The sequence below is a fragment of the Notolepis coatsorum genome (assembly GCF_963971535.1).
Source record: "Notolepis coatsorum genome assembly, chromosome: 20".
Taxonomy (NCBI): domain Eukaryota; kingdom Metazoa; phylum Chordata; class Actinopteri; order Aulopiformes; family Paralepididae; genus Notolepis; species Notolepis coatsorum.
The window spans coordinates 45,084,307-45,210,646 of NC_140184.1; the positions used below are offsets into that span (position 1 = coordinate 45,084,307).

The window sequence follows — 126,340 nt, forward strand, 5'->3', positions numbered from 1 at the left end:
CTGGGTTCCATCCTAGAGGAAAATCTTTCCTGTGACAAAATGGCATCCAATGTAATAAAAAAAGTCAACCAACGAACAAGATTCTTGTACCGGATCTCCTCTCTGGTAAACAATACCCAGTGAAGACTCTAACAGGAGCACTCATTCAAGGGTACTACGACTATGCTTGCACCTCATGGTACCAAAGCACCTCAAAGGCACTAAAAACAAGATTACAAACATCACAAAACAAACTGGTCAGACTACTACTTGACCTTACTCCTAAAACCCACCTCACCCCTGCCCATTTTGACAACCTAGGATGGCTTAGAGTAGACGACAGAGTACAGCAACTTGCAATGGGCTTGGTCTACAAGATACACTACACCACTAAGGTACCCATGTACATGTCGAAATACTTCCCAAAGGTCAGTGAACTGAATACCACGACCATAACACCAGAGGGAGTTCCGCAAATCATGTTCAACCCAGATTAGGCTCAAACAAGGGTCTAAACACGTTTTGCAATTATGCCACATCAATGTGGAACACCTATCCCTACCCACCTTCAAAACTGCTCTCAAAGACCACCTATGGGAGGCTGCAATTCGAAACTGGCCCCCGTAAATGTCCAAACCCCTCTCCCACCCCCTCCTAATGTACAGTTTCCTCCCCCTCGTACATATATTTTCTGTTAGGATCTCTGTTTAACAGTACTGTATATTTGCATATCTTGTATATGTCACAAATGTAACAGTACTACCTGTATGTCATGTATGTCAGAAATGGCATTATGAATTGAAAATGGGGGACCCTGATGTAAACAAGACGAAAGTCTTTCTCTGGTCTGTCTGCATCCCCTTAACAATTGTGTGTATTGAGCCGTACTGTAGTTGATATGATATGATATGATACATTTATTTATATTGCATTAGTGTATTGTACCCATTCTGCAATCTGTTAATAAAGTTATCAATCAATCAATCATAGTCATATAAACCACATCCTTCTATGGCCATGCTCAATTGAATACTGTAGTTTTTTCCCCCTTTATTGACATTGCCAAGTATACAAAATATGCCAATATCATAAATATCCATATTGCATTTTAGGCTATGAAAAAAACAGCAAGCAAGTCAATACAGCTATATCAGCAGCATGATTTGGGAGAGTGACAACCAATTTGATCATAATCTATTACTTAACCTAATTAAACCCCATCAGAAACCCCCTCTCCTTCTCCTGTGCAACAACACCTGCATTTCCCCACGGAAATAAGACCCATCTTATTATTATCCATCTTATTATCTTAATAAAGATCCATCTTATTATCTTAAACTCCAACAATGTCATCAGTATCTTGCCATGATTTGTTTCTCTGCTAATTGTCCCGGACCCTGTATGACGGCAGAGATAAAGGTTGGAAAACCCAGAGACAGCTGTTTGTAGCCTTTCTTCCATTAACTATTGTATTGTATCTATGTCATGATATAGGAAATTATATTATTTTTCAAACAAGCTGCCTACCATGGAAACACTGCAGACAGCTGATTGGATAGACGCACTGCGAGGTGGGGGTCCTTAGTTTCAGTGCAGCTTTAGTTTCAACACTCTTTTTCCACCTAAACGGTCCACTCAAATAAGTATCTGACAACATTTCAGGCAATAATAGGCCATGCAGTTGCTAGATCTTAATTCATATTTGATCTGCAACTCCTAGTTTGGCAGTTTGATCAGAATTATGTGATGCAGCTGTGCTTCTTTGGACATTAATTTGCATACGTTTGAAATCAAGTTAACTTTATGCTAATTGGGTACACCTACCAATTCGCAGCGCCCTTTTCCATCGTGCACCTCGTGGCTACATACGTTCCTCTACATAAGGGCGGGTCGGCAACCTTTTTGATATGAAGTGCCATTTAAAAATGTTCTTGTTAATCAGTGTGCCATATCAACATTAAGGTTAACATTAACTTGAATTATGACACCACATCAAAATGTAAATCTCCCAACAGATCTGTAATTCTATTCCATCCATAGGCAACGTGCATAGCAATAGTTTTAATAACCATTTCCCTCTCAAAACTATATAAGAGCGCTACAAGAAAGCTGCCGTCTTTATGAGATGCTTGCTTGCCATACCTGGACACATTCAGCCTTCTCTGCATCATCCTTTAAAGTGTTCTCTTGTTTGGTCACAAATGTTGGGCAAACAACAACAGACTGACACTTCTGATTGGCTCTGAGCTATGACCCTGAAATATCCCTGATATATCATTCAACCTACCATAAATAATGGCTGTGAAAGAGGTAACTTGGCATGGGGAGGAGAGGACACTTCAACATTCCCAAAAATATTCCTCTCGTACACACTTTCTAGCGTGTTTAGATACCACATGTGACAAGTTGACAACCCAATTGGTGGCACTCGTGCCTAAGATTGCTGACCCTTGCTCTACATTGTAAATTAATTGAATGCAGCCTTGCTGCTACTCCTGGCTGGAATCGGTGGAAATGCACCTTTTAGAGCAGCCACACAGCCCACATGAGCAGCATGTCATCTAGATCAGTGGTTCTCAACTGCTCTAGCCTCGGGACCCAACATTTTCCTTAGTCATTAAGTCGCAACCCAAATCTTTTAACCACTATGATTTATAATATTTTTTATTTAATTTTTTTGCAGTAATACACAATCTTTCATGCACTGTTAAAAACATGAAATAAACACAAAAAAGTGCAACAAAAGTGCAACTAGGGCTAAAAACCCAATGAAATAAAATAATAATAAATCATATGCTTCTTAGCAGATTTCTTAGCTTAACATAAGGTCTAAGTTTGGGGGAACTAATGGGATAACTGGGGTTGCAACAAAAGTGCAACTAGGGCTAAAAACCCAATGAAATTAAATAATAATAATAAATAATATATCCTTCTTAGCAGACTTCTTAGCTTAACATCCCAGGGAACTAATGGGATAACTGGGGATGTTGTTTGCTCCTGACAAGAGTCTCAAAGTCTGGGGTGATGGTAGTCAACTCTGAGGTCATGCTCAATGTCCAATCTGTTCCTCTGCTTTGTCTTCAGCTGGACCAGAGCTGAGAAGCCACATTCACAAAGATAGGTAGTGCAAATTTTTTTAATTTTTTCATTTTTTTTCTTCATTTTTTTACATTTTTTATTTTATTTTTTTTACACACATCCCACACGCGACCCACTCAAAATGGCCCCGCGACCCACTTTTGGGTCGCGACCCACCAGTTGAGAAACACTGATCTAGATGGTTCCGGGGTTCCAGGTTTACTAATATTTTATTCAGTAGAAGTTAGTACAGTGAGAGAGTGTAAGAATGACTATTCTGCTCTGTTGACTGTTGAGTCATATTGACACTGACGCCTTTGACTATAGTTTCAAACTTTCAATGTCTAGTTTCAATGTCTGTCAGTGGCGTCATTTCAGTAAAAGGCAAGGTATGGCGAGGAGGTGGGGGGTGTGAAGGGGTGGTTTCCCCCCCTTGGTGGATTTTTTTTGTCAAATCAGTTGTGCAATAGTCACTTTTGGTGAGTTGTTTCTATACAATTCAGTTATATGACATTTAGGTATGACACAGGACTACACAAGCATTTTTAGTATAGAAATGTGTCAACAGACTAAAGCAGGGAACCACAATATTTTGCATACGAATTATGCAGAATGTAATATCATAACTGTCTTACTTTTCTTGCAATTGAGCCAATTTTCCTTAGGTACGGTTTTGAGGTGTGTGTTCAACAGAATGTAGTATCAAAAACACATTCACAAAAAGTATGGGTTACTGAATGCTGAACTGCACTATTATAATCACTAAGCCAGACCTTACCTGTGTCCCTGTATCACTTGTCTCTGCTGCCCTTTGATTAAAAAACGTCCCTATGTCCATTTTCCTTTTTTTTGGGCATATTTCAGTTAGTCACAGTAAAAGTCACCTAGTAAAAGTGAGATAATTGACTATATCAAAACATGCTAGGGCTGTACCGAATAGTTCGAAGCTTCGTTCATAATGTTGACATTCGAATTCTAAATCAACATAAAAAATTGTAATAAAAAAAAAGAAAGTTACATTTTTATTTGCCAAGGTATGGCGAGTGCCATACCTTGCCATACCAAAATGACGCCCCTGATGTCTGTAGAATATGTCACAGATGTGATTAACTGATTATATATACTGTACATATATATAGGCTACATGTGTACTATAGTCATATCAGAAACACTATGCTATAATTATATATTGTGTTAATGAGTTAAAACAGAACATCGGGTGAAGGCCAGTAGTTTTCTGTTTTGGCTTTGACCCATTAGGCTTTATTGTATCATTATGTTGATGCCAAATGTGTACAAGTTTTAGAACAGGTCTAAAGTTATCCACTATTATCTCCATCAGGTGTTCAAGTCATGTGACGGCAAACCTGAAGTGATTCTCACGATAGTTGAATCTGGACATATGATGATCACTCAGGGACACGAGCTCCTGGTAACTATTAACCTTCTTGTGTTTGTTTTTTCCTTGTGTGCAAGCAATGTATAACCTACATTTGTTTTATAAATAAAATGTGATTGATTAGTCATTAATCAAATGTATAGGCTAACACTACATAAAGCATTTGTGCATACTGTACAGTGTACTGCAGGTGTAGGAGAATAACTTCACCCCCCAAAAAACCGAAATGTCTCTATTTGGCCAGCTAGTAAATCATGGTATCTGTGGGGTATTAAAGGGTCTTTAAAAAGTATTAAATTCATAATTCCTTAAAAGGTATTACAATTGAATTTGCACAGGTATTAGGCTACATTTCTTGGGTGGCAGCCCGACTGTCGGGAGATGAAAAAATATTAAATATATTAAATGTTTTTGTATTCAAGTCGTTGTTTTTTGCTGGGCTACCAGGAGCTTGGTGTGTCTGGCGAGAGCTTGTATGGAACGCAATGATAAGTGTGCCAGTACAGCCGCCAGTTCAGTGTCTATGCGTGTTTTTTACTCTTAGTTGTATTAAAAAGTCTTAAATGTAACTTGTTTATACCTGCAGCTACTGGATAGCCTAATGCTCGCCAGCATGAATAAGTGTTTTTGGATTGGAGGGACTTTTTCATAGTTCAGTGGGGGAAGTACCCCCTGATTGTTGTGTTCACACTAGTGCTGTCAATTGATTACAATATTTAATCTGATTAATCGCATGATTGTCCATAGTAAACTCGCGACTAATCGATTTTTTTTTAATGATGCACGATATATCGGCCGCTCACACACACTCTCCCAGCTCTTCACTCGCATGAAACCAGCCATGTCACCGCAGGAAACTCTACTGTGATTGGACGTTTATGCGCCTTGTGTAATGTGGGACTTGTAGTTTCTGAACTATTAACAGCGCGGAGCGTTTGTAATCTTCACTCGCACACTGCGAGTAAATGATTTTTCCGGTTCGCACACACACATTATTAGGGGCAAATACGAGGGAACTGCTCGCACTGCAGAGCATATATAATTATATATATAATTAGTAAACTGTCGGGGGCTTTTCTTGCCCCCCTTAACTGATTTTCGAGGGCATTTGGTCAATTTTCGAGGGCATTTTGCCCCAAGCCCCTGTTAATTTCGAACCCTGGTTCAGTCTGTTCATCTCACTTCAATCATTTTTATTGCAGAACATGGTATTTTCTCAAGCAGACAGATGTAAACACTGTAATCAGTGTTGCATGTACCTGACAAACTGAACTGTTTGTATTAGTCATATTCCAACTTAACTGAATGTACACGGTGTGTGTGGACTACTGTAATATTACAGGTATTGAAATGAACGATACAACTTCCTTAAATAAAAAAAATATATATATATATTTTCTTTTTTTATAAATAATTAAATATTGTAGATTTGACTTTGCTAAATCTGTTGCATTAGCACCCCACATTGCCCTGTAACATGGCTTGTATGGGCTTGTTAGTAACGTATCCTTTGCCTTTCCTTGTTAATTCGCCTCAAACGCAAAGCATTTCCAAACAGCACTTCTGTAACAGAAGCCCTGTTGTTTTATTGTTCAATCGAAATTAGGGCTGCACGATTCTTGCTAAAATGTGAATCACGATTTTCTCTCTAAGAATTAAGATCACGATTCTCTAACATGATTCTTATTTTTCGTCATCAAAAAGTTAAGTAAAAAGTAACTTACCTTACCTTATGAGCACCAGAAATACAAACTGAACTGCACCAACAAGATCCAGCATGGTTAACAGAGTATCCAATGAGATGAAGAAAATACTCTGTCTGCATGCTTTGTTAAATTTTAAACAAAGTTCCTCTTAACACTTTCAGTGCCGTTCACGTAGATGTACGGTTCTGTCATCCGATCGTTGAGTGCCGGAAACTAGGGCTGGGCGATAAAACGATAACGATAACTATCGCGATAAATTATTTCCTCGAAATAAACATGAAACGTGGTCGCAAAGTTTCGATATATCGATTTTCCAAGCTTGGCTCCGTTCAGCCTCGGCTCAGCACACTCACTCACAACAACCAGCGTTACGTGATGACGTGCTTACGCACAACAGCTAACAACCAATCAGTGAAGGAGATGGCCGAGACCCGGAAGGAGGTAGGACTAATGGACTAAGCCGAGGGAAGCGTGTTATGAGAACGGTGATGTCGGATATGATATCTATTAATCATTGCTGCCTGGGCAGCGCAAACACTAATAAAGACCGCGCTGGAATATGACTGCCTTTTCCCGTGTTGTTTGATTAATACCCAGGGATTAAAGTTCTCCTCAATTTTATTCCAAATCGCGATGGATCTTCCGTCAATTTTCTACCTGCTGCATATGATTTCTAGAGGCATACTACAATCTATTTTGATGTCAGTATTGGGTAGCCTATATAAACAATAATACGAGAGCATATACAAGAACAATGAATCTCACTGCATGTATGATGTAGCCTGCCTTTCAATACATGAACTTGAATTCCATCATGTTTGTGTGCGGGACTCACAAGGCTGTTGTCACAATGGGTGGTACCGGTACAGTAATAATAACAGTCCACACAATATCACGATGGACCATGCCATAGCCCAGGGGTGGCCAACCAGTCAGAGACTAAGAGCCACAAAAAAATGACTGTGGTACCACAAAGAGCCACACCATATACCAGCGTTTCTCAACCTTTTTTTTCAGTCACGGCACCCTTCATGTGTTTATAGGTCTCACCCTCTGGCCTCTGAAGTTGCTAATGTCTTTTTTATTTGGGCCTCACAGGGTTAAAAGTACCCTGTGAGACCCACGGTTTCAAAATTACAAAATCACTTTTAGCCATTTAAAAAAATAATGTTTATTTAAAAAATGTTAAAGGGGAACTATTTTACTATTTCTTTCACTATTTGGGCACTTTTACACAATTCCTGTGAGTCTATGGAACACCTAGGTTTTTTTCAAAAAAAATACATTGTTTTGTATTTCTAATCAAGTACTAAAAACCGCATTTTTCTACCTTAAGATCTTAAGCCGTTTTGAGGCTGGGCTCCAACCACTGTGTGGCCTGGTGCCAACTGCCACATCAACTGCCACATTATTATGCAGCTGAGAAATCTCTGACATCACAGATATGCACATTTTCAGATGACTCAGTTCAGTGAGGGTGAATATTGTGAGAGGAGAATTGGAAGAATTCGCCAATATGAGAATTAGAGACATATATCCTATTAATATAAGTCCACATAGCTAAGAAACAATGGTAAACACTGAAAAAAGCCATTTATAAGATAGTTCCCCTTTAAGCACATGTATAGTCAATTGGTCCTGTTGTTCAGCCTCACAATGCTATTTGATAGTAAATGTGTTTATATGTCCCACCCTCTGGCCTCTGAAGTTGCTAATTTCTTTTTAATTTGGGCCTCACAGGGTTAACCTAGATATACAGTAAAAGTGTATATTTTCAGCATTATGTTTGTTTACCAATTATTTGAACTGTTATTAGTGAAATATAAGATTATAGAAATCTCAGGGCATTGAGTCGGAAACCGGCGCATATTGACAGGAGGAAGTGGCACAGCCAAAAGTGAGTGTAGTCTTTTGAAGGAAGAGACTCAGGGCTTTCAAATTTCGAAAAACTACCCTACCCAGCTCACACCAGCCCCTGTCAATCATCTGACTTCTGGATTTACTTTTTAATTTCTCTTATTTTTTGGGATTATCTCCCACAAACCTGAACGTTATTGCCATAAAACAGAACGCAGTTAGTTTCTCTACCTTTCTGTGAATGTCTTGCAAAAAACGGTGTTGCAATATGATGAAAAATGGTGGAGAAATTTACATTATAAAAAAGATGGCAGAATTCAGTACTGTATCTACAAAACCTTCTGTTTAATCATCTTCCCTTTATTCATTTGCTTAGATTTTTCAGGTCTGGTCAATTTTAGCATGGTGTTATTTACAGTCAAAGATAATTTTTTTTTTAAATAGAATTGATATTCTCCTTTGGTTCATTACAATTTACTCAAGCCTAGTAACAGACACACTATTTCTGACACTGATCCATATATGTCCTTAGATTCAGATACCAAGAACATGCAAATGGACCATTTAAAAAAAAAATTGTAAATGTTTATTCTACGTCCTTATGGAATGAGTGACATAAAAAAAAAAAAAGTAAAAAAAAAAAAAAAAAGGTAAAAAATAATAATAATTTTTTTTTTTTTTTTTTTTTTATTGATGGAAGAGCCGCACATTGACGGGCAAAGAGCCGCATGCGGCTCGCGAGCCGCGGGTTGGCCACCCCTGCCATAGCCTATGTTCTATTAGGACATGATCTGTGATGACAAATGTTCTAGAATGTTTGATTAAGATATCATACTCTGACAGCATGCCTATGATCAACAAAAACGCGAACTTGAATCCCATCATATACATAGTCTGTCCACTATCTGGTGTCATTGCAATGCGTTTTCTATTCTTTCTTATGCAGTAAAAAGGGGGAAGAACACTATATCGTGGGTGTTCATATGACTCTGCTTACAGCTTCGAAACTCCACTTGTTTCGTTTAACGTAAAGCCTTTTAAATATAATCTAAACGTTCCCGTGTTTCTGCGGTCTGTGCGCAATGATTTATGATTTATGATGAATTGAAAATGGGGGACCCTGATGTAAACAAGACGAAAGTCTTTCTCTGGTCTGCATCCCCTTAACAATTGTATGTACTGAGCTGTACTGTACTGTACCCATTCTGCAATCTGTTAATAAACTTTTCAATCAATCAATCAATCAAGCTACGCGGAGCGCAGTCAGTCAGTAGCCTACACCCTGTATATTCCGATAACGCTATATAAACCATGCTGCATTCATTCTGAGAGAAAGATCTATTATTCCAAATGCTATTTATAGGGTTTTGACCATAATTACACTACTGTTGCTATTTTACAATGAACTATAATGAACTACGGTTCATACAGAACATGCCAGTGTTATTATGCACGGAAGCTCATTTCCTTGTTGTAATAATATATTCTACCACTGGGCGTCAGCTAAGTGTGGTCCGAGCTGTGCGTACACATAAGCACTAAGTCAAGTTCAAGTTGAAATTGATGAATCCCACTCTTTGCTTAGAAATGATCGTACGCACAGGGTAAGCACAAATCTGTGCGTAAGACACGTTGATGAATGAGGGCCCAGGTAAGGACACCATATGAAAGCTTGCGTTGATCTGATATTTATTTCTACTGCGATTGAAGCTATATGTGTTTATGTGTATGGCTGTTCTGCCGAAGGATAATAGTGATGATCTAGCGTTGATTTCAGGAAAATCTGATAATCAGGCGAAAAATGACAACGTGTTTATTGAATTACACAAAAACGCTGTTTTCGTGTCTTTTCCCTGGAATTGCTCAGAAGCGGCCGGACTATGTTCATATTCAAAACGGTATCAAACGGAAATGTACGGATGAAAAAATAATCTTTTTTTTGCACGTTGACCAGAAGTAGCTCAATGAGACTCGAGGGCGTTCATCTCATCTCATCTCACTTCAATCATTTTTATTGCAGAACATGGTATTTTCTCAAGCAGACGGATGTAAACACTGTAATCTGTGTTGCATGTACCTGAAAAACTGAACTGTTTGTATTACAGTCATATTCCAACTTAACTGAATGCACATGTGTGTGTGTGGACTACTGTACTATTACAGGTATTGAAATGAACAATGCAACATCCTTATACAAAAAAGAAAATAATAATTAAAAAATGTTTATGAATAATTAAATATCGATACTTGGCGTCCCTGTATCGATACAGTATCGCCACGCAAAGTATCGTGATACTACTACGTATCGATTTTTTCCCCCACCCCTAATAGACATATTAGCAAGATGGGTAGTAGTATAAGAATAGTAGCATAGTAGTAGAGTACATAATAGTAAAAAGACACTCCCAATCCCTCGTCTTCTGCTGTGATCGCAGGGAGAGTTTGTGTTACGGCAAAGGCTGACTCGAGTTATACTTTCTTGTAGAATGCCACTCGTTTTTGGGCAACCCCATGCGGTACCAATGCAAATACCCCCATTCTGAAGATTGGGAAACTGGTGTTTTTTCCTGCATTGTATGATTAGATCTGAATGAGCCCTATATTCTTACTCTTATGCTTACATTCTTTTTGCAAGTGTGAGTGTTGAATCTTGAGCGCTTCCCATTTTAAATATTTGTCTCTATTGGTAATTTGTAAACATGCTGCTTTCCCCCCCTATAGGATAAATAAATGGTCAATCTAATCAACTTTAATTTCCCCATATAGCCTAGAAAGACTGTAATGAAATAGCCTAATCATCAACATACTCAAATAAAACTGGGGAGGAAAAAAGTTTTTTTTACAAATACCAAGATTTTCTTTTGTGCTACAAACGTTCTCAAAAGGTGGTTCCACACATGACGACATCCATGGATTCAATAGGGGTAGAAAGAGTAGCATATATCTGTATATTGAGTTTATCTGTATTGTAAACAAACCACAAATTAGGGGATGGAGAAAAAAAACAGCATTATCAGATTTTGTAAGCAAATGGTCAGATGAAAGTGTTCTGCGAGCACTCTATAAAAATATCCTATTGGCCGGATGGAACATTGTCTTTGCATGTGTTGTCCTGTCTGTTCATGGTTTGTTGTCAGCCTTGGCACAGATGAGTGACTTAGACATCTAAGCACTAGTCAGGCAGATGCCAGGCTGCAGACAGCAGAACCGCAACCTCTACCCGGAGCCTCAGTAATGGCACACTGAAGAAAGGCTCAGGGAGCCTTCTTGCCACACCATAGTACCCAGCCAGAGCCCTCGCAGGGGAGATGCCAGACTAGCGGTTTATAGATTGGCACTTGTGTAAATGCTGAGAATATTTCAATACCGAGTGCTTCTGTCAATTGACTCTTTCATTTGCCTCGATGGAGACTGAAGGGGAATTTACATGAAGGGTTATTGGGTGCCTTCATGATTAGATTCGATTGCATTAGATTAAAATGTATTATTATACAGCACAAGTACAGTACAACGAAAATAAATTTGGCATCCAACCAGAGTGCAAATGTAGCAGTAAAATGCAACAGCAATATACAATGTACCCCACCTGAAGTCCATCACAGACCCTCTTCTGGACCCCCTGCAGTTTGCGTACAGAGCGTTCCACGGACGATGCTGTGAACATGGCTCTGCATTACGTCCTGGAACACCTGGACACTGCAGGGACCTATGCCAGGATTCTGTTGGTGGACTTCAGCTCGGCCTTCAACACCATCTTCCCGCATATCCTGGAGCATCAGATGTCCCTGCTGCAGGTGCCGGACTCTACCCGCAGGTGGATAACGGACTTCCTGACAAACAGGACACAGCGGGTGAAGCTGGGAATTAACATCTCCGATCCCAAGTCCATCAGCACTGGCTCCCCACAGGGCTGCGTTCTGTCCCCACTACTATTCTCCCTGTACACAAACAGCTGCGTCTCTCTGGACCCCTCGGTCAAGCTCCTGAAGTTTGCGGACGATATCACCCTGGTGGGTCTCATATCCAGGGGGGATGAGTCTGCCTACAGGAGGGAGATCGAGAGGCTGCAGAGCTGGTGCAGCTGCAACAACCTGGACCTTAACGCCCAGAAAACAGTGGAGATGGTGGTGGACTTCAGGCAGAAGGCAGCCCCCCCCCACCCCGATCATTCTGGGAGGCACCCCGGTGGCCTCTGTGGAGTCCTGCCGCTTCCTCGGCATGACACTCTCCCGGGACCTGAAATGGGAGCTGAATACCATCGCTCTCAATAAAAAGGCCCGGAAGAGGATGTTCTTTCTACGTCAACTGAGGAAGCTCAGTCTGCCGAGGACCATGTTGGTCCAGTTTTACACCACCATCATCCAGTCCATCCTCACCCTCTCCATCATCACCTGGTTCCCTGCAGCCACGGTCAGGGACAAGACCAAGCGGCAGCGGGTGATACACTCGGCGGAGAGGGTGATCGGCTGCTCCCTTCCCTCCCTCGAGTCCCTACACTCCACCAGGGCCTTGAGGAGGGCGAGGAAGATCATGGCAGACATAACCTCCTCACCATGCTCCCCCACAGCAGGCGGCTATGACTGCCCAAGACACTTGGGTCCCACCATAGACTCAGTTTCTTCCCCTCGGCAGCTCGCCTGGTAAACGAGTCAGGTGTGTCTCCCTGCTCCACCCCCCCCCCCCTCTATGGCGAGCTGCTAGGGCTGGACTTTTGGACTTAAACTTTGTGCATGTCCCCAACCACTGACTGCACTTTATTGTCTTATCGTTGTCTCACTGTTCTGTCCTGTTTTGCACTTTATAACTATTTATTATTATGTTATTCTTATTTGTGAAAGAAATCATGCACTGTAATGTCGAATCACGTTCCATTTGTATATACAATATGGTGAATAAAGAAATCTGAATCAGTTGGTTAAACTGGGTACAAAATATACAAATTAGTACTACTGAGTATAGTGCTAATCAGATGTATGTATATAGTTGTATTATATAAATAGAGACAGTATGACTACTACTGGCCAACAGCGTAACTAGTAAGAGTGGGATATGTATAGATATAGTAAGGGACTATGTGCAGGTAAGTACAGGTGAGTATACGTATATATATGCAGTAGGAATACATTTATATATATGGTAGAGCTATACAGCATTATAGTACATGCTACCATACCGAGCTATGGGTTATGTGCAGGTGTACAAGCAAGTATATAGAGAGGTTATATGCAGACAAATATAGGTATACATATATGCAGTAATATAAAGATAGAAATGTAAATATGTGGTGTATATAGCACTTGTATTGTACATGCTATTATAGTATATGGGTAGATCTATCTAATCCTTATTATTTTGGATTTTTCAGGAGACAATAGTGATACTTGATAGGCCTTCATATTTGAATGTAAAGACATGGGTATTTAACACACTCAAAATCTGCATTTTATGATTCCAAAATAAATTATTTCAAGTTTCCTAATTAATTTGAGTAGGATAATGCTGATTCTTGTAAATAATTATCTTCAAACTTAAAATCACCAAGTCACCTGATGATATGCATAATAGCATACGTCCCAAAATAAATGCTTATTATCATTGCTTTATAATCATCACTGTTTGAGGCTTGAGGTTATTGGGTAAATAGAGCCTCCTAGAGACCGTTGTGTGTAACTTCATCTAATTTATTTTTAACCGACTTGATTCCTATTATGTACATTGCTTGCCTGCCAATGAAATGTATTCCACTGTATTTATTTAGGATGGTTTATCCTTGCTCGACACTGGAGACTCAATCAACGTGCAACAGAAATCCAACACTTTGTCATTTCATCTAAAGATTAAGGTGAATTGTGAGATGCACTGAAATCCTTCTGTGTGTGTTTGTTATTGGCAGTAACATTTCTACCATAATGCCTTCGTTTTATGTGAATTCAAAAATGCATGTTCTCTGTCCTGACAATTACTAGTAAATCATTTTGTATTGCTATAGATCTAAAAATAAATTGTCAGTGTATTTATTGTCTTGTTCAAAACCCAACAGTAGATGCAAGCAATGAATACAGTCACGTGGATCAGGTACCAAGAAGGAAATAGGCTACACTATACAATCATTGGTTGTGTGTTCTGTAGGGAGAAAGCCGTGTCATGAGGCTGCAGTTTGGTGGGAGTGCCGCTGTGGAGGAGGCAGCACTCCAACTGAGAAAGTACCTGCCTGTCTCTCCTCTGGAGAGTCCTGCACCGGCCCCCAGCCGCACCCCAACTCCCAATCAGCCTCCTACTGGACTCACATCAGTCAAGAAGGTAAACCACTTCACAAATCGGTAAATAATATAATCAAGACATGCACAAACTATAATAATAATAAAGGTAAATTAACCACAGAGGGTCTTTGATGTAAGTGTTGGCAAATGTCAAGTTGAACCCCAATAGCCTTTTCCCTGGCCTAGCTGAAATCTGTAGTTTAATTTGGATGTAAAATAATTATGTAATGTTTACCTGCAGAATGCTGTAAATTATAACGTTAAAAGACATGGGACTGATTTTGGAGATATTGCTATTTTCCTTTAAATTTTTTTTTATCATTATTTGGTCATTGGTTATTTATTGGGTCTTGCTCAAAAGTTTGAAAATTGGTCACTGTAGCTTGCCTGTTCTTTTTAAAAGTGATCTCGTCCTCACTAGATGGTGCTATTTACAATTCTGTCAGAAATGTTTAGCCTTTTATATGGGTGGCATTAGCACCAACTACTACTGTAGGTGAGCGAGCATTAATTAAATACAATATGACTTAGTGTAGCAAGTGAGATCTTATTACATTTAGGATAATAAATCCAATTTTGGAAATGGAGAACTATTTGGGTCAGTAAAGAGTTCACAAATACCGTAAAACGTCCATGATTTAACACTGCTCCTCATCATCACAACTCAATGCTTCCTAGTGCATGATGTTAACCACAACATAACTATGGCAACTATAATTTTACTCACCATTAGACAAACTGGGTAAAACTGTTTTGAGAACAACATTGTTCTATTCCTCCCGACTGCCCTCATGCGAGAATGTGTTCTCAGATCAAATGAGTGATCACTGATTTGTAATTTATATGTTTTTACACGGGTAATATGCACACTGGTTTAAATAAAACAATTTGATAGTATTTGCCATCTTTGCTCAATTGAGTAAATGTTTTGTGTGAAAGGAATTAAAGGCTGGTCCCACATAGATGCCTGTCTCAAATATAGGCTGGGTTGTGTTCAATGAGTGAACCAACTAAAAGCCTGGGCTATTAATTTAAGTTTTATGGTATATGGAAAATGTGAGAAACACTACAAGAGACTAAAAGCAAGAAGTGGAGCATTAGGAGTGAAATTTGCTCAGGAAAGAGAATCTGCTCAAGTTTTATCAGGAGAAGGAGTAGGATGTGGTAGGCCAATGCTTTTGGAAACTGCTGGATGGAAAGTCCCAGAACATGGTCAGCCCTTCTAAATAAGCTACTGAAGAAACCTCAGCCTTTGTAATAACATCTCTGACAGCAGAGGTACTGTACTGTAGACCTGATAAGTCTGCAACCCTGAGAGGAGGACAGCATCGACTAGAAGGTGCTCTACAAGCAGTAGGACAACAAAAGGAGGTGCAGAATGGGACCTTTTTAGCCAGTATAAATAGATGCATTTTAAATATAAGTAAAGCTCTCTAATACTTATACCACTGTATGATAATACTTACACATATTTTACATATATTAGACACGCCTCCTTTAATGGTTTAGAGTGGAAGTATCTTGGATAATATTTCTCCCCTAATAATTTGTTGAAAAATGTATGCATGATTCTCCCCAAACTGGAGGAGGAGCGTGTGTATACTATTAGTCTCATATATATGTGAAGAATATTCCATTCACAATAAAGCTTTTGTATGCAACACAAGTTGAGTGTAATTTTGCATATAATGAACAAAGGCACACAGTCACTGTGAACCACTCATCAGGACATAACTTTATATCTTGTGAATGAGTGAGCGAGTGATTTAAGGTGGAGGTGCTTGGCATCTAAAGAGTTTAGCAAGAGAATAAACTAGGCAAAAGCTGTGTAGGAATGATTAGGACGAAGGCTTAAACAGACCCACCCGAAGGTTTTTTGTGAGAACCAGAAAATTGCAAGCAGAAATTTTGTGGGGTTTGGTTGAATTTGCATTCAGCAGGGAGTGCATAAAGCCCTCCTCATCAGTCTCTCTTTAGATCAGGGGTGTCAAACAAATTTTCACAGAGGGCCACATCAGCATTATGGTTGCCCTCAAAGGGCCAAATGTAAATGTAATTTGATTTGATTTGATTTGATTTTATTAGGGATCCCCATTAGCTGGTGCGATAGCAACCAGCTAGTCTTCCTGGGGTCCACATACAAAAAAACACAAAAACAATCACCATTGCAAAAAAACAAAATTATTAAAAGTCAGTACACACAATGCATAATGAACCTACTGTAACAATTAATATAGCTAAAATTACATTAGTGTAAAACAAAAACAAAAAACCACTTTACAGTGTTAAAAACTATTTAAAAACAATTTAAGATTCTTTTTAAAAGTGAATCTACTGTAAATGCAGCAGAGGTTCCGAGGCAGGCCATTCCACAGAGTTAATGCTCTAAAAATAAAAGATCTCCCCAGAGCGCTGGTTCTAGGACCTGGCAATTCAAGCTGCCCACTACTGGAACCTCTAGTGTAATGCTCGTGCACAGTATTACTAAAAACAATCTGATTATGTATAAAAACAGGAGTCTTACTGCTCATGACCAACTTGAACAGCACAAGTATATTAAAAGACAATCTATTTTCAACGTTAAGCCAAGAGAGGCGGTAATAAATATAACTACTCCTTTACATATTGTTAAATAACTTTCTGTATTCATTACTTCTATTCTATTACTTCAGGTTACAAATATTACATATTGTGATAGGAAAATCTTTATTTTTGTTTGCTCTTTAACCCTGCTCAGAAAATTTCTACAATACACTTCTGTGGAAATTGCCTACATCTTTCTGTTTTTTTTTTATCAACTTTTTTCTCCTTCTTTTTCTGTGATTTTTTTTTTTCCCCATCCCAATTTACCTCTCGTGCCAATTCTCCCTCCCCTGTCCTGATCGTTGCTCGCATATGCCCCCCACTGGCCGGTTTTAGGGAGGATAGAAGCCTTGCATCACATGTCCCCTCCGATACATGTGGAGGCAGCCTGTCACATCTTTTCACCTGCCAGCGCGGACTCTCATTTGGCGAGGAGTAACGTGTAGGAGGCTCACACTGCCCCCCCCCCCCCCCAAACAACCTGTAGGAGTCGCTGTTCACAACGACCAGACTACCACCCTTCGACTTCCCACCCGCTAACTCTGCCAATTGAGTTAGTATGCCGGAGGCAACGCCGACAGCCGGATTCAAACCTGCTGTCTCTTGCATTGGTGACGAGCTCAATGTCCGCTGCGCCACCCAGCCGCCCATTATGTCTTTCTGTTCTATATTTCTTCGTAAAGATGCAAGGAGATACACAGGTGTTACTTTCAGTCCCCCACACATCCTGCTATACGTCAAATATAACGACAAAACTGCCTGTTGCCAGGGCAACACAGGAAGCTTGTTTCCTGTTAGAAATTGTAGGTTTGCATTTTTTTGTCCAGACATAAGCAGCCATGTCTGAATTCCACTATTAACCCTTTCACTACCACACTACAGAAGGTTAACCCTTTACTATCACACTAACCGTCTGTAGTGTGATAGTAAAGGGTTAACCTTCTGTAGTGTGGTAGTGAAAGGGTCAACCCTTTGTCGTGTGGCAGTGAAAGGGTTAACCTTCTGTATTGTTGCAGTGAAAGGGTTAATCATTTGGTAGTGCTGTAGTGAAAGGGTTAACATACGAAGCGCAGCTTCTTAGAAATGTCTGATTTCTGGGCAGCCCCCCCACCCCCGGTATCCTGTCTCTTTGCATTTAAACCGTCTCTTTTCAGCTACACCTTGTAAACTGAAGTGAGACTCTGTGCACAGATAATACATTTAGCTTATCAGCTTCTATCCTTGATTCAAGTAATCATTCTTTCAAAGTTCCAACTGGGTCATTGTTAGCTAAAATTCCACCACAATATGCATTTGCATAGATGTAAAAATATACGTTATTTTAAGATACTTCCTTTTGATTTATCAGGTTAAGAACCCCATATTACTCCATCAAGCATTGATCACGCAATTTTTTATTTTCATTTCATTTCATTTTTATTTATTCGTACATGGAATTGGTACAGTCAACAGTGTCTTCAGTACATATATTTCACTTAATATAATATAACATAGTATAATAAATAATATAAATAAATATAATAATATAACACTAAACTCCATGGCCGAAAGCAACAGGAAGAAGGAAGCTCTTATTGTACCTGCCCCTACATACATACAGTCAGGGCCGCCTCAGGGGGTATGCGAGCAGTGCGGTCGCACAGGGCCTCGCGGGAAGGGGGGCCTCGCACTGCACTCCGGAACTGCAGGTTGCCGACCCCTGGTCTAAGGTGTTTGAGAACCGCTGGTCTAAGGTGTTTGAGAACCACTGGTCTAAGGTGTTTGAGAACCACTGGTCTAAGGTGGTGCATCACTTGTGTTCGCTATGGCACTACCCATGGTCATGGTTCTGTTCTTAAGGCAGTAGTCTAATTTTGCTGGCTCATGAAGCCTGTCGAAAATATTGTGATTCTTTCCATTGTACAGTTAACTCCGGAGGTTCCGAAGGTCGGTGTGTCAAACACATCAAAATGTAGGCCTACTAAGCTATTAACAATGTATGTAAGGCTGACTTTGTCAGCACATGGAATAGCTTTTATGAACAAATTAACTTAATTTGACATTTTACTGCATTTTCCGTGTCTAGGCTAATTGCCATATTGCACACAGTGTACCGTAATTGGTACCTCTCTGAGAAACACATAACTCTCATAGGAGTATTTATTTAACCAGAGAAATCTGAGTACAGAGCCAGCCAGGAGTGATGCCCCTAGTGCAGGGGGTCAGTGTCTCATTTAAGAACACTTCAGCTATGGACATTGAATGTCATGGGGTGACCTTTAGCAAAAAGACACACAATTACGGCTTGCAGTGAAGATGAAAGGACTGAGACTGTTGGATATCTTTCAATTAATAATGAAGCAATTGATTCATTTTCTTAAAGTAACACGCCAACATTATGGGAAATGCGCTTACCGTCTTCTCCAGAGTCAGACAAGAAGATAGATACCAGTTTCCTTGCTCTGCGTTCAGTAGAAGGCTATCCGGCTGCAAGCTAGTGCTCTGTATCCGCTTTCATTAATTTGTGCTAAGCTAGCCTAGCTTGTAGCCAGATATCTTTCTACCTAACGCACAGAGAGGAAATTGGTATATATTTTCTTGTCTGACTCTGGAGAAGAAGGTAAGCACATTTCCATAATGTTGACCCACCCAATTGAAGTTTATATTTTTGTTGAAACTTGTGTAATCAGACTGGGTCGGAGGAGGCCACAGGAGCTGAGGCTGTCCGCGGATCGTTGTCCATCAAGCATCTAACGCAGGTACTGACAGTCAAAAGTAAAAAGAGAATATACAGAGAATTAATACTAAAATGAAAGTAAGATGCTGCAACATGATGAAGCACCTGTTTTCAATGTTGAATATCGATTCGATACTTCTTTGAATGCCCATTGATTGATTGTCTTGTTTACATCAGGGTCCCTCATTTTCAATTCATCATAACATATATGACATACATGACATACAGATAGACAGTACTGTTACATCTAGACATTTATGACATACCAGATCTAATGTACTGTTTATAAAAAGAGAGTATATACATTTGAAGGGGAAGAAACTGTACATTGGAGGAGGTTGGGTAGGTGGGGGGGGGGGGGAACTGTACATTGGAGGTGGTTGGGTGGGGGGGGGGGGGGGGAGGGGGGTTGGGTAGGCGGGGTGGGGGAACTGTACATTGGAGGGGGTTGGGTTTGGACATTTACAGGGGCCAGTTTCGAATTGCAGTCTCCCGTAGGTGCTCTTTGAGAGTGGTTTTGAAGGTGGGTAGTGAACCCATAGTACTTCACTAATATCTTATTCATGAGTAGGGTTGCACCTATATAGCTGATACCAGGCCAAAACAGGGTATTGTATCAGGAGAATTTCCCTAATACAAACATCTGAGTGTAACATGGCAGAAAGCGAAGTGCTTACGTTTCTGCATTTCTTTGGCACATAGACCTCTGTAATGAAAAAAAACTCTATTATATCTCAAAGGTTTTTTGTCCAATAACCCCACACATGGTCTTAAAGGAAAACGGCAACATTTTGGGAAATTAGCTTATTTGCCATCTTCGCTGGAGTTAGACAAGAAGATACATACCTTTTTCTTCTCTGTGCGTGCAGTAGGCTTCGGGAACAGCCGCTCCGTTAGCGTAGCTTAGCTTCATCACTGGAAGTGGGGCAGTCCTTTACCCTGAAGTTCCCTACAGTCCTCGGCCTACAGTCACGAAATACACTCCAAAACGTTCCTGTAAACATGTTGTGACCTGTGTATTTACCACGTGGAGAAATAAAAAATAATTGAATTAGACAATTACGTTTTCTAAGCAAATATACTTGAATTTTTTTTGCCGAACCACTCCTTATGGGCTCAGTCAGTGACACTAAAGCAGATAACGAAGTATCTACTATACTTCCGGTCGGGGGGTTTCAAAATAAAAGAGCGACGTTTACACCACCGGAAATACGTTTATTTTGTACATTATCTAACTTTAGGTTAGTTGTAACGTTAGTTTAGGTTCGTGTTAACGTTAGATAATGTACAAAATAAACATTTCCGGTGCTTTAGACATCGCTCTTTTATTTAGAAACCCCCCGACCGGAAGTATAGTAGATACTTCGTTATCTGCTTTAGTGTCACTGACTGAGCCCAGACAGGAGTGGTTCGGCAAAAAATAGTTCAGATTATATTTGCTTAGAAAACGTAATTGTCGAATTCAATTATTTTTTATTTCTCCACGTGGTAAATACACAGATCACAACATGTTTACAGGAACGTTTTGGAGTTGTATTTGGATTGTATTTCGTGACTGTAGGGAACTTCAGGGTAAAGGACTGCCCCACTTCCAGTGATGAAGCTAAGCTACGCTAACGGAGCGGCTGTTCCCGAAGCCTACTGCATGCAAAGAGAAGAAAAAGGTATGTATCTTCTTGTCTAACTCCAGGGAAGATGGCAAATAAGCTAATTTCCCAAATGTTGCCGTTTTCATTTAAGTCTGTACTGTTAAGTAAAGGTAATGGATCAGAACAGTAGAATACTATGTGTTGATATTGTAAAATTCAAATATGTATTTGCGGTGGAAAAAGTGGTATCGGTGCATCTCTACTCATTAGGTGCTGTGTGTACCAAGTTATGACTTGCCATTATTGAATTTACTGCCTCAGTTCGCCGTCCCATGGCCAATTTAATACCGCACCCCGCAGTTTAACCCTTTGATCGCCGGGGTTAAATTCATAATTTACCATCCCTCGCCAGCCCCTATTTAACATGGAGAAGTTCCCCTTCTTTGCAGGGCTATAACTTTTTAAATTGTATTGCTAAATTGACATTATTATGGCCCATTCAACGTCTTATATCTATTGTTCAGGGTTGTAGCAACGTTATACTTTTTCATTCACATATTCATACTAAAATACGGTCTAAAGTATAAGTATGTTTTTATCGTTTTCTGCAGCTTTCTCCAGAACTTGATTTATAGCCCTAAATGCATTATATTGATGATCAAATACAGTTTGGTAGGAATCTGTGCGAGATAAAAAAAATTCAACTGGAGATGCTACGTATAATCTGATGATGACCGGATGGGCAGGGGGGTCGTTTATAATTCCGTGGGCAACGTCATATCATTCATCTAGTGTGGGTGATATGATCATCAGAGCAGTTAGTATAGAATACATTAGAAAATAACGCTGAAACTCACCGTATCTTCCTCGCGGCGTTGGGAGATGAGCGTGGAACAGAATTTTTTCTATTATGGGATGTCGAAATATCCGATCCATTTCCAGGTTGTAGAATAGTATATACGTCCAAATCATGTTGTTTATCGAGTTATTTGCACCGATCGGTGTTCACTGTGTCAAGATGGAGTCCTGCTAACGATCGCGAGTGCCCGGACGAAATATGGGTGAGCACTTCCTGTTTGGCGCGTCACTTCCTGTTGGGCGATCTGCCGATCGGCCACCAGATGGCGGTCTTGAACCGTTAGAGAGTTGAGAGGGACTCACCATTACATATAATGTCTCCGGGAGAGAAATATGATTTCGATCACAGATTTTTGAAATATTGATATCAAATACGTGTTACGGCGTCTTCGGCAGAATGAGCATGGCGGGGAATGACGAGTTTCGGCGTCTTCGGCGATCAAAGGGTTAACCAAGGATCACCAAAATGAGTGTCCTCGACTGACACGTGACTTTATGGTTGTGCACACTGCAATTTAGTCCAATGAAAGATGAACTATAAATAACGGCAACGACTGTGCTCCCCTTGAAATATGAGTGTTGTATCATTCCATAGCACTACTTGGGAGAACGTGCCCAGGCTCTGCCTCTGATGTATCACCACAGCTCCCTGTCACATGGCGACCTGGAGCCCTTCTTGAGTGTGTGCTTGTTGGACCCGAGCTTCCCTGCTTTTGTAGAGGAGGTGGAGAAGGAACTGAAGAAACTTCTCCAGGACTAAAGAAGTCTCAACAACAACAACAACAACAACAACAACAACAACAACAACAGCAGCAGCAGCCAACGGCCGAAAGGATTAAGGTCAATTCAGTCACTTGTTCACTTCCACACACTTGTCAGGTGGGAGTGTTGGTGCAGGGTCAGGTTATTTTCAATGCTTGCTTCTTAAACTGTTTTAGACATTGATTGTTATGATTTACATTCGAAAGAGGGCATTTTTGCCTCTGCTTGAGTTGTTTTGGAAAGAACTTACAAACATTTATTAATTTTGGAGCTTTTTATTCAGAAAAAATTATTGGTCTCATGTTTTATCGTGGCTATATACTCAGCTCCTTCCATTCCCATTTCCCACCCACTGCAGGTCCATTTGCACTTCAACACACATGGATACACTGTATTATAGAAAGGAGTCATGCAGCTACAGCAGTGCATTTTGCTATACCAGCTTCCAAGTGATCCAACCATATTAAAGCTTCACTGAGTAAAACAACTTGCCCTCAATATATCTATTTATGAATACATATTGCATAGGATTATAGCCATGCTGTACAATTTAAGAGAAACAAAAATAAAAAGGAATGAATGAAATTGGGAAATATAAAATATTTGCTATCATTTGAACACTCATACTGCAACATATACAAGACATCTAAGTTACTCTGGAAAAATAAAATAAAAATAATACACTTATTTGTTGTTTCATTTGACTAGTTTAACACACAATTTTCTGTAATCACTCAATTAAATACTGTCTGTCATTGAAGCATTTGCTTCACAATAAAAGTTATATTAAAAGTGGACTTGGCCTGTCACAAAATCAAACATAGTTAAATGACCATGATATGCTGTACACATTTCTTCAATAATAAAACTATATTTTTTTGTTAAGTTGATAAAAAAAAAAAAACATATGTAATTTGACATAAAAAGCCATACTGACATGAGGGGATAACAACAGAAAATGCCTATTCTGAGTACCCTATTGCGTAATTATCTTGCATGCATTTTACATGATATGTAATACAAAAAGGATCACCTCATCTGAGGACATGATAAAATGAATTAAGGAGACATCAACACCACATTTTTTAAAATGTGTACACCTCCATATTGGATTTAGCCATCTTCATCCTGAAATCTTCACGTAAGACTGAATAAGGCATGCTTAAGACAGCCATTTTGTTCTCTTTGTTGCCAGTGTTACGCTGATATTGTTTCTCATAAAAGAGACAAGATATGCTTCATTAAAAACTGCCTGGGGCTCCTTCCTCAGATACCCTTCACATGGTCAAAATCTGCAGTTTTGTCATCGCATCTGTAAAGGAAAATCAGGCAAGGTGTTATATGCATAATCATCCCACCAATGAGTTTTCTTTAGGTTCCGTCTTCCGTCCCTCTCAAAAACAAACAAATACATACTTACTTCAATGAGTAAATGGCTTATTTTGGATTCCTCTGGCGAATGTTTTTGTCTTTGTGGTTGTTTGTTGAATTTGTTTTCCTAAGTAAAGAAATATGGATAAGTGATCTGAGAGTAGTGAAATCTCAAGCTCAAGAGAATCATCAGTGTTATTATAATGGTGTTCACATACATCAGTGTTATTATAATGGTGTTCATATACATACATTGGTCCAGCTGGTTCGTCATCTTAGAAATGAGGAGAAAACAGAGGGCGGGCGGGGGGTTAGAAAAAGGGTAAACAACAGCATATTTTTAAAGCTAACTATACAAGCAATTTGAATCTTGTTGGTTCCTTTTTCATATTGTGTTGTTTCATAACTGTGTTGTGAATTTAAAAAGATATCCGGTTGGCTCACTATAGGTTAATCTAAACCATTTATATTGAATTGAATTAAATTAAATTTAGCCATGGCATACTGAATTAGTTCAGCCATGAAATGGCCTACTACATCAGTGTAATATTATGATTGATTTACACCAATGTGTATTATACTGTAGGTTCCTCTCAACATGAAGTGACCATTATTTCTTGTTAAAGAACATTTTAATTCCTATCTGGAATTTACATAATTCTACGATATGGTCCAGTCTTAGAGTCTTATTATTTATCTTTTTTTATAATACACGTGTCCCTAAAAATAACCGTGTATCCAAAGACACAGTTGCTCAGTGATTCATGTACAGTAATGATAACCTGCTAGAGGATCATTAGCAAGTGCTGATGAATTCCACATTGTGCAATACCCACACGACAAGGCGGCCCATGTTCATCATACAGATGAGAATGTGTCAATAGATTAGCTAACATTAAAAACTGAGTTTGTTTTAGGAACATGCAGCCACAGGTATGCGAGCAGCAGCATTCCACATAATTAATATGGAGCAGTTTATGGTTACAATGTTAGACAAAACAACATAGTTGAGAGGCAATTCGGGGTTGAGCATGTTACCATGGCGCACATCTGTCTGCACATCCCTCCATCCCCCCTTGTTTCAACCCTTGACCAGCTGAGCTTTAAGTGCATAGATATCCAGCTACTGGATGTTTTAAAATAATGCAATTGCAAGTACAAATACAGACTTTTACTATGTGAGATTAAATATAGCAACACTAATGGCCATTTTATTTCATTAGATAACCAGTTACAATAGCTGTACCTTGAAAGGGGCAGATGTATTTAGTTTACACATTATCATTATTTCATAACCTGTTGTTTCCAAATTATCACACACAGTAAAAACTTGTATTTCAACATTCTGTAAAATATAATGGAAGTCTAAACCTTAGCCTCAAATCCCTTATCTATGCAATATACAAGTGTTCAAAACAAAGCCAAGCCATCATGATGGCAGAATTCATAATGCACACAGATATGGGACGGAGCTCCTGTGAACACAGGAAGCTAAAAGGAGGTTTTAGAGCGACTGCACAGAGTGAGTAGTGAGGCCTCATTTCTGATTTGAATGGTGTGACACATTGGAAATATAATCCACCTTAATCTCTCCTGTAGATAAAACCATAGCAAACTAACACTGTATACAGTATTTATCTAGGCAGGAGCACACATGAATGCTGCATTCATTAGTTTTCTCATTTGTGTATGTTGTTCTGTGTCTGGCTGTAGTAACTTGATTGATTGTTGCTGTTTTTTTGTTTCATTTCTTTATCAAGAATTAAAGTCCTCGTTTGTTCTGCACAGTGTAAAATCTGCCATTTAGATGTTACAATAGGCTAAATATGATTGCTATGCAGTGAAGGATAGGCTATTAGGCTTATAGGTTGGCTGTCATTTGTGAAAACATATTCAACTGCATGGGCCCTACTAAATAATGGGGGCGACAGTGGCTCGGGAGGTAGAGCAGTCGTCTGCCAATCCGGAGGTTCCCGGTTCGATTCCCACTCCTGGGCAGTGTGTCGATGTGTCCTTGAGCAAGACACTTAACCCCTAATTGCTCCCGATGAGCAGGTTGGCACCTTGCATGGTTGCCTCCGCCGTCGGTGTGTGAATGTGTGACTGTGTGAGTGAATGGGTCAAAATGTGAGTAACAAATTGTAAAGCGCTTTGGATAAAAGCGCTATATAAAAAAGCAGCCATTTACCATTTAAATGAATGTGAATGGAGAAATTATTTATTTTGAGCAAAATCACTATATAACAACAGGCTCAACTATTTCCTTTTCGAAGATTTCCAAGGCAAATATCATAATGGTCTTGATGGATTGTAGGCTTAAAGGGGAACTCCACTTTTTTTGGAAATTAGCTTATTTAACATCTTCCCTGGAGTTAGACAAGAAGATGCATACCTTTTTTGTCTCTGTGCGTGCATTTTAGCTTTGGGAATAGACGCTCCGTTAGCATAGCTTAGCTTCATCACTGGAAGTGAGGCAGGACAGTAGCCTTACAGTGCCTTACAGTGTATTGCAAGGTCTGACATTGACCAAACTTGATATGCATGACCTTGGTGGGCTCTAGGTCAACTCCTGAAAAGGGGGTCAATGTCAGACCTTGCAATCAAAAGTTAGGGGGCGCACTGAAATTATGGCAAGGGTTATTAGCCCCCTAACTTTTGATTGCAAAGTCTGACATTGACCCCCTTTTCAGGAGTTGACCTAGAGCCCACCAAGGTCATGCATATCAAGTTTGGTCAATGTCAGACCTTGCAATACACTGTAAGGCACTGTAAGGCTACTGTCCTGCCTCACTTCCAGTGATGAAGCTAAGCTATGCTAACGGAGCGTCTATTCCCAAAGCTAAAATGCACGCACAGAGACAAAAAAGGTATGCATCTTCTTGTCTAACTCCAGGGAAGATGTTAAATAAGCTAATTTCCAAAAAAAGTGGAGTTCTCCTTTAATAGACACAGATAGAACTTGATGGAGAAAGAAAATCTCCAAAAGCATGCAGAATCTCTCACTTACCACCTATTTAGACAATGATGCCATTAGGAAAGAGGGGAAAGAATAGTAACCAGTCATATCTTGGGTCTGATATTGTAGGTGGTAGAGCCACAGGCTACTTGGCTTTCAGAATCATGAACAATGTTTGTTTTCAGTATGGTGGACAAAAAGAGTCCTGATGAAGCCATTAGTGTAGTTGAGTAGACACAGACATAGCAAATGAAAAGGTTAGCTGTAGGCCCCCTGTTGTTTGCCGAATGTGTGTCTGTAAAGGTTATTAGCATTTAATATTTGGCTATGTTTGACAGTGCTCCTCCCCATGATGACTGTGGCAAGGAAGTGAGTCCCTTGAAGTCAGTTATTCACCGCTGGTAGAGCTCATGAATATGCACAAGTTCACTAGCAACAGTATACTTTCCTCTATGGTCAATTCTGATTGGCTCCATTGTGACATTGTGGAGCCAATGGAATCTCTCAAGAACTGTGTATGTCTTTTGTGAGATACAGTATTAGGTTTGAACCACTCTTTTGCCCATTGGGGCTATAAATTAGGGCTAGTCAATATGCCCAAAATATCACATCACAATATTTATTTGAGTTCTGACTGTATATATTGATTGCCTTAAAGGAAAACTCCAACATTTTGGGAAATTAGCTTATTTGCCATATACCCTGGAGTTAGACAAGGAGATGCATACCCTTTTCTTCTCTGTGCATGCAGTAGGAGTAGGAAGACGTTGGGAACTAGGCTAATGGAGGAACCTACTTCCAGTGACTGACGCTAAGCTAAGCTAACGGTGCACGTCTTGCTACTCCTACCGCATGCACAGAGAAGAAAAAAGGTATGTATCTTGTCTAACTCCAGGGTAGATGGCAAATAAGCTAATTTCCCAAAATGTTGGAGTTTTCCTTTAAAAACATACAGTATATATAAAACTTTATTTTTTAACACATTGGGCGCCATGGGTTATACCCATCAATATACCCAGTCTGCCACCACTGTAAGCCTATGGAGATGTTTACCTTCTTTGCAGGGCTATAACTTTTTACATTTTATTGCTATATTGACATTACTATGGCCCATTCAACATCGATTATCGTTCAGGATGTGGGAACATTATATTTTTTCATTCATACATTGTTGTGTTAATACCGTCTAGAATATAAGTATGTTTTTAAGCTTTTCTGCTGTAATTCCAAAAACGAGGGTTATATATTCGTACTGGCATCGCGTCCCGCTCTTAACACTTTGGCTGCCGGGAACCGTCTTTAGACGTCTTTACTGGCCATGCTAAAGTTGCCGGAGGACGCGTTACGTCGTCCTTATATCAATATTTCAAAAATCTGCGATCGGATTCATATGTCCCCTCCGCTGGCCTGAGATCCACCAGCAGGACCCACTGAGCTCTCTGGCGGTTCAGGAGCGCCATCTGGTGGCCGATCGGCGCAATCGCCAAACAGGATGTGGCATAGAGGTTGTGCTAGACGTCCGTAGTACTTCCGGGCGCTCACTATAGGTCATGGGACTCTGGCTCGTCACGCTACACGGTGATCGATTGGCAATAACTCGATAAACAACATGATTTGGACGTATATACCATTATACAAACTGGAGATGGACCGGGTAAAAATATATCCCATAATGATAAGATTTCTACTCTACGATGATCGCCCAACGGCGCGCGGAGACTGGGGTGAGTTTGAGCGTGTAACGTTACCGTCTTCGATACTAACTGCTATTATCAACATTTGACCCACATTAGATGATTGGTATAACGCTGCCCACGGAATTATAAACGCCCCCTCGCCCATCCGGTCAACATCAGATGACGTGTAGTAACTTCTAGAAGTACGTCTAGTTGGAATTTTTTATATCGCGCTGATTGCCATCAAACTGTATTTCATCATCAATATAATGCATTTGGGGCTATATATCACGTTCTGGAGAAAGCTGCAGAAAGAGATGAAAACATACTTATACATTAGACCATACTTTACTATGAATATGTGAATGAAAAAGTTTAACGTTGCTACACAATGAACAATACATATAGGACTTTGAATGGGCCCTAATAATGGCAATGTAGCAATAGAATTTAAAAAGTTATAGCCCTGCAAAGAAGGGGACTTTCTCCATAGACAAATTGCGCTGGCAATCTATGGTATATCATGAATTTAACCTTAGGCAGCCAAAGTGTTAAGCCATACCGAGATATACCTCATCTCATGTACCTAGTGTACTCCATCAACGAATAAACCAATACACCCAGCACCTGCCAGGCCCCGCCCTACTGCCGTACTATATAGTACTAGGCGTGGCCTCCACTCACTCTTCCTCTTTTTTCGTTTCCATCATAGCGGATGCATGACACCCTATGCAACTAGTTGTTATGAAAAGTTTAGATAATATTGAGTGCTTACGGAGATTTGCTTACCCCTGGAATCTTTGGGGTATGTTCCAACGACACGTCGGGTCTATTCTGATGTTCCTTCGTCTTGTGGCAGCAGATCGAGGGACGAGGTTGCGTGCGAGGTTGGCTATCGAGCCGGCTCGCACACAGGTAGGCCCTGTGTCATCAGGCATTGATGCTAGTGTTAGTAATGCTGGTTGTTTTGTTACACAACCGAGTTGTGTGTCGGCGCCTGGGGCGGGATGGTTTGGTGAACGTTCCCCTGAAGTGGACGGTTTCCAAGCGATCCTGGAGTGTGCTGCTAAACACTAATGCTAACGCTAATGCTAATGCTGAAATACTGGGCACTGTTCTAATGTTCCCCGCCGTGGGATGTTGCCGCTTTTCCCTCCTCTTAACCGGTTCATTGATGAAGGTCAGTCGGTAGCTAATGTGGGGGGTTTTGCTGAGTCCTATTTTACCCTTTTACGGGTAAATGGGTTGACAACAGGGTGCAGGGCGGGTGTGCCGTGGCTAGGTAGCCAGGTAGCATCGATCCTGTGCCCCGGCGGGGTTGGACGGTGTCCCACCCGGAAGCCGATGCTTGAGAGCGAGTCGGCCCGGCGGGTGGCAGTATGGACTGATGAGAGCTATACTGCTGCAGGATGGAATTTAGCAGCGGCCAGTGTTGTGGCTCAGCTGACTGTTTTTCTGTCCACATTAGCGTTGAACGCTATGCTATATTGGGCTACTGTTTCTGTTCTGTCTCTCTGCTACAGGAATGTCTGTCTATACTACTCTTCCCTCCTCTCAACCATTCATGCTGACGGTCAATCGGTGTCTACTGGGGGAGTAGTGCGGGGGGGGGCTTTGTTTTCCTTCAGGGGTAAATGGGCTGAGGTCTAGGGCTGGTGTGCTGTTGTGAATATTATGAATGAATGCGGGACTGGTTCTCTCTGGTCCGCCTCCCCATAACGTTGTGTGCATGGGCTTGCCCATTCTACAGTATGTTCGTGGTGTTAGTTCATTTATTCATTAACCCCTTCATGGTGCACACCACAGTGGAGGTTGCTGGTTGCAACCACCACTGGTGCTCTGTGTTAGCATCAGTCCTTTGCTTTTGACATGTTGAAACAGTGCCCCGCCCAGCCGACGCCATGAGGTGGGTCGGCCCGGCGAGTGGCTGGTGGGCTGCTAAAGCCTGTACCGCCACGGTATGGAATTGGCAGCGATTAGTAACTGTGTTCGAATTGCTGTTTTTTCTATAAAAAAAATGGTGTCTGGTGGCGGGGCCTTGAGGGCCAGCCGACGTCGACACATCGCGCGAGGTTGTTGACGTTATTAGCTTTGACCTAGCCGCAAGCTATAACCGCTCAGGGCTCCCCTCTCCGCAGAGGATTTTGGTCTTCCGCTGGAGCGCGGGCGGTATTTGTCCTAGGCCCCACACCGCCTCACACCGCACAGCCAGAAGAAGAGAGAGCACGGCCTCGTCAGCGGCGATGACGAGGCCCTCAACAGGCGGCCATGTTTTCCCCCGCCAGAGGTATCCTGGGCGTTGAATCGACAGGTGTCCACAAGGCCGACAGCCTTGGCGGCCGAGGGATCGGCCATGTTGGATGAGCTCGGCTTGGAATATACAAGCCGTCGCTGTCCTGTCGCGAGCAGCCCGCTCTCCGATCACTCCCTCCCCCAACACCAGCGGAAAAGGGGCTCTGATTGTTTCCTTTGGCTGCGGGCCGCGTGCCTTCGTTGAAGCGCGGTCGGCCCCACTTTTCGCTTCTCATGGGGACAGGGGCTGACACCCAGTTGATGGCTGAGCCTGGGTCTGTCCGTGAGAATGTTGTGCTGTCAAGCGGCTCCCACACCATAAGCTGTGTTGGTTGAGCCTGGTGTTACGTCTGTCAACTATAAGTGTTGTCAGCAGGGGGGCTCGAAACCTTTTTGAGGCACACAGTGCGGGCTTCCCCGACCTCGCCTTCGCCAGGCCAGGTATCATGTTGGTGCCTCCCACTCCTGAAAGATTGGCAGTGGTCTCGCAGGCGCGTGATTTGGGTGGTAGTAATATCACTGCAGGGCTACGGTGTGTAGGAACCCATGGGGGCCTCACACCTTGCATGTCCGGCTGCAGAACAACTCCTCAGCATGTTCTGGAGGGGTGTTCAGTGGGGGAGTTTTTGTCACCTAGAACTGATGGCAGCTTCCCCCGTATCAAACCGGCCCTTCCCCCGTATCAATCCGGCCCTTTCTGTCGGGTTCCCCCCTTGGGTGCGATTGCCTCGTGGGTAGTGTCAGGGTCAGATTTCCCGACACGGAACGCTCTGCTCGCACGGGTTCACGGTTGGCTACGCACAGCGGGTGGGATCGGGCCGCCTATCTACAGTTCCTAGCGGACCTGCGCCACATGGCGGCGGGTGCGTTGGGAGTGTCATCACATATGGCTACAGCAGTACAGGGCCGCCTCAGGGGGTGTGCGAGCAGTGCGGTCGCACAGGGCCTCGCGGGAAGGGGGGCACCCCACAAAAAAAAAAAAAATTTAAATAAATATGTTTTTTTTTTTTTTTATTATTTTTTTTTTATTTTATTTTTTTTAATTTTTTGCAAGGCCCCCCTTCCCACGAGGCCCTTTTTCATCACAGACCTAAAATCTAGTTTTGCTTATATGCTTATATATTTCACATTAGACACGTTCCTGGCTCTGAGGCTCTGCAGGCAGCAGAATTGGTTTCAATGAGGGGAGGGGTTACAGCCAGGTAAGGTAGCGTCTGTTGAGTTCATTGTGTGTGTCTGTGTGCGTGCCGGGGGGGGGGGGGGGGCGTGAACCGACTCATTGCCAGACGTGAGCGATTCGACTCACGCTCACGGCAATGAATCGGCTCTTATGAACGAGTCGCTCATGACCAACCCATCACTAGCGTCTGACTATTTCGCGCGTGCAGCATTGGAGCCTAGGTTATGCCAGCCAAGATGAAGAGGACATCGTTCGGCAGATGGACTGAAGATGAAAGTTGTTGCATGTTAGACAGTTCAGTCAGGCTAGCCATTAGCTACGTTATAATATTAAGTGTGGTTCAGTCGGGATATAGCCATGATGATGTCGGCTAGTAGCTAGCTTAGCTAAAGGCTAACTTGCGTTAGCTAACCTAGAGACAGCGCGTGCAGCATTGTTATGCCAAGATGAAGAAGATGGTCGTTCGGCAGATGAACTTCGTCAACTCCACGCGGTTGTCTCCATCCTCTTGGACGTTTGGTGAGTTTTTAATGCACTCTATTCTATTCCTGCCGTGGATATCTCTCTCTCTCTTTCTCTCTCTGGAGCCAAACTGGCCGACTAGCTGTTGTAGTACTAGTAGCTAACGGTGTGTGGCCTGGTGTCAGCACCTGTATTGCTTTTCTCATGTTGTACAGTTTTTCAGTGGTAGCCGCATAGCTTGCTTCTGCGTTAGCTAATGGTTAGCGATAGCCGGGTTGAGCTAACTGTTAGCCAGTTAGCTGTTTAGCTACGACGTTAGCTGCCGGCTGCGCTCGGCTGGGAACGTTAGTTTGATGCTATCAGTTAGCCTAGAGTTAGCTGTTAGCTTGTGCTACGACCATTGACATTAGCCGTGAGAATAGCAGGCCCTGGCACTCTGACTACGACATCATCTTTGACAGAAGATGTAGTCGGGCCTGCACCATGACAAGGCTCCGGCCATAGCTTCTTTTTGTCCCGCCAGCGAGAGACCTTTCGTCAGCGTGGAGACCTGTGTTGCGGCCTTTCGCCCTGCGTTCCTCATGCAGGTAAGATGTCATGACATTACCCCACTCTTCCTTCCTTCCCCTCCCGAATGTTTTGTTAATAACGATGTTTTTTTCTAGGCAAAACATATGTTACTTCACAACATTTGGAGATACGACATGTGCTGTGTGTGAATTGTCTTGGTCGTTTGTGTAGCTTGGGTAGCGTTGGGCCGTTGGCCAAAGCTGTGTGTGGCCTGGTGTCAGTACCTGGCTAGCCTATTTAGCTGAATGCTGTTTAGCTGTTTTCTCTGGTATAGACCCTCTTCTCTTTGGATTTAAGTGTTGATCTTTGTCCTTTTGGATCTATGTATATTCATGTTGCCTTTGTGAAGTTATCTTTTCCTTCTGTTTTGTTCTTCCATTAAAAGTTGAATATCCTTTTAGGGGCTCATCTTTGCTTATCTCTCTCATACATGCTCTCTCTCTAACACACACACACGACAAACACACATGCTCTCTCTCTCTTTCTAACACACACAGTCTGCCTATGGCGGCCTTTCTCGATGGCTAGGCTGTGCTCGCTGAGTCTGTACCTAGTCAAGGATCTTCAGTCACAGTGCTCAGGTATTCTGCCACTGTGTACTCTCTGTTTAGGGCCAAATAGCATTTCAATTTCTTTCCAATGTGTCTCTCTCTCTCTCTCTCCCTCTCTCTCTCTCTCTCTCTCTCTGTACACTGTATATTGACTGTAGAACGGGAGCTCTCTCTCGCTCTCTCTCTTGCTATATGTTGACTGTATCATGCCCAGCCTCGGGCAGCGCTATTATTTAAGAATATGTTGACTGTATGAAAAAAAGAAAAAAATTATATATATATTTTTTTTATTTATTTATTTTTTACCTTTTCGGGGGGGGGGGGGGCTCGCATTTAAATCTCGCACAGGGCCTCGCATTTCTCCCAGGCGGCCCTGCAGCAGTACCATATGTCGAGGTGGATGGAGAGAACGCTGAGGCGGGGACTTGTATTTACACAACCCCACCCGTTTTCGGGTTTGGTACAGACTCTATTGTCAGGGTCACCAGCAGTGACCGCTCTGGTCGACGAGATCCGATCTCTGTGGACGAAGCAAGCCATCGTCGTGGCGTTTTCCTCCCGGTGTTCTCTGGTGCCTGAGAAATCGGGAGGGGGGGGGGGCGTCAAACCCATGTTGGACCTGTCCCATGGGGAGGTTCGGCATTTTTTGGATTGTCTCCTACCTGTTGAACACTGTCAGGTGGGGGTCTGGTTCTCCTCCATAGACCTGTAGGATGCGTGTTCGCATCCCCGATCTTCCGTCCTAGGGCTTACCTACGCTTCCTTTGCAGGGTTAGCGTATGAGTACCAGGGGCTGCCGTTCGGCTTTTCTCTGGCTCCCCGCATCTTCACCAAGTGCATGGAGGCCGCACTAGGCCCTATGCGTCGTCAGGGGTTACGAAGTGTATTCTGCCCTGCCGACGTTCTGGTCCTTGGCGGTCAAGGTGGATCGTCAGGTCTCATGCCAGGCAGGTTTCCTACCAGCCTGGGGTTGCTGTAGACTGGAAGTAGAGTACTCCTCTTCCCAGTTAACGGGTGGAGTGCTATGGGCATCCCTCTCAGAGCGTGTTCCGTCCTAGGACGGTTACGGCGCTGTCCGTGATACGCCTGCTCGGTATGAGGGCATCTGCTCATTCCGTGGTCCCTCTTGGCCTCCTCTTCACCCCAGGAGGAGGTTACGGAGGCGGTTCTTTTCCAGTATGGAAATAGACCCGGTGAGAGGCAAGTCAGGACGGACGATACGACGTCAGGAGTACGCTCCCCCCGTCTGCACCGGGCGGCGGGCGGGCGGCTGGCTATGGGCGTTCTCCATCTGCGCGGCCTGAGGGCTCTCCACATCCCCGGCAGGGTGAATGTGGGTACAGGTGTAATGTCGCGGGGCGGTCCTCACCCTGACGGGTGGGGATTACGTCCGGACATAGTCAGGCAGGTCTGGGACCGATGCTGTGCCGCCTGGGATTCTTTCCCCATACATCTGTTAGGTCAGTTGTTGGGGCGGGTACGTTGAGGAGCGCAGGTCCTTGATCCTGATTGCGGCGGACCGGGGCGCAGCTGTGTGGTTCCCGGTCCTGATCCAGCTCTTGGTATCCTGTCATGGCCTGTTCCTTGGTCATCGCGGGCCCTCTCTCAAGCGCACGGGTCTCTGTGTTAGTTCCCTGTGCTGGGCCAGCTGCTGGTGGGTTGGCTGGTGAGAGGGTGAGTCTGGAGAGGATGGATCCTTCTGTGGTTGGTACCATCCGGAACGCGCATGCTCCCTCCACTATCGCGGGTTACGCGGGTAGGTGGCGTATTTTCCAAGAGTGGTGTAAGGCCACCATCTTGTGAAGCGTTTCCTGCTTGGCGTTCGACGCCTTAAGCCGGTGAAACGCTCTTTGGCTCCGAGCTGGGATCTTCAATTGGTCCTCGGTCGGTTGTCCTTGGCCCCGTTTGAGCCTCTTGAGCAAGCGCTGTTGGAGCGGCTGTCGTTCAAGACTGCGTTCTTGCTGGCCATCACCTCCGCTAAAACGCCAGAGTGCCTGTCTTTTCGTTCCGATAGCGGTGCCACTCTGCGGCCTAATCCAGCCTTCGTGCCTAAAAATATCCGGAGTGCTTTCCGCTCCAGGGATATTATGGTTCAGGCGTTTCATCCGCCTCCTCACGCTAGTGAGTTGGAGGCGGGCCTTCACCTGTCATGTCCGGTCCAGGCTTGGGGGTTTCCTCAGCCGTACTCAGGGCCTCAGGGCTACCAATCAGCTCTTTGTCTGTTACGGTGGCTCTCGTGCTGATAAGGCACTGTCGAAACAGCGCCTGTCCCATTGGTTGTGCGAGGGCATTGCCCTTTGCTTTACGTTGGCCGGGCTGGCTCCCCCTGGGGGCGTCAGGGCGCACTCCACTCGTGGGGTGGCGGCCTCTGCCGCTCTCCTGGGTGGGGCCTCGGTGGAGGGCATCTGTGCTGCGGCTTCATGGTCCTCACCGGGTCCCTTCGTAAGGTTTTACCTCATGGACATGACCGGGGGTTCTGTCTCCCAGGCGGTTCTGAGGTCTGTGGCCTCTCCTGCTTCCCGTCCTTTGGTAGGGTAGCAGGCGTGTGTGGGTGTGGGCCACAATGTGTTGTGTCACACGTGGTTCCGCCTGTGCTGTGCGTTCAAGAGGTTCTAGTTCCCTCTTGTTCGCACTCGGGTGGAGTTGACTGCCGTCCCCTCTTCAATAGGAAGTGTGGGGTGACGGGACTCCCCTCCCCCTGATGTGGGCTTACGGGTCCTCAGGGGGTGCATTTGTCGGGCCTCGCGTCCGCTCTACCCCATATCTCGGTATGGCTTAAGAGCGGGACGCGATGCCAGTACGAATATATAACGACAGGTTATGTATATAACCTAGTTATATGAGTACTGGCTAAGCGTCCCGCTCTTAGCGTGCCCTGAGTTCCCTTGGGGAAACTTTTCTTTGGAAAAGATTTTCCGAGGAAGAGTGAGTGGAGGCCACGCCTAGTACTATATAGTACGGCAGTAGGGCATACCCCGAAGATTCCAGGGGTAAGCAAATCTCCGTAAGCACTCAATATTATCTAAACTTTTCATAACAACTAGTTGCATAGGGTGTCATGCATCCGCTATGATGGAAACGAAAAAAGAGGAAGGGTGAGTGGAGGCCACGCCTAGTACTATATAGTACGGCAGTAGGGCGGGGCCTGGCAGGTGCTGGGTGTATTGGTTTATTCGTTGATGGAGTACACTAGGTACATGAGATGAGGTATATCTCGGTATGGCTTAAGAGCGGGACGCTTAGCCAGTACTCATATAACTAGGTTATATACATAACCTGTCGTTATAGGCCCTGACGCATATGATAGATTATCGATTGGCGTTTCTTTCCAATACACGCTATATTAAAAAATTCAAATGTATATGATCAGTATACATTATGCTTCATCATGCGTGAAGGAAAGGGGGGGGGGGGTCGTTTATAATTCCTTGATCGTCAGTAACGGCTTTATTTAGTATGGGTTGATATATTGATCAGATGGTTTGAAGTGAAATGAATAAACAATCGGGTTGAAAATAACGTTACTGTCCTCTTACCGTTCGCCGATGAGACTGGAGGAAAAATATCCCAATTATTTGACGCCGATCTCCTAGATCAATTTCCGGTTTGTATGGCGCAATAAACGCCGAAATGATATCGATTATTAAGTTTAGAAAGCGATCCAAATGCACTATAGTGTTTGTCTGGAGCCACGTAACAAGATATGACTGCCGGAGGGATTTCCTCGACGCACCGATCACCACTTCCGGTTTTGGTGAGAGTGTAACTCGCCCGACCATCCACCAGGCGGCGGTATTGAGGCGTTGCAATCTCATACAGGTACCTGTACAAATATTAAGGAACGGAGGAAACTCGAAAGGCAGATGGCAAAGGACACTATTTGAAAGGGGCATCTAAAGGCATTCCTTACACCCCATAAGGGCTGTGACAACTTACTTATAAGTTTGCTTGAGACAACGGGATAGGATAATAGGATGCTTCTTCTTGAGCGGTTTCATGTTTTTGAAAAAATATGTGCAATTCAAATAGTGAAGAACATTGAAACATGAGTTGCTAGCTGTGTTTGGGCAGTTACTTTCAAAATGTAATATACTGGTACTAACGTCACGGTGACCAATTGCAGCCACTGTTATTGTCTGGGACCAAATACGGCCACGCCCCACTCCCAGCAAAAAGTGGGAATCTCTAGAATGGGTTTGGGGCGGCGCTGTATACGGAAGTAGCTCTCAATGTGACGATTAGACAACACTTTTTTGTTGTCAGTAGATGGCAGCATTGGTTTAAAATTAAAGGCTGAAAATGTTGAGAACTACAACACTGCATTTCCCAAGAGCGTTAGCACAGGTCGCAGGTCACTGGGATGGGTCTATATTCTCCGACGTGATCTGAACAGCGTTAAACTATTACTGCAACCTCGGTATAGCGACCGCGAATGGCCAACTAATTATCTTAACAAAAGTGCGCTGGTAGCATTACATATGTTCTCTAAAGGGGGACATATGGTACAATTTAAGATTCTAATGATAATCGGCATATAAAGGACAAGATAAAGCATCGTTAATTTGTAAGAAACCTCAATGAAAACGGCGCAGGGTGCTATTGTTATGAAAATGTGATAGAATCCTATAAAAATGTGGACGCACTTGGCCTACGTTCCGTTATATATTACTCATCATTACTCTCCATAAATGTAGTGTGATGACATTACATTATTACTTGCTTTTCATATATGTCATTATATGACTTGTGTATGACTTTGTGGGATATCGTGGATATCCTGAAGAATGTTCTCAGTCAACCGAGATCCAGATAATAACAAGGTTTATTAGCCAGACAGATAGAAATATACACATAGTATTTAGAGAGAATGGCTGAGGCTCTCGCCCTAGGTGATCAGCTGAAATGACCCAGGTAGAGAACCATGAATGCTGTCGGGAGGAGCCCTATATAGTGAAAAGGGGGAGGAGGGGGTCCCATTTGATAGGTCAAATGGGTGGGGGGGGGGGACACAGGATAGGGGACAAAGGGGAGGGGAGGGGGATGTCTTTACATGAGAGTTGGGGAATCAATATATTATTCCACAACTTTCTCCAATAAGGTTATATGCTGACAAGTAATTTTACATCAATCTCTAATGTTGCAAAAGAGGGAACTAGTTGAACAAATGTTATTATTTTGTTCAACTATATATATATATATATATATATATATATATATATATATATATATATATATATATATATATATATATATATATATATCAATGGCCGAAGAGCAAAACATATCTGCATAATTTTCTGATTGGCGGATATAAAATAGCATTCTGCAAGAAAACAACACATTCTTTTTTTCTCAAAAAAGTTAATCTTTCTGATACTGTAGGAGGTTTTGCTCTTCAGCCATCGATATATGCATTGTACTAGCATACATTGGGTATGGCTGTAAAGAGAAGACGTGTGTGGTTTCATTCAAATATGTTGAGGTCAATAGACCCTTTAAAAATGGTCATCTAAATGGTCCCTGCCATCTAAATGTTGCTTGAATTTTGAGCAATATTGACCCCCTTTGCCAGTGGTATCTCTGTATTCTCAACATCTCTAGTTTCACATGATACCACTTTCCTTACACTAGCTTAAAAAAATTGCCAACTAGAGCCTGTAAAAGAATCGATTGCTAACATACAGTACATGCCGCTACCAATATCAGTGATCAGCCAATATCGGCCAACCGATATATTGGTCAGGCTCTTATTGCCCGCCATGTGTTGAACGCCAACAATGGCGTAAATCGTTTTTGGGATCAATATTTCATTTTTTCGCCATTGGCATTCATAATTCATCCAGCCTCCCTCCGGACTGCAGCGGCACCCTGTCTGAGATTGCAACGCCTCAATACCGCCGCCTGGTGGATGGTCGGGTGAGTTACACTCACGTCAAACCGGAAGTGGCGGTCGGTGCATCGAGGAAATCCCTCCGGCAGTCATATCTTGTTACGGGACTCCAGACAAACACTCGAGTGCATTTGGATCGCTTTCGAAACGCAATAATCGATATGATTTCGGCGTTTATTGCGCCATACAAACCGGAAATGGATCTAGGAGATCGGCGTCAAATAATTGGGATATTTTTCCTCCAGTGTCATCGGCGAACGGTAAGAGGACACTAACGTTATTTTCAGCCCGATTGTCCATTTCCTTGTTTGCAATCAGTCTGATCAATATATCAACCCATACTAAATAAAGCCGTTACTGACAATCAAGGAATTATAAACGACCCCCCCCCCCCCCCTTTCCTTCACGCATGATGAAGCATAATGTATACCGATCATATACATTTGAATTTTTTTATATAGCGTGCATAGGAAAGAAACGCCAATCGATAATCTATCATATGCGTCAGGGCCTATAACTAGCGTTTTTGGAATTACAGCAGAAAAGCTTAAAACATACTTATATTCTCGAAGGTATTAACACAACAATGTATGAATGAAAAAATATAACGTTCCCACATCCGGAACGATAGATAATAGATGTTGAATGGGCCATAGTAATGTCAATATAGCAATAATATTTAAAAAGTTATAGCCCTGCAAAGAAGGTAAACATCTCCATATGCTTACAATGGTGGCAGACTGGGTATAATGATGGGCACAATGCCCGGCGCCCAATGTGTTAAGATAGTAACTGTAATAATATTACCCAATTTTAAAAACTAAAAGTATTAGTTAATTACTAAGAAAAGTAATTATATTATGTAACACATTACCTCCAACACTGCTTTCTGCAAGAGCCACATTTCTCTTGATTTGAATATCTGTATTTCACAGTTTGGCTTAACAAACTGAAGGGGATGTGTTTAACAACAATATGATTGATGCTAGTATTTTGTAAATTATGTTGATATAGCTACTTGGTGCAGGTGTATTTGTTTGGAACAAAATGCATTTTTATGTATGTGTATTTGTGCCTCTGAAAACCATAGTGAGTCTTCTTACCGTCTATCACATCATCTGGTGTCCTGCGCTTCTCGTACACAACAATGATGACTACTAGGATTAGGATTTCTGCTAGTACACCCAGGAAAGGCCAGAGCGGTGCTAGGTGGCTGCGAACCCGTAGAATTGAGGTCTCTGCGGTGGCACCAATCACGTTGGTGGCATTGCACCGATATTCTCCAGGATCTGTGCTTATGTCCAAGTTCAGTATATTCAACTCTGTGTAGTTGTCTCTGTTGCTGATGAAATAGCGTCCAGAGGTGTTGTCGATTTCCTAGAGGAGAAATCGAGGAGAGACGATTTATCAAAGTGAATCACATTATAGACTTAACGCAGATGAGGGAGTTTTGAATCCATTCAGAGCTGACAAAGTTGTTGCATTATGTTTTGAGCTGTCCTCTTAGTCGACTAATAGTATTTTAATACAATTTCTATTAATTGATACAATTTTGATCTACATTATTGTCCCCTCCACAAATTAATGCAATCATTCAGATCATTCAATCATTCAAAGTAAAGCATATTTGTGAATATTATTATAATTTTCTAAGACATAACTCAATCAGCATGGGGGGGAAAAGACATAAAAAAAACTGATTCATTCATAATAAAAAAAAAAAAATCATAGTTGACCAGGACCCTAACAACTGATGCCTAACTGAATTGACCTATTTCAAACCCTGCCCTCCTTTCTTGATTCTCCAATCACAACTGTTGCTTTCCTCTAACAAACTTTGTTTGAGAAGAAAGGAGGGCAGGGTTTGAGATAGGTCAATTACCACCCAAGAGCGGTCAGCCCAAGAGCAGTTGTGCATGGTGATAGGACACATACCTTGTAAGATGTTCCCTCCAATTTGTGCCATGTCCAGATGGGATGAGGATAACCAACTGACTTACAGTACAACATTGCATTTTCACTCTCCTTTTTATTCTCACTTCGCTTGTGGCCGGTGATGGCAGGTGAAGCTGGAATAATTAAAATGAATAAGAAAATAATAATTAGGTTGGCAGTACTTGGACCTTAAAAAATAGTAGGCTAATTTAACTCCTACCAGATGCTGTGAATAAGGAAAGTATGAGGAGCTGTTCTAGTGATGTTAATAATTTATGTTATTAAGATGTCCATAAAAGTGAGTGCTGTATAATTAAGGTTTTGCATGGTTGGATAATTTCACCACAAGGCCTAATTTTCCTGTGAATTGTACCTAATGCCTTGAGAACAGGGTTTAACTCCAGACAAATATAGGCCTTATTTCCTAATATTCCTTCCTCAATATTCCCAAAGTACAGATCATTGCATACATTAAAATGTAATTATTTAACAAGAAAAGGTCTTAAGAGTACCTTGAATAATTTTCATTAGTGAGTTTTAGTTAACCATAATCATCTTTTCTCAAAGTACGTGTCAGCTTTTACAATTATCAGGATATCTCACTGTTTAAAAATGCCCTGATGAAGACCAGCAAAGTTGAGTGTGGATTTACTGCCTTTTTTAATCGTATGGACATTTAACATACCGCTGCTGTCGGGACAAAACCTCATAACTCCATTTTTTGAATTTTTTTTTTATTATATAAATCAACTCCGTAGATCATCCTCCATATGTGTGTGTGGGTTTTACAAAGTTTAAACAATGGGAAAGCATTAAACCGATCATCTGTCTAAACCTCTTAACTCTATTCACCCTCAAATCTGTGTTAGTTTTTTTCATCTGCTGAAAAGTTGGGTTTTTGGAGTTATGAGGTTTTGTCCCGACAGCAGCGATACTGACAATGTTAAAGGAACTATTTGACTAGTTATTAGGAAGCTAGTCTTCTCCAGGTTTTAGAGTGTTGACAAATTTGATTACAACAGTGGGGTGAAAACCCCTAAGAAACACCTAATGATCTGGGGTTCCCTGACGGTTATTACAAGGCACGGCTACTGGTTAGGGTTAGAGGAAGACCACTATCTTACATTTCTGCAAGGAAACCTTAGAACACAAGGAAATACTGTCACAGGGAGGGTCATGGTTTCTATATGGCATAAAAACCAGAGGTTCTCATCTAAGAACATGACGTACTTCAGCAGTGAACCTCACATAACTAACTTAAATAGCTGTACATGATACATATAGCAGGTTATTTACACGATACACAACACAATAGAGTACAACAGGATATATGATACAGCATTCCAACTATGCATGTACTGGATATGCCAGGTCATACAGCTGATGGATTCATTGATCTCAGTGACAATGACGCTTTCTCAAAGGTGAATTTCAAGCACTTTCTGTTTTCAGACAATAGAATCCACCATTCAACTCTTCACAGCAGCGGTGAGATAACTGCTACAGCTTTCCACTAATCCCCGAAATTACGGTAATTCCTTCCATGCAATTAAGCAGGATCAGGGGGGGGAGGCTTGGAGCGAGCGTTTTCGGCTATGCGCGTGGATGATGGAGCCGGAGTGGTCTGAGCTCTCTGTGACATCACCCCACTCTAATTATGGTGCACACAGTGCAGTCAATGGGGGGATGGGCCATGCTCATCTCTGCCTTATCCTAACTGCATTATTCCTCTGACTGACAGCACATCCACTGACCTCCAAGTGGCGCCAAAATGGACTGAAACCTCCATTTCACACTGACAGCCAGTCATAATTAATCTCCCCCCTCCGTGCCAGACTAGAGTTAGTGAGTTAGTGAGTCGCTGTATGGGTGTCGGAGAGAAGTTAAGCACGAGCCAGGTCAGAGGCTGTCAAATGAGTCAGCAAGAAGCGGCTTAAGATGATGTTGGGTGAATTCCTAGTCCTTTTCTCATGGATACTATGGCGCAAAATAAATGGTGATTGTGAGGATTCATGTAAATCCTATCCAGACTATGTTGTTATTTTGTTTCAGAGAGAATTTTAAATCATGTTATTTTTTGTATTCATTATTATTATTTTGTGTGTGTGTGTGGGGGGGTGATTATAGTCATAAAATGTACTAAAAGAAAACTCTGAGGCACAAAATATGTATCTCCGACAAGCTTACTATCACGGACAATAAAGTCCTGCCATTAGAAATGTCTGGGACCGGATTCAAAGCCTTAATCCCACAACATCACACAAGCCTCCATCTGTTGCCTCTGAGCAGAGTGCCAAGGACTCTGTAGGCAGGGAGCTCAGTGCACTAGTGCCAGGAGCACAGAGCTAGGATGGTCTGAGGCTCTGTCTAGGTCTAGGTGCATCATTGGGGGACTTGCTGCTACCTTGGTCAGAAAAGCTCCAGCACCTCTAGAAAAATGGCAAGGACAATTGACCACAATGCAAAACTACATTTATTTTTTATTTTTAAGTTACTTAGTTACTTACTTACTTTTATTTTAGATTCTAACCATTAGACACAATTTTCCAACAGCGTCTTTTTTCTTCTATTAATTAAGCAGGTTTTGGAGCGTGTGCAGAGCAAATTGAGACTGCCGGCACTTCAACACGGCACTCACCTTTGCTGCTCTAGCCTCAATATTACTATTGTATTATGCACATCGTAGCGGGCAAGACCCCCCGCATTTCATTGTATACTTGTATGCCGTGACAAATAAAACTCTTGACTTGACTTGACGGTCTGGTCTGGTGAGACACAACAAAGCCTTAGTGCTTAGTGCATTTGAGGCTAGAGCAGCAAAGGTGAGTGCTGTGTTGAAGTGCCGGCGGTCTCAATTTGCTCTGCACACGCTCCAGAACCTGATTACTTAATAGGAATCTTCTTTTTTAAAAGATGAGACAAGTTGTTGCTTTAATTCAGTGATCACTTATTACTGAGACCAGCCCTCATTTATCAACAATACGTAGAAAGTGTTCTATTTCCGTTCTTACGCACGGAATTTAGAATGTGTGTACGCACAGAAAAATCGGGATTTATCACACGGGCGTACACAGGTCCTACGCACACCTGCAAGTACTCTGTGTTGATAAATGCCACTTGTTCTACGCTCCGCGCTCGTGCACTATTTTAAGTATTTGCATATAGAACCGCCTGTAATTAACCATATACGGTAATGAAACACCCCCATGAAATGTGGAAAAATGGACTAAGCCGAGCGAACGCGTGTTATGGGAGAAATACGCAACAGGCTGACAGACGTGTACACGGTGATGTCGGATATGATATTTATTAACTTCCTAAAGACCATTGCTGCCTGCGCAGCGCAAAACACTAATAAAGACCGTTAACCACTGTTTGCCGTTGGTGTTATTAATAACCATGCTGGGTTATTTAATACCCAGGGATTAAAGTTCTCCGTCAATTTGATTCCAAATCGCGACGGATTTTCCGGCAATTTTCTACCTGCATGGTTTAATATGATTTGTAGAGGCATTCAATCTATTTTGATGTCGGTATTAGGTAGCCTATATAAATTATATATAATAGCATAGCCTACATTATGCAACAGTAATTTGCGCATAACGCATGGCACAGACACGCCACACGGAGCCCCGCGAAGCCTGCATACAGTAAACTAACTTGATCGTTAATATAACTGTTGTCCTTGTATCTTTACTAGGGCTGTCAAAATTAATGCTTTAACTTTGGAGATTAATTTAAATTATTTAAAGCATTAAAATAAATTAATCTAGATTAATCTATGGAGTGAAAAATCTTCAATCTTAGCGCCGCGGATATAAGAAAGAGGTCTAGCTGAGTCAATGTTGATGGTTTTGTTGAACATTTGTATTTCACAGGAGAGAAACTGTATTCAAAGAAAGCTATTAAAATAGTCTTTGAATCTAAATATACTTTCTTTTTGTTGATTTTACATTAATTCCATGATTTTACTCAAGTAAATATCTGTTACAAGCTTCGGTCTTAACACTATCAGTGCCGACCTTGTTTACCTTTTTACCTGGTTGAATGCCATCATCCACTTCAATGTTAGCGTTAAAAACGCATAACCTATGTTTTTAATTATGGCTATGTGTCTAATCTGCCCGTCGCTTATCAATGACTTGTTTGCAGTCAACATTGTCGAAACGGAATGTTTTTTAATCGGTTCATATCCTGTTTATAGCATTTCGAAAAGCTATCGTTCTCTCGAAAATTTTCGGGAAAATAGAAAGATTCCCCCATAAACGGCATTTATTGGAATATTCTCGAATACACTAGACACGTTGTCATTTGTCGGCCTATTTATGAATCGTTTTAAAATAAACGCTAGATTATCGATAGTATATGTGTACTTATGCACGCTATAGAGGCGGGCTGAAAAATCTATTATCCATTTCCTCAAGATCACACACACACACACACATAGGGCACACGCTGTTCTCAGTGAATACAGCTCCGATTACCCCAAGACTGGTAACATAGACTCCTTACCTTAGATCAGATGTTCTCCAAAAAGATTATTCCAATTCCTGATCGCCATTCCAAATATCGATCGCGTTTATTGATTGATTATTGGCTGCTGTAAATATATATTCCAGGCTGCATTCCAACTTGCGATCAGATCCCTCATCATCAGACGGCTCGCCAGAACAATGGAGCCAGTTGGCTCCACCTCTACAGATCACCACAGGGATCTCCCAGTATAATCGACTGACCTGCAGTTACACAGGGATAGACGTTAGGGGGCGGTTTTTTCCCATCTGAGCTCCTACAGGGGCTGCTGTACCAACGGGAGACTCGGTTGATGAAATATGAATTCAGATCGCTAATAAAAAAATCAAACGACAATACACTTTGTCGGCACTCAAAGTGTTAAGTAGAAAAATGCAATTTTTTATCTAGATTAATTACAGAAAATTGTGAGATTAATTAGTAAAAATTGTTTAATCTATTGACAGCACTAATCTTTACGCTTATGAAAACATTTAATAATATTTATAGGCTATAGGCCCTTGTTTGGCCATAATAGCCTATTCTCAAATGGCTAAATATCATATTCCTATATGTCTCCAAGGAATCGTGGGGCTCAGGGAAGAAAGGTTGGGAACCCCTGCTATAGCCTATATCCTTTATAATGTTATAGGCTATTTTATTTACAGTAGTCTATTTATGATTTGTTTCCATAGCCGGTCTCAGTTATGTTGTGGCTGAGATGGGTCAGGATTAATGAAGCTGCTAGGACTAGACTGCTTCTCGGCTACGAATTAAAGCCACGATTGAAAATAATGTACTTCCTTTCTTGACAATAGCATATACTATACTATAACAATAATACGAGAGCATACAAGAACAATGAATCTCACTGCCATGTATAGCCTGCCTATACGCCATGTGTAGCCTGCCTATGTGATCAATAAAAACGCGAACTTGAATTCCATCACGTCTGTGCGGGAGTGCACAAATAGACTGTCGTTCGTTGGGTTGGTCAGAGTCATTAACTATGGCTTCAGTGGATAACCCCAACCACCTGCATTTAAGCGATATTTTAATTACAGATACCCCAGTAATAACATTACAATTGAATTAAATACAATGCGTGCCTTCCTCCCGGTCACCAGCAACGACATGTATCAGCCAAATGCACATCGCAACATTGACTGAGTGGAATCCCTTTCTATTCACATAATTTGTGATGTAGCTTTGACAGCTACATGGGTGGTACAGTAACAGTCTATTGCTCGATCCATTTCCAATATCACAATGGACCGTGCCGGTGGCCAAAGACCCGAGGGTGGAGAGGACTTGAATGTGCATGGGGATGGCATGTGCGTTTTGTTCCACACTTAATTTGGGTCCCAATTTGCTGTACAAATCAAGGAGAATGTGTCTCGGGTAGCGGACTCTATAACATTATGTTCTCTCGGCAAATAGACTGTCCTATCTCTGAAAACAGTTCCCCGCGGAGCGCAGTCAGTGCACCCCGTAGTATTCCGATAACGCTATATATATAAACCATGCTGCATTCATTCGGAAAGAAGGACTTATTCCAAATGCTATTTATAGGGTTTGACAATAATTACACTACTGTCGCTATTTTACAATTAACTATAATGAATTACGGGTCATACCGAACACGTCAGTCAAACTAATGCACAAAAGCTTATTTCCGCGTTGCAGTCTTCATATTCTACAGCCGGGCGCCAGGTACGCACGGTCTGAGCTGTGCGTAGATATACGCACAAAGTCAAGCACATGTTCAAATTGATAAGTCCCACACGTTGCTTAGAAATGATCATACGCACGGGTTACGCACATATCTGTGCGTACGCACCATTGATAAATGAGGGCCCAGGCCTCTGAGAAGATCGTGTTATGGTTGGAAATATAAAAATATTCTGCATGCTGATACTTCCTATTTTAATGTTAGTATCAGAATTATAAAACCCTACACTGTCATGTTTAAAAATAGGCAGCAAACCTAAATGGCCACAGGCCTGGATTCTGCTGATGGCCAGGACACTGCGGTTTGAATGGAGATGAGGCTTGTCAGCGCTCAAGCTAGTGAAAGCAGAGCACACATGGTCATCACCCATGTTACGCAATCAGGCAGTGCTTTAAGACAGCCGTGGAATAACAGTCAGGACATGCTCAGTATGCACTGTAGCGCTGCCATGGCAAATTGGCTTAAGCACTACACACAGGCAAGCTTTCATTGAACAGGGTTTCACTTGCCCTTTTTCATCAGAGAGGATCCCTTATCCCATTCGACCGCTGAGCTGTCAACTTGAATCAAACTAAACACAGCAGTTTCTATGTTAGCATTTCTGGCTTTTAATAAGCAGATTATATTAATGTGCATTCATTGCAACCAATAATGACAAGCAAAATGATAACAAAATCAAATATTCATCATATACATCGAGTGCATTAACGAGCCACAGAGAGAATCTTGTGTGGGCATGGGCATGTTGTGGAATCTGTGCAGGTTGTCCTCGCAGTGAAAAGCCCAGAGTGACAACAGCCTCCGGATCCCTCCCTGTCATCACCACTGCACTAGATGAGCCAAAGCATCTCTGTCAGCGAGGACACTGCACACAGCTCTGGGTTGTTGTTATATTATATCTGGTTATTTATAGGACACCTTTGTCTCCCTCTGCACAGTATATATGCAACATGGGTGGTGGGGGGTACATATCGTGATATTCAGAAGGACTTCTTCGATACTATATCATGATATCTGCTTTGGTGTGGAGAATGACATGTTCGATAATGCAGCTGGTGTTCATATAGGAACGCAGGGTAATGGAAAGTGTAATACAGTATTAAAACTATTTTCAAATGACATTCTGAAACCTTTCAGGAATCATCTTGTGAAAAATCACCCTTAATTTATCTAACTTATTTACCTTTCTATCGATAATTAAAACAAGGAATTTTGTGTATCACAATTCACAATGTAGAAAAGCCCACAATATGATGACACGGATCATGGTAATCAATCAATATACCGGTAAATGCATTGCTCCTTCTTTAACCTTGCCAGACATGATATAACGCACTGTCACACCAAATCATATCTTCTTAGAAGAGGCTGCATTTCTGTATTATCGTTCATTCATTTCAAACCCTTCCATGTGTACAAACTCACATATAAGAATAAAGTTTAATGTTTAAAGTTTAAGTTTAACAGTCTAATGGTGAGGTAAAAATGGCTACTGGCCATTGAAAGCTACATGTAGAGTCGACTGATCGAATTCTAACATACAGAAAATATTCCAAAGAATGTCCACCTGAAAGGGATAAATCAACGCATGGTTCCTTCTATATCTTATAGAAGAGGAATATTACCTTTCACTTCAATGGTAGCGTTTGCATTTGGTGCCATGTCAAATGTGTAAACGCACATGTATTCTCCAGCGTCATCTGCCCTTGGTTTTTTTATTCTGCAACAAAACACAATACAGTTGGTTCTGTATACGTCTACCAGTATACATGGTTTGTACTACAGCAGTGTTTTTCTGGAGGACCTAAGCACAAAGGAGGCAAACCGTGGGCCTTGTGCTGTGTTTTACAAAACAAGAGGATGTTGCAGTGAAGAGCAACAGAGGCATTATACCTGGAGTCACTAATATGTCACTGATGTAATGTGACAAGGAATTGACCAGTAGGCGTCATTGTTTGGCCAGGTAGAGTCTGGGGGTGACGGTGACTTGGTGCTCAGATGGCTTAGTCCTGTGACAGGACGAGCTAATGCCTAGCCAGGACTTCACACTACAATCATGTTTTCCAAATATTATGGTGAGATGCGTGGGTCCTGTTCAATGTTTTTATAAAATTATTTTACCTGTAAGCTGTGTGTTTTTGCTCTGTCCGTGTATCTAAGATCTCCTTTCCATTCTTCATCCACAAGCTCTCACGATGGACGTTATGGGCATTGGTGAGGTTACACTGCAGGGTGACAGGAGGTCCATGGGAGGCCGATGGAAGGACGATCTGATCAGTGGAATTGATCTTTGGCTCTGGAACACAAAGACGATCAACTCTTATCACAGAACTGGTGCCCAATGCTGCTGTAGGCTACAGTACAGTATGTGCTTTAGTGAGACCTGTGTAGGAGGGTGGTTATGAACTGAAGACAAATGTGCACATAACACAAACAAACACACAAAGCACAATACATCTGATCTGTATGATAACATTGCATATCTCTTTTCAAATTCTATATGTAGCCTACTGCTGTTATCTTAGTTTGACCTTTCTTGATTCCATTTCCCTAAAATGTTTGAAGCAGACAAAATGGGCAATGTAGACCCATTTTGCCACGATGTTCCCACTTACTACAGTATACTCACCATCCTCATCGACTCACTGTAAGCAAATACATACTTACTACACATGGGGTAAAAGACACAGGGTTACATGTATGTTCACCACAGATTGGTTTCAGACGGGCTATTGGATTTCTATATACTGTAAATCAAGGATAAGACCTGTCGGAGAAGCTTGCAAGTATTATGGCTGCAACTTTTGACAACTGCAATATTTTGCATACAGTGTGCTTGGTGTATACACTGAGGTATTTTAATATAATAGATTAATGTAAATAACAAATGTGATGCACCTTTTGTATTTAACACTGAAGGAAGAATACCTGAGTTTTTATAGGTTATTCCCACGTTGGTGCACTTTGCATTTGTGAACATTCACTCTCTTGCTAAAAATAAGAGCAGAGACAGACCCGCCCCCTGAAATGTGATGTCACATAGCGCTCCGTTGACAGTGAATCATAAGGGGGGGGGGGGGGGCAGTTCCGGGATGATTTCCCAGAGGAAGAACAGTACGTGTTCTGGTTAAGAACCGACAGCTCTACTGCCAAATATGGTATATTATTTTATGTACTCGCAATTTCTGTCTCGTATTCATATTCATTGGAGCAGCTCCTGATTGTGAATCTTGATGCTACATAGATTTCATTCTTGATACTGTGGTTTCCTGTTTCAGGGAGAGACCTTTTTGTGTTTGCAATTTAGAGTGATATGTCCATTGTCCAAGGTCTTGGGAATAAAGTGTGAATTGTTAAACGGAGCAGTCAAACCTGCAATTATTGCCATCAATTCATCTTTGGCTTACACAAACAAACTTGCTCTTTCAGAAACATTTATCTCACAAAACTAAATGTGATTTTCTAAATAATATGTTTGTGATAATTGTAATGCTATAGTATAACACTATAGTATAGTGTAAATAATTTGATCTCTAAATAGGCCGTGATTGTGGTGTGATCAAAAACTATCAACAAAACTACACATTGTGCCAACTATATATATATTTGGCTAAAGCCAAAGCTTAGGAGATGTGGAGTAATATTCAATTGAAAGCAACAACAAACCTCAACTGCTGTATTGCAACCTCACTGGCCTCATTCTTATGTACTTGTTAACTAAACATCAGGGTCTGTTTCTCAAGGACATTCATGGAGGCAGGATGTGTCATCAGAGTGTGGTACTCCGTGTTGCCTTGAGTAGTGAGAGGAGGACGCTTCCCCCACCCTCCCCCTCCTCTAGGGCGGGCCAGCCATGGCAACCATGGAACCCCAGAGGGGAGGAGCAGAGAGGAGGCGCGTCATAATCGTACTATTGGCTGCTGCTGTAAACCCACTAGCATAGCAAGGGGGAGGGAGAGAGGAAGGGCTGCTGGGTCTGCCAAGTGACTTCTATTAGCATTCATGGCACCTTCTCCTGCAGCTCTGTATACCCAATAGCTAGATCTCACTCACCCTCTCTTTCACTCTCTCCCCCCCCCCCCCCCCCACACACACACTCAGAACCACATTCTATTAATAGTATCATAGGGATGTACAAAACATTAGGCACACAAATTATCATAAAGCAAAGAAGGCACAGTGTGATCCATGGGCGATTTCCCCTGAAGGTTGTTTAGAGGACACCTGCTCAGTGGAGAAATCAATTAAATGAAATAGTCTCTACACAGTGACCTGCTTGGCTAGCCCGGTATTTAGCAGAGTAGTAAGTCATCGTCTTAGACGCTGCAAGCCACTTATCGTTGCATTGTAGTACAATATAGCGTGACCTTAGGTGTACCCCGACACGGGGTGCTAGTAATTGCTCTATCTTGCTGACACAGACAGGATGTTTGGCAACATGAGCGAGAGGTTGAGCCGATTGGTTTGCCGTGGATAATGCATAGTGCAGCTACACTTGTAGAGTACAATACAGTACAGTATGCATACTTAAAAATCTGTGTAGCGGGTTAGGTGTAATTGTGTGCAATGAGTGCCTTATGTAATTTCTATTTGGGCATGCGCATTTAGTTAAAATTGATGAGCCTTCAATTGCATTCAGTAAAAAAAGAAAACACAAACAAGGGCGGCTGGGTGGCGCAGCGGACATTGCTCTCGTCACCAACGCTGTCGGCGTTGCCTCCGGCTTGGGCCAGCCGTCATACTAACTCAATTGGCAGAGTTAGGGGGTGGAAGTCGATGGGTGGTAATCTGGACGTTGTGGACAGCGACTCCTACAGGTCGGTTGGGGACGCCTGCACAGCAGAGACAGGAAATGGCGGGGGTAGTGTGAGCCTCCCACACGTTACACCTCGCCAATGAGAGTCCGCGCTGGCAGGTGAAAAGATGTGACAGGCTGCCTCCTCGTGTATCGGAGGGGACACGTGATGCAAGGCTTCTATCCTCCCTACAACCGGCCAGTGGGGGGCATATGCGAGCAACGTTCAAGACGGGAAGGGAGAATTGGCACAATGGAATTGGGATGGGAGAAAAATTGAAAAAAGAGGAGAAAGAGTGAAAAATAAAAACACAAACAATACAATAGCATATCAAACGAAAGCTTTTGTGAGTTGGAATTAACGTCTCCATGTTGAGCTGGAGTGCAGTTCATCTATTCACAGTCACAAACTACAATGATCAACAACTGTAAGGCTAAAACAAGACAACCACATTTGAGCATGTACCCCTAGCAGCTACAAACTATACATTCATATAAACGGGCACTCATGTACTGTATAGCCTGTTATATACATGCAGTACACGCACCAATCATATCACATGTATATAAGAACAATGTTGAGTCTCAGTAATGACAGAATATATTTTGTGACAAATGTCACATATATTTATATTTCACATATTCCTTTCAGTATAATGTATTAACTGATTTGATCAAATGGTTGATGGCAGAAAGGTGACATGTGAAACAAGTGAGTGGACGCTATTGTGCTTGTAAGTATTATAGACCCGACACGCACGTCAGCACGGTGAACAGATTTTGCAAGACAGACATATCGGTAGCTAATGCTCAGGAGAGCTGGCAAGGAGCGGACTCCTCTAAGCTTCTCAGAGAGCCTCTGTGACTAACAACATTCCACATCTCCTTGTGCTCCAGTGGGCAGGGCGCTGAAGCGTGCACAGATTAAAAGGGTCCAGTTACCATTCAGTGTGTTTGAATGTGTGTATGTAGTATGCACACAGCAGAGGGGAAGAGGATATAATGTCATTACTGATTCACGGTCAGTCACACGCTTTATGGCTAAGAAGGCACAAGGTTGTACAGTATATATACAGGCGAGTCCAGAGGAGACTGTCTGTTGCGGAAATCAAGCCCTGTGTACTGTAATGCTATTTGGAAATATTTTTATATGTAGGAATATTGGAATATATTTTTAAATGTATGCTACTATAATGTTATGTATGTATGTACTGTTTTTGTTGTGTGTGTGGACCCCAGGAAGACTAGTTGTTGCTAATGGGGATCCGTAATAAAGGTAAAGATAAAGATCTGGAATAGGGGAAAAGGGCACTGAAGACCCTCACATGGTTTTAGGGCACTTTCACACCTGCCTTATTTAATCAAGCTCTGGAGCCTTTGGTAAGTTTTTTGGGGGGAGGTCTTTGAACAATGAAACCTAACGACTGCACTGTGGTCCTGTTGGAGTGGTCTCGGTCCACTTTCAATTGAACCCTGGTGGTTTGTTTGAGGTGAGAATGCAATCAGACCCAAGAACAGGAAAATAATTCATAAATCGTTAATGAAGCTGTTGACAATTTTCCATATTCCAAGTTATTATTTTTGCTTATTAACACTTTCAGTGCCAGCAGGGGGTGCACGATTTAGTGCTTGAATGCCCACCATCCACTTCAATATTAGCGTTAATATCGCCTAATCTATGTTTTAAATTATGGCAATGACTCATTTTCCAGTCAACATTGTCGAAGTGGATTGTTTTTTTATCGGTTCATTTCTGTTTTATAGCATCTTGAAAAGCCCTCGTTTTCAAGGAAAATAAAAATATTCCATAATAAACGGAATATTCTAGAATACACAAAAGCGTTCTAATTTTTCGGCCTATTTATGAATCGTTTTCAAATAAACGCTAGATTATCGATAGTATATAGTATATCGCTCGCACAGCCAAACAGCCACATCACACATAGGGGAAAAGCTTATATCTCCGTGAAAACAGGTCTGATTATCCTAAGACTGGTAAAATAGATTCCTTACCTGAGATCAGATGTTATCCAAAAAGATTATTCCAATTCCTGATCGCCATTCCAAAAATCAATCCTTTTATTGATCCAACGCTACATACTGTAAACACATATTACACGCTGCTCCGGTTACATGCGTGAGAAGTAAAATATGGATTCCGGATTTTTCTTTTCTCATCCATTTTCATTGAGTCCATTCCAAAAGGGTGCATTACCATCTGGGAGACGATAGGGGGCGCTTTTTTCACATCTGAGCTCCTGATGGGGCTGGTTTCCCAACGGTAGACTCGGTTGATGAAATATGAATTCAGATCGCTAATAAAAAAAAAATCACGCTAATTGTCGTGGTGGGCATTCAGGGGGCGGGCTGATAACACGTGTTATGTCGTGGCTGTCATCCAAAGTGTTAAGTTTTAAATAGCCAAATAACGTTGTCATACTAACAAATACCAAATGACACTGTGTGAAAGTAGACATTGCATAATTAATCACAGATAGTGAATTGGACAACGTAAATAGTTATAATATAAACTCATTTTGTAACATTTGTGCAAGTGTAAATGAGTTTGCTCACATTTTGTTAGGACTCAAAATTATGTCCAGTAAAAGGCTGACCTGCACTATTACATGGCTTTGTTTTAAAAGTATAGTTTGTTTGTCAATTGGTAACGTGAGACAAAACCGAACCAATGAAAAACTACTTGGACCATTTCAAACAAACTCGGGTGTGAAAACGCCTTGATCCTTTATCGGATTACCCTTCAAGAACAAGACATATTTGCTCATATCAGGCAGGGGTTGAAAACAGCTAGACGGCTTCCTCCTTGTGTCTTCTTATTGTCCCATCTTAAAAAATTAAAGAAATCCCAGAAATAAAAGCTAGATCAAAAGCGGCTCAACTTCAAAGTGCCACTATGCCTCTACTACTTGTTGGAGACAAGGGTTTTGAAGTAAATAACACAACGCAAGAGACACAACGTAATGTGAACATAAAAAACTTGGAACAAATAAAACCCAGAGATAAGAATGGAGAAATTAGTATACAGATAAAAAAGATTATCAGGAATTTGTCAAAAGACAAATGAGACAAAGAGTAAGAACAGAACAGCCAGGATGGGCCATATGTAAAAGAGAGAGGGGTATGCAGACAGAGATTGTGGAGGTTCCTGGGTTTGTGGTCATCTATTACAAGACGCTCAACGGGTTTTGGGAGAGGCAGAGGCTACTGAATTCAGAAGAGTGAAATTCTGAGGGTGGAAGAAGAGCAAAATAAAAGGGTCTATCCAAAACAAAATAGTGACACAAAAGGCACCACTGGTATAAGGGATCAAAGGAGGAAATAACATATTTTCATAAAAGTATTTGACATAAATCAAATGAATGTAAAAGAAATAAATTAACAAATAAGACGTGGTTGGTGTTTTGTTTTATTTGTCTGGCCAGTGATGGCTTTGGTGAATGTGGGCTCTCGAGAGGGGATTTTACTGAGTGGGGAGGCTGAGGGGGTTGTTTATGGTAGTGGGGAGGCTGCGGGGGTTGTTTACGGAGTGGGGAGGCTGCGGGGGTTGTTTACGGTAGTGGGGAGGCTGATGGGGTTGTTTATGGTAGTGGGGAGGCTGAGGGGGTTTATGGTAGTGGGGAGGCTGAGGGGGTTGTTTACGGTAGTGGGGAGGCTGAGGGGGTTGTTTATGGTAGTGGGGAGGCTGAGGGGGTTGTTTACGGTAGTGGGGAGGCTGAGGGGGTTGTTTACGGTAGTGGGAAGGCTGAGGGGGTTTATGGTAGTGGGGAGGCTGAGGGGGTTGTTTACGGTAGTGGGGAGGCTGAGGGGGTTGTTTATGGTAGTGGGAAGGCTGAGGGGGTTGTTTATGGTAGTGGGAAGGCTGAGGGGGTTTACGGTAGTGGGGAGGCTGAGGGGGTTGTTTATGGTAGTGGGGAGGCTGAGGGGGTTGTTTATGGTAGTGGGGAGGCTGAGGGGGTTGTTTATGGTAGTGGGGAGGCTGAGGGGGTTGTTTATGGTAGTGGGGAGGCTGAGGGGGTTGTTTATGGTAGTGGGGAGGCTGAGGGGGTTGTTTTTATGGTAGTGGGGAGGCTGAGGGGGTTGTTTACGGTAGTGGGGAGGCTGAGGGGGTTGTTTACGGTAGTGGGGAGGCTGAGGGGGTTGTTTACGGTAGTGGGGAGGCTGAGGGGGTTGTTTACGGTAGTGGGGAGGCTGAGGGGGTTGTTTACGGTAGTGGGGAGGCTGAGGGGGTTGTTTTTATGGTAGTTCGTTCACCATCTAGGTTCTACACGACATAGACCACTCACTCTGTAGTACTGAAATGGTGGCCTGGGCACGGATCCAGGTGGTGGCAGGGTTTTGTCGGGGGTCGTTGCGCCGGGGGTCGTTGCTGGCCCGACACTCGTAGGTCCCCGAGTCCTCCAGTGTGAGGCGCGTGATGACCAGCATGCTGACCTCATTGGCGCCGGACGCCATGTTGATAGTCACCCGACTTTTTCGGGCTCCGTCCCACAGCTGCTTGAAGGAGTCTGCTCGGTTGATATCGGAGTACCACCACTGGATCTCCGGAGTGGGGTTACCGACCACGTCACAGTACAGCTCAAAGGTGTCCCCCGTGAGCTTAGTCTCAGACATTGGCGATTTCACAAACCCAGCTGGAGAGGAAAAGTGTATTGGGGTGGCAGGGAAGGAAAGGGGTAGAAGAAGGTTAGAGCGGTAGGAAGGTATGGAAAGGCCAAGGGAATGGAGAAGGAAAGAACATGGGATCAGTTGGAAACAAAAGAGATAGTGGTTAAAGGCAAACCAAGAAGATGCAAGCCACAAAGCTATGTCGGTGGGAACAAAATGAGGAAAGTAAGAGAAAAAAAGGTTAATGAACCCTAAACGTCCCGGGCCACCCAAGCTCTGGACAAGTTCACAGTCACACGATTTCAGTCCATGTCATCGAGCAGAGAAAAGTTCGGAGTAACCTGAGTGACGTCCTTTTTACTGTTTAGTGAGACACCCTTTAACAATCTTCTGGAAATCGACCATATTTTTTTATATGGAATCCTGACGTACTTTATAATGATTAATTGCAATAAATACGGTAAACAGAATGAACCTCATCTTAAAAGGTCTACAGTTTATGAATTAATATGCAGCAGGCAAAACTGATTTTCACAAGCATACTAATTGACAGCAGATGTCAACTAAGTCAAACATTTACACAAAGCAGTGTTTGTCAGAGGCATTGGTTGAGAAAGTGAGCCAGCAGCAACACTTCTATAACATTTCTACAACAAGTGACATCTTTCCATCCTGACCCCTCCGATGTGGAAACTCATGGGAACTGTTCATTCATTCTTGCTTCACGATCCACAGTGTATGGAAGAGAAGTGAAATTTTGACCTTAACTCTGAAGCAATGCATTACATTACTGCACTGCATTTGGAATATTTATTTTTAAATAAAACAATTGCTAACCAATGTGAGATTGTCCTTCCATGTACTTTTTTTTTTTTTTTTACTTCATTTTTTAGCGTTTATCGCTTTTCTGGTCAAGCATGACCGACAGTTGTAGGGTGAAACGGGAGAGAGAGCAGGGGAAGACATTCGGCAAATGACGGCGAGTCCGGGAATCGAACTCGGAGTCAACCAGATCCGTGACGCAGCACGGTATTCCGCGACGCAGCGCGGTACATGGTGTGCTACTGGAGCACCCCCTTCCATGTACATTACATAGTGATGAGTATCGTTTAATTTTGTTCAATTCCGGTGCCAAAACTAAAAAGATGCCGGTTCCTAAACCATTGATTGATTGAAAATGTTATTAACAGATTGCAGAATGGGTACAATACAGTACAGCTCAATACACACAATTGTTAAGGGGATGCAGACCAGAGAAAGACTTTCGTCTTGTTTACATCAGGGTCCCCCATTTTCAATTCATCATAACATATATAACATATAACATACATGACATACAGATAGACAGTACTGCTACATGCCAAAATCCATACTTTTCTTTGGGCATCTCTTGTTCTATCAGAGACATTGCTACATCCGTAACTCTCGCTCTGTTCCCTCTGACCTGCCTCTGAAAAGCAGCATCTGAGATGGAACATATGGCTGCACCACACTGCTTACAGTATTACTGTAAGTACAAGGAGCCTCACAATTTCAGTGGCGCATATGATTGGGTCCGGGTCATATATCAGCCACATTGGAACCGGTACCACTCTGTATTCTGTTCTGGAGTCGATATCCAACCCTACATGCTGAATGTACACCCTTAATTTTTTAATCACAGCACCACCAAACAAATGACTACAAGACATTCTGTTTTGGCACCATAAACACACGCTGTAATGTCTGTGTGGTGCAGGGGATAAGAGCACCGCGGCGTCTGATGGAGAATCAGTGGCTTGGAAATGTTCCCCTTGAGCTTAATGTGTCTCAATGACACGACTCTGTCAGAACAGTCAAGGTCTTTTGGAGCGATTTTCCCTGCTAAAATTACAATGCAGTGTGCATTCACAGGCAGGTATTGTGTAAAATGTACTAAAATCATCACTGCGTCCCATGTGATGGTATAGTGTAATGCAGTTTGGTTGCATTGTATTTTAGGTGCTAATTACACAGCATATTGTATTACATACACAATAAATAATGAATGAATTTACATGATTTGAAAACTGATACAATGTTGCTTCCTGGTTTCTGCAACAAAATATGCATTGCATTAAAGTAAACGTGCACATATTCCTCATCACACATTAAAGTAAACGTGTTCCTCATCACATATTATCAGACAACTTCCTCTTATACAGTATCAGCTCTAGTTTATAAGCCTAGTTATTCAGGATGAGCTGGATATACTGTAAAGGAGAATTAAGAATTACTACAGAACTTCAGAATGCATTGTTATTCCATGCAACCTAGGACAGGTCAATCTGTGTTTGTGAGCGTGACAAATCCTCAAAGGCTCAAAATGAGAGAAGCAAGACTAATCTGTGATTTAATCAAGCTGTACAACATGGAGTTACCGGTACGCCAATGAAGAATTTAATACCTCAGACGAAGGACTGATAAGGGTATGGTACGGAAGTTAAGGGTGTTCACTAAAGACAGTCGATGTTGAGTAGTTTCGTGTGATATATCACATTCACACCCAGTGGTTTAGATTAACTTCACAACTGCAAATACATGGACTGTCCCCAAACATTTCAAAACTGACTTATATGGTTCTTCAGTGCAAGGGTTCAATTATTGCAAGACTGACTTTGTGGAATCACAGTCTAACCTTTACTTTGAAGCCAGGTCCCCAGAAAATCACACTCTTGCAGTGATATTTTCAATCTTTCAAATTCATTGTCAATAGAGTTGTATATCTTAATTTGACATCACAGATTAGGTTTCAAGACAAACAATCACTTCTACCAATAAGGCACACTAGTAGTTGACTGAAAACATTTAACGATAGGTTATGAATATAACCGTAGTTATATGAATACTAGTGACGCTCAGCGTCATCTGCACTAACCTCACTTCGTGCATATGCACTGAATAAAAACTCACAATGTACCTTTACATACCAACATTTGTCTGGCCACACCCCTATCCGCTACCTTCATAAGCAGGTGTGTGGCCCCATACTCGCCTCCTTCCCAATCTTTCACCACAAGGCAAGATCAAAGGCCGCAGTGGCGTCCAGACGCTGAGCGTCACTAGTATTCATAGAACTACGGTTATATTCATAACCTATCGTTCTATATCATACTAGCTTCCGCTCAGCGCCATCTGCACAACGGAGGACGGGAGGGAGACGGATCCGACCGTGCGAAGAGGAACTCGAGCAACTCAACGCACAGGGTGAGCAGACCGTGGCTTGACCCCACGACTACGCACACGCACAACCCGCATGCCACCAGGGAATGAACAGAAGGAACAAACCTCGTTACCGCCCCCAAAATCACGGGGTCAAGAGCAAACTCAACCCCGTGGCAAGGCCGTAGCAGCGGAGCGCGAAGGAAGACCCAGACCCACTGAAGGGACTGGATCCCCCGGAAAAAGGGGGCCCGGAGAGGTCAACGATGCCACAGCATCAAGACCTCACCAGGCGGTCACTAGTGACACCGCCCCCCACATCGCCAGCGTATTCGGACAGGGCCCATCCAAGAGCGGGCCCTTCCCCCCACTAGCACGTCGCCTGGCACACTGACCCTGGCACACTCAGGCAGTCAGCATGGCTGTAACTCGAAGCACTCAAGAGGCTACACTACAGCGGGAGCAGGCAGCGCACCGGGGAGACGACCTGCAGAAGGGGTCGATCCCTCAATCCAGGCAGCAGGCATTTGACCCGAGCCTGGAGCACTGCGGACGAGACAGGCGCCAAAGGGGTCAACTGAAAACAGCACCCCGGCGGAAGGGGCGTATGCTGGCATTGTTGCGCACCATGACAAAGCCTCCACCAAAAATCCCGACCCAGAGGGGCCGAGGCAGAGAAGGCTGACACGATTGGCAGACGTCATGAACATGCAGGGGCACACTCAACCGGGTAACCCGGGAGTTGACTCCGCTCCAACACACCAGGGAATCAAGCACCCTCTTGGTACCACATGCGGTGGTTGTTCCTATAACCCCTCAAGAAAAAAAACTCCAAAACACACCTGCGGGTATACACTGGCTATACCGCAGTACAAGTGTTTCAGTTTTCAAAACGGGGTTATCCCAGGCCTACGGGTCGACGAAACACAACTTCGGACCGGGCCCGGCGGACCGGGAAGCACACAGGGATGCCAGAGGAGGTCCATAAGACCACCCCAACAGCCCCCTCTTCGCCATGCGTAAGAGAGGGGCGAAAAGTATGGAGAACCAGCCCCTTCATGATAGCACAGGGTACAACATGTACCCAACAAAGGGTCTCCATAATGCCCAACCCTGTGACACCCGGGCCGACCCGGCATTTTTCCCCCTGAAAAAAGCACAAGTCCCTCAGGGTACCAGAACAGCAGATCTGTGTCCCCGGCGGACAACGGGTTAACTGACCTGGACCAGCGTGACCAGAACCAGTCCCGTGCCCTAATCACGGCGACATCCCCACTCCAAGAGAGGGGGTAGGTACGCGTGTCGATCTAAAACATGAAAAGAGGGCGCCACCCAGACGGTCCCATTCGTACCGCGCTCAGTGGCCCACCCCAAGGGCGTGAGACCCCTCTACCTATGTTTTGATCTATTCCGTTAACATCCCCCAGATATGAACGAGAATTCGTCCCAGTTGCCCTATAAAAACGCTGTTTTAATAACGAGCAACCAAGGCGTACCAGCCTCATGCGTGATTCTTATCAGAAACACCCCGAGCCAGCACTATGTACGCGTCGAGACCCAAACACATCAATGGATAGTCTAACAAGACACCAGACATTGTTCCTCCAAGTCGCCTGGGAGAACGACAAGGAGCCGTCGTGCTTCAAGTTCTTTCCTCTTTTTATTAAAAAAGAAAGAAACACAGACCGACATGAATCCCACGTGACGCGGCTGAGGGTAAATTTTTTTTTCATTTTTACATCCCGCCACCCTCACCACAGGGAGGAGACGGGAATCCTCAGAGAGACTTCCCACGTGAGCCATGAATTGAAAAGTCACGGTAACATTGAGCCATGTGACCAACAGACTCAAGTTACACGTATATCGAGCGTAGCAGAACACCAAGTTCCTACGCTCTGCCCCGACAACTTGACAATGACAGAACCACACATGGGTCTGAAAAAACTCACGGAAGCCGTCGTCCAATAGAAACGTGCCCAGTGACGTATTCTATGACGGGGGGAAACCCATGACTCAACTGCCCGTGATAGGTGCGGAGTCAGGGAAACCCCCCCCCCCGTGGCAAGCTGCCTAACAGCTTGGCCGGACCGAATGAAAAAGAGGGTAAAAAAAAACGACCAATCAGAAGAGGGAAGGAGGAATTTATCCAGACCCGGCGCCATGGGCGGGCATTAGGGGGCCTGGCCCGCCAACTGAGTCAGCTGTGCCCACCCTGGTCAATTTTTTTTTTATTTTTTTTCAATCAAAGTCGACTATCCAAATCCTTAGTCGGGGACAGCCCTAGTGGGCACTGATGTCAACAACACTACTGAAGCTAGCACGGCACTCTGTGAGAATTCATTTTCTACCCCCAATAACGTCTTTACAGAACATCGCCTTAGTATGCTTCATCGATGCAATTTAATTCAGTTGGCATTTGAGAAGGACTTAACAAAAAACTTCAGGAATGAGTGGAGAGGGGCAGTGTTTTAAGAAGATTTCACTCTGTCCCCAAACGCTGCTTGCCGCTCTACTAATGATGGTGAGTAGCCTGTGGAGGAATTTTGTTTGCTTTTTTATGCACCTTGTTTTTGTCAGTTCAGTACAGTTTATCAGTGAATTCAGAAGTGTTGAATAAATGGAGACTTTTCAAAGATATAGAATAGAATAGAATAGAAATGTATTATCCTGAGGGAAAATTTTACACTGCAAATCGCTCAACATTAAACATTTAGACAGAACAAGTCACGAATAAGAATAACAAAACAAATGGCCTAAGAATAGAATAAAATGAAATAGAATAAAAATAGAATAAAAGATACAGTAAATAAATACAGTAAAAATATACTGAAGTCTACAGTAGGTGTAATATTGCACAGTGCTGTTTAAAAAGTAAGAATCCAGGAAGATGGTAACTGTCACTCTGTGCTCAGTGATGCAGTGAGGCACAGTGATGCATTGTATAGTCTGATGGCTGTCAGAATGAAGGACTTCCTGTGCCGTTCAGTGCTGCATTTAGGTAGTGTGAGCCTATAACATGCTCCTCCTGTCAGCCAAGTCTGTGTATAGTGGGTGGGAGGGGTTTTCCCTGATGGCCTGGAGCTTAGCAAGGTTCCTCCTCTCCGCCACCCTCGCTAGAGTCCAGCTCCACCCCAACCACGCTACTGGCCTTCCTGACCATCTTATCCAGCCTGTTTGTGTCCCCTGCTCTCAGTCCGCTGCCCCAGCAGGTCTGTTATATATATCCGTTCAGTCTGTTTTTGTATAAGTGAATGTTCTTAAGAAATTAGATTTTTCAATTGCCTCTCTGCTGTTTAGTTCAGCACCGTGGGCAGCGCAAAGCAAGCCACAGTGCCATTGTCCAAGCTGAAACGTATAAAAGGGAACCTGTGTTGAAAAACCATTGTGCCCCCCCGAGAACATTTTATGCCCCCCCACTAATTTGTTTCTGCAGCCTGGTCTGGGTTTATCCGGTACCCCCTTGCAAGCCCAACCCTCGAATACGACAACAACAAATAGCCATATGATACCTTAAGTAGCCAGTATGCTAATGAACAGCGCAAAGCTAACTCAATGCATGCTAGCCACAGACAAGTCTGTGAACAGGGTTTATAACAAGGCCAAAGTTTTATATAATGTGAACCCGACACCCGTGTTTATGTTGCAAGACACAGAAGATTTGATAGAGAGAGAGAGCGGCCTGAAACCGTGGTACCTTTACACACACGAGCATTACTGCAGACCAACACAACAGTGTTGCGGCTCAATATCACTGTTTAAGCAACAGAGAACTAACCTCTACCTTTATGTGAAGACCTAATCTTCAGGTCGAGGCAGAAAAAACCTTTTTCAACCGAGTGTAAGCTGCAGGCCTTGCTTAAGCTCTATAACATGAAAATGTAGCGACCAACAAGACTATAAGTCTAGCCCTCCTATCAAACCTACACTAGCGAAAGGTTCACACATCGTATCCCCATCATATGCAGTGAATAAACACACAGTTTGTAACAAAAACAGTCCCTCCTAGGAGGGACCTTTTATTTAACAAAATCATATGGTGGGCCGGGAAGGGAACATGGGGACCAACAGAGGGAAAAAGTCACTAGCGATGCCTGCCACAAGCCGCTCGGGATTTGCCACCCCGGGGAGCCCCGGAGGGACGGTAAAGGACTGGAGGCTCCCTACCGTCACCTCCGAGCGTGGATGGGCCGGCTGCAGTGGCCGAGGCGCCCTCTCTCCTCCTGGCCTTCTTCACTGAAGGGCCAGCAGTGGCAGTGGTAGCAGCGGCGGCTTCGGCGGCGGAACCTCGACGACGAGCCTTCCGTCTGACTCCACCGGCGACAACGGGCGGGGGGAAATGAGGCTGGAGCACGGAACGCTCCTCCTGCATTTCCCTGCAGGTTGAGGTCATCAGCTGCAACGCCGACCCGAAGAGCCCAGCATCGGAGAGGGGTGCCATCAGAAGTGGAGTCCTCTTCCTCTCCGGCACACGCGCCTGCTCCAGCCAAAGGTGGCGCTGGGCTAGAGTGGCCAGGGCGCGTACTTTCCCAGCGGCTCCTGCGGCCTGGGCGAGCTGATCACGTTGCACTTCGGTCAGCTCCGCACCGCCCGTCATTATCCCGGACATGAATCTCGCCAGCTGTGCGATGTTAGACGTGGCAGCCAGAGATTGAGTCGCGGAGATGAATGACTGGTCACTCCAGTAAGCCAACCGCCTCGCCGATTTCCCGTGGGGAACCGGCTTCCGTAACGGCTCCCACACCACCTCAGGACAAAGGAGAGCTGCCATCGGCCTATCAAGCAGAGGCACCCCCTCCTTCATACCTTCTACCAAACCCACCACCCTCGTGACTCGCACGTAGGCGGGGGTGAGGCCCGTGATGTGGGAGACCACCTGTCCCTGACGGACATAGGCCTCCATCGAGGGGAAAAATGGGCAGACAACGCCCGTCTCTCTCACAGGACGACGTTGCCATAGATGACCTATGAGATCATCAGGGACAGGAACAGGCAGTGGCTGCGGCACGCCGTTTGCAACTGCCGCCGCCGCCATGAGCTCGGGGAACAAAGCATGCAGTTCCCCCTGCATACTTTCCCCCACCGAGCTCACGTCCCTCACATGCGGCAGACTACTGGTTGCAGAGCCACATTCCGATGTGGCTGATAGCAGGGCATCCCGCTGCTTAGTCGGAGGTTCTAACCCAACATCAGCGTACGAGGGACCCCAAGGAGACCTATCACCCCCCGCCAGTGTAACCTGGACGGGAGGCGGATATGTCTCCACCGGGGCGTCAAACAAGAACCCGTCTGCCTCTACCATGTAGTCCTCAGTTTCCATCGGCCACGGAGAAGCAGACGCATCCTCATCCGGCTCCAGCAACTCCCCAAAACCAGGCCGTTCGCGTCTACAAGCCACCATCTTACGACGGGAGTGAGCAGACGCAAAAAGTTTGCGTCTCAAATCCTCCGCCACCAGAGGAGCCGGCCGCCCAACAGCGGACGACTCTCCGGCGGCAAAGGAACCAGAGCAGGAACCAGGCCATCTCACAGGAGACGGCGCTGGTGCACCAGCTCCTTGGAGAGGCAAACTACCTACCGGACGCCTACCGGGCGCGGATGCTGTCCACGACAGTGGCGTCAACCCCGCTCCAAGACGTACGGCAGAGGAGGAAATGAAGAACCACTGGTGAAGGGTAACGTTGCTAGCGCGACCCTCCGAGGTAAACATTATGACTTCGCTTTTTTCTTTGTAAAAGTATGAGAGAAAGAAAAAAGCAAGAAAACACGTAACTCAACTTTCTTCAGCTTAATACCCTTGTCAAGTGATTGGTATACAGGCACTTTCTTGTGGTGAAAGTGAAGAAGGAGGCGAGTGTGGGGCCACACACCTGCTTATGAAGGTAGCGGATAGGGGTGTGGCCAGATGAATGTTGGTATGTAAAGGTACATTGTGAGTTTTTATTCAGTGCATATGCAGGAAGTGAGGTTAGTGCAGATGACGCTGAGCGGAAGCTAGTATGATATAGAACTGCCATAGCGTGGAAACAGTTTTGCAATAAAAAGAAATGCTGCAGCCAGACTCCTGACAGGTACACAGAAGAGGCTACCGGTACAGTATAGAATTGATTTCAAGGTTCTCCTGTTTGTTTTTAAAGCCCTAAATGGACATCGCAGACCTCATAACCCCCTACTCCACCACCAGGTTTTTTATTTAAGCTCAGAGGCCGTACCTTTGCAGTTGCAGCCCCTAGACTGTGGAACAACACCCCCCTCTTTGTCAGATCTGCCCCCTCTGTTGATTCCTTTAAGTCCAGACTCAAAACACACCTTTATTCTCTAGCCTTTGGATCCCCCAATACAGTGTTTTTTGCCTATGGTCTGTTTTTAATTTTTTTAATCTGCCTATGCACAATTGTGTGTATTGATGCCTATGTGAGCTCTTATTATAGTTTTTTCTTGCATTTGAGGGACGATCGCACAAAAAGCAGGCAGAGATATTATACTTGTGGTTCATTACATAGCCGATTCCACTGAATTCACTAAAGCTCACACAATTAGTTGTGGCCAGTTTTGTCTAACATTTCTCTGTCTCTGCCATGCAATGTATCATCAATCCTTTTGTTTTATGTTGCAATGGTGATGTATGAGTGACCGGCAGCCATTATGATAAATTAATAATGAAGTAGGCTATACGTCGGACCAGTTCATGAATGAAGACAACCGTTTTTTTTTATTGTTGTGTATAATATTAGATGTTTATCTTGAAATTAACATCATTATATCACTATAGGCCAATGCCTTTATTTAAGCCTACCATAGATCATTGTGTATCACATATAGCCAACCGTGACTTACTAAGGCAGCGTCTCTGATCAGTTGTATAGGCTACTCGTAACAACCCTAATAGCCTATCAATTTGGAAATCTGCTTGAGCAGAATCCAGCTGGAAATTATTAATCTCAATAAGGAACAGTCTTTCTCCCTGAAAACACCTCAGATTTTGCAAGTAGCTGGTAGCTACTCATCACCTTTCATCTTTGTCTACATAGAAAGTGTCTACTGTGATAGTCGCAAGCAGAACTCCCACGACCAACTAGTGCGCTTTTATAAACTTGCTTCATGCGCAATGCGACCACAGAGAGGTTCCCCGCGCTGATCGCCTTTGTGAATTAGGCTAGACACGGAATGAGCGCATACTGCAACCACAGCGCATTCTCTCACAGCCTCACGGTTTGCCCAGTACTGCTCCTCATAGTGAATCTGGTCCTGAGTGTTCAGTGCTGTGTGTTAGCTATCTCATTCATGCCTGATTCATGCCACTGTTCCACACCAGCAGTCTGCCCTACAATACACTACCAGCCTTAATGAACTTCATCTAATGACAAATCACCTGGACCGCAGCGCTCTGCAGCCTGTGTAGCCTATTGGCTGTAAACCACATGTCCTCAAATCAATCACAGTGAAAGACCACTCCCCACACTCCTGCCCTGGATTCGGCTGAGGTGTGGACACAGGCATGAAAATAGCCTGTGGTTTCTTGGGTGCTTGGGAGTGTGTGTCCGTGTCTAACTACTGTACATCTTCCACACCCTCCCAGACCTGCCTAACCTGTTGAGTAATGTATCATCAGCACATTGAGCAGGTACGCTGCTGAAGAGGAAAGGATACTAAGTGACTACAACGGTCAGTGCTGCCTGCACAATGAGCTCTATTACAGTCTCAGCATAGCACTTTTATTGAAAGCTTATCTAGCTGAGCAACATCAGTTTGTTTTCCTGAGTCAGTCGCCAAGAAGTTACATGATCATTTTCCATTTTTAGTTCAAGCAATTCTCACAAGTCAGGGTGTACAGTAGTTATTCAATTCCTTCCTGTTAGGAGCTGTGTGTTTACACAGCTACACCCAGTGTGTTCTGGTCTATGGACTCAAGCAGGCTATGCAAGGCATTCCACATACAAAACAATACAAGGGTGGGGTTTGTACCCTGGCAACCATTGAGCAACAACAGGAAGAAACTCCTAGCCAACTCAAAATACATCAGATGATTGGACGATTCTTTCTCTCACTGTGGACAGAATTCAGCCAATAAAATACAGTGCTTCTGCCAGGAGATCTGTTAGGAGATTGTTATAGGTGTTCACTAGACTTGTCTCCTTGCCTGAAGCACAGTGATGTGCAGCGTAATTAGTCTTTCTTTGGAAACATCTGGGCCCATCAAGCTCACCCCAGAATCCCAGAGGGAGAATCTGAGCCTGGACACATACTCTTGTTAAAGCTGCTGCCTCCTAGAGGACCTGCACACACATCTAAGGACTGGACCAAGCTTTCATCTGCACATTGAGAGACATACCAGACAAAGCCATTTCAAAGTAATGGGGACACAGACGGTCTCACAGGACTGCATTGTGTACTATGGAACCCAGGGAGAATAAATACCAGCACTACCTTAATCTCAACTAACATTATTCCAAGATCCTGAATACACAGGAACATAGCAGGTTGTATTTCAAGGTCTACCAAGGTGGACGACAAATAAAGAAAACCGCTTTGATAGAAACAAGTGAGGTTAGGGAGGAGACATTCCCTGAGGTCTAACAACACATGAACATCACCATACAGCCTGAGAGTGAGTCAGCCGACTGCCTACAAAGGACAGTGCCTACAACCTGGCTCGTCGCCCCCACGCCCACAACATAAACAGATACACAGGAGCTGGAGTCCCCCTGGGGCAGATGAACTGCTTACATGCTGATGTCTTTGTGTTTACTGTATGTGTGTTGTGCACCTATGCGTGCAGGCATTGCTCCCTCACGCTGTTTTGACAAATACTTTGTGACTTTGCACATGATATGATGTATGACAGCAATGATATTATGTTGTCATTAAGATAAGATGAGATATTCCTCTATTGATCCCCTTGGGGACATTTCGGCATAATGCATGGTAGTAAAAACAAGCATTGTAAACAATATAACAAGTCAATATAATTAACTAACTAACTAACTAACTGAAATATACAGTATTCATAAGGTGCAGTATGCATAAGGTAGTGTTATTGTCCTTTTTAGGTTCCTAGTAGTTGTAGTTGGATGTCTAGCAGCAGTCCCTGCCCACTGTTGTGGAGCCTGATGGCCGCTGGTATGAAGGACTGGCCGATGTGGTTAGTTGAGTGTCGGGGGGGGGGGGGGGGGGGGGGGGTATGAGTCTGTGACTGAACGTGCTTTTCATCTTGACTAGCTCGTCAAGGGATTCTCCAGGATAGCAGCCAGCTTCCTTCTCATCCCCCTCTCTACCATCACCTCTAGTCTGACCAGCTCGACTCCCACCACAGAGCTAGCCTTCCTCACCAGCTTGTTCAGTTTGTTGGTGTCCGTCGAGTTGATGTAGCCCCCCCAGCATAGAAGAGGACGCTGGTCACTACAGAATGGTAGAATGACTGCAGCAGTCTATTGCAAACATTGAAGGACCTGAGTCTCCTCAATGGCACGGCTTTATGATGCAAGATGTAGACAAGATAATGTCGCAGGCACAATATGCGCCAATCAGCTGGTACACCTGGCCTGAGCCAAACGGGCAGACCAAAGCAGTTGTAATTGATTCACTGATGTGGGTTTAAAGATGACTCATCTAGGGCTGCTCTTAACACGTTAATGAGTGGGCGGTTATAGTTTTCCTGGTTTAACACATCATATATTTCTTGTTTAATCTCATTGAGTTGTAGCGTCTTGGCAGCGGAGCTGAGTCTCAGCTGTGTGGGGGCTAGCCAAGCCGCATCACCTAACTGAGTACTCGGGGGGGCTGTCACTCAGATTGCAGAAAGGAGGTACAGTATAACTATCCAATGAAAACCAAGCTCCCTGTTTTAACAGTCTCAGAGGTGGAGATAATAATAATAATAATAATAATAATAATAATAATAATAATAATAATAATAATAATAATAATAATAATAATAATAATAATAAACTGTATTTGTGTAGCACCTTTCATACAAGAATTGCAGCCCAAGGTGCTTCACAGCAGTGATTTAGACACAAAATAGACATACAGTAGGCAAAATGTGCATATAATTGGCATAGTTATAGACTGACAATTAGCAGAGGATTTCTGTCATTAAAATCTATGAAAAATAACCATTTTAAATGTAAACATTTTAATTAAAAAAGATTGTAATAGATTTATGTAATTCAAATCTATATAAAAAAAATATTGTAATAGATTGATGTAATTCAAATCTATATATAAAAAGAAAAAAAAAGATTATAATATATTTCTGTGTTAAAATGTCCAACCCCAAGAGGGGTTCCTGCACAGGTCCCACCCACCTCCAGGGTCTGAGGCCCCACTTGTATTGGAAATTGTGCAGTTTTAATCTAATTGATTATGATAGATTTCTGACATTGAAATCTATAAAAGACTATTATCAGATTTCTGACAAAATAAAAGCAATGCATAATGTGCAGACATAGAATGAATATAAAGTAGACCGAATAAGAGCACTGCATTAATATAAACTAGGGCTGTCAAAGTTAATGCTTTAACTTTGGAGATTAATTTAAATTATTTAAAGCATTAAAATTAATTAATCTAGATTAATCTATGGAGTGCAAAATCTTCAACGTTCTGAACTTTCAGCATTATATTTGCTTGTTCTTTTTTTGCATCGACTCATGCACCTTTTTGAAAATCATCTGACATGAAGATGGAACACATTTTTGTTGTTAATATGATTTATAAGTTCATACAAGACATTATCGTCCTCTAAGCCAATCTGCACTTTAACATTGGCCTGGGTTGTTTTTATTTCTGTTAGCGCCGCGGATATAAGAAAGAGGTCTATAGCTGAGTCAATGTTGATGGTTTTGTTGAACATTTGTATTTCACAGGCGAGAAACTATTCAAAGAAAGCTATTAAAATAGTCTTTGAATCTAAATATACTTTCTTTGTGTTGATTTTACATTAATTCCATGATTTTATTCAAGTAAATATCTGTTACAAGCTTCGGTCTTAAATAAAAAAAAATCTATTTTTAATCTAGATTAATCTAGATTAATTACAGAAAGTTGTGAGATTAATTAGTAAAAAAAATTGTATCTATTGACAACACTAATATAAACACAAATTAGCATAAGATAGACGGTAAAATTGTGCAATAGTGCAGTGCAATAAAATAGTTCTCATCTAAATCACAGTCTACTCCGGATGCAATGAGTCCAAGCAGCAGAGTGTATTAACACTTTAATCGCCGAAGACGCCGGAACTCGTCTTTCCTAGCCATGCTCATTCTGCCGAAGACGCCGTAACTCGTCTTTGATGTCAATATTTCAAAAATCTGTCATATTTCCTTTCCGGAGCCCTGAGACACACTGCTGATCTCCTCTCAACTCTCTAGCAGATCGCCAACCGGAAATTAACCTTTGAACCGGTAGTGCTCATTATGTGGTCCGGCCACTCGCTATCGTTAGAGAGACTCCGTCTTGATACAGTGAACATCGATCGGTGCAAATAACTCGAAAAAACAACATGATTTGGACGTATATACTATTATACAACCTGGAAATGGATCGGGCATTTCTCCATCCCATAATAGAAAAAATTCTGTTCCACGCTCATCTGCCAGCGGCGCGAGGAAGCCACGGTAAGATTCGGCGTTATTTTCTAACGTCTTCTATACTAACTGATCTGATGAACATATGACCCACTCTGGATGAATCATCTAACGCTGCCCACGGAATTATAAACGATGCCCCGCCCATCCGGTCATCATCAGATGATGCGTAGAAACTTCTAGAACCACGTCCAGTTGACATTTTTTATCTCGCACAGATTCCTACCAAACTGTATTTGATCATCAATATAATGCATTTAGGGCTATAAATCACGTTCTGAAGAAAGCTGCAGAAAACGATAAAAACATACTTTAGACCATATTTTAGTATGAATATGTGAATGAAAAAGTTTAACGTTGCTACACCCTGAACAATACATATAGGACATTGAATGGGCCATAATAATGGCAATTTAGCAATAGAATTTAAAAAGTTATAGCCCTGCAAAGAAGGGGAACTTCTCCATGTTAAATAGGGCTGGCGAGGGATGGTAAATTATGAATTTAACCCCGGCGATTAAAGTGTTAAAAGGCTATGGTGAAGAGGTACGTTCTTAGCTTACTTTTGAAAATAATATTTAGTGATCTAGCCTGACGCACCTGGGGAGACCGAGCTCACTGTGCAAAAATAGCAGCGTTCAGATGCCACATTTTAAATGTCATTCCCAACATGTCATTATTTTTTGCTCCCACCAGAATCAAAGTAGTCAAAAATATTACCACGGCACGTATTATCACATATCACCTGCAATTAATCCTTTTTTCCCATTATGCTCAGTGTATCACCTTGTGGCAGTATCAGCAGATACGGTTGCACTATATTTGTGGCTGTGCGATGCTGTTCCCATCAGGGCAGCAGTATGCATCATGTTTCACAGTGGGTCAGCGTGACTCAGTTGAAGAGCTGGCTTGACTCCTACGGCATCTTTTTCTGGTCTCACAAATGTATCCTTTACCAAGAGCATGAACAGTGACACCATATTTTGGCTGGATAGTTGTATATTTAATTTGGCTGGATAGTTGTATTGTATATGTATAGTTGTATATTTAAGATTTTAGAATGTATATACATACCAGAACGTATATCCCGGACCGTATTTTATTCTTTATTCTATTTTATTCTTATTTTTTATATTATTATATTCTTATTCCTATTTTAGTCCTATTGACTACCCAAATGTTTATTGTTGTTCAATGTGAGCGATCTGTAGTGCCGAATTTCCCTCTGGATTATTAAAGGATTTCTATTCTATTATATTCTATTGCATCGTGCAGGTCTATGTAGGTCTATCTGTAGCTGAATTGTATCTAAAAATGTACAATAGGTTTTTACCAATGCTATATGCCTATATTTACTGTGGTCTATGGTGGGTCCACGGGACTGTCCGAGTTGAGCTGCACAAGAAAAATAATGAAGGGCAATTGTGAATCATTTCCAAGTGAACGTTGCATATTAATGTGAGTCTGTCTCTTACCTATATGGGCCAAATCAAATCAAAGGTCATGCACTGTAAGTCTGGTTTGCACAACGTCAGATAGGCCACAATAATATGATGTGAAAGAATGTTCTTAACAGAAGGAGGATGCATAGTTCATGGTAAATTATGCTTGGCACACAGTTCTTCAGGTCAACCCCCCACCCCCCTCTATATTTCTTATGCATAAAGACCACGGCCCTATAGAGCTTAAATAGTTCACAACCATGTAGTGAATCTTCAGAGAGGCTGTGCAGCTGTGCATAAGGATGCCATCCATTAAGAGTTAATGGATTCACTTTCACAAAAGGACCTCAAAGCCATAGTCCTCTGTGCTCTGTGTCTGTGGTATAAATAGAAACTTGAGGCAGAATGGACCGATGCTATTTACAGTCCTCCCAATATGTTGCTGAATTGGGCCACATCTACGTTCTCCCTGAGCAGGAAGGAGATAATGGCTCCAATTCCCTCCACTTCACACATGCAGTGATTATATCTCATGCACTTTGTAATTACAATTCTCTCCACGTCATTGCCAAATCAGCAATATTACTGAGAAAATATAGGCTAGCGTAGGAAGAAGCCTGGCATCCGGTCACCCTTGATCTGAACTGTGAGAGATAAACTAAATGACTTCATGAAATGCATGTGTGACCAGATAGAATCAGCAGATAACCTTTACAATACTATGCCATTACTACAATATAGCCCACTTGTTCTTGCTATAAGACTATAAGAAAACCATATTTAAGCTTAAAATGAAGGGAACTGATTAATCTAAGCAAACTGGCAATCAACAGTACCACTGGCACCTACCATATCTAGTACCGTCTGTAAATTACATATATCTATCTCTCTCTCTCTCTCTTTCTTTTCGTGTCACAGACACATGGAGTGACACGGTGGCACCAGTCTGTCTCCCCATGGGATGCTCAGCAGAGCCTCCCTCTCTGTGTGCACTGGGGCCTGGGGAGTGGGCGCTGACACTGAGAGCAATGCAAGGGTTTGGAATGCTTTTGCTTGAGCTTTATCCAACAATAGAGGGGCTTATTTTGGCATTTGATTTTCCAGATGCCAAGATCAAAGCATGCCCTGTCATACACACATGATGAATGACAGAAGTGGGAGGTGAAGTCAAGTTACAAGTTAGACTTCTTTGTTACATTGCTGATTTAGGTATTTCCACTTTTTTTAACACTGTAAAGTTATTTTTTTTGTTTTTGTTTTACACTAATGTAATTTTAGCTATCTTAATTGTTACAGTAGTTTCATTATGCATTGGTGTGTACTGACTTTTAATAATTTTGTTTTTGCAATAGTGATTGTTTTTGTATGTTTTTTTGTGTGTGGACCCCAGGAAGACTAGTTGGTTGCTATCGCACCAGCTAATGGGGATCCCTAATAAAATCAAATCAAACTAATACTCGCTCCCCTATGACTGAAGGTTGTAAGTTGTCCATTTCTGTGTTTTTAGTGAGGACCATCTCACCTCTTAAAATATGACGTTGCACAGGTTCTGTGTTCTAAAATAGTCTAACCTTCAAAAGCTGGGAACGGGTAGTAATGTTTCTCCTGAAGGTCGTGTATGTGCTACAATAAAAAAAATACAGGCAATATTTTACTTATGTATATGGCCATATTGGCTATCAACACCTTATCCTGGCTTAGAGTTTAATCGGGATATGGCTATTATCCATAGTATGTAAAAGCCACCACAGTCAGTCTAGGTTGATTTGAGGATTAAAATATATCCCTTGTTCAATGTTTTGGCTTGTTGATGCACCTTTTTGTTGACATATGAAATAAGAATAGGGCCTTCAACGTGTATATATAGTCATATGATACAGCCTATAGGCCTATACCTTGTTGAAAATGTATCTGTATTAATCCCCATGGGGAAATTCAGGGGTCATAGCAGCACATGGGAGGGGGAGGGGAGGTACAGACAGGGTCATAGAAATAAAGGTATAAGAATAACTATATGAAAGGTGCAGTAGATTGTACATAGAAGAAACAAGATAAAATATGAAATAAAAATAAAGGGTCTACTCTGCTGGACAGGTGATATACTCTCTATAGTCATAGACTGGCATACAATGAGCAGAGAATGTCTGTCATTAAAATATATGAAAAATAAACATTTAAAATGTAAACACCCCTGACTCTATCAACAATAACACAATGCATGTATGTACAGCCCCCCCCTGGTATAATATACAGATTATCCTAAGTCAACCCCATGTACAAATATATATAGCTAAGCTAACCTAAGTCTACTCCGTACAATGTGCAATATAGTCTTAGTCTACCCTGGTATGATGAATAAACCGATTAAGTGGATTATCAATAAATATAAATGTGCGTATACAAATAAGATCTAATGTGCTAATAAATTATCAAGTGATGTGTGAGTCTGTGCAGGGTTCAGTAATTAAGAGTCAAACAGTTCTAACAGTCCTCAAGTTCTCCAGCCGTTATCCAAGTCAATCCTTATCCACGGTTGTGGAGCCTGATGGCTACTGGCACAAAGGACTGACTGAGACGATTAGTGGTGTGTCGGGGGAGGGATGGGTTTATGGCTGAACGTGCTCCTCATCTTAGCTAGCTCCTCATAGAGGGGATGGGAGGAGTTCTCCAAGATAGCATCCGGCTTCTTCCTCATCCTCCTCCCAGTAGTAAGCTACTTGACTGATACTGTGTGACCTATTTCAGAGCCTTGCTGTTCTTACAGCAATGTACATTTCATTTACCGGTAGCTGTGTGGCAGTTAACTAGACCAGGGGTTCCCAAACTTTTCAGGCCGGGACCCAGAAAATAAGGCGTCAGAGAGCCGCGGCCCAATGCACATCGTCAGGCTTTTTTTTATAATTTTTTTTGCCAGGCGACCGATTTTTTAAGCCAAATATCACTTCAATCCTATTAAGTTAGTTCAAGTTAGTTATTCATTTATATGTGCTATTTATGAGAGGGCTAACTTGTTGCAAAATAATAATGATAATAATAATAGCCTCATTAAAAATACTATTGTTGCTTCGGTTGTTTTCTGCGTTTTATGTGCATAATCTGTTATTTAGTTTGAAATGTTCGTTGAAATAAGTAGATTTTTCGATTTTGGTTTATTTATTAAGTTAATATAAAACCATATAGTCACATTTTAGAATACAATAGAATATAATTTTAGAATACAATTAGAAACACTGTCCTGGCCTGCTTCTGAGTTCAGTGTCCTGACAAAAAAAAAAAAAAAAAAATTGATTTTTTTTTTCTTTTAATCATCTCGCGGCCCTCCCGTGGCTGCTCGCGGCCCACCTTTGGGTCGCGACCCCGACTTTGGGAACCACTGAACTAGACCACAAGTTGCTTCTGCATTTGTTATTCTGCTCTGGGGTCAGCATCAACAGAAACACTGGTCACTGGTGTGTCTGTGCTTTCTCCTTTTCCTGTTCATGTACTGAATATAAATCCCTGTGTGAACTCAATAAACTTCAGAACAACCTTGAAGTCACTTTGTTCTCCGAGGATCCCAAAACTGCTTTAGGTAACCTGATCACTGCTGAATGCGGCCACACTAACGGTCAACTGGTCACAATGCGTGGGTTTTTCCAGATGCTCTGGCAAAGTTTTCCAAAGATTGTATGGTGCTTTGAGAAAATGTATCATTCTAATGTTGTAACTGTACCTGTTGTAACTGCATGCTTTATGAGAGTATGTTTCATTACTATTGCACAAGTTATTCAGGAGCTATACCCATGACGGATCAGTGTCACTCATGTTACAGTGAACATTATGAATCCACTTGTGACAATAGACCTCTCACACGTGTCGTAATCTTTCTGCCCAAATAAGGGCGGGCAGCTCCTTTGGCATGGGACAATTACTGTATTAATTAATTGTGTTAAACTAGCATCGTCTGTGATTCGCTCTTTACCTTGAGCAAGGTCTTCTATCTCTGATAGGAAGGCAGGGGATTTAGACTTTCAAAACGTCAGTTTAAAAAAAGGGAACCAAAACTAGCTTAGCATTGCAACTTAGGTCACCTGACGTTAGCAGCTCCAGTGTATTCTCGTAGTGTGGGGGGGGGGGTAAAGAAATTGCAACATCCGGCCATTTATTGTTAGTGATGTGGCTCTTAAATTAGTATAGTTAGCTAAACATACTGTATAATCCTCCTGTAAAATGATACTTCACCCCAGATTACCTCTCACCCCAAATGCAATATAAGGGACAACATTACTGGTACACGGGAAAACACTGTTAATTTTTGCCATATGCTGGGGAATAAGGAACGTTTTAGACACTTGAGGTCTATTATATATATTATATAATATATATTATATCTGCAGTCATGTTGCTGTCAAGGGGACATGTGGTGAACACTTGATCTAATAACACCTGATCTACTGGCTCAGTTTCAGTAATATTGAATTACCAGTGATTGTCAGGAGTGTAATAATGCCAAGTTCGAACCAGCAAGGTTCCTCAAGGAACCTAAAAAAGGTTCCTCTATCAACTCAAAGAACCCCTAAAGATTCTCAAAGAGCCTTTTCCTTTTACAGAGCATGCTTGCTGATGTGTGTGCCCCCCTCTGGGTGACATGATTCACTAGAAGTTGAGCAGGGACATACTGTATCAGAGAAAAGATAGCCTGCAACTGCTCACAATGACATGGTGAAATGAGTCCATTACTCACTGAATTCACTGAAATTAAATTAGACTATTTGTGGAAGTAATTGATTATATGCCAGCCATGTTTGGAGTGAAGCAGGGTTGAATTTGCAACCGTTGGAGATTGAACAATAGGCCTAGAAACCTGGATTGCCAGAAATGTGGTCTGTAGAACCATTCTTGCCACTCAAATGTGTGAATTCTAGTTATTGCAATTGTAACAGGGTTTTAAAATTATTTCAGAGTGGCTGCTCTGGGCAAGCCTTTATCCTATGTGCTTATGGTGACAATAGTTCAACAGTCCAGAGCAGGCTAGTCCTGTCTAGCAGGTGCCTCTGCTTAACGTAAGGTTATGTATATAACCAAGTTCTATGAATACTGGTGACGCTCAGCATCATTCTGCATATATCTCGCTTCAGTGTATATACACTGAATAATTTCAAAATGTACCTTTACATACCAACATCCGTCTGACCACACCCTCATCTGCTGCCTATATAAGCAGGGGTGGGGCCACACACTCATCTGCTTCCCAAAAAATTTCACCACAATGAAAAATCAAGGGCCGCAGCGGCGTCCTGACGCTGAGCGTCACCAGTATTCATAGAACTTGGTTATATACATAACCTTACGTTCTATATCATACTGGCTTCCGCTCAGCGTCATTCTGCATAACAGGAGCTGAGCGGGAGCCAGAAGCTCGACAAATGTACCCCGCTGAGGCCCCCCACAACCATCAGACCGGAGAGGACCGAGCCCCCCGACCCTCCCTAATGGAGGATACCCTCCCTATTGGAGGACGGGAGGGAGACGGATTCCGACCGTGCGAAGAGAAACTCGAGCAACTCAACGCACAGGGTGAGCAAACCGTGGCTTGACCCCACGACTACGCACACGCACAACCCGCATGCCACCAGGGAACGAACGGAAGGAACAACCCTCGTTACTGCCCCCAAAATCACGGGGTCAAGAGCAAACTCAACCCTGTGGCAAGGCCGTAGCAGCGGAGCGCGAAAGAAGACCCAGACCCACTGAAGGGACTGGATCCCCTGGAAAAAGGGGGCCCGGAGACGTCAATGACGCCAATCATCAAGACCTCACCAGGCGGTCACTTAGTGACACCGCCCCCCACATCGCCAGCGTATTCGGACAGGGCCCCTCCAAGAGCGGGCCCTTCCCCCCACTAGTACGCCGCCTGACCCTGACACAGGCATTCAGCATGGCCGTAACTTGAAGCACTCAAAAGGCTAACCATAGCGGAAGCAGGCAGCGCACCGGGGAGACGACCCCAGAGGGGTCGATCCCTTAAACCAGGCAGCAGGCTTTAGACCCGAGCCTGGAGCACTGCGGACGAGACAGGCACCAAAAGGGTCAACTGAAAACAGCACCCCGGCGGAAGGGGCGTATGCTGGCATTGTTGCGCACCATGACAAAGCCTCCACCAAAAACCCCCACCCAGAGGGGTTGAGGCAGAGAAGGCTGACACGATTGGCAGACGACCAGTTGAACTTCTCTGCTCACATCGCAGCGACAACCAGAACCTGCCGATTCCTCCTGAGCAACGTCAGAAGGATCCGCCCCTTCCTGACAAAAGAAGCCACCCAACTCCTCGTCCAATCAACAGTCATCTCCCGCCTCGACTACTGCAACGCACTGCTCGCTGGCCTCCCGGCCACTGCCACTAAGCCTCTTCAACTCATTCAGAACGCAGCGGCCCGCCTGATCTCAAACCTACCGAAGTCGGCCCATGTCACCCCACTTCTTAGGGACCTGCACTGGCTCCCCATTGCTGCACGAATCCGCTTCAAGGCCCTCGACCTAGCATACCGTGCGGCAAAGGGAACTGCTCCCGCCTACCTCCGGTCAATGGTCTCTAACTACACACCCTCAAGACCCCTATGCTCTGCATCTTCTGGCCGCCTCAGACCTACTCCTATCCAAGCTCCGGGAGGGTCATCAAAGAGAAGTCGCCTATTCTCAATCCTTGCCCCACAATGGTGGAATGAACTACCCACCCCAGTTAGGACAGCCGAAACACGTCCAATCTTTCGCCGTCGACTAAAGACGCACTTCTTCAACCATTATCTGAATAAAAAAAAAATTATAATAAAAAAAAAATATATCTAACCCTAACTAACCATACTGTCATGCACTTGTCCTAATAAACTAACCTACACTGTAGCACTCAACACTTTGATGAACATTGTTACTCAGCTGATAGAGTTGTGCCCTTCCTGATGGCTTGTCGTACAGAACTTGTAAGTCGCTTTGGATAAAAGCGTCAGCTAAATGACTAAATGTAAATGTAAAATGTAAATGTAAATGTTATGAACGTGCAGGGGCACACTCAACCGGGTAACCCGGGAGTTGACTCTGCTCCAACACACCAGGGAATCAACCACCCTCTTGGTACCACATGCGGTGGTTGTTCCTATAACCCCTCAAGAAAAAACTCCAAAACACACCTGCGGGTATACACTGGCTATACCGCAGTACAAGTGTTTCAGTTTTCAAAAAGGGTTATTCCAGGCCTACGGTCGACGAAACACAACTTCGGACCGGGCCCGGCGGCCCGGGAAGCACACAGGGATGCCAGAGGAGGTCCATAAGACCACCCCAACAGCCCCCTCTTCGCCATGCGTAAGAGAGGAGCGAAAAGAATGGAGAACCAGCCCCTTCATGATAATGCCAGGTACAACATGTACCCAACAAAGGGTTTCCATAACGCCCAACCCTGTGACACCCGGGCCGACCCGGCATCTTTTCCCCTGAAAAAAGCACAAGTCCCTCAGGGTACCAGAACAGCAGATCTGCGTCCCTGGTGGACAACGGGTTAACTGACCTGGACCAGCGTGACCAGAACCAGTCCCGTGCCCTAACCACGCCGACGTCCCCACTCCAGGAGAGGGGGTAGGTATGCGTGTCGATCTAAAACATGAAAAGAGGGCGCCACCCAGACGGTCCCATTCGTACCGCGCTCAGTGGCCCACCCCAAGGGCGTGAGACCCCTCTACCTATGTTCTGATCTATTCCGTTAACATCCCCCAGATATGAACGAGAATACGTCGAGACAAACCTAATAAACTGGCGCTCGGAAGAGACAACTCCATCCCAGTTGCCCTATAAAAACGCTGTTTTAATAACGAGCAACCAAGGCGCACCAGCCTCATGCGTGACTCCTATCAGAAACACCCAGAGCCAGCACTATGTACGCGTCGAGACCCAAACACATCAATGGATAGTCTAACAAGACACCAGACATTGTTCCTCCAAGTCGCCTGGGAGAACGACAAGGAGCCATCGTGCTTCATGTTCTTCCCTCTTTTTATTCAAAAAAGAAAGAAACACAGACTGACATGAATCCCACGTGACGCAGCTGAGGGTAATTTTTTTTCCATTTTTACATCCCGCCACCCTCGCCACAGGGAGGAGACGGGAATCCCCAGAGAGACTTCCCACGCGAGCTGTATAGATTGAAAAGAAACATTGCAACATTGAGCTATGTAACACTTGGGTTAGGGTTCTCCGAGGAGGAGGCACTGAACCAATACACACTCAATAATCGAATTGAATCGAATACACATACAATAGAGCAGAACTCCTTTTTTGAAGTTCTACTCATCTTGACAATCTGAGGAGGAGGCTCTGAAACTCTGAGGAGGCTCCCTCACTGGGAAGGAGAGTCCGAACTCACAGAAAGCACTTCTCTCTGAGGAGGAGGTTCGTGAGGAGGAGCTCTGACAACTCCCTGAAACAGATCCATAACATGGAACCTGAACAACTCATGGAAGTCTTACCAATAGAGACGCGCTCAGTGACGTACTCTATGGCGGGGGAATTTCCGCAGTGCACACGCCCAATTTTTCAGGGTTACATCGTATCCCCACAAACACAGTGACACAATATATTGTAAACAAACATGTCTGAGAGGAGGGGGGGAAGCCCCAGGGAACCGGGGGGTCACCCCTCCTATCTTACCCTTGATATGACCAAGTTGAACAGGTACCCCTGTTAATATGTGAACATGCTGTTCATTGTCATCACAGGCTGAGAAAAGATTCATTCCTCAATCACATGTCACTAAGCATAGCTTCACAGGTTAACTAACCCTCTTAGTTGTGAGTTCACCCACGTTACAATGTTACAATTTGTTACATGAACACACATGTTCTCATCACAACTAACCAGCTAATTTTTACACATGTAAAAAACAACACCGATTTACTATGGAGAGAGAAGCTATACCAGTGACAAGACAATTCACACACAACACGCATCGTATCCTCAATGTATTGCAGCAACACATGTTTTGGAAACATCGTTATTACAAAACATTTAGAAGGGAAGAAAAGAAGAAGTGTTTAAAGTCCGGTCAGGACTCCTACCTTCACCCTGAGCGCAGGCCGAGAGGACTGCAAAACTGGTCAACGGGACACCGAGTCGAACCCAGCATCTCCTGCGTTGGTGACGAGGGTATGTCCGCTATGCCACCCAGCCGCCGCTCTCCATGTTGACGAAGTCCTCGCTGGCACTGGCACCCGGGTGTAGGGTCGACTAACATCCTCTGTCAAAGATGACGTCGTAGTCAGAGTGTTTAAGGCATGTTATAGTCACAGTAACGTTCCACAGTGTAGCATTAAGCTAACAGCCGCTCTCGACTGATAGCAGCAAGCTAACGTTTCCTAGCCTTAGTGAACGCAACGGGCTAGCGCCGCAGCTAACAGCTGACTGGCTAACAGGTAGGCCACAACTAGCACGCAAGCTAAGCAGCTATCACCTGAACTGTACACAACGACATAACAAGCCACACTTCAGACAGGCCGCTGTCCAAGTCCCTCCCCATCCTAAGAGGGAAGAGAAAAAGAAATGTCAAACACAGTTTTCAACGGTGATTTACCAGACATACAGCGGAGCCGGCACAATTCCCATCCGGGCTGCAGCCGACTTGAGCATGGATCTTCCGATAACGAAGATCCATGCCCACATTTCCTCGTTAGGGTGTACTTCCACATTCATGTGAAAGATGGGGCCTGCACGGGACAGAGAAGCATCCGCTCGTCCAGAGAATCCCGGGTTCAAACCAGGTCTCGGTCGCGGCCCACTAGGTTGACCATCATGGGCGTCAGACCAAGATCCTCCGTCCGCCGCTTAAGAAGCTGAGCAGAGGACCCCAGTCCGGGGTCGGCTTTCGTAAAATTGTCAGCTAACCCCCATAGCGTTAACAGACAACTAGCGCTCGCAAGCAAAACAGTACTCACCCAACACGGAAGCAACCCAGTTTCTCACAACAGCCGGTGCCTCCCACAGTCCAGCTGTATGACCGGAGGGCCAAACCCATCCAGCCGCAGCAAGGAGGACCGCAGTTGGGGAGTATATCAGCGGCGCGAGCCCCTAATACGAAAAAGCCGGTGGAGGTCAGAATGATCATCATCTTCCAGACACTCCAGTGACGAAGACAATATCGCCGTATTTTCTCGAAAATAGTGAGAGAAAATAAAGATATAATGTCAACGTATCTCCTTGTCTTCTGTTTTCCTCTCTTCCTTTCCTAATTCAAGTGGTGGTATACAGGCACTTCTTTGTGGTGAAATTTGAGAAGGAGATGAGTGTGTGGCCCCACCCCTGCTTATATAGGCAGCAGATGGGGGTGTGGTCAGACGGATGTTGGTATGTAATTGGTACATTTTGAAATTATTCAGTGTATATACGCTGAAGCGAGATATATGCAGAATGACGCTGAGCGGAAGCCAGTATGATATAGAACCGCACTGGAAAAATGTGTCTTGCAGAGTGACAGTTTTACTACTTCACATAATTGCATGGAAATAAACCTTAATTCAGTTGAATGATCATCTCTTTGGTGTTTCCTGCAATAACGCTCAGCGCAACACCAGTCTGATTTATTAGCGTTAAATAGCATACCTGAAAACCAAGAAATAGCTGTACAAAGATGATTCTCATGCACAGACATATAAAATGACCCACTCCATTGAGAATGGGAACAAGAAATCACAAAATATGGAAGTATATTTCTAGGAAAATAAATGGTTCTTAAGTTTACCATTATGAGATAGCTTGTAAAACAACGAAACACATACTCAAATCCTGCTCTGTAGGCTACATATTGTCACCTATTGCAAGTATTATCCTTTTGCCATTACAAACCACTTGTGTAAAACATGAATTGACAACAATTTACTGATTCTGACCCAGATGTAAAAAGATAATAATAATACATAAATAAATACAATTGGCAGTTTCACATTCTCAATTTCAAATTAAAAGTAATTTACATCTCTCGTTAGTCTTATTATAAAAAAGAATTACCTTGGTTTGCCACAACTGCTCAAAGACATGGCATAAATCCTATGTTCCTTGGCTATTATTCCATCTGCTGGTTGTCATTAGCTAGGCTTATTCTGAATTATGAAGTATGATTCGGCTATTTACTTAATTTTAACACGCTTTTTGCTGATTAAATAAAGCGGTGATCCATTGACTTTGAATTAAATATTAAGTCAAATGAACCTTTACTTTGAAAACCGTAATAACCTCTTTTCCGGATATGACGACTTCCGGTTGTAGTTTTAGCTGTAAATTGAAGGTGAAATCCCCCTTACTGCAGGTTATCCGCTGAAGGACCTGTGCGCCCCTACTTTTTTGCTCACTGTCTACGTCACAGACAGTGCAGTGCAATAATACCCCACTTCCAAAAATAGCACTACAACACTGTAGGTGACTGTAGTCTAATTATATAAGATTGCACTTGCAAAACCTGCGTTTACAATCATTTTATAGACGTAGGCCTGCTATACCCATTTGGGGGTTGCTCTTTATTTATTTATGAGCGAACATGTTATATAGTCTATGCAGGCCTGTGGACAGGTGTTATGCCGAATTTTCTATCCGAATTCCACTCCCCCTCATTTCCCCCGGAATAGTCTGTGCCTGGCAGTGGGCACATCATTACTTGGGATGCTGCGGCATCTCTAAATGCCCACAACCCCCAATAATGTCCTTATTATACCAGAGAGATAGGAGGGGGTATAAGATCACGGCAATGCAGTTTAAATCCAGTCCTGCCGAACATGTAGCCCAGTCTCCTTGAGTAGAGCTATGGAGTTCTCGAAGGTAGTGGAAATACACAAAAATGTTTGATGTGAAAAACACAACCTGCAGCATTTTATTTGTACTACTACGTTTACTGGTAGTCGTGGTAGGTTACGTTGTAAGTGAATGAAATATAGTATCCTATACGCGACATACCAGTGACCAGTTATGTAAACAGTGATTTGGTAAGTTAACTCTTGCTCTATCGGATGCTGGAATAGCCTATTGGTGGGCAAAACTGTTGTCCTAACAGTCCATGATCCATCTGAGGATGGACTGTATAGAAAACGTGTTCACCTAGGCTACTGCGTCTTTAGACACCCACTGTTCCTAACTTCGATGTTCTGTACAGTCATGCGGATGCTCCTGCTTTAATTCTTACCGTTAATCTGAGCCGAGATGTGTTGCAGCATCAAGTTTCCAAAAAGGAAACCCACCGCCAGCATCAGTGCGTCGGAGCGCATCTTGGGGTTCGAGGACCAGGGCTCTTAGGAGCAGCACGGAGGTGGGAGGACCGGAGGAGATAGTCTGTTGATCGCAGATTATTATACAGATGGGCTGGACATTATTATCAGATGATTGCGTTGAGTTATTTTGAACCTGGCAGCCGAGGATAAAATAGACATTTAAAAAAAAAATTAAATCCCCTGGGCAAAAAAATAACCTTGACAGGAAGCGATGAATGGTCAAGAACACGCACGGCCAGTGGCTCAGGGATGCCGATCGTATGGGGCCATAGGCGGTGAAGCCTCCTTCCTCGGACTGTGCGGAGGAGAGAGAGAGGTCGGGTGTCACGGAGCGCGTCCGCGGTGCAGTTCTGGGGAATCAAAGGTGCGCAGACCGCTGCGCAGTGACACCACAATAGTCATGGTGATTAAAATGAAAAGTGCGTGAAAGATGGAAGGGGGGCAAGTCAACCGACTTAAACATACATCTGTTGGCCCCGTCCGCCTGTTTCACACCGAAGAGATGATAGGCTCAGGCTGTGATTGTCAAATCTCACTGATGAGCTAGTAATGATATTTATATTATGACGAATGTACACTATATGCGCACATGACATGTGGCTCATAGCCCAAGCGGGCGCACGCGCATACTACACCTCCCTCCGCAATGCATGTTAATATTCGTATTAGTTCTGACTACGAACTATTATTATTATCAATAATACGAATATTAACATGCATTGCTGAGGGAGGTGTAGTATGCGCGTGCGCCCGCTTGGCTATGAGCCACATGTCATGTGCGCATATAGTGTATATTAGTTATTATTATTATTATTATTATTATTATTATTATTATTATTATTATTATTATTATTATTATTATTATTATTATTATTATTATTATTTTTATTATTATTATTATTATTATTATTATTATTATTATTATTATTATTATTATTATTATTATTATTATTATTATGAATAATAATAATTCCACAGTAATTTCATACCAGGTGGGCCCGCTCATTGTGTGCGTGTGTGTGTGTGTGGGGGGGGGCACCATTATATGGTCTGCCCCCAGCCCCCCACCTATCCACACACACACACACACACACACACACACACACACACACACACACACACACACACACACACACACACACACACACACACACACACACACACACACACACACACACACACACACACACACAGAAACACACAACCACACATGCACACTTTCTACTGTAAAATATTGCAATACTTACTTGTAATGAATTTATTTAATTCAATCCAATCTGTGATTTATTTGTATTTAATTGTATTTTATTTCCAGTGAGTTTATATTCACATACATTATTGGATAATCTGGATAGAACAGTGCTATTTTGAACTTTATTAGCCTATTGCAAATTGGAATAGGACCTTTTCATAAACATTCTATTTTGGCCCAAGTTTATTTTCTTACTGTAGTGTTTTGCTAATACAGTAGCCGTCAGGAAATACTCTGGGACCCAAGCTGTTTCCCTGGCAACGGAATTCTTCTGAAAAGGTCTTTAGATGGGTTTCACTCCAGTGTTTACAAACATCACCAATGTAAACCCAATCATTAACAGCCATAAAATACAACAAATACAATTTAACAAATAAAAAAACTCAAATGTACCTTTTAGTCTATAGTGTTAATAACTTTATTAAGAGCTGTCAATCAATTAGATAATGAAAAAAATCTCTTCATTGTTCATTAAAATATTGAATAGCGGGGCTACCCATTTGCTTACATTTGGATGGGAACACACCAACATTTGTAACATCTTACCTTCTTCTCCAGAGTCAGACAGGAAGATAGATACTAATGTCCTTCTGTTCAACCTCAGGCTATTCAATCAGATGATATTGAGAAATATAAGGGATGGTTTGCTGCCATTTGAAATGTTTTATTATTATTATCTATACAGTATATCGTTTTGTTGGGGCAGTTCACCCAACATGAAAACAATAATAATAAAATAAAATAAATACATACCCCCCCCCCCCCCCCCCCCCCCCCCCCCACTTACTTGTGCTATATATCAATCCAGATCAGTGTGATTTACTGAGTTTTGGCGATATCTACCATAGAGATATCTGCCATCACTCCAATACAATGGAGCTGAATGCCACTTTGTTTGTGGCACTCAAAGCACCAAAGAAATACATAAAAACACAAAAGCAGTGTCTCTTTCCAGAAATCATGACCCGGTTACTCTTGATAATCCACAGTCCCAGTTGTGATCAGTTTCATGTAGATCTGCTTTCTACCCAAGTACATCGCCATTCATTATTATAGGGAAAATATGTTTTTCTTTTATATTTTTGGTGAACTGCCTCTTTAAGCAGCCACTATTGATTGCGGTACCAGCAGCAATTTATTTTGTTTTAGACTAGGACCCAAATAAACCTAAAAAGTAATTCCTAGTCTTTTCAGCGTTAACACAAGGGATATGTAAAGCAGTTTGATCTGCCCTAATCCTGTGGTTACATCTGTGTTACCTCTCCAAGCCCATTCAGATCGTACAGTCACAACTGAATCCTTGTGACCTGTTGAGTTATCAGGTGTGTGTGTCTGGGGGGTATTAAGGCGATACACCTGAGCTCATTAGTAAATCAAGATGCAGTCACAACAAGCCTTCTAGTTTTCTGAAGCTGTTTGCTCCACTTAGAGCCCCTAACATGGCCTCCACTAATCCTTTCTATTACTGCGCCGTGCTGCTACATGGGCGACCTCATGTGGTTGATCGTAGCAACGCAAGTTTTATCAAGTGTAATCGACAACCATTGCAAATAAATTAAATATTGTTCATTATAACCCTCCATATCCTCTCATTCTTAAGGAAAGTTGGTACCATTACTTCATTCCAACATGTAATCGTAACTGAATCTTCCGTGACGCGTGTCACTCATGCATGTTATTGTGTTGGAGGAGGTGATTGTGAAGAGAACAAACTTCCCTCCACTTTACTCCCCTCCCTCTAGTTTGTCCCTGGGAGAGTATGTTTAAAATGTAACCCCACCTGAAACCTCTCCCCAGCCAATCGGCTGGAGAGATGTCAGAGCAGATGACACACCCTCTTTTGTTCAAAACCAATGAGAGTGGAAGTGTGGCATTTTGCCCGAGGGAAAAACTTACCCCTAGATGTGTTAATTACGCATCACTTAACTGTTGCCAATGTGTTCACAACGGTGGACCCTCTGTTGGGCTTTTTACCTCTGCTTTTTTATTTTTTTGGTCTATCTAGTATGGAAAGTAGACAACAATGGCTTACCAGACTGAAAAATGAACTTAGCAACAGTCCTCTTGTGTCAAATGTGGCTTTTGGCTTCATCCTCATGGGACTAGAGAAGTTGGTGGAGCTGGAGTTTGAGTGTCCTTGCAACCCTAAATGGAACGGAGTGTTTTCCTCTGCCTTCTTCATCATCCCCGCCGTCATGGCCTTCACTCTGATGCTGATCATTCAAGGATGCAGATGTGATACGTGGTGCAGGAAAACCGTTTCCCTCTCCAGCTTTGTTCCCGCTATTGTCTGGCTGATTTTGCTGTTCCTTGATGGCCAGTACTTTGCTTGTGCAATGACAGACTGGAAGGGTCGATTTGTACTAGTCGATAAAGCGGCTCCGCAGAAGTGGTGTGAGCCAACTAGCGAGCTAGACGTCACGCCGCAAGAACTAATGCTCCGCTCGCAGCAGTTATTTGTTGTGTCTCAGGTGAGTGTATATGTCCCACTACAGTATATACTGAAGATGATTTAGAATGAGCAGAGTGAGGACAACTCCCTCCATAGGATGCCATGCACAAAACATTCTGTGTTGCAAATCCCCATTACATTTGAAATTGTTGCTCATGTGGACTGTGTTAATGGATTAATTTCTGTCTGGTGACATTTACACATTGTGCACTGTGGCTTCCCTCTCTCATTTGCATCCCAGGTTATAGGCATATTCCTCCTCATATTAATCTGTGTGGGACTCATAGTATATGTAATCAGAGAAAGCTGCCAACAGGAGACGGAGATGCAGGAGGCAGACGTAGCAGAGCTCACAGTCCTCAGGATGAGCTCTCTAAGGACCCGGACATCGTGAGAGAGGACAGGCACCTCCCAGCACACCTGCCCTCTCTCTAAGGACCCGGACATCGTGAGAGAGGACAGGCACCTCCCAGCACACCTGCCCTCTCTCTAAGGACCCGGACATCGTGAGAGAGGACAGGCACCTCCCAGCACACCTGCCCTCTCTCTAAGGACCCGGACATCGTGAGAGAGGACAGGCACCTCCCAGCACACCTGCCCTCTCTCTAAGGACCCGGACATCGTGAGAGAGGACAGGCACCTCCCAGCACACCTGCCCTCTCTCTAAGGACCCGGACATCGTGAGAGAGGACAGGCACCTCCGTGAGAGAGGACAGGTACCTCCCAGCACACCTGCCCTCTCTCTATGGACCGAGACATCGTGAGAGAGGACAGGTACCTCCCGGCCACCACACATGTCCTGGCTGCAGGACCAGCGTGCTTGTTTGGAGCGCTTTGCTTCCTGTTGACCTTGCTGGCATGGACACTTTGTAAATAACCAGAATGGACATGAGTCTTTTTGTAAATAAGTGCCTTTTTTTTTTTTAGAAACTTTTAACAATTTCTTTTTTTTAAGTTGGAGATATCTCTTGTATGGGCAATGACTCAATTGTGTCCAGTGAAATCAGAGCTTCCTACATCTGATTCAGAATGCTAAAGATCTCCCTGGAAACAGTGCTACCCATTTACTTTCTCAATACAGGCCCTTTTCACAGTGGATATTTTGTTGTGACATAGATGGGTAACCTTAATCCCACTCCTTTTAGGTGTGCTTGTGCCAGGGCCCGTTATCGTGGATGCTGGCTCACTTGTGTTGATGACTGTCACTCATCTGAATGGAACAGACACAATATGAATTATTATTATTAATTATATAATATCTTATCTTATCCTGTTCCACCCCAGGTGAAAATCTGCATAAAATGTATACCTAGGTAAATGGAATATTGCTCCACTTCTACAAGGGCTAGTTGCATATTCTTGGTATCTAGGTACATCTATGGACCTCAGTGAATGTATTCACAGTGTCAGAAATATTGTGTCTATTACTAGGCTTGCTTAAATTGTGATGAAACAAAGGAAAATATTAATTATGATTTTTCTTTGCATCTTTGACAGTGAATAACACCATGATAATAATGACCAAACTTAAAAAACTGCCACTGACCTCGTTCAGTAGGCCTACCCTCCTGAGATCATGTGTACAAAAAAATCGAAGGAAATTAATAAAGGGAAGATGATAAAACCGAAGGTTCTGTAGATACAGTACTGAATTCTCCCATCCAGACCAATGCTGATTGATTGATTGATTGAAAACTTTATTAACAGATTGCAGAATGGGTACAGTACAGTACAGCTTAATACATACAATTAAAGTGGATGCAGACCAGAGAAAGACTTTTGTCTTGTTTACATCAGGGTCCCCCATTTTCAATTCATCATAACATATATGACATACATGACATACAGATAGACAGTACTGCTACATGCAATTTGAAATATTATTATAGAATATAGAATATATGCTTATACATTACCTTATTATAGCCAATTCGCACATTTATATATATATACATATAGTATCTTTCAAATGCCCGAGTTCAATTTGGATTTAGTATCACCAGGTGTGCATAATAACAGATAATGATATCTACTGTAATTTACTGTCGTTTTTTATTTTCCTCACAGTGCAACCATTTTGAAACTAATTTCAGATCTAATTGTTCCTACATGCTAACAATAGGGAGGAGAAACTAACTGCGTTTCAATATTTGTCAAAAACGTTACCTTTTGTGGCATATTATCGCGAAAAATCCAGTTATTGACATATTCATAATTCAACTCTGAACTTTGAACCCCCATATAACTTGAAGGGAAATGTAGTTCGGAAAAATGTCAACGCTGGTCCACAGCTATGCATGCCCTCGACAAAATGGCCGCAAAAAACTACAATTCCCATGGTTCAACAATCGAGAAAGTAAAACGATATAATGACACTTTTAACCTATTGCTAAACTAACGTATTGATGATAATATACATTCTACATGCTTTTGTGACATGTTAGTGATGTTAATACTTGAAAATGTTTGATTTTAAAATCGCAAATTTATTGCATCACTCATAAAAATATTAATATATGATCATAATGTCAAAAGTGGTCGGTACCGACCCTGGGGGGTGGAACAGGATATCTTGTCCCCTGTGAAAATGGCCTATACTGTTACCGGATTTGTATAACATGTAGTTCAGGTTCTAAGTTTGTGTCTGACATTACAGGTGCCCCCATGACAAAAATAAGAAGTCCTAACCACAAGTACAGTATAAGTTAGAAGTGCTTTTATCCCACAAAAGCAATGATCAGAAATCAAAAGCCAACAGGGGAAAGCACACGCGGAAGGGAGGATGTCTACTTCTCAGTTCCTCTTTTTATTTTGAGCCAGACGGTACAAGTTTCAGTTTTTATAACTTTCACCTTAGAACCTTCATCTTCGGGAGTGGGCTGAGGATGACCCAAGGGTTGAAACATAGAAATTTGTACTTTCTAGGCGGTCAGGTGGCGTAGCGGAGATTGCGTTCGTCACCAATGCCGGAGACGCTGGATTCGAATCCAGCTCCCGGCATTATCACCAGCTTGGCTGGCCGTTCACACTAATACAATTGGCAGTATTAGAGGTGGGGAAAGCTGGAGGGGTGGGTCCGGGTCGTTGTAAACAGCGACTCCTACAGTTCGGTCGGGGCGCCTGCTCAGCGCGGATAGGATCTAAGGGGGGTAGTGTGATCCTTCCACACGTTACACCCTCTCAGTGAGAGTCCACGCTGCCAGGTGAAAAGAAGCGGTTGATTGGCTAGACGTGTGTCGGAGGAAGCACGTGATAGCCTCCACTCTCCCAGACCGACTATGGGGGGTAAGTGCGCAGCGACCAGGAAGGGGATTGGGAATTGGCATAACGACTAACATTGGGATGGGAGAAAATCGGAGGAAAAAGGAGGGAAAAAAAGATTAAAAAAAAATAAAGAAATTGTACTTTCTGGCTAAAAATAAATAGAGAAATTTAGTAATGCACATCGTCCATCCTGCACGTGCTGTCCCTGAATGGCTGTTGATGGGAAATATATGGTAGTTATTTTACTATAGACCCTTTCAAAAGAGTATTCCATTTGCTAGGGGAACAGCTTTGGCCCCTGTTTATTTCCTGTCAGTAACTGTATTAACAAACATTGCAAGGAAATACAAAGGGGCCCATTTAGAATGTTTATGTAAGTTATAAAAAGGTCTATAGGTTCCTGCCTACCTGACTTTAAAGCATTCCGGGCTCCTTTTTGTTCATCTGCTGGGCGGTAATCGTCTTCTGAGTTGTTAAATAGTTAAATGACAGCTAGAGCTGATTATGCATGATTATGTGTTTGTCATTTGTATGATGACTGTAAACGGCCAAAAGTTAGGATTTGCAACACAAATTCAATGGCAATATTGGCTGTGTGTTTTAATTAAAGTTTTTTGTAATAAAGAAATTATTTATTTAAATTAAACATGTTGTAGAGTCATGTAAACGGAACATGGTGAAGCGTTCCACAGCTAGCGGAAGAGAGGAGTGATTCCAGACTTCTACAACACAACACAGGCTGTCACTAAGTCAACATCTCTCCTAGAATCCATTTTACAAATGGCATAACATTTCTTAATAGAATATGTTATTGATTTGCAAATTGTACTTGTTATTTCTTTAAATATTTAGTACATTGATGATTAATTGTATAATGGACATTGGTGATACCCTTTTAGTTATTGGTGCTCCATTCTCTTTATGAATTAGTTTTATAAGTACACCGACTCCAATAACAGACACCTGACCAAGGCAGCAAAAGTATAATTGCATTCTTCACACATATTCATGATATTATACATATTCTAGATATCACACATATTCTTGATATCACACATTCTAGATATCACACATTTACATTTAGTCATTTAGCTGATGCTTTTATCCAAAGCGACTTAGTTCTGTACGACAAGTCAGCAGGACGGGTACAACTCTTTCAGCTGAGTAACAATGTTCATCAAACAGTGCTGAAACTTGGGTGCTGCAGTGTTGAGTGAATATTAGTATAGTAGGAAGTGTGCATGATGGTATAAGACAGTAAGAAGGTTAGTGTGTTTTTCTTTCTTCATTTCAGATATTGAATGAAGAAGTGTGTTTTTAGTCGACGGCGAAAGATTGGTCGGGTTTCGGCTGTCCTAACTGGTGGGAAGTTCTTTTCACCATTGTGGAGTGAGGATCGAGAATAGGCGGCTTCTCTTTGATAGAAGTGGGTCTGAGGCGGCCAGAGGATGTAAAGCAGAGGGGTCTTGAGGGTGTGTAGTTCGAGACACATATTCTAGATATCACACATATTCTAGATATCACACATTATTCTAGATATCACACATATTCTTGATTTTTGAATAATTTTTTTTAATTCAACCAGAGGTCAAATAGCTAACAAGGCCTCTTCTATGTTTAATCAGATTAGACACTTGACTAAGGTGGCAAAGGTCAGCAGAATAAGCAGTGTAACCCCTAGTAAGAACACTGTAACATCAACAGAGTGGTAGGAGTAACATTTTGTAGGAGTTGTGCGCAGGTGAGCAGCACCTTTGTGTCTCATGACAAACTATCCAGAAGAGGGCGCTGTCCAGTGGCTTCATTGGCAGCCTGCAAGTACAAAGTACAAATCTTGCAGGTCCAACTATTTTAATTTGTATATTTGTTTCTCTGGCCGAACTAACGTTAACGTTATTAATCCTGCGGCCACACTTTATTTAAAAACAGCCAATCAAGTCCCGGCATGCTATAAATCTGCCATAGTCATACCTGTGCCCAAGAAATCGAGCACTGCTTGTCTGAATGATTACAGGCCCGTCGCTCTGACCTCTATCATTATGAAGGTGTTCGAGCGGCTTGTCTGTGATCATTTATCTAGTATTGTTAAACTAGACATGTATCAGTTGGCTTATCAGCCCAACAGGTCTGTAGAGGATGCTGTATCTATGTGTTTACACACCATCCTGCAGCACCTGGAGGCCTCCGCCACTTATGTACGAATTTTGTTTATTGATTTCAGTTCAGCGTTTAACACGATTGTGCCTTTTAAACTATTTGAAAAACTTAAATTGCTAGGAATCGATGAGTCTGTGCTATTTTATTCTAGATTTTCTCTCAGATAGAGAACAAGTGGTTAAAATAGGTAATATGTTCTCTAGTTCCAGGACCTTGAACACCGGGGCCCCCCAGGGCTGTGTTCTCTCTCCTCTGCTCTACTGTCTATACACTAATGACTGTGCCTCCCACTCTGATTCTGTCAGATTCTTTAAATACACGGATGACACAACAGTAGTGGGATTAATTAAGAACGGGGATGAATCGGTCTATAGAGCTGAAGTCGATAGCTTTGCTGTATGGTGCAAGGAGAACGACCTGCTCTTAAACAGCTCTAAGATGAAGGAAATGATAGTTGACTTCCGGCGCGGGGAGGCAGTCCACCCTCCTCTGTTCATAAATGGCCAGCAGGTGGAGAGGGTAGACCGTTTTAAATTTCTTGGCATCACCATATGTGATCATTTAAAATGGGAAGTTAACAACCAATGGTACACACCACGCTGAAAAGCATGTGCATATCGGCGTGTGGAGTGAAGTTGTGGAATAATTTACCTGAATACATCAAACTGAGTAAACATGTGGCACAATTTAAAAAGCAGCTAAAAAGATACACAGTAGAGAAATACAGAAATGAGTAATGAGGATAAACAAAGTTATGCTATATTGTGTTATGTAGTGCTGTACTATATTCACTGCTGTCAAGTGAATCAAGTTTTTTTTTTTTTTTTTTTTTAAATATAAGTAAAAGTATATTCTATATTGTAATATACTAAATTATGTTATATCTAGTCAAATTAATGGAAGAACAAATATAAATGTAAGGGGGTAGGGATCAATAAGCTTAGCTTCCCTCTACTCCTTTTTTGGACATGTCTGCTAACCAAACACATTGCTCTTGACCTTTTTGTTTATAATTCCTTTTTCTTTATTTTTTTTATGTTTTTTTTTAATGTTTTTTAATTTGTTGTTATGATTGTTTGGTTTGACGGAACAAGATACCGTGATTTGTTTGGAGGAAATGGAGAATTACATGTTCAAAAATAAACTTTTCATTCATTCATTCATTCATTCATATTCATTCATTCATTCATTCATTCATTCATTCATTCATTCATTCATTCAACATCAGCCACATAATTAGCAAGGCCCACCAGAGGCTCCACTCCCTGCGCCAACTTAAAAAGTTTGGTGTGTCCAGGGAGGTGATGCTCAGCTTCTACAGAGCCACTGCGGAGAGCGTCCTCACCTTCTCAATGACGGTGTGGTACGGAAACACCACCGTCCATGATAGGGGACAACTAGAAAGGACTGTACGCACAGCGCCAAAAATCATTGGCTGTGATCTTCCTTCTGTGGCCTCCATATATGCCACACACATCAACGGGAGAAGGTGATCGGTGACCCCTCTCAGCCTGCTTACTACCTTTTTAACCCCCTTCCCTCTGGTAGAAGTCTCAAAGTCTCAGGTGTAGGACATCTCGTTTTAAAAATAGCACATATTCCGAGGTTGTCCGTCACCTGAACTCAAGTCCTAATACACAGGCACGTTGTACCATAAGGGCTAGCACCAGCCGACAGGCACTTTAAGGCAATATGCACTTTAAATTGGAACACTGAGCTCTTTTAGGCACTGTAGCATTTTTTTATTTAAATTGTTTGTGAAATACTTCTATTGTAGGGATTGCATTACATGTATTCTTGTATGTTTTTATATTGTATGTTTTTATACTGTAGGTACTGTATGTTTGGCACCAAAACAAATCCCAATCAACCATGTGTTGAAATGGCAATAAAGTTTTCTATCTATCTATCAATGGAAAATGAACCCGCCTATACCCATGCGGATTGGTACTTGTGCAAGACTAGAAAGCGAGGATCTTTGATTAAACACCTGCTATCAGAGGATAGACAGTCAGAGTGACAAGCTACAGAAGATGGCCACAAACGATAGTACGAGTGATGAAGAGGACGAAACAGAACATTTTATTGCCCCGGAATAAAACAACGTTTTTACTTTGACTTTTTAGTACTTCAGTACATTTAAAAGTAGAAACTTTTTTACTTTTACTCAAGTGTGTTTTTAGCCAAATACTCTGACTTTTACTTGAGTACGATTTTGAGACGGTACCCATACTTTCACTTAAGTATAATTTCTGGGTACTTTTTACACCCCTGCAACTGGGTCTCTTAAATTCTAATGTTTAAATGTGTTCCTTCATGTTAATTTTGGGATGTCCTAGGTCATGCTGTGGCATCCAGTCAACTCATAATGTATTGTTGCAAAGAGTAGCTGGCCTAGCCTGTCACCCTTATGCCTCCATATTACTTTCTGAATCAGTTGGGCAAAAGCTGCAGCTATCTCATTTGTTATGTCTTCAGGAAATTCACTAACAAAACTCCCCATAGACATGATGACTCCGTGTTCCCCAGAGCTCTGGACACTGCCCGCATAGGTTGCCGCGGCATTATGCATTCGTAATCCCCCCTGTTTTAACATTGACGGTTAGCTCAACTCGTTCCTCAGCTTGCTGTGGAGCCTGCGGTCAGTTGGTGACAAGTTTGAATCACTTCAATTTTCTTTTTCTTTTTTCTTTTTTACGTTTAATTAATTTATCATCTCTCTATATAAACGTAACTAGCGTCTGTCTTTCTTTCGCCGGTTAAGTTTAGGCATTCTTTCGCCGGTTAAGTTTAGGCATTCTTTCGGAGTGTTATGGTTTGACACCGACCCCAAACGCAACGACACAAGAGAGTAGGATTCAGAGTTGCCAAAAACAAGGGCTTGTTTATTAAGACTAAATAAACAGCACAGACTTGGAAGAGTTCAAACAAAGACTGGAATACAAGCAAGGATGAATGTTGCTGCTCTGCAGCTTCTCCCGGGATGGTAGTCAGGGGAAGCAGACGCTGACGTCAGAGCCGCTCTGCAGACTTCTCTCGGCAGAATCTCAGAGGTGGTTGCGGGACCGAGAGAGAGAGAGGGAGCGAGTTAACTCAGAATGCAGGTGGAACAGAGCAGGTGAACAGGAGAGGTGACTTGTACCCGAGAACAGAGTTATCCAAGTGACTGAATCTTCGGTGTAAATACACACTGTGAGTAACGTTCCAAACACAATCCCAAGTGATAGATATCTTCGGTGCAAAATAAACACTGTGAGCGAAGTCCCAAAATACAAATCCAATGTGATAATATCTTCGGTGTGTAAACACACAGTGGGAGATGTTAGGCCAAAATATTATCCCAATGAAACAATCCAAAAAAGGCTAAACGCTGGGTGAGTGACTGTCTGATAAAAAGCTGGAAATCTTCAATGTTATATAAACACACGAAAAACGGAATTGGATCAAAGACAGTCATAAAAAACTCACCCAGGCGTTGTGCGTAAAGAGCCTTGGAACAGAACGGAGCGAGCGCGTCGCCACGGGAAAAGGGTGTCCAAGAGGAATGCTTCTTGAATATCCTGGAGGCAAAGCACAGGGAAACAACAGCAGGCAGCAGGAACGGCGAATGCAACTGAAATATCAAAACGATCCAACAAAACTTGAATGGGGAAACGGGGTATAAATAATACGGGAATGCTTAATTGACAAGCAGTGACAGCTGAGGGATGTGATTGATAAGCGTGTGGACGGGGGAGAACCAATCAACGACGTCTCTGGGAAGAAGCGTGTGAATAGGGGAATGAAATGATTAACAGAAAACAATTGGAAACAGAGCGAGTAGGCTTAAAGGAACAGAGCGAGTAAGTGAGCAAAGGACAAAACCTCACAGTACCCCCCCCCCACGGGAGCCACCCGGCGACCAGGCCGACCCGGCTCGTCAGGATGGGCACGATGGAAGTCAGTGATCAAGCCGGGATCCACGATGAGCTGCCGGGAGACCCAGCTATGCTCCTCAGGGCCGTAACCCTCCCAGTCCACCAGGTATTGGAACCCCCGGCCCCGCCGACGAACGCCCATCAACCGGCGGACCTGCCACTGGGGGTGACCATCCACCAACACGGGAGGCGGAGGATCAGGAGCTGGAGGCATAAGGGGACTGAGGGAGACGGGCTTAACCCGGGAGACATGGAACACAGGGTGAATGTGCATGGACGCAGGAAGTTTCAGGCGCAGGGCCGCCGGACTGAGTACCTTCAGGACCTCGAAAGGTCCGACGAAACGGGGGTTGAGCTTCTTGGCCGAGGACCGAAGCGGGAGGTCCCTTGCGGAGAGCCACACCCTCTGCCCAGGGAGGTAAGTCGGCGCAGGAACCCGGCGCCGGTCGGCACCACGACAGGCGCGCTCAGATGTCCGGAGCAGCGCGGTCCTGGTGATCTCCCAAACTCGTCGGCAGCGGTCGAGGTGGTCCTGCACGGAGGGAACTGCCACTTCCGCCTCCTGTGCGGGGAAAAGAGGGGGTTGGTAGCCCAGGGAAACCTCAAAAGGTGAGAGGCCGGTGGCGGAACTGACCATTGAATTGATGGAGTATTCAACCCAGGGAAGGAAACGGCTCCAGGATGCCGGTCTCTCGGCTGCCACACACCGAAGAGCAGACTCCACGCTCTGGTTCATCCTCTCCGTCTGTCCGTTAGTCTGGGGATGATAACCAGAGGAAAGACTGACCGTCGCCCCCAATCCCTTGCAAAAGGCCCGCCATACCTGGGAGGTGAACTGGGGCCCCCGGTCAGAGACGATGTCCTGGGGAAACCCATGAAGGCGGAACACGTGGTGAGTCAGGAGGTCCGCCGTCTCGGCCGCCGAGGGAAGCTTGGAAAGGGCCACGAGGTGAACCCCCTTGCTGAATCGATCCACCACGGTCAGAAGGCAAGTGTTCCCCTGGGAGGAGGGAAGACCTGTGATGAAGTCTAGCGCCACATGTGACCAAGGACGGCTTGGAACGGGAAGTGGCTGTAAGAGCCCGGAGGGTGCCTGGTGTGAGGCCTTGCTGCGGGCACAGACCGCGCAAGCCAATACGAACTCCTTGACGTCGTTCCGCATGGTGGGCCACCAGAAACGACGAGCCAGGAAGGAGAACGTGCGATGGACGCCAGGGTGGCAGGCGAACCGGCTGGTATGGCCCCAAAGCAGTACCCGGGACCGGACAGAGTCGGGGACGAAGAGACGATGAATAGGAACGTTGCTTGGAGCACGCTGGAAGCGTAGGGCACGTCTAACCACACCCTCGATGCCCAAGGTGATGGCTCCAACCACTCGGGCCTCCGGGAGGATGGGAGTAGGGTCCTCAGAGGGTGGAGCCCCCTTGGAGTGTAACCGGGACAGGGAGTCGGCCTTCGTGTTGCGGGAACCGGGGCGGAAGGTCAGCGAGAAGTCGAACCGACTGAGGAAACTGGCCCATCTCGCCTGCCGACCGTTGAGGCGCCTGGAAGCGCGGATGAACGTCAGGTTCTTGTGGTCCGTCCAGATGGTAAAAGGCTCCTCGGCTCCCTCTAGCCAATGACGCCACTCCTCCAACGCAGCCACGACCGCCAGCAGCTCCCGATTGCCGGTGTCGTAGTTCCTCTCGGCAGGGAGGAAACGACGCGAGTAGAAGGCGCAAGGATGTACCTTCTGGTCCGAAAGAGAACGTTGGGATAGGACAGCGCCCAGTCCAGTATCCGAGGCGTCCACCTCCACAATGAACTGTCTCTTGGGGTCAGGGTGGAGCAGGATAGGGGCGGAAGTGAACCTCTTCTTGAGGGAGCGGAACGCAGCACATGCCGCTGGGGACCAGTCGAACGGCAGAGCGGGGGAGGTCAGCTTGGTAAGTGGCTCCGCCACTTGACTGTAGTTCCGGATGAACCTTCGGTAGAAGTTGGCGAACCCGAGGAAGCTCTGTAACTCCTTCCGAGTGGTGGGTTCAGGCCAATCCTCCACAGCTTGGATCTTGCGAGGATCCGCTCGGGTCAAGCCCTTCTCAACGATGAAGCCCAGGTAGTCGACGGAGTCGGAGTGGAAACGGCACTTCTCCGCCTTGACGAAGAGCCGATTGTGGAGGAGGCGCTCCAGCACACGGCGGACATGCTGGATGTGTTCCTCGAGGGTCCTGGAGAAGATGAGGATGTCGTCCAGGTACACCACCACGAACACCTCCAGCATGTCACGAAGGACGTCGTTCATGAGTGCCTGGAACACCGCCGGGGCGTTGGTGAGGCCGAACGGCATCACTAGGTACTCGTAGTGGCCCCTGGGGGTCTTGAAGGCGGTCTTCCACTCATCGCCCTCACGGATACGGACAAGATGGTAGGCACTCCGGAGGTCCAGCTTGGTGAAGACGGAGGCCTGGGTCAGTGGCTCGAAGGTGGAGTTCATGAGAGGTAGCGGGTACTTGTTCTTGATGGTGATCTCGTTGAGCTGGCGATAGTCGATGCAGGGTCGCAGGTCCCCATCATTCTTACCAACAAAGAAGAAACCGGCCGCCACCGTGGAGGAGGAAGGCCGAATGAGTCCTGCTTCCAATGACTCAGAGATGTAGAGATCCATCGCCTTCTTCTCCGGAACGGTCAGACTGTAGAGGCGGCTGCCGGGAAGGGGAGCCCCTTGGCGGAGGTCGATGGCGCAGTCATAGGGGCGGTGAGGTGGAAGGGCCTGAGCCCTGGACTTGCTGAAAACCTCCAAGAGGTCGTGGTACTCGAGAGGTATGGACGAGAGGTCCGGAGGCGACTCACCAGCGGGCCTCCGGGGCGGGGGACAGGACGCCGCCTGCAGACACAGGGCGTGACAGGAGGAGCTCCAGCCCTTGATGGTACCGGAGGACCAGGCGATGTGGGGCTCGTGCAGCGCGAGCCAGGGCCTACCCAGGACCACCGGGACAAGGGGGGATTGGGTGATGAGGAACTGGATTCTCTCGACGTGGTTCCCAGCGATGGTCAGCACGACTGGGCCGGTGCGTTGAGAGATGTCGGCCAGGCGGTGTTGGTCCAACGAAAAGATCTCCAAGGGCCTCACAAGGTCCTCAAGTGGGATGTTGGCTCGGGTAGCAAACTCGAAGTCGAGGAAATTCTCGTCTGCCCCAGAGTCGATGAGGGCCTCCACCGTGGCTCGTTGGTCCCCCCAGGCCAGGGTGACGCTCATCAGATGGTCAGGTGGTGCGCGGCTCTGGGAATGGGAAAAACGGCTCACCAGGATTTCCCGGGGTCTCGGCGAGCCTGATCTTTTGGCCGGGTGGGGCAGTCGGCGATTCGGTGTCCCTCCCTTCCGCAGTAGAGGCAGAGACCGGACCTGAGCCTTGCCTCACGCTCCGCCTGGCTCAGATGAGAGCGTCCCAGCTGCATGGGTTCCTCCTCGCGAACCGAACGGGAGGACCCGCTACCACCAGTTGTGTTGAGGACAGGGCGTCCAGGAGTGACGTCATGCGTCCGGGGAATCCGGGGTACCTCAGGAGGTAACAGTCGGGTCCTCTCGCGCCTTCTCTCCTGGGTCCAGACCTCGGGCTGGATGGTGGAACACTCTGCGGAGCTCCGCCACGAAGTCTGGATAGGAGAAAACAAAATCTGCATCCATTGCCCAGGAGGAAGTGACCCACTGGGCAGCATGGCCTGAAAGCAAGTTCGTCATATAGGCCACTTGGGACCCTCTAGCAGTAAAACGGCTTGGTTGATGACGGAAAACCAACTCACATTGCATGATGAATGTGGCACACTCCTCGGGATTGCCGTCGAACAGCCGTGGGACGGAGAGACGGGGTTCCCGAGGTGCGGGATCAGCTGGGGCTGCGGGGAATGCTCCTGAAGGATGTGAGGGAAGTAAAGCATTAACGGTGTCGCTCAGCAAGTGAAGCTGAACGAGAATACCAGATTGTTGACCCGCCAGAGCGGCCAGTGACCCTTGAATAGGCAGGACCTGTTCCCTGAGATCCTGCACCGCAGCCGCAGCCCTCTCTAGTTGGTGGCTGTGATCCTTGGTCAACTCGATTTGATTAGCAAGTGCGGTTCTGACCCTCTCTGTGTCGGCTGGGGTCGTCATTTTGGTTGGATCGTAATGTTATGGTTTGACACCGACCCCAAACGCAACGACACAAGAGAGTAGGATTCAGAGTTGCCAAAAACAAGGGCTTGTTTATTAAGACTAAATAAACAGCACAGACTTGGAAGAGTTCAAACAAAGACTGGAATACAAGCAAGGATGAATGTTGCTGCTCTGCAGCTTCTCCCGGGATGGTAGTCAGGGGAAGCAGACGCTGACGTCAGAGCCGCTCTGCAGACTTCTCTCGGCAGAATCTCCGAGGTGGTTGCGGGACCGAGAGAGAGAGAGGGAGCGAGTTAACTCAGAATGCAGGTGGAACAGAGCAGGTGAACAGGAGAGGTGACTTGTACCCGAAAACAGAGTTATCCAAGTGACTGAATCTTCGGTGTAAATACACACTGTGAGTAACGTTCCAAACACAATCCCAAGTGATAGATATCTTCGGTGCAAAATAAACACTGTGAGCGAAGTCCCAAAATACAAATCCAATGTGATAATATCTTCGGTGTGTAAACACACAGTGGGAGATGTTAGGCCAAAATATTATCTCAATGAAACAATCCAAAAAAGGCTAAACGCTGGGTGAGTGACTGTCTGATAAAAAGCTGGAAATCTTCAGTGTTATATAAACACACGAAAAACGGAATTGGATCAAAGACAGTCATAAAAAACTCACCCAGGCGTTGTGCGTAAAGAGCCTTGGAACAGAACGGAGCGAGCGCGTCGCCACGGGAAAAGGGTGTCCAAGAGGAATGCTTCTTGAATATCCTGGAGGCAAAGCACAGGGAAACAACAGCAGGCAGCAGGAACGGCGAATGCAACTGAAATATCAAAACGATCCAACAAAACTTGAATGGGGAAACGGGGTATAAATAATACGGGAATGCTTAATTGACAAGCAGTGACAGCTGAGGGATGTGATTGATAAGCGTGTGGACGGGGGAGAACCAATCAACGACGTCTCTGGGAAGAAGCGTGTGAATAGGGGAATGAAATGATTAACAGAAAACAATTGGAAACAGAGCGAGTAGGCTTAAAGGAACAGAGCGAGTAAGTGAGCAAAGGACAAAACCTCACACGGAGTTGGTTAAGGTTAGAGTTTGTCTTAGAGCATGGCAATAGAATGCCTGTCTTTCTTTCGCCGGTTAAGTTTAGGCATTCTTTCGGAGTTGGTTAAGGTTAGAGTTTGTCTTAGAGCATGGCAATAGAATGCCTGTCTTTTTTTCGCCGGTTAAGTTTAGGCATTCTTTCGGAGTTGGTTTAGGTTAGAGTTTGTCGCAGAGCATGGCAATAGAATGCCTGTCTTTCTTTCGCCGGAGCAGTATCCTATTTCCGCTCTGCCGCGCACCGCGGTCACATGGGCGTCGTGGCCAATCAGAGAAACGCGAAGCACTCTTGGGCTGGCATTAATATAGACGCCTCCCCTCCAGGTCTTGAGGAAGAGGCTCAGCTTCATATAGACCTTCCCATATAGACAACATTAGGCATAGTGGGGCGAGGGAACTCAAACACTCATTAGCCACAGGTCTGCCCCTTGTAATAACCTGTCAAAGTCAACTCCCAGCTCAAAAAACACATCACACACAGCTTGATAATGTGGATTGATTAAGATTCTTTCTACAGCTTGACTTAGCAAATTGAAAATCCAGAGGCAATCATTGGAGTGTAGGATAAAGGGATAGTGATATAGCCAGATGTCTATCTCCACCAGTTACCCACCAAACATTATATACCAGTGGTGGCTTTAGATAGTGAGACAATAGAACTCCAATGAGAACCAAATCGTATCGGCTCTCAATGGTATTCACAAATTCCTCATTGTGCCTGTGATGGAGTCGTAATGTGAAGATTCGTCTGGAACATACCAACTCTGGATTCGTCTGGGACATACCAACTCTGGATTCGTCTGGAACATACCAACTCTGGATTCGTCTGGAACATACCAACTCTGGATTCGTCTGGAACATACCAACTCTGGATTCGTCTGGAACATACCAACTCTGGATTCGTATGGAACATACCAACTCTGGGACATGCCAACTCTGGGACATACCAACTCTGGGACATACCAACTATGGGACATACCAACTCTGGGACATACCAACTATGGGTGGTCCGAATCATACTGACCAAGTGCCCCCAGTTGTGAAGAGCTTTGATCAAGATGTCCATGTTGTTGACCCAGTGGCTGCCCTCTGCGGGAACAACCAGAACCTTCCCTCCGTGACAGGGCGGCCAGGTAGCCGGTAGGAACGTCACAAGGAGACACACTGTTCTCCAAGTTTGATGTGTCTGAGCCTTTTGGGCCATTAGCAATAATGGAGATGTCCCACGTTTAAGCCAGAGACATCTGGCTGTACTGATTATCATTCTGGTATAGGGGGGAAATATCTGGCTTGTTAGTATTTCTTTAAACCAATCACAATCATACTGGGTGGCGCTAAGCCCAGGATGTAGCAACAGTGCCTTTGCTAAATAGTGTTTGGGAAGTAAACTTGTTTTGGTGGAACAATTGCACGTGGGGAGGCGAGCCCTGCATTGAAAAAAAGAAAAGAAAAAAAAATTCCATCCATACATTCCCGTTTTATACCGTGGTGAATATAAGTATGGTTTTAGAGCGGTTTAGGGTAATTCCTGGGAGGCTAGTAATAGGCCGCGACGCATATTCTACTTAATCCATTGGCATTTCGTCCCTATACACGCTACAATAAAACATTCAAATGGATAGGATCGGTATATTACGATAACGATTGGAAATAGCGAATAAAAGAAATAACGATCAAATAACATATACGTGGTTGGCGTTCAACGATTGGCAGACAAACACGTATTAAATCGTTGTTGGCAGGGAATGAGTTAAACAGTACTGTATATTTGTATATCTTGTATGTCATAAATGTCTGGATGTAACAGTACTGTTTATCTGTATGTCGTGTATGTCATAAATGTTACGATTAATTGAAAATGGGTGCTTGAATGCCCACCATCCGCTTCAATGTTAACGTTAATATCGCCTAATCTATGTTTTAAATTATGGCTATGTGTCTAATCTGCCCGTCGCCCATCAATGACTCATTTTCCAGTCAACATTGTCAAAGCGGATTGTTTTTTTATCGGTTCATTTCCGTTTTATAGCATTTTGAAAAGCCCTCGTTTTCAAGACAAAATAAAAATATTCTCTGATAAATGCCCTGTGCTGTAATATTCTAGAACGTTGTCATTTTTCGGCCTATTTATGAATCGTTTTCGTATAAACGCTAGACCATCGATAGTATATGTGTACACATGCACGCTGGTGCCGCGCGCTGAAAATCGATTCTCCTAGTTCCTGACCGCTCGCACAGTCAAACAGCCTGGGGGACACATATGGGAAAAGCTTATATCTCCATGAAAACGGGTCTGATCATCCCAAGACTGGTAAAATAGATTCCTTACCTGAGATAAGATGGTATCCAAATGGATTATTCCAATTCCTGATCGCCATTCCGAAAATCGATCCTTTTATTGATCCAATGCTACGTACTGTAAAGACATATTACACACTGTCCTGAGGGTCCAGAATGAATCTGATCGGCTCCGGTTACATGCGTGAGAAGTAAAATGTGGATTCCGGAGTTTTTTTTTCTCATCAATTTTCATTGAGTCCAATCCAAAAGGGTGCATTACCATCTGGGAGACAATAGGGGGCGCTTTTTTCACATCTGAGCGCCTGGTGGGGCAGGCTTACCAATGGTAGACTCGGTTGATGAAATATGAATTCAGATCGCTAAAAAAAAAATAAAAAAAAATCTTGTGATGGGCATTCAACCTGCGGGCTGATAACCAGAGAAATCTCGTTATGGGCATTCAACGTGTTAGGGCGAGACACCCCAGGTGAATGGGCAAATATAATTATTTTTGTTGATTTTGAGATTTTGTTATATTTTGCTTCCTAAACATGTCTTCTATGAAACTAGTGACAATAAAACGTCAATAACACACATTTAGTTGTTTATTTTACTTCATTTTGCCTTATTGCATCCATAAATGTGCACATATTTAATGGGGAAGTGCCTCATTTGCATATATAAACATAAAATTAAGAAAACTTGCAATATATTTTTTCTTAGTTTATATGTAGATAACAAACTGGAAAAGTTTCATAGTGATATCTATTCAAATATGTTTAGCCTATTAGGGGGTATACACTGTACACTGTTTGTAGCCTGTGTGTAGTTCTGTTCAGTTCAATAACATCATTATTATTATTATTCAGTTATCAGGCATGTGTTTAGGTTGTCAATTACTAATGGTTTGATTAGGTATTGTGTTTGTAAATATCTGTTTAAAAAAAAAAGTATGGCATTTTACAATACAGAACTTTGAAGGCGTTTTCCCAAAAATGAGTTTTATGAGTTTTTCCTCATACTCTGAGCCAGAAATCTCCACTTCAGTAGCACTCACATACACCAAACCTTCCAGTTATATTCATATCTATGTTCTGAAGGTATTTACAGAAGGGTTTGTTGATATCGCATTCATACCCTGATTTATATCACATTTTATTCCTAAAAACATGGCGAAATATGGAATTTTACCATAACAATTTACTGAATGGAGTATTTTCTGATTTATGGAGTGATAAAAAGAGATATCCAAAATCCCCTCTGTAATAACCGTTGGCTCTAATATGTCAACAAAATGAAACTATAATTTTGAAAATGGCTTTATCCAATGTTCAGATTTCTGTCCTGGAATTATATGCAAATTAGTGCATATTTAAGTAGATCATGCCTCATTTGCATATTTAAACATACAATTTCAGAAAAACTTGTAATACAAAAAAGTCTTGTCTTAATATAAGTAATCAACTGGGGAAGTTTCATTGTGATATCTATTAGTAAAAATGTTTACCCTAACCTGTAGTGTCTCGCCTTAACAATTGTGTGTATTGAGCCGTACTGTATTGTACCCATTCTGCAATCTGTTAATACAGTTTTCAATCAATCAATCAATCAATCAATCAATCAATCAATCAATCAATCAATCAATCAATCAATCAATCAATCAATCAATCAATCAATCAATCAATCAATAGTCTCATTCAAGAACTGACAACTAACAATGGGACAACACTTCCACCTGCTGGATGATATGAGAGATGGTGGCCTTCAGCGAAAACAGTAGGGTGCATAGATCCGTTTGCTGTTTGTAAACAATGCCGTTTTGTGATGCATGGGGTGCATTTTGTGATGCATGGGGTGCACGTCAAATTTGGCCTCTGAAGTCTCCACGGAGTTTTGTCTACAAGAAAACGTTAGCAAAACATAATGGGGCGTTTTACCAGGCAATTTCTCCCCCACTCTGACTTCCCTTAGCTGTCATTCATATTTTTATTCATACTTGTACCACTATTAATACTGTACATACCATTTGTAAGACTGGAAACTTTCTATTTGCTGACCCTTAATTATCACTGGGAAGACCTCCTTCCTTCTGAAATCAACAGTAGCCTACCCATCTCATGAGCCTCTACAATTTATTTTGGTTTTGTTTTGTTAGGCGTTACTGTATTGTTTGTGGGGGCTTGCAGAAATTCACTATTTCATCTTCCATAATGTGTTACATTGTGTTCTATTTACATTTCTATTTCAATAAAATGTTTTTCTTTCACCACATCTAAAAGTGTTCGTTACAAAATCTGCCCACTGCTAGAACAAAAGTACTTTAAAAATACGGGAATAAATAATTAAAGGTCTAAATCACTGCTCATTGTTGGGGTTACTCCCTCTTGTGGTGAGCGCCACAAAAACAGTGGTGTAGTTCGAAAACACAGTACTTTCACAACACATTGCTCTAGCATTATATTGGCTCAACTTGCACATGTTCATTGTCATTATCTCCAATTATGGCACATAATTTGATATCACAGATTCTATGTTCAGTGGGATGAAACATAATGACAATTGCATAAATATATGCTATTAGGACCCTTTCACCAGTGGTAACCTATAAACTTGTTAGCAGTGATGGTACAGATTACTTGTAAAAAATAATCTGATTACTGATTACTGATTACTCCTTTAAAAAGTAATCTAGTTACTTTACTGATTACTTGAGAAAGTAACTAGGTTACGAAGTCGTCGTCGTCCCCCCTGCTGCTGCCACAACATAAGAATGACAACAGTTTTTTTTTTTTTTTTTTTTTAATAATGCTTTATTGAAAGTGCATAATGTCATAAATCATGATTGGCTGCTCAGACAGGTCATCATGAGGCATCATCAGCCATCAGGCCATAATAAGGTCACAGCTGTCCACTGCTCAGGCACTATAGGACAGTGTTTCCCAAACGAAATAAAATAGAAAATGTATATAATATAGTTTTAATTAAAAATAAATTTGTAAAACCGTTGTGTAATATAAAACATGGTATTATAGTTTGTTATTATCATGTGTGTGTGGCTGTGTGCGTGCACAAGCGTACTTCCCATCTCCGGTCTAGCTGACTGTACCCCTGGCTCTCTTATCATCAGCATTATGAGATAGTAACTAAATAGTAACGCACAGCCACTTGGAAAAGTAACTGTAATCAGATTACTGGCTTGTAAAAAGTAACAAGTTAGATTACTATTTACTGAAAAAAGTAATCAGATTAGAGTAACTAGTTACTTAGAGAAATGTTTTTGGCCAACAGCTAGGCTAGCTGGTCCGTATCCGCTTGCATTAATTTGTGCTAAGCTAGGCTAGCTTGCAGCCGGATAGTTTTCTACTGAACGCACAGAGAGGAAATTGGTATCTATCTTCTTGTCTGACTCTGGAGAAGACGGTAAGCGCATTTCCCATAATGTTGTTCCTTTATAGGCAGTCATTTGCAATCCCTTTTTTATGCAGCCTACCTATCTAATGAAACCAATGACAACATGATGACACAACAGCATCAATAGAATGATAACAGTATAAGGAAGACCTCACAAACAAGCTCAGTACAAGTAATCATTATTCATATTGAAATGTCTTCTCCGTCTCTACAGACGAAGGCACTGCTTAAATGCATTTTCGATGGTTTCTATATTGGCATTTTTTTTTATCAAATCAGAAAACAAAATATCTAACATGGGTCTTTTACACCGTTAATCAGGCTTGATTTTTCGTTTAGTACACATCCTGAAACACAGACACTTGACTAAGGTGGCAAAGGTCAGCAGAATAAGCAGTGTAACCCCTAGTAAGAACACTATAACATCAACAGAGTGGTAGGAGTACCAAGGCATTTTGTAAGACTCAGTGCGCAGGTGAGCAGCACCTTTGTGTCTCATAACAAACTCTATCCAGAAGAGGGCGCTGTCCAGCGGCCTCATAGGCTGGTCTCTGTGCAGCCTGGAGAGCCTGTGCATGTTCAGCCTGTAGGACGGCTCATGGAGGACCTCCTGAATACCCTGGAAAAAGATGTTTCTGTTCATAGTAGAAATATCAATTATCTTTGCTGCTCCTCTCGCTTGGATTCTGAAGAGGTTGTCAGGTTGGTCAAACATCAACGGAAGTCCTACAATGGGAGTTCCATGGTACAAGGCCTCTTGAAGTCCATTTGTTCCTCCGTGTGCTACAAACGCTTTGATCTTGGGATGTCCTAACAGGTCATTCTGTGGCATCCAGTCAACTAATAAGGTGTTGTTACCAAGAGTAGCTGGCCTGTCACCCTTATACCTCCAGATGACTTTCTGAGGCAGTTGAGAGAAAGCTGCAGCTATCTCATCAGCCAAGTCATGGGGAAGTTCCGCAACTAAAGTCCCCAGAGACATGATGACGACTCCGTGTTCCCCAGAGCTCTGGACGAACTCCTCCAGGTCTTGAGGAAGAGGCTCAGCTGGTTTACACTGGAACCCTCCCATATAGACGACATTAGGCATAGTGGGGCGAGGGAACTCAAACACAAAGTCAACTCTCATTAACCACAGATCTGCTGCCTGGAATAGAGACATGTAATCTACATCATGGTCAAAGTGTTTTTCTAACAAAGCAACATAATATGGTGAAACATAATGTGCAAATTGATATTGTGTAAGGCCATAAACCAGTACATTAATTAGTCTCTCTAGGAAGCTCATTTTATCTGATAACTCTGTCCCTGTCATAGGGACATAAGACAGAGGTGAAGGTGCAATTGAAAAATGACCTTCACCGTGAGTAGTCCATCTTACATTGAGAACAAGGGGTAGATTAAGGTAACGGGCAAGTAGGACACCACCTGCCATAGCAGGGTCGGTCAGAACCAGGTCATATTTTGCCTCCTGTAGAGATCGCACAAGGTCTTTGTTTTCAAAGATCTGTTCAAGCATTTTGCATACAGTCTTGTGTATCTCTGTGGCCTTTTCCGCCGTTTCCATTTCTAGCTGGAAACGAGCCCAGGCGGACTTTTCTTCCCGCTGGATCTCCAGGAGTCTGGACACAAAGGTTCTGATGAAGTCCTCATCAAATCCACCTTTGATATTGAGTGTAAGTGCTGTGTAGAGGGGGGAGGTTTCCCTGATGTACCAGCTGTCTGACGGTCGTATGACAGTGACGTGGTGGCCTCTTGAATGCAGCTCCTCGATAATGACTTTCATGTTCACCCAGTGACTCCCATCCACTGGGAAAACAAGTACTTTCCCTCCATCGGTGAGAGATGAACAGAGGAATAAGAGGAAGGCCCAGACCACAGAGCAGTGCATTGTTCTGAAGGCATAAGAGATAATTGAACGTTTATTCTTTAAAGCTACAATGTGTACAGTTATTTTTTACTTGGTTAGTGAGTTTCATTGACCAGTACATCAGCAGTGCTGTTCCACACTAACCTAATCAGGGAAGCTCTAAAGGAATTTCATCTTTTAGTCTTTTAGCAATGGGGACCATGTATAGTAACCACTAAATAACCACTACATGTTGTGTTCATTCCAACAAAATTATATTTTTATTATTATATTATATTATTATTATTATTATTATTATTATTATTATTATTATTATTATTATTATTATTATTATTATTATTATTATTATTATTATTATTATTATTATTATTATTATTATTATTATTATTATTATTATTATTATTATTATTATTATTATTATTATTATTATTATTATTACCATTATTATTATTAATGGTCATACCGGTATTATCATTATTATTATTATTGTTATTATAATTATGGTATTGATTATTATTATAATATTATTATTATTATATGGTATGAAGCTGTAAGGTGCACTTGAGCTGACCATTATGTTTATTTTTTTATCCACTTTTTCTCCTCATTTTCTATTTTTCTCCCATCCCAATTTCGTATTTCCAATTCTTCCCTCCCCTGTCTTGAACGTTGCTAGACTATGCCTCCCACTGGTCGGCTGTAGTGAGGATAGAAGCCTTGCATCACGTGTCCCCTCCTGTACACGAGGAGGCAGCCTGTTGCATCTTTTCACAGCAACAGCTCGAACTCTTGCCCCCGATACTTCCTGTTTCTGCCGCAACCAACCTGTAGGAGTCGCTGTCCACAACGTCCAATCTCCACCCACCGGCTTTCCCACCATCTAACACTGCCAATTGTGTTAGTATGACGGCCGGCCAAGCCGGTAGCAACGCGGAGAGCTGGGCTCGATACCAGCATCTCCTGCGCTAGTGGCGAGCGCCTTGCCCACTGCGCCACTTAGCTGACCATTATGTTAAAATAATCCTGCTCCTTTTCGGCCATGTAAAAAAAAAAATATGTTGGTGATACTGTGCAAAGATGAACTGTACCCCCATGTACGAAACTAAATAAAATGAATGAAGGAATATTTATACCATCTTTTTTATCAACTTTTTCTCCTCTTTTTCTATTTTTCTCCCATCCCAATTACCCGCTGTGCCAATTCTCCCCTCCCCTGTCTTGAACGTTGCTCGCATATGCCCCCCACTGGCCGGTTGTAGGGAGAATAGAAGCCTTGCATCACGTGTCCCCTCCGATACACGAGGAGGCAGCCTGTCACATCTTTTCACCTGCCAGCGCGGACTCTCATTGGCGAGGTGTAACGTGTGGGAGGCTCACACTACCCCCGCCATTTCCTGTCTCTGCTGTGCTGGCGTCCCCAACCGACCTGTAGGAGTCGCTGTCCACAACGTCCAGATTACCACCCATCGACTTCCACCCGCTAACTCTGCTAATTGAGTTAGTATGACGACTGGCCCAAGCTGGAGGCAACGCCGACAGCCGGAGCCTAACCCGGTGTCTCTTGCGTTGGTGACGAGCGCAATGTGCGCTGCGCCACCCAGCCGCCCAACATATTTTTTTAATATATATTTTTTATATTTATACCATCTTGTTCGCTCCTGCCTGACCACCTGTTCAGCGCACGCACACACACACCTGCGTAATAAATTAACAGTAGGCTTATATTATTCTAATGACTTGTTTTATTAGGAGATCACAGATACTGCACTGCCCTATAGTAGCTTGGGCGGCCGGATCAATAAAGGATCATCTTATCTTATCTTAGTAGTACAGTATGCACAGTACACATCTCCACAGAGTCGGGCCAGACCCTGCCTTGGCATGTCCGCAATCGTTTGAGGTTTCAGTCAAGCTTACCACCGCGTACACATTTCCTACATTTCTCATGGTAGTTTACTACATTTAATGCAGGTCGATGTCAACCAACATGCCAAGCACCCTTTTGTGGGACACCTGGCTGTACACAACGACTCTGTGGAGTCTGGTCCGCTCACACCCGACTCTGTGGAGATGTCATTAGAATATTAATATAAGCCTACTGCGTTCATTAATTATGCACGTAGACTATACAGTACGCCGCGCGTGTGCGTATGTGTGTGTGTGCTGACGCTACTATTAATTTCCTCCATTCCACTGCCAGCAGGACTCAGGAGTACTTCCATCTCTGCATTGCTGTAATTAGCTCTACGTTTTCCTGCAGGTGTGCCAACTCTTCTCTTCGAACGCATACTTTTTGGGATTTCATTTGAACACGGCTCTGTTGGCTGGCTTTATAAGGAGCTGCCGGAGGCGTGTCTGTATGCAAATGAAGTCAACAGGAACGAGCATTCATGTTTGTCAATGAGTGACGTTCCTCTCATTGTGGGCATCCCAGCTGGGATCGTTTTGGCCACTTAAGACAGGCACTCCACGCGTTGGTGAATCCGGGTGTAATTGTCTGCGAGTTTGTCTTAGGTGGTTCCAAGATGGTTGCTGTAAGAGTAATCTTATGGCAATGTTGGTGAATGAGAGCCATTGACCATATTCCCACGGTGGCCACTTTGCTCTTATGTCATGCTCAGGTAGAAAAATGGCCACCGTGTGAATACGATCAATGGAAAACCAATCCAGTTGCTTTCAAATGTGTCCTTTGTCCCCGTGTGATGTGTAACACTCAGATAAGGACACATGACACTTAGTACCTTTGACACTCCCAGCTTCAACTTAGGTGGGACCTTCATACTATAATTAAATGTTACTTAATACTCGACTGATTACAAAGTAGGACCAAGGTTAACTTTAGCCTGAACTTCCCTATTGAAGAGTTTAGCAATACACATCAGAATAAATAGGCCTACTGAGAATGGCATTGCGTATTGGTCAATGCTCATAGACAAAAGATGTGTGCCTAAAATATCTGACTGTTTCGCTATAAAAAAATTTCATAAATTACCAGGTGACAATTATGCAAGTGATTAAACTGGAGAATATATTTTTAGTAGGGCGGCTGGGTGGCGTAGTAGAGATTGCGCTTGTCACCAATGCAAGAGACTCCGGTCTCAACTCCCCGAGTCGGCATTGCCTGCGGCTTGGGCCAGTCGTCATACTATCTCAATTGGCAGAGGTAGCGGGTGGAAATTCGATGGGTGGGGATTGGACGTTGTGGTCGGTTGGGTGACGCCTGTACAGCAGAGACAGGAAGTATCGGGGCCAGCGTGAGCATTACACCTCGCCACTGAGAGTCAGCACTGTGCAATATTACACCTACTGTAGACTTCAGTATATTTTTACTGTATCTTTTATTCTATTTTTATTCTATTTCATTTGATTCTATTCTTAGGCCATTTGTTTTGTTATTCTTATTCGTGACTTGTTCTGTCTAAATGTTTAATGTTGAGTGATTTGCAGTCAAATTTCCCTCAGGATAATACATTTCTATTCTATTCTATATCTTTGAAAAGTCTCCATTTATTCAACACTTCTGAATTCACTAACAAACTGAACTGAACTGACAAAAATAAGGTGCATAAAAAAGCAAACAAAATTCCTCCACAGGCTACTCACCATCATAAGTAGAGAGGCAAGCGGTGTTTGGGGACAGAGTGAAATCTTCTTAAAACACTGCCCCTCCACTCATTCCAAATGCCAACTGAATTAAATTGGCCTTGCGTTGATGAAGCATACTAAGGCGATGTTCTGTAAAGACGTTCTAGAAAACGAATTCTCACAGAGTGCCGTGCTAGCTTCAGTAGTGTTGTTGTTGACATCAGTGCCCACTAGGGCTGTCCCCGACTAAGGATTTGGATTGTTGACTTTGATTAAATTATTATTTTTTTTTACCAGGGTGGGCACAGCTGACTCAGTGGGCGGGCCCGGCCCCCTAATGCCGGGTCTGTAGTTATGATCACAGTGTAAGGCAGTTGTAGACAGTGAAGGCAGTAGGTAGGTATAAATAGACTATAGGACAGAGTTCGTACAGTTTGGGTATAGGCAATTGGGTAAGCTATTGTGAATGAAGGTATTGTTGTACCTGTATTGTATGATATGATGGTACTGGTAGCCTACTTAATCGCCAAGGTACTGGCAATTACATAAATAATAACCATGGTAAAAGGTACAGCCATAATAAACATAATGGATCACCATGGTATTTAAATAATGGTACAGCCATGGTGAAAGTCATGGATCACCATGGTATTTAAATAATGCTACAGCCATGGTGAAAGTCATGGATCACCATGGTATTTAAATAATGGTACAGCCATGGGGAAAGTCATGGATCACCATGGTATTTAAATAATCCAATTTAAGCCATGGTAAGGCCCACTGATGGTACAGCCATATGAAACCGATAGTTCTCTCTGGCACCTTTATTCATACATTTACTTGTCTATATAATATGAATTCATTCTTCATTATTTCATAGCTCTAACTAATATTTTGTGAATTAACAAAAAGTTTTCACTGTTTACAACAAACCCAAAAATAGTCAGCTTACCTCTTCCACGTTCCCGATATGTTGTGAAAAGCTACCTAGTAAAGACAAGTACCCATCTACAGGACAAGATTGGACTTTGATCTCACTCACACAACTGACAATGGGGTAACACTTCCCTCTGCTGGCTGACACAAGATATGGTGGCCTTCAGTGAAAACATCAGCAGGGTGCATATAGACCCATTTACTATTTAGTAAACAATGGTCCTCATTCTCGAACATGTTCGTAAGTACCTTTGTAAATATCTTGGTAAAAATGTCATACTAACAAAACGCGTAAGTGGCCAAAATCTTCGCAGCTGGGTTTCCATGAATGAAAAACATCACTCATTCTTAAAGTTTACTCACCTATCAAACCAATTATTACCAATTAAATATATGAGGTGGGGTCACACTCCCTTCAGCAGTCCCCTCACCACCTTCTCAATTATGAATAGGTGTAACTCACTCATTTGACCTTTAACATGTTTTATTGAGTAAAGTTTCATTGAAACAATGTAGGCTATACAGAGTAGCTTTCCTACCCAACTCAAGTAGATACAAAATAGAAATGCATTGTTAAAAAGCCATTACTGTTGCTCTTATAATAAATTCACTGCATGATCACTTATGATCCTGTTCCAGCCTTTATTCCACACGGCACAGTGTTGTTACAGGGACCTATAAAGACAATATTGGTTTTGTGAATTAAGCTTGTTGTTTTTGAGTTATTGAGATACAGTGAAGAAGAAACCATAGACCTTAGATTTGAAAACGTGACAGGAGAAGGGCGACGCTTTTTCACCAGGAAAAACATGTACACAAATTCAGCAGTGTTTTGCATCCATATAGCTTCATCTGAAAGAAAAGCACAGCATTTCCATTGAAGAAGTCCAGGGAGCATGAGAAGGTTGTGCGGCTATACAGCCATGTGTCTGGGAGAGATGCAGTCGGTTGGTGGTCACACTGTAGGAGCTCATGGTCTCTGACCACAGGGCTCTGTCATCCGCCTTGGACTGACCCTGGTCCGGCTGGCCTTCCACGTGCCAGAGGACAGAGACATGGTCGGGGTAGAAGCCAGTGGCTACGCACACCAGGGTCACATTCCGCCTCTCCCTTACCTCCCGCACGGAGAGAGGATTTCCACCATAGGCTCCGATACAGCATGTTCTGAGGAAGAATAGCTTTGATACTTGACTTTGACATTGAAAGGGACCAGCGTTTGGCCACTAGTCTCAGGGCAAATCCAAATTGGGGAGTGAATGCATCAAATCATGTAAAAGTTATCAATGTGTCCAATGCAGTTCCCTAAATGTATAAAATATGATGTCTGACTCATCCCTTTCAAGTATTAAATATGACTTATACTACAACATCATTGTTACAGATTGGTGTTGGCAGAGGACCCAAGAGAGATTAGGTATTGACAATGTGTCACATTATGCAAAACACGCCCCTTTTAGTTTGATTGATTGTAGCCACGCCCCCCTTTTGAGATGATTTATGACCCCTTAGGGTTTCTCTGATTGGCCGAGGATTCAAGGAGGCGGGACATCCGGTTTTGAGGGGAGGGACATCCGGTTTAGGAGGGGGAGGGACATCTGGTTACGGAAGGGGAGGAGTTTTCAGATTTTTTTCAAAATAAAAGTTTTAATTTTATTTTTCAAAATAAAAGTTCTTCAAAATAAAAGATTCAAAAATAAGTTTTTTTTTATTGTCAGAAATAAAAGATTCAAACGTTTTTTTTTTATTTTTTTTTCAGATTGTGTGTATTCCAAGTTTTTCAAAATAAGTTTTTTTTTATTGTCAGAAATAAAAGATTCAAACGTTTTTTATTTTTTTTTCAGATTGTGTGTATTCCAAGTTTTTCAAAATACGTTTTTTTTTATTGTCAGAAATAAAAGATTCAAACGTTTTTTTTTTACAGATTGTATTTGTGTATTCCAAGGTTTTCAGAATACGTTTTTTTTATTGTCAGAAATAAAAGATTCAAAGTTTTTTTTTATTTTACAGATTGTATTTGTGTATTCCAAGGTTTACAGATTAAACATTTAAAATGTGTGTATGTTTTCTTAATCGGCGTTGTTGTGAAGGGCCAGATTAAACCGAATATATATATTTATTATATATATATATTTAATTGTATTTGTATATTCTCTAATATTCCGTGATATCCCTTGTATATTCCTTGTACAATATGCATTGAATATCCATTCTAGCCTACTGAACATCCCATAATAGTCTCCATTCTACTATTGGTCGATACCTTGGTGCCAGGCTGCCATACCCCCCAGACCCAGTTCAAACGTACCGCTCAACATGTACGAACAAGTCCTAGTTCCGCGTAGGAATCTGGCTACCGCACCACTAACGGTACTATTTGTTCATAGTGCGTATATATACTGCGCTACTAAAGTAGGACTTCCTTTTCAGTCCAGTTTCTTACCCTCCAATAGAGTGACAGACGTAAAGCCTCCCCGCGACGCCACGTGTGGGAGTAAGGCCAAGTTCGGCCTACCATCGGTATTGAGACATCGTGTATATTAATATTTGAATAGTCATATTTGGCACTATATCGTCGAGTTGGACGTAGTCTATTAAGCTAATAATAGTCTGTTAATATATAGTGCTTCGTGCGGTGAGAATACTACCGTAGTCAGTACCCCATCGTTTCGGGCAGAGAACTGGCTGCTTATCCAGGATGGTCGACCCCATGTGAGACTGCATCCGAGGAGCCCCAGAGCCGACAAGCGAGTGGACCTGTATACCGGATTATTCTACCGACGACAGCCCGCCTTCCCAGGCACGGATTATGCTTTGTGTACAGTGATTATTCCATGGATAAAGACCCCCGACACTGCCGTGTGTTGGAACCCCCCCCCCTGGAGAGGACGCAAGGTGAGGAGACGCTCTGCAAGACGAGGTCGCTTCACGTCTCTCCCCCGTGGACCGGAGAGAGCCGGCTCACAGAGAGTCCACCTGCTTTCATCTGTGGTCCAAGGATCGCTGGCGCACCGAGCTGCACAACTGTGGGTTCACCCAGGATACCCTTGGCCGGACGAGGCAGCCAGACTCTACCCCCCCCCCCCTCCTACTCCTGTTGTCTTACAAGCGACCGGATTACCCCCCTTAGTGTATCCAGTCTTATAATCATTAAAGTATCATTGCTGTTATTCCTTAACTATTCCAGGTTGTATATTTACCGCCTGCGCCACCAGAGATTGGACATTCTCTATTGATATACCGACGAATACTCTTGCCATAAAAGTGCATACTAATTCCCATTCATAAATGTGATTGATTTGATTAAGTGCTTGCTCTACACACCATCGCTGTGTAGAAATAAAGACCTATTTCTAATTCGTACATTTGTGTTGGATCCGTTTCATCTACGTGACAGTGTTCATCATAATATATTTATGCCGAGTACTGGGTGGCCGAATATTAAGTACAAAGGTAGTGGTAGTAAGTATCATATCTAGTAATACAGTCAGGGAATTGTACCCCTCAGTTACAATTGGTCCTTCGAGCCGGATGGTAATTAGTGTAATATTAATATAGTGTTATTAATATTGAAATGGCCTATGATGAACACTCCACGAAACGATCCTCCTAACCAACGCCCGCAGCGCGAACGACGGCTCCCTCAGTACTTAGAGGCTTACGCTGTCAGTCAACAACCTAGTCTTCTACTAACAGTAAACGCGGTAAAACTAGAAAGTAAAGGTATGTCTAACCCCAACGCCCAGACTACCCCGACCATAGAGGCCCCTACGGGTTCTAATGTAACTGACCAAGTTCACGGTGGGGACCAGTGGGAACCAGACATGACTTCACACCCCGCCAGTACTGAAGAAGTAGTCCCCGATGAGTCCCGGGAGGAATACAACGCTACCGAGAGAGAACTCGGCACGGAAGAAGACGGGGAGAGCACCGTGGAGATAGAGCTCCAAGGCTCCGCAAGGAGTACCCCGAGGGAAGGCTCCCCTATACAACCGCCTTCTCCCAGCGAGGCAGAGAGGACCCTACAGCAGGCCTTCCTCATCAGCCTGAACGCCGCTGCTGAACGCGACCGACTGCAGATCCAGCAGCGGAGCGAAGAAGAGCATATACGTCTAGAAATAAGACGCATTCAGATGGAAGAGAATGTGGCCCGAGACCGAGCAGACAGCCAGCGAGCAGCTGCTGGTGCTCTACGGGACGCAGAGCGCGACAGACAGCAAGCGCAACTAATAGAACAGCTGATCAGACGGACAACACCCTCTCCCTCCGCCAGAGGCTCCAGGAACTCGTCTAGACACACCTCCAGGGCGGCATCCCCTAGCCGAGTAAACAACCCTGAACTTGACCAACAGACGAGGTCTATACCCCCCACAGACCACCTCCCCCCACCGGTCCAAGCGAGACCTAGCAACCGGGAAGGAGCAGCATACCCTGTGGAGAGGCTAAACCAGAGACTACAAGCACTGGATGACCTAACTGAAGACGAAGAGGAAGAGGAGGAGAACCACGCCCGACGACAGCACAGTACTCTACCGGACCAGGAGGTCCGGTACAGCCCAGGCTATACTCCCGCGGAGCTGCGCTACAGACCCCCGACTCTATACCCGGGTGAGCACGACGCACGACCCGCACCGAGGAACAGCACCTGGACAAGCGGGCCATGGTACACTGCCGGTACCAGCCCATACCAAGGAGCGGGAGGAGACTCGCCTAGGAGGCCTCTCCCCCAACGCTCGCCGATGTATCCACAGTCAGCGTCATACATTGGCACGCCTATGGTACCCGACTTCACCCAAGAGAACCGGGCCCAGTATACAGAACTCCGCATGTGTCTGGAGACCATGTTGGTGGATGTATTGGATGAACGCCATAAATACGCCATCCTACTGAAGCACTTAAAGGTACCCCGCGCACATAATATAGCGCTCGCCTACGCGACTTCCACCACCCCATACACAGCAGCGCTGGTAGCATTGGACCAGAGGTATGGGCGCATATGGGATTACATGATCCAGGAGATCCGACACATCGACCGCTTACCCCCAGCAATAGACAATCGAGCACTGGACGACCTGTCCATCAGAGTGCAGTCCCTGGTAGGGATGTTGGGAGCGCAGAGAGAGAAGGGGAGGCATGAACTTTACGCCAACTCAAATGTGGAAAGGATCTTGGAGAAGCTGCCGCCCGCTCGACAGGAGCGTTTTAGGCGGCAGAGAGACCACCGAGACCCGAATGGCCCCGAACCGAACCTCCTCGATCTAGCAGACTTCCTGGCGAGAGAAGTCAGCAGCCTACGGCTAGATACATTCGGACGGAGCACCCCTGGCTCCAGAGAAGGAACCAGACGACTAAATGATGGAAGAAGATCGGTGACTGTGATGCACCAATCGGAGTCAGTACCGAGCAGCAGGAGCCACAGTACCCCCTCCAGAACGGAGAAGTGGAAGATAGTGTGCCCCTACTGTGAGAAAGAACACTGGCTAGCGCAATGTGACTCCTTCCCCAAGCTGAACGCGGAGGAAGCAAGTCAATGGATAAAGTCCAACAAGCGCTGTTTTCGCTGTGCGCGCTCACACATGGCAGCCGAATGCCGCTTAAAGAAAAGGTGCACCAAGTGCGATGGAGCCCATCTGGACATACTTCACGACAGTAACAGACGGCGCCCTTCACCCGCACCATCCAGCAGCAAAGCGAGCGTCATGTACATCGATCCCGCCAGCAGCAGTGGAGCCCGAGTACTCCTAAAAGTAGTGCGTGTGACACTAAGCTACCAGAATAAAGTCCTGGACACTTACGCCGTCCTCGATGACGGGTCAGAGAAGACCCTTCTGCTCGCCTCCGCTACGGCCCAGCTAGGGCTGCGGGGAAGCGAAACCCAAATGACAATTCGGACAATAAGACGAGATTTGAAGAAGATAAAGGGCGAGAATGTCTCATTCTCTATCGCAGCAAGCGGCCAGCCTGAGCGACGGTACCAGATTACAGACGCTTTCACCAGCCAAGAAATAGGACTGTCGCGGTACACATACCCCGTCGCCAAGCTGATGGAGAAATATGCACATCTGCGCAAGTTACCGATCCCGCTCATAGACAATGCTATGCCGACCCTGTTGATAGGCTCCGACCATGCAGACCTCATTGTCCCGATAGACCGGGTTCATACCGGACCCCGAGGCTGTCCTGCAGCAGTCGAGACCCGTTTGGGATGGACTCTCCAAGGCCCGCTCGCCAAATCTCTCAACCGAAGTACAGCCACTAGATGTCTCCACTCCCGAGTCAAAGAGGGAGAAACCGCACTCCTGCAACACGTAGAGCGGCTATGGACCTTGGAACAAATGCCCTTTAAGAACGGAAAGAAAGACATTCGCTCTAAAGATGACATTTACGCCATTCACCTCCTCGAGACAGGGACCAAGAGAGTCCCGGTCAACGGCGTGTTGAGATACGCCACGCCACTCCTGCGGCGAGAAGGAATGCCTACTTTCCACGCCAAGACAGACGCCACAGAACGGTACCTGCTGAACACGGAGCGGCGCTTAGCCAAGAACCCCGCCCAAGAGAGTGTATACCGCGCTGAGATTGAGAAGCTCATCACAGCGGGACACGTCACAAAGATGGACATTAAAGAGGCTGACCAGACCACTGAATCGTGGTACGTGCCTCACCACAAGGTCCATCACAACGGTAAAGACCGCATAGTATTTAACTGCAGCTACCAGATCGGATCCCAAAATCTGAATAAAGAGTTACTGCCCGGTCCCACACTCGGCCCCTCCCTACTCGGCGTTCTACTCCGCTTCCGCCAGGAAAAGGTGGCCATCAGCGGGGACATTAAAGGAATGTTCCTGCAGGTGAGATTAGTAGAGGAGGACAAGCCCCTGTTACGGTTCCTATGGAGAGAGAAGCCAGGAGATGAGCACCCAGCCATCTACCAATGGGAAGTCCTCCCCTTCGGAACGACGTGCAGCCCCTGCTGTGCTACATTTGCACTACAGAAACATGTAGCAGAGGACCCAGCAGCGGACGAAGAGGTCCGACACAGCGTAAAGAACAGCTTCTACGTAGACAACTGTCTACAAAGCCTTTCAACCCAGGAAGAAGCCGAGGCTCTCCTGATTAAACTCCGCGCCTCATTGATCAAAGGCGGCTTTGATCTCAGGCAGTGGGCCAGCAGCGATCCGCAAGTACTGCGCAGCCTCTCCTCCGAGGACAAGGCAGCCAGCAGCGAGACCTGGATGGCTACAATCCCGGGAGAAGCCCAGGAGATGACCCTGGGATTGGTGTGGCGATTCAAAACAGATTCGCTTCACTACAGACACAAGCCCCTGACTACGGAGCAGGGAAGGCCGGCGGCGGCGCCGACCACCAGACGGAGTGTGTACACAACACTCGCCCGACAATATGACCCGCTAGGATGTATTCTACCGTACACCACCAGGGCAAAAATGATTGTACGAGCATTGTGGGACAAGGACCAGGGCTGGGACGACCCCATTCCCGCACACCTTGCATCCACCTGGAGAGAGTGGGAGATGGAGCTCCACTCACTCCCAGGCGTTAACATGCGCCGAAGCTACTTCCCACCCACGGTGAGGCCAGAGACATGTAAAATGGACTTACACGTCTTCAGTGACGCCTCAGAGGTCGCATACGGATCAGTAGCCTACTTGCGGGCCCAAGAAGAGGGGGGAGAGATCTACACAGCATTTGTCCTCGCCCGCTCGAGAATAGCCCCACGCAAGCAACAATCTATCCCACGCCTAGAGCTCTGCGCAGCCCTAGCCGGAGCGCACCTAGCCACGCTCATCCAACGTGAGCTCACCATACCGGTGTCTAGAACAATCCTGTGGTCAGATTCCACGACAGTACTCGCCTGGATCAAATCGGACTCATGCAAGTACAAAGTCTTCGTGGGAGTCAGAGTCACCGAGATTCAAGACTTAACCGAAGAGTTAACCGGAGAAACAGAGTGGCGCTACGTTGATACAAAACAGAACCCAGCTGACGTCATCACCCGGGGAATGCCCCTAGATGACCTCACCCGTCGCAATGTCTACAGTGACGGCCCAGCATTCCTAAAGCTCCCGGAAGGAGAGTGGCCCACGCCTATCCCGAGGGAAGCCAGTCAGGAGGAGGCTGAGAATAAGAAGCCTGTGTTCTGTGGATTGAGCACTGTTATCTCCGCAGACCCCAACATAGAGAGTGCACAACAAAGGACATTCCTACTGCACTACCTACCGTCTCTACAGACCCGCCAGAAGTGGGTAAAGGAGAGAGACAATTTGACAGAAGGAACGGTCGTCATGATTATTGATCAATCACTGCCCAGAGCTATGTGGCCGGCCGGCCGCGTAAGCAAAGTGATCACCGGTGCCGACGGCAAGGTCCGAGCAGCTGAAGTGCTTGTCCAGGGTCGCACTTACACCCGTCCCGTGGCGAGGCTCATAGAACTGCCCCGACTCCCAGACACAATCGATGATGACCATGACCCTATAACCCTATGACTTTGTGAAGTTGACTGACCCCTACAGCAAACCCTTATGTGTAAATAGACAACGCGATTAATCTGTCTCTGCTTAACTGATTAGGTCTGGGACCAATCAGGGGGTGGCTGTTGTGAAGGGCCAGATTAAACCGAATATATATATTTATTATATATATATATTTAATTGTATTTGTATATTCTCTAATATTCCGTGATATCCCTTGTATATTCCTTGTACAATATGCATTGAATATCCATTCTAGCCTACTGAACATCCCATAATAGTCTCCATTCTACTATTGGTCGAGACCTTGGTGCCAGGCTGCCATACCCCCCAGACCCAGTTCAAACGTACCGCTCAACATGTACGAACAAGTCCTAGTTCCGCGTAGGAATCTGGCTACCGCACCACTAACGGTACTATTTGTTCATAGTGCGTATATATACTGCGCTACTAAAGTAGGACTTCCTTTTCAGTCCAGTTTCTTACCCTCCAATAGAGTGACAGACGTAAAGCCTCCCCGCGACGCCACGTGTGGGAGTAAGGCCAAGTTCGGCCTACCATCGGTATTGAGACATCGTGTATATTAATATTTGAATAGTCATATTTGGCACTATATCGTCGAGTTGGACGTAGTCTATTAAGCTAATAATAGTCTGTTAATATATAGTGCTTCGTGCGGTGAGAATACTACCGTAGTCAGTACCCCATCGTTTCGGGCAGAGAACTGGCTGCTTATCCAGGATGGTCGACCCCATGTGAGACTGCATCCGAGGAGCCCCAGAGCCGACGAGCGAGTGGACCTGTATACCGGATTATTCTACCGACGACAGCCCGCCTTCCCAGGCACGGATTATGCTTTGTGTACAGTGATTATTCCATGGATAAAGACCCCCGACACTGCCGTGTGTTGGAACCCCCCCCCCTGGAGAGGACGCAAGGTGAGGAGACGCTCTGCAAGACGAGGTCGCTTCACGTCTCTCCCCCGTGGACCGGAGAGAGCCGGCTCACAGAGAGTCCACCTGCTTTCATCTGTGGTCCAAGGATCGCTGGCGCACCGAGCTGCACAACTGTGGGTTCACCCAGGATCAGTGATGCCACAGATTACTTGTAAAAGTAATCCGATTACTGATTATTGATTACTCCTTTAAAAAGTAATCCAAGTTACTTTACTGATTACTTGATTATCAGAGTAACTTAGTTACTTTGAAAGTAACTAGGTTACGAAGTCGTCGTCGTTCCCCCAACCGTTTTTTTTAAACGCTTTATTGAAAGTGCATAAATTGTTTTTAACTTGTTTCTCTGCACATAACGTAAATTGTTAAACTAGTGCTTCAGCTTCTGTACCATCAAGTATGGTAAAGCAACAGTCTATGATGCTCACAGCATTAGTGCAGCCAGCCAGTGGTTTTACAAAACCAGTGTATATCCATTCACATCTAACAAATGCAGGCTGAACTATTCAATTATATCAACTGTAACTATTAAATTGTTTTTATAAATGTCTCTCTATAAACATACAATCAGTCTCTCTTTAACATGTAAATTAACTGTAAATCTGGCAAATAAGAGCTTTTGCTCTGCCACCATCAAATATACATTAATCAAAAGGGAAAGAAACAATCTCTCTCTTTTGCTGTTTGGCTGGCCTCCGAGTCCTCCTGTACCTAGTCGAAGCGTC

The 126,340-nt window shown here is 43.7% G+C and overlaps 2 protein-coding genes across 2 annotated transcripts; both read right to left on the reverse strand.

Annotated features, from left to right (window-relative positions):
• Nucleotides 1-23,052: 23,052 nt before the first annotated feature.
• LOC311247357 (neuroplastin-like) lies at nt 23,053-86,156 on the reverse strand. The gene is made up of 9 exons (XM_084337729.1): nt 85,736-86,156; nt 57,014-57,361; nt 50,036-50,210; nt 49,540-49,634; nt 41,671-41,804; nt 40,839-41,112; nt 24,411-24,432; nt 24,208-24,285; nt 23,053-24,099 (listed from the first exon to the last, which is right to left on the reverse strand). Exons 1-8 carry the CDS (start codon nt 85,815-85,817, stop codon nt 24,225-24,227), a joined length of 1,191 nt encoding a protein of 396 aa, XP_084193855.1. The 5' UTR covers nt 85,818-86,156; the 3' UTR covers nt 23,053-24,099; nt 24,208-24,224.
• Nucleotides 86,157-110,098: 23,942 nt separating this feature from the next.
• Nucleotides 110,099-111,616, reverse strand: LOC311247356 (UDP-glucuronosyltransferase 2C1-like; the record flags this gene model as incomplete). Its single annotated transcript, XM_084337728.1, has 1 exon — nt 110,099-111,616. Exon 1 carries the CDS (start codon nt 111,569-111,571, stop codon nt 110,099-110,101), a length of 1,473 nt encoding a protein of 490 aa, XP_084193854.1. The 5' UTR covers nt 111,572-111,616.
• Nucleotides 111,617-126,340: the final 14,724 nt, after the last annotated feature.

What these genes read in the sequence shown, in the direction of transcription:
- LOC311247357 (XM_084337729.1), bottom strand. Translation starts at nt 85,817, where the DNA reads ATGCGCTCCGACGCACTGATGCTGGCGGTGGGTTTCCTTTTTGGAAAC. An exon ending in TGGAGGGAACATCTTACAAG is followed by an intron (nt 41,113 to 41,670) that starts GTATGTGTCCTA and finishes TTTCTCCTCTAG; the next exon opens with GAAATCGACAACACCTCTGG. An exon ending in GACGAACCAGCTGGACCAAT is followed by an intron (nt 24,286 to 24,410) that starts GTATGTATATGA and finishes TTCTTTACTTAG; the next exon opens with GAAAACAAATTCAACAAACA.